General features: G+C 44.2%; 1 pseudogene; it reads right to left on the bottom strand.

Annotated features, from left to right (window-relative positions):
- Positions 1-44,127: 44,127 nt before the first annotated feature.
- LOC148138799 (putative G protein-coupled receptor 139) lies at positions 44,128-138,814 on the bottom strand (annotated as a pseudogene).
- Positions 138,815-144,179: the final 5,365 nt, after the last annotated feature.

Genomic DNA, 144,179 nt, shown 5'->3' with positions numbered 1-144,179 from the left:
CTGATATGATTCCTTCCCTCAGCATGGTCTTTAGACTGGCCATGCCTGATGTGCTATTCATCTCGACCTTCTACTGACTTTCTGACCCGCTGCTTTGGTTACCAAACTCCTGGTTTATTAATTAAAATCCATTCGACTTGCATTAGCAAACCTCCCCACAATGATGATGTTGCACCACCAGTTAAGATGGAACCTGTCTTTTTTGTACAGGTCCCACATGTTCTGGATGAAATCCCTATGATACAAAAATCTGAAACCATCAACCCTGAACTAGCTTTTAAACAACATGTTAAGCTATACTGCCGTCCTAATCCTTACCTCTTTTCCATATGGCACGGGGAGTAATTCAGAGATGACAGAGGATTGTTCTGTCTCTCTCTCACACACACACACAATCAGACAGACACTACATTACTTTGCAAAAGAATACCAATAACCTTATAAATAATCAGAATGGTAACTGGAATGAAGGATTTAGTTAAAGAAAGGATGAGAGAAATTGCGTTTCTTCTGGATGTCAGTTTGCTCGCTGAGTTGGAGAGTTCATTTTCAGATGGCTCATCACTATACAAGTAAACATTATTAGTGAGCCTCCGGTGAAATGCTAGTGTTATGTCCCACTTCCTATTTAAGTGTTTAGATTTCCTTGAGTCGGTGATGTAATTTCCAGTATTGGCGATTTCATGCCTGGTCCTTTTCCTCAGAGAGTGTTAGTTGGAATCAAAATCGATGTTTTTGTTGATGGATTTCCGGTTGGAATGCCATGCTTCCAGGAATTCTCGTGCGTGTCTCTGTTTGGCTTGTCCTAGATGGATATGCAGACCCGCTCAAAATGATATACTTCCTCATCCGTATGTAAGGATCTAGTGATAGTAGGTCATGACTTTTTTTCCGGCTAGTTGTTGTTCATGTATCTAGGTGGCTAGTTTTCTGCCTGTTTTTCCGATGTAGTGTTTGTTACAGTACTTGCAGGATTATTGTTCCTGGGGCAGAATAGACAAAGATGTGAACTTATTGTGGTGCTCAAAAGTATGAAGAAAGTTGCAGAGTAACACAGGAATACTCTGTTTCCGTTAGTTGGCATTACAGCTTCAAGGAGTTCTAATTTCAAGATGATCTGCAAAAGAGCTGGGACTGAGATATATTAATACTTCGTTATTGAGAGAGTTGTGAGGATTTAGAATAGACTGCCTGGGAGAGTTGTAGATGACGATGCAATCAAGAATTGGACAAAAATTTGGAAATTATGAATTTAATGGGCTACAGAGATAAGGCTGGCAAATGGAATGTGCTTGGGAAACATTACTGGAGCTGGTGCACGCACAGTGGCCAATGGCCTCCTCCTGTACTTTAAAGTGTTGTACTCTATCATGTGTCTGGTGCAAATAAAAGTCAGTATTCGATTATTTCCCGTTGTAAATGCTCACAAATATCTGATTATTTGGTGCAGGATAAGCATTTAAAATGCAAGTATTGCAAGGTCACCCTCATTAAGCCTCATCAGATTCCTGAAGAAGGGCTTATGCCCGAAACGTCGATTCTCCTGTTCCTTGGATGCTGGCTGACCTGCTGTGCTTTACCAACAACACATTCAGCTCTGATCTCCAGCATCTGCAGACGCCACTTTCTCCTCCAGCCTCATTATGTAGTCTATTTATTACTCTGAACATGAATATTTTAAATGCTATATTCTGATTACTAAAACAAATGCCATTGCTTTGGCACAAATCTCTTTGAAAAGGTCTGACTTTTCCCACACACCATAATACGTCCATCTTTTTTTTTTTCACTGTCCACATTTCATATTAAGTATCATTCTTTCTAAAAATTGGAAGTTTTAAAATTTGATAACATAAATCATTTACAGTACATGTTGAATTATTGCCATTTCTAAATTTCTGGCTATTAGCTGAAGCTCGTACATTTCAGTGAGAAATTAAACTGATTTATATATAATCAATGTATAAGAACGCTAATTCTAATTGATTGCTCAATCGTTTACTCACTTCGAACATGTAATCATTTAGAAGCCTACCATTTTCAAAATGTTGGAGTGGCAATTGTTTTGAATCCTGATATTGAATACATAATTCTGATCATAACAGTTAGGTACCATGTTCTTTATTTAATATGAACTAAAATGTGCATTCTTTGTTTTGTGTTACAAATCTTGACAGGATTTTATACTTTACTTCCATAAATGTAGAATCGACATAAATGGTTTCAGAGATTATAGTTCAGTTGAATAATCAGGCTTCACATCTCATGTTTGCCCAATTCACGAAAAATAGCAAACAGCTGATTATTGTTCGGGTCAGTAAACTCAACACCTTGCAATGAGCTACGCTAAAAATGGCTTCCAAAAGATTTGGAATCATTTACAGTGTTACTGGAATTCACAGTTGCCTGTGATGCTGATTGACACACTGACCTGCTCCTAAAAATGTGCAAACAGTTTCTAACCTGGGTCAGGGCAGTCAGTCAAACATTTCTTCACAACATATAATTCGGAAATCACCCTGGGAAAGGTGGGAGCTCGCTAACAGACTATCACTGGTCTCAGTGTAGCTACAAATGATGTCCAAATTATATATCAATGGCTGACCAGCAACCAGGTTTTAAAAAATCATCTTCAGTCGGAGCCTGGCCCAGTGGCAGATGTGTCGACATGCAGTGTCAGAATCACACCGCACAACTTACTGATGATGCTGACACCTAGCCTGCCTCCCAGACTCCATACATCTGCACCCGGGACCGGATGTTGGGAAAAGACGTTAAAAAGCTGACAGTCTGCTGCACTATCCTGAGTCTCACAAAGAAACTTCTGAAACCATATCCCATAAATGTCACCTTCATTATCACCAGTATCAAAATCAAATATTACATCTCTGTGGATGACCAGAGATTAATACATGGTTCACCCAACGGAATATAAATGCAGTAAACAGCAGCAAATGGCAGGCCAAAAAGCACGTTAATAAGTGAACTTGGCAGATTCTGCCTGGTGTATGTTACCACGCACAAATTGTACTGGCACTCAGGTGATTGTAACAATGCATACTATAAATGTAAGTTTGGACCTAACACCCCTTCAAAGCTTCCTGATCTCACACACATCACTCCCTCACACATTCAAGAATTGATGAGAATCTATAAGCTTGGTGAAACAGGAATCATAGTACAGGCCCTTCAGCCCTTGACGTCCTGCCGACCTTTTATCCTGTTCTAAGATCAGACTAACCTACATACCTTTCATTGTACGATCATTCATGTGCCTACCCACACACCCACACGCTCTGTGTAAAGAACCTACCTCTGACATCTCCCATAAATATTCCTCCAATTACCTAAAAATCATGTCACCTCATGATAGATATTTCCATCCTGGCTGAAAGTCTATGGCTATCCAGTCTATCTATGCCTCTAATCATTTTGTCCACCTCTATCAAGTCACGTTCCATTCTTCTTCGATCCAATGAGAAAAAAAACCTTGTTCCCTGAAATTTCCTTTGTAAGATCTGCCCTCCAGTCCAAGCAGCGTCCTGAAAAATTTTCCCAGTATGCTCACCAAAGCTTCCACGTCTTTCAATGAGGCGACCAGTACGGAACACAACATTCTAAGTGTGATCTCACCAGTGTTCCATAGAGCTGCAGTTTAACCCCACTACTTAAATTCAATCCCCCTGCCAATGAAAACATCATCTGGCTTCTTAAGAACCTTATCAACCTGGGTGGCAACTTTGTGCGAGCTATGACATGGATCTTCAGATCCCACTGTTCCTCCACAATATATGAATCCTACATTTAATCGTTTTTATGCATTCAAATTCGACCTTCCAAACTGAATCGCTTTACAATTTTCCAGGTTGAACTCCAGGTTCAGCCCAGTTCAGCTTCCTATCAATGTCCCGTGCAAACTACAATAGCCCTCCAACTACCCATAAATTCACCAAGCTTTTTTAAATTGAAAAAATTATAATCCACCTACCCTTTTCCTCATCGAAGTCATTTATAAATATCACAAACACCAGAGGTCCCAGAACCGATCCCAAAGGAACGCCAATGGTCACCGAGCTCCAGACTGAATACTTGCCATTTACCAGCCCCTCTGTTTTCTATGGGCTAGTTCATTCTGAATACAGATAGGCCGGTTTTCCTGTATCCGATGTGTCCCTACTTTCTAAATGAACCTACCATGGGGAAATTTATCAAACGCCTGGTTAAAAAAACATGTACTCCACATCCACTACTCTCGCTTCTTCAATGTGTTTGATCCCATCCTCAAAGAATTCAGTAAGGTTTGTGAGGCATGACCTGCCCCTCACAACGCCATGCTGCCTATTTCTAACCAAATTATCATTTGCAAGTAATCATATATTCTGTCTCTCAGACTCCTCTCCAAAACTTTGCCCAATGCTGATGTAAACTGACTAGTCTGTAATTCTCAGGATTATCCCTATTCCATTTCCTGAACAAGGGAGTAACATTTGCCACCCTCCAATCATCTAGCACTATTCCAATGGAGAGTGAGGACGCAAAGATCATCTCCAAGGGTGCAGTAATCTCTTCCCTCTCTTCCTGTAGTAAGCCATGCTGCTGACTCCCCTCCCTCAGCCTCACGGTGTCAGATCAAACACCTGACATGGAAACTTTCTGCTGACTCCCCTCCCTCAGCCTCACGGTGTCAGATCAAACACTGACACTGAAACCTCCTGCTGACTCCCCTCCCTCAGCCTCACAGGGTCAGATCAAACACTGACACGGAAACCTCCTGCTGACTCCTCTCCCTCAGCCTCATGGTGTCAGATCAATCACTGTCACAGAAACCTCCTGCTGACCCCCCTCCCTCAGCCCCACGGTGTCATACCATACACTGACACGGAAACCTCCTGCTGACTCCCCTGCCTGAGCTGGTGGATCAGTGTCCCTCTACATTGAACAACACTTGGAGGACTCACTGACAGAGTGACAGAGCTGGAGAATTTATACTGATTGGGCCATTTCAAAACCACCACGAAGAGGGGATCAGAAGTAGCGTTGCTGATCGAGATGGTCGGGTCCAAAAGGACATAACTGCTTCACTGCGTCTGCACAGGGTCGGGGGTTAAGGACTGACAGGGAGAAACATCCTTGACCTCATCCTCACCAACCTACCGGCTGTAGACACTCTGTTCAATGACTGTATTGGCAACGGTGACTACTGCACACAGTATTTCTGGAGACAAAGTTCCACTTTTACACCGTGAAGACCCCCTGTGTGTGTGTGACACCATCACTGTGCTAAACAGGGAAGATTGCCAATAGATTTTGGAATTTTGCACTGGCCTGTGCGAGGTGCTTCGGGTTATTACCAACAGCAGCAGAATTGTACTCCAGTATAATTTTCACTATCACTTCCTGGCGTATGCTCCACTTTATCCTGACCATCAAGCCAGGGATACAGCCTTATTAAATGGAGAATACAAGAGGGCCTGCCTATAGTAGCGCCAAATACACCTCAGAATGAGATGAAGTTAGTAAGCTGGGCCACTTACTCACCACATGGTATAAATAGCATGATACACAGATCTAACCAATGAATCAGTCCTAATCTCTGCAATCCTTTCACAGTCAATCACACAATTCACTGGAAGAGGAGGATCCACAAATACCACCTTCCTCAAAGATTGAAGAACACAGAACAATAATAGAAAAGCTAAGTCTGAAACTTTCACAACAACGTTCAGACAGAAGTATCGATGGGATGGTCAAATTTGGTCTCCTCCAGATGGCAGTCTTCAGCTAATCCGATTCACTGTGTGTGGTATTTACAAACAGCTGGAGGGATTGGAGAATGCAAAGGCTGTGGGCCCTGATAACATTCCATTCAGGCTGTTCCTGCTGGGATACAGCACTGGGACCTACTTGACAATGTGGGAACCTTTACAAGTGTGTCCTGAACACACACAGACAAAACATCAGACAATCAATGACTGCCCCATTCCTCTAATCCGTGTCATTAGTAAAGGTATGGAAGATATCACCTACAGTGGGATCAAGCAGCACTTCTCAGCACCAAAGTGCTCACTTAGCTCAGTTTGGGCTCTCGTCCCTTTGGCTCATTGAAGCCTTGGTTTAACGATGTACAACAAGAAAACACACAGCTGAATTCTAGAGGTGAGGTGACAGTGACTGCACTTTTAACATGATCATAACTGCATTTGACCAAGTGTCATATCCAGGATTAACGGCAAACCTGGAACAAATAGGCATGACCTGCACTGTCTGAAGTAACACCTGGTACAAAGGAAGGTGGCTGGGGTTGGTGGAAAACAGCCATCTCAGCTCGGCCACAGTTCCCCAGAGTAGGGGTTTCTGGATAAACCTGTAGATCAGAAATGGAAAGGTTAGGCACCATACCCCGACAGGATGAAAGGGCTTCTCTGTCATTAGACAGAGATGATTGGCGGTAGTTTTACTGGACAGTCATCATGCCTCAACTGAGGGAGAGCTTGAGTCGGACAGCTCTTTTCAGACAGCTCAGTCAGTACAGGAATTGAACCCACACTGTTAGCATTAATCTGCATTACAAACCAGCCGTCCAAATGATTGATCTAACCAAATCCTCATTCAGCTCCTTGGGTTAGATATTGTAATATTATCCCATTCAGATATGTTGTTAGATACCTTTGGAGCAGGTGGAACTAGAAGCCAGCTTCCTAGCTCAGAGAGAGGGACAGCATCAGTGAGCTGTAAAAGCGCTCTCTGCCCTAGGCCCAATAATTTTCAGCAGCTTCATAAATGACCATCCCTACTCAAGTGAAGTCACAACTGGGATTGTTTGCCAATGATTGGACAATATTCACCACTATTAGTGATTTACTCTGTTATTGAAGCAATCCTTATCCAAATGCAACAAGGACCTGGAAATATGAAGGTGTGTGCTTAACAGTGACAAGTACAATTGCAATTGCACACATGCCAGACAACGATTACCTCTAACAATTGAAAATGGAACCATATCCTCTAACGTTCAATGCCACCACCAGCACCGAACTCCCAACGAGCAATATCCCAGGGCTTACCGTTAACCAGAACTGGACTGACCATATAATTTCATTACCCATTCTTGTAAAAGGCTTATGCTAAAACGTCGACTCTCCTGTACCTCAAATGCTGCCTGATTTGTTGTGCTTTTCCAGCGCCACATTTTGACGCATATAAATTAATTGGCTAAAAGAGTATCTCAAGGGCTAGGAATCCTGCAGAAATAACATACCTCATGATTTCTAAAAACCTGTAAACCATCTATAAGACACACATTGGAGATTTTGGAGATGGCCATTGTTTTGGAGGTCTTGGTGAGGCCCAGTAACACAGCCTGAATTCAGGCTTTTCCTCAAAGTCATTTCCAACAGTTTTGCTGCCTGCACGATGGTGTGTTCACTGATCTGAACATGAATCGGCTGTTTACTATAGTCACTGAATTGTGTAATAGTTAAGTGTGCGCTCTGGTATTTCAATTATTGTTCACTTCAATTGTCTTCAACTGAAAAATAGTGATGTTTGGTTTATTTTAAAATACGTAAGAAACAAAGTGATATTAACACTTCATTATACAAAATGTAAAAGTGACCTGTTGTATATTTCCCATGGACTAATCAAAAAACAGTCAGATATTGCCTGTAGAGAAGAATTCTGTGAACAGGACTATGTCCCTGGCAACTTCGCCATCCTCTCTGGTAGGTTCAGTCCGACTGAGAAGACACAGCCAGGTTGAGGGTGCAGCTCCTTAGTATATAGTTAATACAGTGCTCAGCTTTGATGCTGAATCCTGTGGTTGCTAGAAGGCTTTGTGGCAGGTTATGGGGGAATCAGGAAAAAGGCAAATACATAATTGCCACATTATCACAAATCTGTCTATCGCATATAGACCTCTCCATTTCATATACCGGTAAGAATGGTCACTGCACAGTCCTTATTAGGAGCAAGGGCTATCTTCACATTTTGGAGGAGAAAGTGAGGAATGCAGATGCTGGAGATCAGAGCTGAAAATGTGTTGCTGGAAAAGTGCAGCAGGTCAGGCAGCATCCATGGAGCAGGAGAATCGACGTTTCGGGCATGAGCCCTTCTTCTGGAATGAGGAAAGTCGAGAGGTATGTCGGGCCGTGATGGTTACTGTACAGTGGGAGGTATGTCGGGCCTTGATGATTATTGTACAGTGGGAGGTATGTCGGGCCGTGGTGGTTACTGTACAGTGGGCCGTATGTCGGGCTCATGCCCGAAACGTCGACTCACCTGCTCCTTGGATGCTGCCTGACCTGCTGCGCTTTTCCTGCAACACATTTTCAACTCTATCTTCACGTTTTGCACACCCTCCTCACAATGATATGGGTTCTTAATGGGACAGATGTGAAACAGATTGAGCAACAAATGATTATACATCTATGAGGTGCAATGGGCCATCAGCAGCAGCAGAATCATACTCTGTACAACTCAGTCTGCAACCTCACAGCTCAGCATACCTGCCACTGTACAGTAACCATCACGGCCCGACATACCTCCCACTGTACAGTAACCATCACGGCCCGACATACCTCCCACTGTACAGTAACCATCACGGCCCGACATACCTCCCACTGTACAGTAACCATCACGGCCCGACATACCATCCACTGTAGGGGAGGTATTAAAAGCGGCATGGTGGCTCAGTGTTTAGCACTGCTACCTCACAGCCCCAAGGCCCTCGGTTCGATTCTGGTCTTGGGCGACTGTCTGTGTGGAGTTTGCACATTCTCCACTCCCCGCCCCCGTGTCTATGTGGGTTTCTTCCCATAGTGCAATGATGTGCAGAACAGGTGAATTGACCGTACTTAAGTGTTTAAGTCAGAGGGAAATGGGTGTGGGTGGGTTACTCTTCGGAGGGTTGGGTTGGACTGGTTGAGCCAAAGGGCCTGATTCCGCACTGTAAGGAATTTAATCTACTCTCCAAGGTTCAAGTCAAGAATATGATGGAATAATCACTTGTCTGAATGAGTGCAGCTCCAACAGTACTCTAGTATGGACTTACTAGCAACAGGCAACGCAGTTGCGTGGGGAGGATCATGTCTCATAAAATTGATTGATTATTTTGAGGAAGTGACAACATTGATTGATGAGGGCGTGGGGCTGGATGTTGGCCGTGTGGACCTTAGCAAGGCCTTTGATACGGTTCCTTATGGCAGGCTGATACAGAAGGTGAAGCGAAATGGGATCAGCGTCAGTTAGTAAGATGGATAAAGAACTGCTTGGCCATGGAAGACAGAGTAGTGGTGGAACAGTGTTTTTGTGACTGGAGATCTGCAAAGAGATTGGCGGAGTTGCAGATTGTTAGGATGATTGCCAGAGAATACAGCAGGATATAGGTCAGCTGTAGACACAGATGTAACTTTATCTGGACAATTGTGACGTAATGCGTTTTGGAAGGTCTAATGCAGGAGAAAAGTATAAAGTGGATGGAAACACTACTGATTGCATCAACATCATGATACGAAAGTCGGAGGAGTTGTTGACAGTGAGGAAGGATGTGGCAGGTTACAGCAGGATATAGAGAAGCTGCAGAGCTGGGCAGAAAGGTGGCAAATGGAATTCAATGTAGCTAAGTGTGAGGTGATTCACTTTGGGAAGAATAACAAAAAGATGGGGTACTGGGCTAATGGTCGGATACTTGGTAGTGTGGATGAGCAGAGGGATCTTGGTGTCCATGTACACAGATCTCTGAAAGTTGCCACCCAGGTAAATAGTGCGGTAAGGAAGGCATATGGCGTACTGGCTTTTATTGGTAGAGGAATTGAGTTCCGGAGTCCTGAGGTCATGATGCAGTTGTATAAGACTCTGGTGCGGCCGCATCTGGAATATTGTGTGCAGTTTTGGTCGCCATACTATAGGAAGGATGTGGAGGCACTGGAACGGGTGCAGAGGAGGTTTACCAGGATGTTGCCTGGTATGGAAGGAAGATCGTATGAGGAAAGACTGAGACACTTGGGGCTGTTTTCATTAGAGAAAAGAAGGTTTAGGGGGTGACTTGATTGAGGTGTACAAGATGATTAGGGGGTTAGATAGGGTTGACAGTGTGAACCTTTTCCCGCGTATGGAGTCGGGTATTACAAGGGGGCATAGCTTTAAATTAAGGGGGGGTAGATATAGGACTGAAGTTAGGGGTAGGTTCTTCACTCAGCGAGTCGTAAGTTCATGGAATGCCCTGCCAGTAGCAGTTGTGGACTCTCCCTCTTTATGGGCATTTAAGCGGGCATTGGATAGGTATATGGAGGATAGTGGATTAGTATTGGTTAGGTGGGCTTGGATCGGCGCAACATCGAGGGCCAAAGGGCCTGTACTGCGCTGTATTCTTCTATGTTCTATGTTCTATCCGAAGGGATCTTGGTGTACAGCTCCACAGTTCCCTGAAAGTGGCAACACGGTTGGAGAGGGTGATCAAGACGTCTGACGGCAAACTTGCAGACATGCATCGGAGCATGCAGTATGAAAATTGACAGGTCATAGTGCAGTTGTAGAGAAACTTAATTCGAGGTACATTTAGAATATTGTGTATAGTACTGGTTGCCACACGATGTTGAAGTGTTGGAGAGGGTTTGGAAAAGTTTTACCAGCATGTTGTCTGGTTTGGAGAGTATTAGCCAGAAGGAGAAATTGAAAATTCGTGGTTTGTTTGCACCTGGGCATCATTGGCTATGGGGCTACCTGATAGATACTTACAAAATTATCAGAGGCAGAGATAGAAGGACAGTTGGAGGCTTTTTCCCAGAGTAGAAGTATCAATTACTCAGGATCGTAGGTTTTAGGTAAAAGGGAGAAAGTTCAGGAGATGTGATAGATAAGAAATTTTTTGCTGTTCCAGACGGAATGTGAAAGTGCCTGGAATGCACTGAAAGAGGGGAAGAAGCCAATATAGCAAGGTTTAAGAGGGATCTTGGCACAAGTATGAGTAAGTAGGGAATAGAATGGCATAGAAGGTATCGGAGCAAAAACTTTTGTTTTAAGTTTGGAATGGCATCATGTGTCAGTGCGGGCTTGCTGGGCTGAAGGGCCTGTTCCTGTACTGGACTGTTCTTTAAGAAAACATTTGAGCGCGGGAGTGGTGCGATGCTGACTGAATGATGACTGATGATCAACAACCGCATTATTGTGGATTCCCCCCCTCCCCCGCCATCAACTTGCAGCTTCATATCTTCCCCCACTGAGGGGAAACTCAATATTGAAATTTGACATGAACGTCAGACCTGGTACCTGGTGACTCCATCTCGCCGCTCGCTCCTGCAGACTTCTATCCTGAACACCAACGTCTGGGGGAACACTGCATAGACAGAAGCGACATGTATTCCACATCCACCAATGCTGGGATCTGTCACATGCCAGCTTCACCATGCCATCCCAGCACATCTCCGACCTACAGACAGTATGCTTCTATACTTCAATGCTGCAGCTCAGGGTGCACTGACAACTCTCATTGCAATGCTGCTGCAAGGACACGGTGCTCAGGGACACACACCCAGCTCATAGACTGTCTCTTTGGGCTGCTCACTCTGTGTTTGCACACACTCAATGCTGCTGCAAGGATACTGTGCTCAGGGACACACACCCAGCTCATGGCCTGTCCCTCTGGGCTGCTCACTTCGTGTTTGGACACGCTCAATTTGGCTGCAAGGACACTGTGCTCAGGAACACCCACCCAGCTCATGGATTGGCCCTCTGGGCTGCTCATTCCGTTTTTGTACACTCACTTTGAGCGGTTTTGAATGCTCACAGAATTATTGCCTTGTCTCACCCTGCCCTCAACAATGTTTCCCCTCAGCTAGAGCTACCAGGCTCACCCGCCTGCTGTATTGCCTTGATGTTTAGCACAGACACAAACCGAGAAAGCTGAATATCTTTGTCCATAATCAGTCATAGTGCCCAGCACACTGAGTCAAGACGAGTCTCAGATCCCAGTCAGGGAGCTTGGACACGGTCAGTCAGCCTCTCGTGGTTGTTCGGGTCAGGATACTTCCCCTGTGAAGGGGTAAGGAGCTGAATGTTGGGCAGTCTCATACCGCTCTTGGCTCTATCTGCCCTATTGTGGGATAGTTCCTCCTGGAATGAGAGAATTAACAAGAGGTATTAGGGAGATAGAAGTTGTTGGTACAGCTGTCAGTGCTGGGTCAGCTGAGGGAAAGGTGAGGAGGTGTCGTGAGTGAGTGGGCAGCACAGACACCAGCAGAGCTGGCGAGCGGGACAAAGAAGAGTTTAGAGAGAAACCGAGAGAAGGTGCTGCATTCAGTGAGAGTAGGAGAACATGAGTCTTGGTGGGAGGTGGGTGCAGTAACAGGGAGAGAGAGGGCAAGGTCACAAAGTTCAGATGGTGGCAATTACCCTGGTCACTGACGTCCTTCCTACACTGATGGGCATTCACCCAGAAGGCTGGCACCTCACTGACCCACGGGTCAATCTCAGACACGCTAGCAGGTCTGGTGTCATGGATTCCACTGCCAGTCATAGAGTCATAGAGGTGTTCAGCATGGAAACAGACCCTTCAGTTTATTACCTTTTCGAAACCACACACACACACACACACACACACACACACACACCCATCATGTCCAGGACAGTTTCGGATTGGCAATCCAAGACTGTAATGACCTTTTAAAAATACCATCTGTAAAAGGGAATCCGGTGCATTCTGGGATATCCAGGCAGTGGGCAATTTATATACCTATAACAAAACGGAAAGTAATCATTGGGCTCATATCAGATGAAAGAAGGGACATAGAGGCAGGGCAGGTAGTTAATGAGGCAGATTCAGGATGTTGTTATTATGAGAACATTCACTTAGACCTGTGGAGACAAAACCTCCATGAAATTGACAGAAATTAGATTGGCCAAGTCACAAGATTCAGGCCCTTGTCTTGTGCAGATTTTGTCGTGCAAACTAATGTAAGTTATAAACTAAAGAGAGAGAGGACCTATAAATGAGATTCACATCCTTAAAAGAAGCTGGGGAGAAAAATCCCCTGCCATGTTTGCCCATTGTTCATTATTTTCGGTTCCTCACTGAATAGAAGCAAAGTGTCAGAGACCTGCTGATATTGTGGCTTAGTTTATTATGAAGCAAGGGGCTGACTGAATACTTACAGATCGGAATTCTGCGACACAGGGAGAATGGACGCTTAGAAAATCCCAAAGGAATCCAGGACTGTCAGCCTGAATTTCTGCAGGGAAAGCCGTATGTAATTAATCTGGCTGTTGGTTTTCATACAGAGACTCGTACGGTTGATGTGACTTACTTGATTTGATGAGCGAACACATAGCAGTCTGCTTAAAAATGGAAGCTAGGAGGTCCAGTTGAATATACAAAGCAACCTGGAGAAGTGCAAGTCAAATCATTTAGGGACAGCAATCAATAGAAAGAATACACAATCAATGAGCGTACTGTCAGTCTGGTCAGATCCTAGTATAAGCACCTCCCTATTTCTCCCTTTTGTTTGCTTTGACAAATGCTCAGTTCGAATCGAACTGTCAGCTCTTTTCTCTCTTCACAGATGCTGTCAGATCTGCTTAGATTTTCCATCATTTTCTCTTTTGGCTTCAGATTCCAGCATCCACGGTAATTTGCTTTTACCCTGAAGGTAGCCGGCATCATCAATAATCTAGATAAGGCAGCAAATGGCACCATTTCCTCTCTCAGTTCCAGTGCAGAATGTAAGAGCAGGAAGCTTATACAAGAACTGTATAAATAATTAGTTCAGTCACAGCCTGTGTGCTGCATGTAGTTCTGGTCACTATATCACATGGAAGGATGGAATTAGAATGGAGAGTGTACAGAAAGAATGTGAGGATTGCAGATGTTGGAAATTAGAGTCAAAGAGTGCGGTGTGGGGAAAGCACAGCAGGTCAGGTAGCATCAGAGTGCCAGGAGAAATGATGTTTTGAGCATTATTTAACTCTTGGAGGTGGTACAGAAGAGATTTGTTATCGGGGAAAGTGAAAATGCAATTATGAGGAAAGGTTGAAGTGGACGATGTTGAGAGGAGATTTGATTAGCCTGCACATGTTGTCAAGGGCCTGGATAGAGATGGAGAGACTATCTTGTTCTTATTGGAGAGCTCAGTTACCATCAGCAAATATTTAATGTAATTGGTTGAAATATTAGAGAAGTATTGAGGAAAGTTGTTATTTCACCCAGAGTAAGGAAGGGATCTGGGAGTGATGCATGGAATCGGAGTCGAGGCAGAAACTCTGGAATTTTTAAAAAATGTGCCTAGATCTGAACCTGAAGTCATACAGTCTCTGTGGAATCATAAAAGAATGATTGTTTTCTTTTGAAAGGATGAAGCTGTGTGGCACCTTCTTTTTAATCAGTGCATACAATTTCGAGAGCAATCTGTGTTGTAGAAATTTCTGATATTTAGACAATATCTAGAGAATCAATGCAAAGGGATCGGGGAGAGGACAGAGAGGAGTAGTGTGTAAAGTGATTAGCATCACAAAAATACTGATCCCAGCCTTTATATACAATTCTGCTTCATTGTGGTGGCCTTTTTAATCCTTCTTGTATAAATGCTGAAAGCCTTTGTTATTCGGTTCTTAGTCTTGGTCAATTGCAGCCATATCTGTCTTGGTTCTTTCTATTTGTTCGACTGTTTCATTGGCCTTGTTGAAAAAACAAGAAGGAATTTGGAGATGACAGCAAGTACCAGAAATCATGATGAATGTAAATTTGGGAAAAGTTTACAGAGATAGAAAGGTGTGCGAAGACAGCGGGATATTACAGATTTATGGATTGTTCTAGGGAATGAAGGACATTACAAGGACAAAGATAGTTTTAAGTTTTGGTTGAAGTGAAAAGTGAGCTGGATCAGCCAGATCAATATTTCGTCTACAGTAAACTTGCAAAGAGAAACTCGCCACAAAACCTGATGAAAATGATTTCCGTGTCTGTATCAGAAAAAGAATACAACGGATGTGGGAGATGGTGGGAGGGCTGAGTGGTGTTGGGAGAAGTGGTTAAGGCACACAAGGCCTACAGATAGAGTTCACACTGTGACAGGTGAACTGATCTGTCCTACTATAGAGATTCGGGTCAATGATGCAGACTGAATTCACACCAGATGAAACAAGATTTGTTCTCATAAAATAATTTTCAATTGTAACATTTCAGGAAGTGAGAATTTAATCTTATCTGAGGCTCTGTTGAATTGACCCTGGTCAAGAATTCCTACCTGGGATTTGCTGTCTTTCAGCAGTCACCTCTGTTGTAACAATGTCAATTCGGAATCACAAGGAGATATGGATACAGATAGGTAAGTACATTCAGAACTGAACAAGCCCAGCACATTAGGTCTTTATAGCTACTCGCATCCATTCTGAAAAGGAGTCCCACAATCAGATCAGGAAAATCCCATGCTTCCTGTTTTGCCTGAATATTGTCAGCTGCTCTCACCTATCCTGGAACTGATCTCCCAAATACGATTTGGAAGATTACAGACTCTGCCCAGCCTTTGCAGGGTCAGCTGCTCGCACCTAATCTAGTATGGAGTCCCACAGTTAGAACAGGCAGATCCCAAAGTCAATAATAGGCCCATACATTTGAATTTTAAGAACATGTTTTCCTCTTCAAACTATAGCCAAAAAGGCAAACCACAGGTTATTTTCTCTGTGCCTACAAATATCAGTCTCCGTGACATCCTTCATGTTCTGTTATCTTCCCATCTCTGTAGATCCTCTACTTTCTACAAACAGTCATACACTTATGACATCCTTCAAACACAATCTACCCCTACTCCCGAAAAGCCATTCCTCCTCCTGAAGAAAGTCACAGACATACAGGCCGATCAAGTTTGTGAATGAGATTAGAGATAATAAGGACGTTATAGGTGAAGGGGTTTGAGATAGAGAGCTTGCAGAAGAGAAAAGAAAGCCTTGTACTGGCACTGCAGTAGCTTAATAAGACGAGGTTCTCCTGTAAGGGACGGAGAAAGATCCACTGAATAAAGAACAGTGTAATGGCTGGAGGAGGTTATGGAGATCATGAGATTTGTCAGGGCGGAGGGGGTTAGTGACATTGATGATTGTGTGAGCTGGAGGAGATTGAAATGATTGGGAGCTTTCTATGTATCGGAGTAATTACAGACAAAGGGAGACCTGTCAGGCCTTGAGAATTATTACATAGAGAGGGAGTATTTAGAGGAGATTGCAGAGAAAGAAGGTTTATAAAATAGCCTGTATGAGTTACAGAGATAAGGAGGGGTGCTTTGACTGATGGAAGTTTCAGAGGTAAGAATGGATCGCACCGGATCAGTGAGGTTATGGAGACACAGTATTATTCGAGTTGGAGAACTCTTGAGACATTGCACCAAACCACACAGAAGTCTTAAAGCACAGAAGTGTATCATTTGACCCACGATATTTGCACCAGCTCTTCATCTGGGTTCATTACAGAGTTGTGATCTCCTACTTTCCCCCATAATGTAACACATTTCTTTTAGTCGCAATAATAATCCTCTTGAACATGTCCATTGAACATCCATTTACAACACATCCAAGTGTATCCTCACTACTCACCAAGTGAAAAGGTTCTTATTTCTATCATATTTCTCCTGTTATACCGAGCTTGAAATCTGTGCCCACTCATTTTTCCCTCCTTGTGTGAGTGGGTGCAGTTTTATCCAATCTAATCTATTCAGTCTGCCTATGAGTTTGAAAAACTGCATCCGTCTCCTCTTAGCCAACTTCACTTCGGTAAGAACAGTTGCAACATTTTCAGTCTGACTTCATAACTGATCTTACTCATTCCTGGAAATAGTCTTTTAGATCAGTTCTTCATCCTTTCCAATGTGTTCATATCAGTCCTATCATGTGACACCCAGGAATGTGTACAGTACTCCAGCTCAGGTCGAATGTGCTTGATGAAAATTCAACATCACCTCCTTACTCTTGCACTATCAATATTTATTAAGACAGGAACACTGTATGCTTTGCCTATGTCTAATGTCCTACAAACTTCATTGATCTTTGCACATCCTCTGCTCCTGCATTCCTGCCTATTTTATATTGTCTTTTAATATTCTTGTTGGAAATTTACATCGTCTCATATTTTAATGAGCCAAACTTCATCAATCACCTCTCTACTCTTTCTAAGAATTTGGCGATGTAGGTTTAGAGCTCTATAATGTTTTCCTCACAGTTTACAATTTCTTTAAGTGCTGCATCAACTGTAAATTTTGAATGGGTCCCTGCACCCCAGATGTACATAGTTCATGCATATCAAAATGAATGAGTTTCCCAAAACTGAATCCTGTGGAACTTTACTGAAAATCTTTCTCCAGCCTGAATTAAAAATCTAGTCACCATTCCTCTCGATTTCTTACCCATCAGTCAATTTTGATTCCAAATTGATACAATCCCTTTTATTCCATGAATGAATGAATGAATGATTTAATGTCACATATATCGAGGGAAACAACTGTGAAACACGTTTGTTGCCTGTGCCACAAAGATATTCCTCATCAATTTTGAACGTTTCTCGTGACAGTGTTTCCTCCTCTGTCACCGTGGCCTGGATGGGTTCGGCCACTTTGGTAAAGACAGAGATGAAGTATTCATCTCACACTCAGCCATTCCCCTACTTCTCTGTATAAATCCTCTTTCAAGTGTTGAATCAGCCTTACTCCACCTTTTCGCATGCTCCCTTAGAGGTGTGACAACGTTATGTTGGCTCTCCGTTTCCTCATAAATCCCTCCGCTCTACCATCTCTTCCCTGAACCTTCAGCATTTCTCTTGGTTCACACTTCTGTTCTCTATCTGACAGCTATTCAATTGTTCTTCTTCATCTTAACCTTTTGCTCCATTGTCACCGAGGGAGCATTGGGTTTGTTTACCCTGCCTTTCCAGGGTGAGGAAATATTCCTCGAATGGACCGAAGCCATTGAAGGGAGCCCATTGTTCAATTTTTCTTTTTCTGACCAACTTTAATGTTCCGGTCATACTTTCCCAGATTCATTCTTGCCCCACTGAAGGCAGCTCCCAGTCGATTGATTTTTCTCAACCTCAGTCAATGCACAACATTCTCCTACCATCAGCCTGAGCGTTACAATAAAATGATCATCGTGCCTGAAAATGTTCCCGCCTGATTCTGGATCCATCTACCCCACCTCTTTTCCAAGGTTCAACAGTACATGGTCTCGTGGGGTGGGCACATACTTCTACAGTAAGCTCCGCTCCATGCAATCCGTCACTGCCCAGACACGATCAGTATCCCAGTCTGCTTCTGGATAATGCACGTTCCTCAACACGACCACGTTGCCATCTCTGTACCCTTTTCACTACTTGGTGGCCCACAGACGGTCCCTCACCACGTAACTTTATACGTTTTGTTCTATAGCTCCAGCCAAATTTATTCTGAACTTGGGGGCAACCACTTTCTCTCAGACTCAATAACTAACACTACCCTGAACCAATACTTCTACACTTCATCCTTTTCTTTCCTTTATATCATTTCTGAATACGTTATACATTGGGCTCCATACATCAGGGGGGATGCATTGGGCCCTGGAGCCGGTCCAGTGGAAGTTCACCAGAAAAATCCCAGGAACGAAAGGCTTAACAGATGAGGAATGTTTGAGGGCTCTGGGACTATACATGATGGCGTTTAGAAGGACAAGGGGAGTACTGATTGAAACTTACAGAATACTGAATGGCTTGGACAGAGTGGACGTTGGGAAGATGTTTCCATTGACAGGAGAGACGAGTAACCAAAGGCACAGCCTTCGAGTAAAAGGGAACACCTTTTAGATCGGAGATAAGAGGAAACGTCTTCAGCCAGAGAGTGGGGAATCTGTGGAACTCATTGCCACAGAAGGCTGTGGATGCAAAGTCATTGAGTAGATTTAAAACAAAGATAGAAAAGTTCTTGATTGCCATGGGATCAAAGGGGGAAAGAAGGAAAACGGGCTTGAAAAACTGATCAGTCAAAATTGAATGGTGGAGCAGACTCGATGGACACAGTGAAATTCTGGACCCCACGACCCTGGAATTACATTGACAGTCACAGAAACACTGACACCTTCTTCAATTTCCTGACTCCCCTGTGACTATTGCTCCTCCTTCATTTTCCCTCCCCTCCTGTACAGTCAGGCTGCTTGTCGTACTACAAACATGGGTCTGACTGTACTCCCCTTCAGCCTGAGCAGCCAGCACCTTCATCAGCTTCCAAACTGGGAAACTGAATTGGGAGGGAGTCTTACCTCCCCTCACCCTCCGGGTAATCCTGTATTCCCTGACTGTATCTCTTGATCGATCACCCATTCCCTTCCTTCTCACAGGCCGTTATGACAGCAGTGTGATCCCCTCTCTGTATGTGTTATCCACCTAACTCTCATCATAAATGTCTCACAGATTCCCCAGGCAATAACTGTATGACCCGGTGTTCATCTTGAACATCAGCAGGGGCTATGACTCCACAATGTATCAGAAAACGTTTTCCATTTGACCAACCTGCTGAAGCTCATGTGAAACGCTGCTGTCCTGTGAGTGTTATGAGTTGAATTAGTTTCAATCAATCGTTTCCGCTTCCGATTGTTGGGGCTTGAGAACACAAGACCCGATACCCATCAAGTGCATTGAGTAAGACTAAACAAGGGGAACGTGTTTAGTCTTACTCAATGAATTACGTTGTATAAAGTTAACATCAGAGGCATACGTTTAACATGCATTCCCTTATCGGCCTGTCGCTGACTGAGATTCTTTATGATACTGATTCAGACTTTCAATTATTACTGATATTTCAGCCTTCAGCCCTAATTCAAGGAAAGAAAATGTCAATGTGCAGCAATTTACAGCAGGTAACGGTTTATTATCAGCAAATGAACTTATATTTTCTTTTGTGCAGACACTTGTGTTTCTTTCAAAATCAATGGAGAGGGTCACAGCAGCAGAAAGGTGTGTCTCTGTGAACGTAGGTACATGTTATCCTCCAGCTCCCGCTGCACTATCACCGTCTCTGTGAACCCAGGCATGTGTAATCCTCCAGCTCCCACTCCAATCTGCTCCCTCACAGGGTCACCGTCTCTGTAACTCCCAGGTACATGTGATCATCCAGCTCCCACTCCACTCTGCTCCCTCACAGGGTCACCGTCTCTGTGACTTCCAGGTACGTGTAATCCTCCAGCTCCCACTGCACTCTGCTCCCTCACAGGGTCACCGTCTCTGTGACTCCCAGGTACATGTAATCCTCCAGCTCCCACTCCAATCTGCTCCCTCACACGGTCACCGTATCTGTGGCTCCAAGGTACATGTAATCCTGCAGCTCCCACTCCACTCTGCTCCCTCACAGGGTCACCGTCTCTGTGACTCCCAGGTACGTGTAATCCTCCAGCTCCCACTCCACTCTGCTCCCTCACAGGGTCACCGTCTCTGTGACCCTGAGGTATGTGTAATCCTCCAGCTTCCACTCCACTCTGCTCTCTCACAGGGTCACCGTCTCTGTGATTTCCAGGTATGACAAAGGCCTCGATTCTCAGTGCTGATTTATATCCTCCCACTTTGGTGCCTCTGTTACTCTCAGATGTGAGTGAGCCTCATGTTCCTGCTCCAAGTTACTGCCTGACATGGTCACTCTCTCCGTGACTCGGTGATGATTTCGAGCCTCCTGCTCTGCTGCTTCTCCAACTCCAAGTCCCAGTCGGCCTCTATCCACGCTGCTGATTAATATTCTCCCGCTCTGTGCTGCTCTCTCTCAGGTTGTCTCCCTTTGTGACTCCCAGGTAACTGTATTCCTCAAGCCTAAGCTGAGATTTGTAATATCCCATCCGCACTGCTCCCTCACAGGATCGCCGTTGTGCCTGGTAGGTAGTGAAAAAGAGGAAGACTAGAGGGGACAGAGGGTGTTACAGTGAGTGAGCGAGCTGTAGGGGATGGAACAGGTTATCTGGGGAGATAGGCAGACCTGCAGTGTCTAAAGCAGGTTACTGGAAGATACAGGGAGAGTTGCAGGATCTAAATAAGGCAAAGGAAATAGAGAGTTTGTGGTTTGTTTTTGACGGCGTTTTGTTGAGTCTGAAGGGCTTTTTGTGAACTGCTTACAGAGATAGAAAGATTTCAACGAATGCAAATTGACAGCCAGGAAGTGTTGTAAGGTACTGGACACTGTTGGATGTCACAGAGTTAGAAGACTTGCAATAACTGCGGGGGGATGGGGGGCGGATATTGGTCATTGGAGCACAGGTGGTCTTCAAGGACCCTCAGGATATGAGGAAGTGCAGATAATGGGAGCATTCCGAAATGGTGGGATTGTAGGAGCTGGACGAGGTGAGATGGATAAGGAGGGTGAGAAGTGTGAATTAAACACATCCAGCCACTGAAATTCATAGAGATTTATGGAGGGGAACATGTGCTGTAATTTATTACAGTGATATGGAGGGATACAGATACTGAGAGGTTACAAATTTAAAAAGCAAGAGTTGAATGGTGATCAGAAGTTTAAACAGGAATAAAAACAATTTGCAAGATCAACAGCGCAGCCGGAAATGCAGGAGGGGAGATATTGTGAGGAACTCTAAGAGTTGTACGTAGAGGAGTATGTCACCTATAAAGGGAGAGCTGCATTATCTGTACGCAGTTGCAGTGGCACAAATGGGATATGTTACAGACATGAGGAGTGTTGTAGCGCCTGCTGGAGGCTACACAGATAACAACAGTTCCAACGGCTGGTGCAGTCACTCAAGAAGGCAGCTCACCACCATCTTCTCAGGGACAACTCCAAATCAATAAAAAAATGCTGACTCAGCCAACAATGCACATGTCCGTGAATAAATGAAGAAAGGAAGGAATTTGTAGAAAAATCAACAAGCAGCACTGAAGTCACTCAGGACGGCTCTTTCAGCAGCCCTTCAAAAACCCGGAACTACTATTCCCTGCAAGGACAGGAATTCCAGGTACACGGGAACACCAGAATTTCCAAGGTGCACTCCAAGCCACGCTCCGTCGTCCCAGCACTGTGCCTGTCCCTACATCCAAAGGACTTCACAAAGGGTCAGGAAGGCAGCTCACCATCACATTCTCCAGGGAATTATAGATGGGAAGGTCATGATGGCCGAGCGAATGACGACCACATCCCATCATTGAATTTTCAAAAAGAGAAATTCACAGACTGTTCATGTTCTCTTTGTTTCCTCCATACAACCCACATTCACAGCTAATTTTGTGTCACCAACAAATGTGGAACATTACATTTTGTACGACCATCAAATACATCAAATCCATTTGAAATTAGTTGGATGTCAAGCACTAATCCATTTTCTTCCACTTAGTTTTCTGTCTGTTAAAGAATTCTCAATCCATGCCAGTACATTCCCTCCAATCCCACATGTGCCAAATTTGCTTATCCACCTCTTCACTGGGACCTTGTTAAAAGGTTTCTGAAAATCCTAATAAACATTCATCACTTTTATCTACTCTGCCGTCTACAGCCAGACCGGAAAACAAAGCCAGCAGTGTTTATGAAATGACATCTTGCTTTCAGAACAACATACTGGCACTGTTAGAAGACAGAGAGCGGATATAAAAGAGTCAGCCAGTGACAAGTGGAGTTCCACAGGGCCAGCGTTGGGACCACACTGTACACGCTACACATTCACAGTTTGGACAAAGGATGTGAGGGTGTACGGAAACAGTTTTCTCTAAAACATCCCGGGGATGAAATGCTTCCCATATGAGGAGCAGTTGTAGATTCTGTGTCTGCACTAGATTATGTTGAGGCAGCGGTGGCAGACTCTGATTCAAACGGACAGAATACTAAGGGACCTGGATAGAGTGGACGTGGGAGAGATGGTTCCATGATTAGGAGAGACTCGGGCCCAAAGAGTGAGCTTCAGAGTGAAGGGACGCCCCTTGAGAATGGAGATGTGGAGCAATTTATTCAGCTAGAGGGCGATAATCTTGGGAACTCACTGCCTCAGGAGGCTGTGGATGCGAAGTAATTCAGTGTATTAACTCAGAGATAGATAGGTTCTTGTCAGGGGTGTCGTGCTGGAAAAGAACAGCATGTCAGGCAGCATCCGAGAAGCAGGAGAATCGACATTTCTGGCAAAAGCCCTTCATCAGGAAAGGACTAATGAAGGACTTTTGCCCGAAACGTTGATTCTCCTTCTCCTCGGATGCTGCCTGACCTGCTGTGCATTTCCAGCAACACACTCTCAACTCTAATCTCCAGCATCTGCAGCCCTCACTTTCGCCTGATAGATAGGTTCTTAATGAGTATGGGGATAAATGGTTACAGGGACGAGGTGAGAGAAACAATTCCACTATCATCGAATAGTGGAATAGACTCGATGGACCAAGTGGCCTCCTTCTATACCTGATCACAGAAACCCAACAGTGTGGACAACATTCCATGGCCACCTCACCTAACCTGCACATCTTTGGACTGTGGGAGTAAACAGGAGCACCTGGAGGAAACCCACACAGACACAGGGAGATCTCCACACTGCCAATCGCCTGAGGCTGGAATCGAAGCCTGATTCCTGTTGCTGTGAGGCAGCAGTGCTAACCACTGAGCCACCGCGCTGCCTCCGTGCCATCGGGATGGGCTTACAGGACGTGCTTATTCATCTGCTTTTGAATCGTGCAGTTATCATTTCTGCCATATCGTTTACCATACATTCCAACACTTTCCTGATTAATACCATCACCTCTTGGTTTCAGATAGACTGCAGAAAGCTACATCACAAAGTAACTTGGGAGTTCTTGTGAATAAATCTCAGGAAGGTGCTATGCAGGATCAGCAGGTCATAGAAAGGGCAAATGGAATGCTGGGATTGACTCCAAAGGGAATGGAGAATAACAATAGGGAAGGCTTGTAATAACTATAGAGAGTTCCAGTCAGCTCACAATGATAATACTGTAAACAGGTTTGGTCCTCTATCGAGAGGGAAATGTTCTTGGAGTGGAGGCAGTCCAGAGAAAGTTCAACAGAATGTCCCTCAAAATGGAGGGATATTGATGAGAAAAGGTGGAGAAGGTTGAAATTGAACTCATGAGAATTTAGAAAATGAGGCAAATTTACTGATACATCGAAGATTCTTTGGTCTTCTTACACGATCTGTACTGAGACATTGTTTCCCTGAGAAAGGATCTGTAACCGGAGATAAAGGGGATTATAGGCACTCGGGAAGCTTACAGAGAAAAGCAGGGTTGTCGAGACTGAAAGATGTTACAGATTTGGGGTGGTTTGAGGTCACTGTTGGTGGTTAGAGATCAGACAGATTGTCGGGATGAAAAATGTCACAGAGAGGTACAGGGTTATCAATCCTGAAGGAGTTACAAAGATAGGGAGGGTGGTATTTGGAGCTGTAGGGAGGGTTGTAGGGCCTCGGCAATACACTGATAAGGATGGTCGTTGGCTGTGCAGGCGTTTACTGAGTTAGGAAGGTTCGAAGGGACTGGATCAGTTCAGAACCAGGGAAAATTGTAAGGATTGGAGGAGCCACAGATACTAAGGGTAGTAAAGCTGCAGGAGTTCAGAGAGTTATTGAGGGCTGTGAAAACAGGTTTGCAGCATTTCCATCCATTACACAGAGATGTGGAATGCTGTTATGGAGGAGGTTACAGAAATCGAGAGGGTTGTAGATGTTGGAAGGTAGTACAAAGACAGTTACAAAGCTGTAGTATTTGAGGAGGTTACAGGGGCAGGATGCATTGAGGAATTGGAAGCGGCTTCAGGTATTAAACATGCTGCAAGGGATCAATAACCTTCCATCGATCAGGGGGATTGGAAGGTCTGGAGAAAAAGAACGAGAATTGCAGGGATTGAAGAATATCACAGAAATGGGGAGTAACATATGAGCGAGAAGATTTATAATATGAGATGAGCTGTAGATAATGGAGTCAGGGAAGACACAGGGAGATCTGAAGGGACTAAAGGTGATCAAAAGGACAGTGAGGCTTCTCAGTGTATGATGGGGTAGTTTACGCAGACAGGGAGTATTTTATGGAATGTTGCTATTTACAGAGACTAAGAGATTTGTACAGAATTGAGGCACTAACAGAGATACGGAAGGCTGCAGTGAATGATATCAGATGCTGAGGTTCTGGAGGTTACATCAATCGGAATGCTGGAGATATGGCAGAGCTTACAGACACAGGAACAGCAATAAGGCCTAGTGACACTTACACAAATAGAGAGCATTGCACAAACTGGAGGAGGTTCCTGCGGTAGGGAGGGTTGTAGGGGAGGGTGTAGTTTATACAGACGGGGGAGTAAGAACAGGAGAAGGTGATGGAGATGAGTCGATGGATGGAGATACTGAAGGACAGGGTGGGTTTTTATATATATATATATATATATATATCACAAAGAGTTACAGATACAGGGAGATTTTTGGGTCAGAAATACGGAAAGAAACGGGAGATTTGCCAAGTCAGACAAAGAGAGAGTGTTTGAGATGCTGGAGGGAGAGGAGGAGCAAACAGAGATGTGGATTGTTGCTGTGGCTGGAGAAGTACTCTGAGTACAGAGAGACTTTTAGGGACTGGAGCAGGTTATTGAGATAATGGTCTCCACAGTCTGTGAGGAATGGAGCACTCCTATTATAGCTGCCGGAGCGGTTACACAGCAGCTCTCACAGATGAGGAGTGATATAGCTGCTGGAGTAGTTACAGAGAGGGTTGCTGGATGGGGAGTAATATCACTGGTGCAAGTACAAAGTTGGGAAGTCGGGGAGTTATATCGCTATTGAAGCAGTTACAGAGTAGCCTTGGCCCATAGGGAGCGATAGAGCTGCTGGAGCAGTTACAGAGTGAGCCTGACAGATGCCTGGTGATATAGCGGCCGGAGAAGTTACATAGTAGACCTGACAGGTGGTGAGTGACATAGGTGCTGTAGAAGATACAGAGTAGGCTTGACAGATGGGGAGTGATATCGCAGCTGGAGCAGATACAGAGTAAGCTTGACAGATGGGGAGTAATATAGCTGCTGGAGCAGATACAGAGTCGGGTTGAGAGATGGGGAGTGATAAAGCTGCAGGAGCAGTTACAGATAGCCCTGAGAGAAGGGGAGTGATATAACTGCTGGAGCAGTTACACAGTAGGCCTGACAGATGGGGAGTCATATAGCTGCTGGAGCAGTTATAGAGTTGGACTGATATAGCTGCTGGAGCACTTACAAAGTAGGCCTGACAGATGGGGAGTGATATAGCTGCTGGGGCAGGTGACAGATGTAAGGAGGGCTCTGGAGGCTGGTGTAGATTGCAGAAACATGGTGGACTGTTGAATGTCAGAAGTTCATACCGACAGGGAGGTCTGCAGGGGAATGAGAAGGTAACAGAGACAGTGAAGGTTTCAGTGTTGGAAGTGGATTCAGTGTGTGTGATAATGTCACAGAGGCAGGCGCCGCCATGGTGCTTGGAGGAACGCACAAACGGAGGGATGCTATTGGATATGATGTTCCAGAGATAGGGAGTGTTCCAGCAGCTGACGGAAGTTACACAGATAGGCGGGGTTATCGGGCTGCAGGAGGAATCAGATTGGCAGAGTTGGAGAGGCTGAAGAGATTGGACATTTGGGGAGTATTCCATGGTCTGAGAAAATTCCAGAGATTGGTGATTGTGCAGTTTACACAGATAGTGGGGATCGTGGCGACTGACAGTGATACAGAGCCAGGGAGTGCTACACAGAACCATAGGAAAGAGGGACAGTTGTCGGCCATTCTGCCCCAACAGGAGAAGGTCAGCTCTGCAGATGCTGGAGATCAGAATCAAGAGTGTGTTGCTGCCTGATCCACTGTGCTTTTCCAGCATCCGAGGATCAGGAACATAGACGTTTCGGGCCGGAACCCTTCATCCGGAATGAGTAGTAGGGAAAGGATTGTGTACCGAGATGGGAGGAAGTGGAAGAGTTTACTGTGATAGTGAGGTTTGTGGTGATGGTTTTTGCGATTGGATGAAGTTATTAATACAGAGGGGTCGAGACACTGGATGGTTCTTCAGACTGAAGGACGTTACAGAAAGTGAAAACTGTAGGGACTGGGCTTGGATACAGTCACAAAGAGGATGTTTCATGTACATAGATGGCCTTAGTGACCACATGTGGTTACAGAGATAGGAAGGCTGGTAGTGATGGCAGGAGGTAGAGTTATGGAGCAGTGTCATGATGGGAGAAGGTCACAGCGATAGAGGAGATTGCAGACATTGGGAGGGTTATTGTGGCTTCAGGACACTGTACACAGGGAGGGCTGCCGGGATAGGAGCAGGTTACACACGCAGGAAAGGCTGGAGGGACTGGAGGAGTTTATACAGATAGGGAGATCTGTAAGGATGGTGGATAATTAGAGGTCCTGTGGTGGTGTAGGATGGGAGGCAGGATTGTTATAGGGATTGAAGGTTACAGTGATATCATGTGCTCTAGGAGCTGGAGGAGAGTACACAAATGGTCGAGGCTGGAGGATGTTACAGAGACAGGGTAGGCTGGAGGTATTGTGCAAGATGACAGAAAGAGAGATTATTGTAATGACGGGAGGAGGAGATTCCTGAGACTTGGCATGTCATCCAGTCTGGAAACTTTTACAGTCACCGGGAGATAGTCAGCATTGAAGTAGGTTTTAAGTTTGCAGAGGGATTGAAGGGAGGGGGTGAGGTTACAGAGATAGGAACTCTGTTCTCAGAGTTAGAAACATTCAAGGCATTAGCTCAGATGAGTTGGGCTGAAGGGTCTGTTTCATTGCTGTATGAATCTATGATGCAACAATAGAAAATGTTGGAGTGTAGAGAACAAAAAGATCCCAGGCTTCAATCGGAAATTATCGTGTTCGGCCTGCTTTCCCCTCCATTGTCCTGATGCTCACTAAGACAGCATTGGCCTGGATTGATAACTGTGACACACCTGATGCTGTCTCAGGCAAACTCAGTACAGCAGAGCTGAAAGTAATCCTCTCACAAAGGGTGGGGATTGAGCCTGGGAGCTTTATGCTCTGTGTTCACCCTTCAGCACTGTATCTACGTCTTGTCTTGAGGGCCGACGTTTCGAGCTATTTAAATGCTCTCTGCTCTGTTTCCTGTGAATGATCTTACATCACTGCAGGATTTATTGAGAATTACAGATCTCTCTGCCCTTTGTCTCTCTGGCTGACCAACCATCTTCAATGTGGTGATTGATGAGACACCCAGCAGCTGGGAAGTCTATTGAGTCAGGAACTTCCTGAGTACCTACAGGAAACAGAGAAATAGACAGAATGGGAAACTAAACTGATGCAGTGAGGGTTACACAGGGAGAATGGTACTGAGTGCCACAGAGATCTGGAAAATCCCAGTTTCCACCCCTGGCCTGTGCTGCTGCGTCTCTCTGGAGTGGAGAATTCTGTTGGCTCAGGATCTGGCGTAGCTGCAAGAGTGAGAGACATTGACAGAGGCAGAAATTAGACCCACACAGTGAGGGATACCAAATGGAGAGATACTGAGTGATATCACCAGAGTGCAAGAATGATTTCAGGATCAAGCAATGGGCATGATGAAAGGTTTTTGATTCATGATGCAGTAGGATCAGTACGATGCGACGATTGAGCTACGAGTGGGAGAGGTGATGGCCTTGTGTTATTCTCACCAGACTGTTCATTCAGAATTTAATGCCGGTGTCAGCTATAACGATCTAACTTCTTAATATCATTGAAGGAAGGAAATCGACAGCAGGTCTGGCCGACATGTGACTCCAGACACAGAGCTAGGAGGTTGACTCTCAACTGTCCCCTGAAATGATCCAGCAAGCCACTCAGCTCAAGGGAAGCTGGGGGTGGGAAATACACGCTGGCCAGCCATAGAGAGCAACATCGCACGAGTGAATTAAAAACAACGCTGCTGGGAGCAGTTCCCTGGCCAATCATGTTGATAGGTTTATGGACAGGGCTTTAAACTGACATGAAGGATGCAGGGACAGGGTTCAGGTGGAAGGAGCTTTCCAAATCCAAATAGAAAAGGTGTGACAGGAAATTCTGGGAAAAAGTCAATACCAATGTTCTTTCTTTGGAATGGACAAAGTATCTTCAATAAGGTAGATGGACTTGTGATACAGAGATAAATAAGATTTGGTCACCAAAATATTTGGAGAAACAAAAGGTGGAATATAAATATTCAATTCCGCACATCCTTGAGAGGTCTCAGGCAGAATGACAGTGCAGGATGGGTAACCCTGACAGTAATGGGTAACAAAGGCATTACAGAGAAAGCATTTGGTCTCAGATTATGCAGCTGAATCAGGCTGAATGCAAATTCTGGGCAACACGTGTCAAAAACACAAGGAGGAGAATGTTTTTTAGGATGCCTGAGAGAATTGCATTGCTCAACACTGTTACACATTCCAATGAATTCCAATGTCATGCAAAGACACTGTGATACTTGTGGGAGACTTCAATCATTGGAATGTTTTTGTCAGTGTTTCTTTGTGCAAATGGCCAGGGACATGACTATCTCAGATCGACCGTTGTGTGAGGATGCTGAGTAAAGGAGTATCATCACAATGCGATATCCTCTGGAAAATTGTAGTGTAGTGGAATTCAGCGAGATAATAGATTTTTAAATTGACCATAAAGCACACCCGACAATCACAACCAAATCCATTTACATGTGTTTGAGAGGAGAATTGAACAAGGTTAACAGGGGAAACAGTGAAGTGTGTGGCTGTAAATGGACAGTGGAAAACATTTACAGTCATAGAGATGTACAGCACAGAAACAGAGCCTTCGGTCCAACTCATCCACGCCACCCACATATCCTATCATAATCTCGTTTAATTTGCCAGCACTTGGCCCAATTCCCTCTCAATCCTTCCTGTTAGTATACCCATCCAGATGCTTTTTAAATGCAGTAATTGTACCAGCGTCCACCACTTCCTCTAGCAGTTCATTCCGTACACAGATAACCCTCTGCCTGTAAACGTTGTCCCTTCGGTTCCTTTCATATCTTTCCCTTCTCATCCTGAACCGAGGCTGTCCGGTTCTGGACTCCACTATCTCAGGGAAAAGACCGTGTCTGTTAAACCGATACATACCTCTCTTATGAACCTCTATATGGTCTCCCCTCAGCTTCAAATAGCCCCAGCCCATTCAACCTCTACCTGTAGCTCAAATCCTCCAATCTTGGCAACATCCCTGTAAATCTTTTCTGAAACCTTTCAATTTACACAACATCCTTCCAATCAGAAGGAGACAGGAAGTGCATGCAATATTCCTCAAGTGGCTTATCCAATGTCCTGTTCAGCCAGAACATGACCTCCCAACTCCTCTACTCAATGTTCTGATCAGTAAACGCAAGCATACTAAACACTTCCTTCACTCTCCTATCTACCTACAACTCCACTTTCAAGGAGCTATGAACCTGCATTCCAAATTTTCTTTGTTGAGCAATAATCCCCAGGAATATACCATTAAGCACGTAAGTCCTGCTGAGAGTTACTTTCCCAAAATGCAGCACCTCACATTTATCTAAATTAAACTCCATTTGCCACACCACAGCCCAAGTCTGAAAAACAACCCACCACCACCACCCTTTGTCTTCGACATTTGAGCCAGTTCTGTATCCAAATGACTGGTTTTCCCTGTATTTCATGAGATTTAACCTTGCTCACCAATCTCCCATGTGGAAACTTTTCAAACACCGTATTGTAGTTCATATCGCTCACATTGACAGCTCTGCCCTCATCAATCCTTTTTGGTACTTCTTCAAAAACTGCAATCAATTTCTTGAGACAGGATTTCCCACGCACAAAGCAATGCTGATTATCCCGAATTAGAAACCCCCTTTCCAAATACATGCAAATCCTGTCCCTCATGATTCCCTCCTTCAACGTGCCCACCACTGACATCAGGCGAACCGGTCTGTCGGTCCCTGGCTTTTCCTTACCATCTTGCTTAAATAGTGGCACCACGTTAGCCAACCTCCAGTCTTCTGTACCTCACCTGTGACTATCGCTGACACAAATATTTCAGCACGGGGCACAGCAATCACGTCCCTAGCTTCTGACAGAGTTCTAGGGTACACCTGATCACGTCCTGGTAAGGCCCGAGGTAGTGTTGCTGAACAAAGAGACTTTGGAGTGCAGGTTCATAGCTCCTTGAAAGTGGAGCCACAGGTAAATAGGATAGTGAAGAATGCGTTTGGTATGCTTTCTTTTATTGGTCAGAGTACTGAGTACAGGATTTGGGAGGTCATGTTGTCGCTGTACTAGACATTGGATAGGCTTTTGGAATATTGCATTCAATTCTGGTTTCCTTCCTATCAGAAATATGTTGTGAAACTTGAAAGAGTTCAGAAAAGAGTTACAAGGATGTTGCCAGGGTTGGAGGATTTGAGCTAAAGGGAGAGATTGAAAAGGCTGGGGCTGGTTTCCCTGAAGTGTCGGAGGCTGAGGGGTGACCTTATATAGATTTACAAAATTATGAGGGGCAAGGACAGAATAAACAGACAAAGTCTTTTCTCTAGGGTTTAGGGTGAGAGGGAAAAGATTTAAAAGAGACCTGAGGGGCAACATTTTCACACATAGGGTGGTACGTGTATGGAATGAACTGCCAGAGGAAGTGGTGGAGATTGGTACAATTGCAACATTTAAGAGGCATTTGGATGGATATATGAGTGAGCTGGGAATTTGTGTTACAGACGTTTCGTCCCCTGTCCAGGTGACATCCTCAGTGCTTGGGAGCCTCCTGTGAAGCGGTTCTGTGATATTTCCTCTGGCATTTGCAGTGGTTTAAATCTGCCGCTTCCGGTTGTCAGTTCCAGCTGTCAGTTGCAGTGGCCAGTACATTGGGTCCAGATCGATGTGCTTATTGATTGAATCTGTGGATGAGTGCTATGCCTCTATGAATAACCTGGCTGTTCTCTGTTTGGCTTGTCCTATAATAGTAGTGTTGTCCCAGTTGAATTCATGTATACTGGGAGGATTATCTGCAGTTGGGTCTATATTTGGAAAGTGGGAGTATGTTAAAGTGATACAGTGACAGTTCAAGGCCAGTGAGTTCCTGACGTGGGAATAGTAAATACAGCAAGTCCAGCAAATACTGATCAAGTAATATCGTGAGTTTGATAAAGAAAATACAGTACAATAAACTCAGGTGAAGCAATTCACAAAGATAGAGAGTGCAAGCGGATTCCTATTAAGGAAAAGTCACAAGGTACTTTATCAGTATAGTTAGAATAAGAGGGCAACTGAGGGAAGATGAGGCCTGTTAGAAACCAAAGGGATAATCTGTGCATGGAGCCAGAGGAAGTAGGTGAGGTTTTCAATGAATACTGCTCATCTGTATTCACACAGGAGAAAGGCATTGTAGCCGGGCATTTCAGTTGGGAGGATAATGTTTGAGAACATGGTAAGATCAATACGGAGGTGAAATTAAATGTTTTCACAGGCATAAAAGGTGGAGAACCGCTCAGTGCCAATTAAATGCAACCCAGGCTGCTATGGTAGGTAAGGGAGGAGATTTCTGGGGCCCTGCTGGGTATATTTAATACTTTGCTGGCCACAGGTGAAGTGCCGAAATCCTGGAGGATCGCTAATATGGTTCCTTTGTTCAAGAAGGGCAGCAGGGATAGGACAGGTAATTACAGAGCAGATAGTCTGACAGCAGGGGGTGGGAAATTGGGAACAATTCTGAGGGAAATGATGGATCAATAACTGGAAAGGCAGGAATCGATTAGTGATAGTCAGCATGGATTTGGTAGAGGAAGATAATGTCTGATGAACTCAGCTGAGTTTTCTTTGAAATTACGATTGAAGATATTGATGAGGCCAATGCAGATGATGTGTGTTCCATGGAGTTCAGTAAGGGCTTTGACAAGGTCCCACATGAAAGGCTAGCCCAAAAGGGAAGAGCCCATGGCATCAAAGGCAAGTTGGTAAATTGGATCCAAAATTGTTGGAGGGTTGGTTTTGGGATTGAAAGCGTTTGCCCAGCGGGTGTCCCACACGTATCTGTGCAGGAGCCATTTCTGTTCCTTATGGGCATTGATCACTTGGATGTGAAAGCAGAAGGTATCATTAGTAGGTTTGCAAATGACATGAAAGAGGAGGGGGTTGTCCACAGTGAGAGGGATGATCTCAAGCTACAGTCTGAAAGTTGAGGCTGTGACAGAATTTCAAGAGAGTAATTTCAATCGACAAGGCAGACACTAGCACAGCAGGCAATGAGGGAAAACTGATCAATTAAACTACTTATTTCAACATAACAGGCCTAAAAGGTAAGGCAGATGGACAAGAACATGGGACTGAGACACCATAGGTATGACAGAAACACAGCTGAGGGAGGGACAGGACTGACTGCTCAATGTTCCAAGGTACAGATTCTACAGGATGGAGAACACAGGAGGTGAGACAGGAGGGGGAGTGGAATTTTTGATCAGTGATACATCACTGCAGCACTTAGAGAGAATATTCCTGGGGATCACCCAGTGATACTGTAATGGTGGAAATAATAATTGAGAATGGGTCATCACTTTGATATGGTTGCACTACAGGCCCTCAACAGTCAACGGGAAATTGTGCAGCAAATATGTTGGGATATCACAGATATCTGAAAGAAGGATAGGGTTGTAATGGTCAGGGATGTTAACTTTCTAAACCTACACTGGGACTGCCAGACTATGCAGAACTTGAGTGGGAGGGAGTTGTTAGGCAAGTTCAAGAAAACTGTCAAAGTCAGATGTAAATGTTCGGACATCCACTGATAAAGAACACACTCTCAGCTCTCAGTCCCTGAGAAAGAACACACTCTCAGATCTCTTTCACTGACAAAGAACACACACCCAGCTTTCTATCACTGATAAACAACACACTCCCAGCTCTCTGTCACTGATAAGGAACAAACTCTCAGTTCTCTGTCACTAATAAAGATCACACACTCAGCTTTGTGTCACTGAGACAGTACACGCTCCCCGCTATCTGTCACGGACAAAGAACACACTCTCAGGTCTAGATCACTAATAAAGAACACACTCCCAGATATCTTTCACTGACAAAGAACACGCTCCCTTGAACACTGCTCCACCATCATCCTCAGTTCTTTGCACACTACCCCATACTACACACTCCGAGACCTTCACACTCTCTCCATCGCACACTCTGCCAACATCATGCTCACTCACCCACACACTCCATAATACACCAAACACTCCTCCACAAACTCACCCAATGTCGCGCTCCCTTCCCCGCACACTCTACGATGGTCACGCTCTTTCCCCCGAACACGCACTTAACTTCACACTCACTCCGCTGCACACTCCCTCCCCATCACAGTCTCCTACCATCGTGGACTCTCCCTCACACACTCCCACACTGTCACATTCACAATATTGCGACCTCCCCCAAGCTCATGCCCTCTCCTCCCACACTTCCACCTCATCATGCTCAATCTCCCGTGCATACAGAACACTATCACTCAGTACCCCGCACACTCCTCCATCCTCAGTCTAACTCCACCTCACTGTTGCCCACTGACCCACTTACATCCCACATACAACCTCAAGATTACATTCTCTCCCTGCGCACTCTGTCACCTTCAGTCTCACTAGCCTGCCCACTCCCCCACTATCAACGTTTTATCGATTCACAATCCGTCACCATCATACTGTCTCCACCTTGAACTCCGCCAGCCTCACGGACACTCCCCCACACACTCTCCCACCATCACACTCACTTCCCTGCACACTCCCCCACTATCAGTTTGACTCACCTGCACACACCTCAGCATCATGAACACACCCCTGCACACGTCCCACAGTATCATGTTCATTCACCCACTCACTCCCCTACCGTCACGCTCACTCTCCCCACACTCCGCCATCTTCATACTCTCTCCCATCATCATGCTCACTTCCCCACATGTATTCGTCCATTAATACACACTCTCCCCATACACTCACACTTCATAACGCTCACGCCCATGCACACTCCCTCACGTTCCTGCTCACTTATCCGCATACATTACTTTCATCACACTCACACGATGAGATTATTCCCTTGTCAACCACTGTCGAGCTTACACCCCATGCACTCCCCCACAGTTACACCCACACCTCACGCTACCCATTTCATGTTCACACTCCCAAGCATTGCCGCGCTGTTATGCTCAGTCCATTGCATACTCCACCACCATCACACGAACTCCCCAATGCACTACTGCACCATCATCCACACTCCGAATACTCCTCCACCATCTTCCTCACTCCCCAATACACAACTCTACCATGACACTGTCTCCCCCATGGTCCCACTTTCTCCTCTGTCCACACCCCGTCATCATGCTCATGTCATGAAAATTCACCCTTATGCTTCCCCACCACCACACTCACTCCCCTGTACAGACACCCATCATGACGCTCCCTCTCCCACACATGATCACAACATGTGATCGGCACAACATTGTGAGCCGAAGGGCCTGTTCTGTGCATTATTGTTCTATGTTATATGTTCTATCATCATGCTCACTCTTCCGTCGGCATGGTCACTCCCTGACATATTCTCCCACCCACACAGTCAATCCCCAAATACTCCTCCTCTGTCACATTCATTCCCTGCACAATCACCCGCCGTCACATTCATTCCCCCACACAGATAGCACAATCACGACCACTCCTTATAAATCTCCCTCACCTCACGCTCACTCCACTATTCACTCTCCCATCATCAAGCTCACATCCCCAGAAATTCTGTAAGTGTAATGTTCAATCTCTACTCTCTCCGCCATCTCACGCTATCCACCATCAGGGTCACTACTCCACACGTTCACCTACCATCATGCTCGCTCTCCTACTCATTCTCCACACACGCACTCACAGTGACGCCCATGCTTTCACATGACCCCATCTTCACGCTCACTCCCCACTCACTCATCATCATTCTTACTTACTTGCACACTCTCCCACACTGTCATGCGGATTCTTCCATCGTCATGGTCACTTCACTCAAACTCTGGTACCTCACACTCACACTTTTGCACATTCAACCATCATGCTCATCTCCCGCATTCTCTGCTACCTCACCTGCTCTGCCTCTACTTCACCATAACGGTTAAACCCCCGCCCACTCCCTCACCAACACACTCACTCCTCCACCTCACTCTCACTCCCCAACACTATGCCACCAAGATGCTCAGACCTCGCACACTCCCCAATGTGACATTCAGTCCATCAAACTTCCGTCACGGCTACACTGAACTCACGTTAGACTCCCCACCATCTCATTCAGTTACATGTCCTATACCACAACATTAGGCTCACTCCCCCACATAACCTCAACATCGGTGTCACCCCCCCCCCCCCCCCCACACACACACATTTTCCTAATGTCACACTCACTAGCCGGCACTCTCCCCTTCGTCATGCTGACTCGAGTGCACACGTCATCACCGACGCACCCTCTCCGCTGCACACACCCACATCATTATACTCACTCACCCGTTCCCTCATGCATTGTAACTCTCACTCCCCTGCTCTCTCTCCCTCATCATCTTGCATACTGCATCACTCACACTCCACCATCATAATCCCTGCTACGGAGACTACATCACCTTCACGCCCACACTTACCCAGTATCACACTAGCTCCCGCACAGTCTACCCCTCCCTCAAGGATACTCCCAAATACACGTCCTCAGAGTGACACTCACTCCTCCCTACACTTGCGTACCGTCAAGCTCAGACAACAGCAAATTCACCCACCATTCCTCTAAGTCGCCCACACACTCTCGCAACGTCACAGAAACTGACCACATGCTCCTCCACCATCACACTCACTGTCCGGCACAATCACCAATCATCATGCTTATTCCAATGCATACTTCACCACTGTCACTCTCATAAAAAACAAACACTCCCATATCATCACGCTCACACTCCCGCAGAGTCCATCCCCGTCACACTCACTCCTTCACTCACTTCCCCATAACCAAATTCATTCACCGCACACTCCCCTTAAGTCATACACAGTCCCCCCCCCCCCCCCCACACGACCGCACCATCACTATCACTGCTTCACATGCAGCTCACTGTTACCCTTATTCCCCTGGTTTTGTCACAACATCACGCTCATGCCCGCACACTTCTCCACCATCACACTCACAGTCCAGCACACTCGCAATCACACTTATTCTAATGCACATTTTGCCACTGTCACTCACACACCACCGCATATTCACATATTATAACGCTCCTACCTCCGCACACTCTGTCACCATCATGTTGATATTCTCAGTGACTCCCCCACTGCTGAACTTTCTGCCTGCCCACTCCTCGAACGATTGCTCACTACCCCACACACCCCACGATCATGCTCACACCACCTGAACATCCCACTGTTGCGCTCACTCCCCCACACACTTCCCACAATCAAGCTTACGTAACTGCATTCTTCCTATCATCACATTCACAGATCCACACACCGCCATCATCTTCCATTTTACTCGCTCACACACACACTCCTCCACCGCCTCGCTAATTCCACTGAGTCTACCCATATCATCGTGCTAATTTTGCCATGCTCTCTCTGTCATTATCATGCTTACGACCTCACTGCTCCCCCCACTGCCAGGATCATTTCCCGCATACTCCCCCAAACATCCCACTGCCCATACATTCCCATGCCATCATGCTCACTCCTTCTGCATGTTCCAACGTCACGCTTATGTACACGCACACTCACCCTCCTTTACGTTCACTGACCTGCGTAGTCAACCATCATCTTCCACACTCAGCCATACACTCCCCCACTGCCACGCTCTCTCCAACGCAACTCCCCATCATCACGTTCATTGACGGGTTAAATTCGCCCACTTGCACACTCACATTCCCTCACACACACCCAGCATCACGCACACTCCCCCACACTGTTCTGCGCTCTCATGCTCACTGCCCTGCAATGACCCCACAGTCACGATCACTTCTCTGCAAAATCTTGCACGAGCATGCTCAGTCACACGCATTCCTCAACCTCACGCACGTTCCCCTGCATACACCCGCACTGTCATTCTTACTCCTTCACACACTCACCCACAGTCACCCTCATTGTCTACATAGTCTATGACCTGACACTAAATGCTTCACATACTCCCACACCGTCAACATCATCCTCTGCATACACGCCGTCATTTTTCACTGCTGCACACACTCTTGCAGCAACATGATGTGTCCCCTCAAACTCAGTCACCATTATTCTTACTCCCCAACACATTCATGCACGATCACGCTCACTCCATCGTACAATGCTCCCGATCAAGCTCACTCCACTGCACATAGCTCACTGTCATGCACACTCCTATGTCCACTCCTCCACTGTCGTGCTGACTCTGGCAAAGACTTCTACATTGTCATGCTCACTGCCACGCACACTTTACCACCTTCACGCTGACTCCCCCACACACTTCCTCACCATCATTCTTACTCCCAACACTCCCTCCTTCCATGCGGCTCTCTTCCCCACACACTCATAGACCATCAGGCTCACTTCCCCATATAGTCCTGCAATGTTTGGTCACGCCACTGCCCATACAGAACTGTCATTTTTATTCCGAGACGCACTACACTACCGTCACACTCTCACTTTCCTACAAACTCCCCCATTGCATCGCTCCCTGCTCCACACACCCCACCTCTGTCACAGTCGCTCCCCCACCTACTCCCCATTCTCTCTTAATCCCCCACTCACTGTCCCACTGTCACTTTCACTCCCCCTTTCACTAATGCACCGATGCGCTTACTCATCTGCAGACTCTCTCAATGTCAAGCTCACTTCCACACATACACCCACACTGTCAACCACACTCACCCATGCACTCCACCACCATCACACTAACTTCCCAAACACTCCCGCACCATCACGATCACCCTCCCATCAAACTTTCCCACTCACTCCTCCACCCTCGTGCTCACTCTCTCATACAGTTGTCCACCTCAGGCTCATTTCACTGCACATACGCCACTGCCATGCTCACTCTGACATTATCCCAACCTCACACTCAAAGTTCCACATACTCCCCCATTGTATCACTCATTCCATAAACACTCCCCACTGCTATACTCAATTCCGAGTGCACCTACCACTGTAATACTCACTCCTCCACACACAAAAACATTAGGTTCACTCCTACAGACGCACACTGTCATGCACACTCCCTCGCACACTCCACTACCATCACGCTCACTCCCCCACACAATACCCCACCATGATGCTTTCTCCCACACCATCCCTCTAAATCACATGCACACATCCTACTGTCATGCTCAATCACATGCACACTCCCCCACCGTCAGACTAATACTCCCACAAGCGCCCCTACTGTCACACTCAGTTCCCTGCACAGACTGCTACCATGATGCTCACTCCCCCACAAGCGACCACACCATCATGGTCACTCGTCCGCTGTGAAGGTCACTACCACAGTCACTCACCAAGCTCAGTGTGACTCCCTCATACACTCCTCCAGCATCGCATTCACTGCCTCAGACTGCACAAACATGCTCACACCCGAGTAAACTTCCCAACTCCACAGTAACTTCGCTGCAGACTCGCGCACTGTTATGGTCAATCCCATGCAAAATCCCTTACTGCCCCCTCACTTTCCCATTCACTCCCCACCTCAAACGAACTCAAAGTCACAAAGCCCCGCCCTCACGGTTAATACCCCACACACTCACCTACTGTCACACTCGCCCTCCCATTCACTTTCCCACTGTCACAAGAACTTCCCCACACACTCCCCACTGCTTTGGTCACTCCCTCACACAGTCCTCCTTCAGTAACTCTCTCGCAAATTCAAAGTTTGCGTGAAGATTTGTAGCTCGGGTGCTCGTTGTTGTGGTTCTGTTCGCCGAGCTGGAAGTTTTTGCTGCAAACGTTTCGTCTCCTGGCTAGGGGCGGCAGGGACAGACCACTATAAACACCGGAGGAAACATCAAAGAAGCGTTTCGCAGGAGGCTCCCAAGCACTGATGATGTCGCCTAGCCAGGGGACGAAACGTTTGCAACAAAAACTTCCAGCTCTCTCGCAAATGTCCACCCTGTGAAGCTCACACCCCACACACTCTCCATAATCATGCTCACGCCCTGGTTCAAACTGCCCACCATCATGCCCTCTGCACTACATATCCACCACTGTCATGCACACTCCCCCGCACTTTTCCCAACCATTACAGTCACTCACCCACACACTCCCCTGCCTTCACTCTCAATTCGCAACACTACTGCACCATGAATCTCACTCTCTCACATACTAATCCTTCGTCATTATAACTCTCCCAAGATTTGTGTGCGGCACGGTAGCACAGAGGTTAGCACTGCTGCCTCACAGCGCCTGAGACCCAGTTCAATTCCCGCCTCAGACGACTGACTGTGTGGAGTTTGCACGTTCTCCCCGTGTCTGCGTGGGCACCCTTCGGGTGCTCTGGTTTCCTCCCACAGTCCAAAGATGTGCAGATCAGGTGAATTGGCCATGCTAAATTGCCTGTAGTGTTAGTTAAGGGGTAATTGTAGGGGTATGGGTGGGTTGCGCTTTGGCGGGTCGGTGTGGACTTGTTGGGCCGAAAGGCCTGTTTCCACACTGTAATGTAATCTAAAAAAAAATCTAAAATCTAATCAAGCTCACCATAGTGCACACATCCCACTATCATGGCCAACACCACGTAGACTCGAGCACGTCACGCTCACTCCTCCAACAAGTCGCTCAATATCACTTTCTCTCACACGCACACTCCCTTATGACCACAGCAACACGCCCATAAACTCTTCCACCATCTCACTCATTCGCTAAACACCTCCAAAGTGACAGTAAATCCGCCTAGACTTATTCCACTTTAATGCTTGCTACCCACCGTCACGCTCACTCCTGGGTACATACCCCATGGACACATTAACCCACCATCACACTCACTATCAGGCATACTCCAGCACAGTCACCCACTTCCTTGCTGACACCTGCACAACCATGCACAGTCCCTCAAAGTCACCCTGACTCTCTGACAACTCCCCCTACATTACACTCACATTCCTGCACACTTCCCACTGACATGTTCATCCCCACTCTAATACTCACTCCCGTGTATAATCCGCAAACATCATGCGTACTCCCCCTTGGTCATTGCTACCGTCATGAGCACTCCTTCTCTCACTGTCTCACCATCACGCTGAATACTCCACACAGCCGTGACCATCACGCTCACAACCCCACTTAATTTGCCATAATCACAATCACTTTCAAGCACACTAACCCACTTTCATACTCAGTGACATACCCATGCGCCCATTCATACGCTGGCTGCTCAGCATACTTACCAAATGTCCCACTAAAATTCCTACGCACTCTCCTACCCTCCCGGAGACTCCACATTACCATTCCCCACAGTGAAACTCACTCTGCCAAATAATTCCAAAACGTCAAGCTGCCTCCCCAGCACATTCCCCCACCATTACGCTCAGTTCGCCACCCACTCCCACAATGTCATGCTGACTGCCCCTCACTTTCCCCCATTGTTAGACTCATTGCCCAACACAATCACCCATTATTATGCTCATTTCCACGCACACTCTAATCCTGTCATGCTGACTTCCTCACACCCTCCCATATCATCATGTTCACTCCTCCTCATACTCCGTTACTGTCACCCTAACTCCCTCACTTACTTTCCCACTGCCAGAATCACTCCCCACACACTCCCCAAAGCCAGCTCACTGTCGCACAACTCGCCAAAACGTCACACTCACTCCCTCGTGCACTCACATCCCATCACACTCCTGTACCAGCACATGCATCCAACATCGTGCTCGCTCAAACACATGCACCCCCCCTTCACACACCCCCGTCACATTCACATCACCGCACACTGTACCATCATCACGTTCATTGACACCGTACGTTCACTCCCACCATCCGGTTCACTGTCCCTCATATCACCCACCGTCATGCTTACACTTCCATTCATTTCTCCACTGTCACCCTCACTCCCTAGCAAATCTTTCGACCATTGCAGACACTATCCGATATTGTTCTGCATCATCATGCTGACTCCACTGCACTGTCCACCACAGTCATGCTCACTCACTAGCAAAATCTTCCACCAGTACGCTCCCCTCATCCCACTTTCCCTCACCATCATGTACACACACCACACACTTGTGCAGCATCACAAGCAATTCTCCACACACTCGCCCAATAGCACATTTACTACTCGTGTAATCCCCACCTTCAGGATCATAATGCTGCACTTCCCTCACCGTCAACCAACTGCCAACACACGTTCCTAAACCGTCACAATCACTACTCTGCAAAATCTTCCACCAATGTACGCAACCCCACACCTGCACAATTTCCGACCATCGCCTTCACTCTCCAACACAGTCCCGTATGGTTACCATTATTCTACAGCACTCTACTGCATGGTTAGTGCGCACTGCCTTTCACACTCCCTAACCGTCACGTTCAATAACTCCTACTCTCCCACCTTCTCCTTTACTCGACTGCACTCTCTACCACCATCACACATGGTCTACGAAACAAGGCCCCATCGTAACACTCTCCACCACACACTCTCCTCAACCATCGTGCTCACTGCTCCACAAAATCCCCATCGTGCCACTTAATGCCATTGTCACTCCTACGCTGTCAGTTTCCTAGCCTGCACACTACCCCAATATCATGCCCACATATGCACACTCCCCCTCACCTTCGCCCACCATTAAGTTCACTCTCCCATCATCACACTCTCTCTCCGCACATTCGCTCAATTTTCATTCACTTACCCCTGCACCAGCACAACGAAATGCTCAGTCATTGCACTCTCCCTCACTGTTATCCTCATTTACCCTTACCGTTATCCTCACTCTACCGCACTCACCTCTAGCATCATGCACACTCCCAAGCACACTCCCACGCCGTCATTTTCACTCCATCACACGCTCCCCCACCGTCATGCTCAAACACCTGAACACTTCCCCACAGTCATGGTAAAACTCCTACAATATTCCTCACCAACATGCTCATGTTTCTGGACACTCAACAACCATCATATTCACTCCCACGTGCACACACTCCCCCATTATGTTACTCCGACCACAGAACTACGACCATGATGCTAACCGTCACACTCACTCCCATCACATTCACTCTCCGCACACAGACATATTGACAAGTTAACTACCCCACACATTCTTTATCCATGAACTGGCCTGCAAGTCCGTCCTCCGTGAATCCACTCGAACTCGCCTTTGATCCTAACCCCACTGTGCACCCTGAGTGAGTGACACTGTGTGCCACACTAACATTTGTGTGTGTAAATCGCCTGCTGTCACACCATCAATCTTTTTCCTCATCCACAACATACGTTGCCATCCCTACAATTGACATCTAGTAATGGACAGTATTCTCAAAATCACTGCATCCCCGAGCAAATGGTATTTGGCCCCAGCCCCATAATTTTACCCTAGCAACTGCGTAAAGCTCCACACTCCCGCTGTTCCCCAACCAACAGCCTGAATCTCCATGATCCACTATGTTCCTTTATCACGGGAGGTGAGAGAGAGAATTCGTTGAAGAGAGGATTGACCAGAAGGAGGAGATGGGTGGTTACACAGTGGAGACAGGAAGAGAGTGAAGGAGAATTGGGAAGGGAAGGACAGTGAAATGGGCTGTATAAAAGGGAGGAAGAGAGAGAGAGAGAGACATCAGGACAGTGTGAGAATGCGAGGGATATATGGAGGGAGAAGGGACAAGTGCGAGATACAAGTTTTGCTGAAGCCATGTCAAAGCGCTTGACCAAGATTTGAAAGCAAGTACAGATTGAATTGCACCCAACACCGAGGCTCAGCGCTGCACCACCCTCCCGACTCTGAAGACCAAGTCTCAATCTGTCTGTCTCCAACTCAGCTCCTTCAACACAAAGATAAACAATGCAGTTCACTTTTTTGTTTTTTTCATGAATTATTTTTATTTCTTACAACGTGAAGTGGCAGATACATTTCAGAGAAATATTTAAATGTGTTCCCCTAACCCCGTTGGAATAATGTTTGACAAAACTGAACAAGTCCCAGTCTGTTCAGATAACTACAGACTGCTTCATTATTGAAACACTGAACTGAAATTTAAAAATCCCGGATGGATTGACTAATGAGGGAATTTGATTGATGGATGGATTTGGGTGAAGGGATATTTCAGCACATTCTTCAGCTGTTGCCTGAACTTAGTCTGGGTCACGGCATAAATCGCGGTGTTTGTGCAGCAACTGAGGAGCTGCAGCATGAAGCCCAATTCCTGCACAAAGCGATGTAGGAACATAGGAGTATCCACAATAAAATACATCCGGTACCATATAAAATATACCATTAACGTTGACCATAACAGGATGAAATTAGCCGAGATCACAAACAGTAAAATTATGGACTTTTTTCTGTTTCTCATTTCTGTGTCAGACTGAGTCTCCCAATTAGTCTGCACCCGGAGTCTCCTGCGGACTCTGCTGGTCACTAAAATGTGTCTCACGGTGAAAACATTGAGCAGTAGAATAAGGAGAAATGGGAGCGCTGGTGTGAGAATGTAGTGGAGGAACTCGATTGTGACCCAGACATGAGAGAGTACAACACTGTCATTTTCCTCACAAAACCAGGGAGTGTTCATCCCCCAATACCAATCTGTGAGCATAAAATACCAGAAAATGTTCTTTAAACAGCTCAGCACAGTCACTGTTCCCAGAACCACAGCCGCCGTTTTCTCACTGCAATATTTACTTTTCAGCTTCTGGCAACAAATGGCTACAAACCTATCAAAGGTGAAAGCGACGGTGAACCAGACAGAACAGTCACTGGCTGCATAAAGCAGGACGGCGTGGATATTACATACAGGGATGGATTCCAGGAAATAAAACTGTTCCCAATAAACAATGGGAATGTGTCGCAATATCAGGTCGAGTATAATGACAAGTAAATCCCCCACTGCCATGGCACCTAGGTAACGTCTGACACATGGAGACAATCCACAATCTTTCTCAAACAGAACATAGATCGTAACTAGATTACCTATGAGGAAAGAAAACAAACAAATTATACATCAGCCTGTAGGCAAAGTGACCAGTTGGATTGATGACCCAGTGAGATTTTGCAATGTGTCCCAGTATTCAGAGATTTATTAATATAACTAGAGCCGAAATAATAACTGCATAGTTCTGAATTACTAACAATAGCGTCTCATAAAACAAAATAAACCCTCCCACCCAAACACACAGACACAAATCTCGAACGTTCCCACACATTTGATCACTCGAAAGCAGGTACAGGTGACGTCTTTACAGTTCTGAATATGGAAGGTGAAAACATTTCCTTCCTGAATGCTCCTCTCCCAGTTCCTTTAAGACTAACGGAAGTTGGAATTATCTACCATTTATACTCACTGGTGGTCGATGCTCTGTTGTGAATAGATGTAAGTGCAGGGGGAAAACGACATTTACCGCACAAACTTGCAGAGGGGTCTTCTGAACAGTGTCTCCTTCTCTCTGGAATGGGAGCTTTGCCTTCTGGATATTATCTTTGCTATAATTCATTGACATTCTGCCATTCACAAATGGTTTTTGACTGTTACGGAGAAAGTTGTGTGTAGAATGTTCTGGGCAATGTCTGGAAAAGAATGTTGCAGGGAATTTTGGGCAAGGAGGTTTCCAGAGTATATCGGATACAGAGGATTCTGGGGAATAGTGTGCATACAGTGTTCTGGATAATGTTAGATAGAAAATACACCAGATAATGCCTGCGACAGAAAGTTACGAGGAATGTTTGGCGAAACAATTTTCTTCAGAATGTCAGCTTATCAATGTTTCCAGGAATGTCAGGCACAAAATTTCACGCAGAATCTCGGGTATAGAATATTTCAGGAAACGTACAATACAGAAGATTCCGGGTTTGTCAGGTACAGAATGTTTCAGGCACCAACGTGTACGTACTGTTCTGCGTAATATCGGAGATAGAATGTTCCATGGAATGCCTGTTCGAGAATGTTCCAATGAAATTGGATACATAATATTCAGGTGAAATTCGAGAAAGAATGATCCAAGGAATGTCGAGCACAGAATTCCGGGTAATATCGGGGACAGAGTGTTCCAGTCAATGTTGGCCGCAGTATGTTCAGAGAATATCAACTTTAGAATGATATGGGGAATGTCGGGTAAAAGATTGTTCCAGAGAATGTCGCCTGCAGAATGTTTCAGGAAATGTCACATATGGAATGCTGCGATGAATGTCAGGTATAGAATATTGTGACGAATGCCCGTTGCAGAATATGCCCTGGAATTTCGCGAACAGTATGTTCCAAAGAATGTCAGGACTAAGATTTTCAATCGAATGTCCAGTGTACAGAGTTCCACGGAACGTCGGGCACAGAATGTTGTGGGGAATGTCGGATGTACTATGTTCTGGTGAATGTCAGTTGCAGAATGTTTTAGTCAATGTAGTGTACATTACGTTCCGGGAAATGTCGGGTAATGAATGTTCTGAAGCAGAATGGGCACAAAATGCTTCAGGAAATCTTGAGTATAGATCAATCTGGATTTGTTCGTGTATAGAGTATTGCAATAGTCTATATAACTTTTCTGGCAATGCTTGTGAAAGAATATTCCAGGGAAAATGAGGTATTGATTATCACGCAGAACCTCCGATATAGAAAGCTCTGTGAAATCTTGGATATGGAATGCTTCGGGGAGTGTCAAGTACAGAATTTTCCAGGGCATGCATTATACAGAATGTCCTTGGGAATATCGAATAATAATTGTTCCATGGAGGGTACGTTGCAGAATGTCCAAGGAATGTCGCAAATAGAATGTTCTGGTGAATGGTGGGTGTAGAATGTTCCAACGAAAGTTAGGTCCAGAAATTTCAGGTAATGTCTGGTAAAGAATGTGTGATCAATGTTGGGTCCAGAATGTTCCGGAGAATGTCAGCTCTAGAATAATCTTGGGAATGTCGGGTACCGAATGTTCCAGTAAATATCAGCTATAGAATGTTTCAGAGATCGTCGTATATGGAATATTGCGAGAAATAACAACGATGGATTGTCCTGGGTAATGTCCAGTAGAGAATGTTTCAGAGAATGCCGGGTGTGGAATGTCCTGGGGAAGCTGCGGGTAGAGACTTTTCCAGCAAATATCCGATACTGATGTTCCAGAAAATTTCAGGTCAAAATGGTTCCATGGAATTTCGGGTATGGAATGTTCCAGGCAATACTTCGTACTGAATGATCTGGGGAAAATCAGTTACATAATGTGCCAGAGAATTTCCGATATTGAACGTTCCATGGAATGTCTGATATGGAATGTTCCACAAAAGGTCAGGTATGGGCTATTCCAGTGAATTTCGAGTACAGAATATTTCTGGGAATATCAGTGAGTGAATGCTCTGGGAATTTGTTGGGGATGTTCCAGGGAATGTAATTTATAGAATGTTCCACAGAAAGTCATGAATGAAATACTCCAGAGAATGTCAGGCACAGAATTTTCCGAGCAATGCTGGGGATAAAATGCACAGGGATATGTCGGGCACAGATTGTTTCAGAGTATGTCGGTTACAGAATGTTCTGAGTGGGATGTCAGTTATATAATGGTCCACGGAATGTTTTGGGCAGAAAATGCAACGGGGAATATCAGGTACAGCATGGTCCGGACATTGTTGTGTTCAGAATATTCCAGGGAATGTTCAGGATAAAATGTTCCTGAACATTCCAGTGATTGTACAGTACAATCAGTCCCAGGGAACGTCTGCTGTGGAATGTTCCATTGAATATCAGGTTCTGAAACTTACGTTGTTTACCAGGTGCAGATCGATCCGGTGAATTCCATGTGTATAATTTGTAGGAATGTTGGGTACAGAATGTTTCACGGAAAGTTGAATCCGGAATGTTCCAGGCAATGCCTAGTAATTCAAGTAGAATATTCCAGTAATTCCGAGTGCAAAATGTTCCCGGGCATATCAGGAATGGAATGTTGGAGTAAATGTTTCTTATTGACTTTTCTTGGGAATGACGGTTGCAGAAGATTTCAGCCAATGTCTGGTATAGAATATTCTGTAGAATGTTGGATGTAGAATATTCCAGATAACGTGGGTATAGAAGGTATCGGGAAATGGTGGGTATGGAATGTTCCATAGAGTGTCGTGTTTAGAATGTTTTGGGGAATATCGGGCATGGAGTGCTTGAATGAATGTCGGGTGTAGAATGCTCCGGGGAATGTCAGTGACAAACTGTTGCGCAGAAATTTGGATGCAGAATTTTCCAGGGAAGTTTCGGGTAAAACAATGAGCCCTCGAATTTCGGGTATGGAATGTTCAGTAGACTGTTAGTTAGAGTATGTTCTGTGTAAAGGCAGGTATAAATTCATACGGGGAATGTCAGGCACAGAAAGTTCTGAGGATTAGAATATTCAACGTAATTTCGGGTAGCTAATGACCTAGGGATTGTAGGGAAACAAATGTTCCGGGGAATGCCAGCTGCAAAAATGTTTCACGGAATGACTGATATAGAATGTTCTCGGGATATCGGTTGCAGACTGTTGTAGGGATGGATGGGTATGGAATACTGTGGGAACGTGGTGCGCAGAATTTTAATTCCAACGTTGGATAAAGAATGTTCTGGGGAATGTCGGGTCTGCAATGCTCAGTACAATGTCGTGTGCAGAATGTTCCATAAATGTCAGGTATACAATATTCTGGGGACTCTCGGGAGTAGATGTTCTGGGGCATGTCGGGCACAAACGTTTCAGGCAATGTCAGGTATAGAGGGTTCTGGGAAATGTCAGATATGCAATGGTCCATTGAACATCGGATGCAGAATGCTTCAGGGAATGCTGGGTATGGATTGTTCTGAAGAATTTCGCCATTGAAGTTTTCAAGGAATGTCGGATATAGAATGTTCCTGTCAATATTGTGTATTGAACGTTCTGGAGGAGTCCAGTTCCAGAATGTTCCAGGGAATGCCAGCTATAGGATTGTTCTTGCAATGTCGATGAAAGAACGTTTCGGGCAATGTTGAGTACAGAATGTTTCGGGGAATGTCGCTGACAGAAGTTTCTGGCTAATATTGGGTATAGAATGCTCCAGTGATTGTCGAAAATGGAGCATTCCAAGTAAGGTTGGAAAAGTAATTTTCCAGATACTGTTAGGCATAGAATGCCCTGGTGAATGTCACGTACGGAATGATACGTGCGATGTCAGGTATAGAATTTTCTGAGTATATTCAGGGCAAAATGATTCGGGGAATGTCGTTTATAGAACTTTCCAGGGCATGTTGCCGAAAGAATGTTCTCGGCTGGGTCAGGTGTAGAATGATCGATGGAATGTCAGGCCCAAAACGTTCTGGAGAATGTCAGGTAAAGAATGTTTCAGGGAATATCGATTATAGAAATTGCTGGATCGAGATTTCGTTGCTGGAAAAGCATAGCAGGACAGGCAAAATCCGACAGCCTGACCAACTGTGCTTTTCCAGCACCTGTTTAGAATCTGATATCCAGCTTCAGCAGTCCTCACTTTCTTCCCCTACAATTTTCTTTGGAATAAACGGTACAGAATGTACCGGGGAGAGAATGTTGAAATATAATCCAGAGATATCAGGACCATAACGCTTTGGAAAATGTTGGGTAAGAATGCTCAGAGGAATGTCTGTTACGCCATGTTCTGGGAAATGTTGGGTAGAGAGTGTTCCAATGAATGTCGGATACACTGTGTTCCATGGAATGTCAGCTTCAGAATGGCCCAATGAATGTCAGGTATGGATTGCTCCGAGGAATGTCAGGTATAATATGCCTGCTGAGCAATTCTGGAAAAAGTCTTGTACAAGATTTTTCAGGGAACTCCGAATATAGAATGTTTTGGGGAATGTATGGTGTAGAACGTACTGGAAAATGCGTGTTACAGATTGATCTGGAGATTATAAATTCCAGAAAGTTCCAACAAATGTCAGCTACAGATGTTTCCAGGGAATTTTGAATATAGAATGAACTGGAAAATGTCTGGTATAGAATGTTCCGCTGAATGTTCGAGGATAGAAATATTCTGCAGAAATTCGTGTATAGAATTTCGCTTAAAGAATGTTCGGGGCTATTAATGGGTATGGAATATTCCAGGGAATGTAAGTTTCAGAATGTTCGACAAAAAGTCGTATATGGAATATTGCAGAAAATGTCAGGCACAGAATGTTCTGCAAAACGCCCGGGATAGAATTTACAGGGGCGTGTCGGGCATAGACTGTTCCTGAGACTGTCGGGTACAGAATGGTTCCAGGGAGTGGGATTCGGGTTTCAGAATTATCCAGGAAACGTTAGGAAGAGAATGTTCCGGGGAATATCAGGTACAGAATGTTCCGGGGATTGTCGTATGCAGAGTATTCCAGGGAATGTCGATGATAGAATGGTCCTGGAATTGTAGGGTCAATCACACGCAGGGAATGTCCGGTATGGAATGCTCTGTTCAATATCGGGTCGAGAATTATCCGTGGAATATCAAGCACAGATATTTGTGGTAAACGTCGGGGATGGAATACTCTGTACAAAGTCGGCTGCAGTGTTCAGTTTTTATTCTCAATATTCCTAAGAATGTAAGGAATGAAATGTTCTGGAGAATGGCCAGGATGGATTGTTCCAGGGAATGACAAAATGGAATTTTTGGCGAATGTCGTTCTGGAGAATGCCACGTAGGGAATGTTTTGGAGAATGTCAAGCATCAAATGTTCCATGGAATGTCGTGAATAGACCTTTCTTGGTAATGTCGGAAACAGAATGATGTGGGGAGAAAGAGTACCAAATGCTCCGGGGCATGTCATCTAAAGAATGATTCGGGACATGACAGGTATCGAATGCTCTGTGGAACATGGCTTGCAGAATTTTCCAGCGAATATCGGGCAGAGAATGGTTGGGGAACGTTCGGTCGGGAATGTTCTGTGGAATGTCACGTACAGAATATTCAACTGAATGTCAGGTATGCAATATTCTGGGGAATCTCGGTTGCAAACGTTTCAGACAATTTCGGGAATAGATCGATCAGAGAAATGTTGGCTACAGAGTGTAGCGGGAAATATTGGGTACAGAATGCCTCAGGGCATGTTGAGACTGGATTGTTGTTGAAAATTGAAAATTCGGTACAGATTTTTTTTGCAAAATATCGTGCATAGAATGTTTCAGTCAATATTGAATATTGAATGTTTTGGGGAAATTCAGTTACAGAATATTCCAGAGAATGCCAATTATAAACGTTTTCGGGGAATGTTGGGTATAGAATGTTCCGAGCAATGTTGGGTAATCAATATTCCGGGAAAGCCAGTAATGTAGTGGTCTGTGGAACACTGATTACACATTGTTCGAGGCAATATCGGTTGTAGAATATTCCGAATGAGGTCTGAAATAGAATTTCCCAGAGAATGTCAGACGCAGAATGTTCTGTGGATTGTCAGTGATTGTATTTCCCAGGAACACAATATTGCAGAGACCTCGGGTACCGAATGATCCGGGGAATGTTAGATGCACAAAGTTCTGGAGAATGTCGAGTATAGAGTGTTCTGGCGAATGTTGGATGTACAATGTTCCAGTGAGTGTCCACTACAAATGTTTTGGGGAATGTTAACTACAGTGTGTTCCAAGCAATTCCGGTATAAAATGTTCTATAGAATAATGGTTACAGAATGGTCCATAGAATGGTCCATAGCAATTCTAATAGATTGCTCCTTAGAATTCCAGGGACCAGGTTTTCCAGGGAATGCCAGTTACAGAATGTTGCTCAGAATATCAAACAGAGAATATTCGAGAGAATGTCGAAGATACAATGTTCTGTCGAATATCGGATACAGAATATTTCAGAGAATGTCGAGTAAAGAATGTTCTGACGAATGGAGGGTTTCGAAGATACTGGAGAATGTTTGGTAGAGAATGTTATGGGGAATGTCAGGTATGGAATGTTCCGTGGAGTGTCAGGAATTGACTGTTTAACGCATTTTCGTGTGCAGTATGTTCCGGGGAATGTCGATTATCGAATATTCTGAGGAATATCGGGCATAGAATGTTCTAGGCAATATCGGGTATGGAATTTTCCTGGTAAAATCGTTTACAAAATGCTTCATAGAATGTCGACATAGCATGTTTCAGGGAAGTTCGAATAGACAATGTTCTGGGGAATTTCGGTATGGCATGTTATGCGAAATTCCGGGTGAAGAAAAATCTGGGGAATGTGGGAGACCAAATGCTCCGGGAAATGTCAGCTGCAGAATATTTCCAGAATATTCTGGTGAATGTCCTTTGCAAAATGTCCCAGGGAATGTAGGGTATCAAATATTCTGAGGAATTTGGGTGTGCAATTTTCAAGGCAGAAGTGGGTACTGCTGATGCTGGAGATTTGAGTAAAGATGAGAATGTTGCTGGAAAGCAGAACAGTTCAGGCAACATCGGACGATCCAGACAATCGACGTTTTGGGCAAAAATCCTTCATCAGGAATGACGCTCGGATCCTCGCAGGGAGAAAGATAAATGAGATGCGGTTGGGCTGGGGAGAAGTTAGCTCAACGTGCAATAGATGGATGGAGTTGGCGGTGAAAGTGATAAATCAGATAAGAGGGTGGAGTGGATAGGTGGGACAGGTCATGTGGACAGTGTTGAGCTGGAAGTTCTGGGACTGGGCTAAAGTGGGGAAATGGAATTGTGGAAACTGATAAAGTCCTCATAGATGCAATAGGATTTAATGGCCCTGAACCAGAAGATGAGGCGTTCTTCATCCCGGTTTCAGGTGGAACTGGAGTGGCGTGGATGAGGTGCAGGACCTGCATATCCTCGGCAGAGTGGAAGGGTGATTTGAAATTTTCGGCCACAAGGTGATTGGTTTGATTGGTGCAGCTGTCCCAGATATGTTCTCTGAAGCTTTCTGCAAGAAGTCCTTTGGCCTTCCCAATGTAGAATAGACAACATCGTGAGCAACAGATCAATAAATGATGTGTGGAAGTGCACGCGGAACTTTGATGGATGTGAAAAGCTCCTTTGATGCCTTGGACAAAGGTGAAGGGGGAGGTGTGGGCGCAGGTTATGCAATTCCTGCGGTGACGGGAGAAGATGTCAGGAGAGGAGAGTGAGTTGTTAGGGGCCGTCGAACTGACCAGACAGTCGCAGAGGGGAAAGTCTTTACGAAAAGCGGATAGGGGTTTATAGGAAAATATATCCTGCTGCTGAGTCTGTTTGTATGTGACGAATTTTCAGGCGAATGTAGGGTGCAGAATATTCAAGGGAATGTCCGGTATTGTTTGCTCCATGCAATGCCATGAATAGTATGTTCCAGGGAATGTCTGGTATGCAATGTTATGGGAAATCTCGGTTGGAGATATTTTGGGTATTGTGGGTTGCAAACCTTTCATACAATGCCGGGTATTGGGGGTTCTGGCAAATGTCACATACACAATGTTATGGGAGGTATCATTTCCTGAATGCTTCAGGAAATGTTGGCCATGCATTGTTGTGGAGAATTTCGACACAGAATGTTTCGGAGAATGTCAAGTATAGAATGCTCCAGTCACTCTTCGGTATTGGATATTCTGGGGACGTTCCATTACAGAATGATCCAGGGAAGCTTGTTTTTGAACGTTTCGGGGTACGTCGTGTACAGAATGTTCTAGCGAGTGTCAGGCATAGAATATTGGACAGCCTGTCGGGTGCAGAATGTTCTGGAGAATGTCGGGTAATAATATTTCAGGGAAAGTGCGGTTTGAAAATTCTGGTGAGAGAGTGTGTTGCTGTGCTATTCCAGCCGCACTCGAAAATCTGATCTCCAGCTTCTGCAGTCCTCACTTATTCCCCATAGAAATATTTGGAAAATGTCTGATACAGAATATACCTCGGAAAGATTGTTGGGGAATATTCCAGGGATATCGGGTATAGAAAGTTTGAGGACATGTTTTGCAAAGAATGCTCCAGAGAATGTCGATTGCAAAATGTTCAGAGGAATGTTAATTGCAGAATGTTTCAAGGAATATCGGATATAAAATTTTCCATGCAATATCGGGTACAGATTGTCCATGGAATGTCCGTTATAGACTGCTTCATCGTATGTCAGGAAGAATATGTCCCGGGGAATGTCGGGTACAAAATGTTGCTGAGAAATTCGCGTCCAGAATTTTCTGGAGAATGTCGGGTCCACAATATTCTGGAGAAGAACATGGACAGAGCATTTCAGAAAATATTGAGTAGAGAATATTCGAGAGAATGAGTGGTAGAGAACATACCGGAACATGTCTAGTATAGAATAATCCTGAGAATGTTATTTGCAGAATTTTCCAGAGAATGTCGGTTAAGGAGGTTTTCAGAGCAGGTCGAGTATAGAATGATCTGGGAAAATTCGGATATGGAAAATTCTGGAGAATGTTAGTTAAAGAATTTTCTGTAGAAAGTCTGGTGGAGAGTGTTCATGAGAATGTCGTGTGCAGAGTGTTCCGGACAATACTATTTGCAGAATGTTGTAGAGAGTGTAGGGCAGAGAATGTTCTGGAGAATGTCGAGTATAGAATATTCCACGAAATGCTGGCGCGGACTGTTTGGACCAATGTCAGGTGCGGAAAGATCGGGTGAGTGGGGGGTATAGAATGTTCTGAAGAATGCAGAGTGTGGAATGTTCCAGCCAATGTCAGGTCCGGAATGTATTGGCGAATGTCAGGTATCAAATGTTCTGTACAATTTCAGTCTTGGAATGTTACTGGAAATGTCAGGTACGGAATGAACTGGGCAATGTCGCGTAGCAGATGCTCCAGGAAATGTCATCTAATAGAATGTTTCGGCAGAAGGAGATGTACAGGATATTCTGGGAAATGTGGGATGCAGAACCTTCTGGACAATGTCGGGTAGGGAATGTTCCAGGGAATGTCAGGATACAATCTTCTGGACTATCTCGGGTGTAGATGTTCGGGGAAAAGTCCATTGCAAACGTTTCAGACAATTTTGACAAAGAAGTATCCAGAGAAATGTTGGGAATGCAATGTTCAGCGTTATATACGTCCAGAATGCTTCAGGGATCTTAGGTATGGATTGTTGTTGCGATTGTCCATGTAAATTTTTTCGGGGAAAGGAATAGTCATGTCAATGTTGGATGATGAATGTTCTGGTGAAATTCAATTCAACAACTTTCCGGGGAATGCCAGTTATGAAATTTTTCATGGAATGCCAGATATAAAATATTCCATGGAATGGTTCGTACACTGCCAGGCATAGGCTTCTCCATGGAACGCCTGGTACAAAGTGCTCCGGGAACGTCGGACTCACACTGTCATTGAGGATATTGGGTATAGAATGTTCTGCAGAATGTCGTGTATACAATGTTCCATAGAATATTGGGTACACAATATTTCAGAGAATGTCGAGTATTGAATACTCTGGGTAGTGGAAGGTACAGAACATTGTAGAGATTGTCAGATCGAGAATGTTCCGGGTAATGGCATTTATGGAATATTCCGTGGAGTGCCAGGTATAAAATGTTTAAGGCATTTTCATATCCGTAATGTTCCAGGGAATTTCGATTACAAACTCTTCTGTGGGATATCGGGCATAAAATGCTCCGGGCAACGTTAGGTATTGAATTTTCTGGGGAATATCACTTGCAGGATGTTTCAGATAACGTCGGTACAGAATGTTCCAGAGAATGTCGAGTGTACAATGTCCAAGGAAATTCTGGTAAGGAATATTCCAGAATAAGGGATCAGCATGTTCCAAGGAATGGAGTGTATAGAATGTTTCAGAGAGTGTCGTGTACAGAGTGATCTGGGGAATGTTCTTTGTAGAGTGTTCTGGGCACGTCGGGTACTGGAAGTTCTTGGGAGTGTCAGCTATATGATGTTCGATGGACTGTTGGCAACAGAATGTACAGGGGAATGCTTTGTGCAAAATGTACTCGAAAATGTCGGTGAAAAGAATGTTTTAGGTTATGTCAGATACAGAAATCTCTCGGTGAGAGTGCTCTGTTGGAAAAGCACAGAAGGTCAGGCAGCATCCGAAGACATTTTCCAGCAGCACAACGTCCATTCTGATCTCCAGCTTCTCAGGTCCTCACCTTCGACACATATACTTTCTGGGGAACGTCCAGTATAGAATGCAGCAGGGAAACACTATTTCAATATATCCCAAAGATTTCGGATGTAGAAAGTTTTGAAAAATGATTCTCCATGGAATATCGGGCACAGAATGTTCCATAGAATGTCAGGTTTAGAGAAATGCTGGTTGCTAAATGTTCTGGTAAAAATTGAGTATAGAATGTTCGAGGGAATATCAGTTACGTATTGCTCCTTGACAGTTCAGAAATAGAATTTTCCAGAGAATCTCAGATGCTGAATGTTCGGGGAAATGCCAGTGATGGAAATGCCCCCGGGAATGTCGGGTGTAGGATGTTCCGGAGAGTCTGGGTACAGAATGATGCACAGAATGTCGGTTATAGAATGTTCCAGGGCACGTCTGGCACAGAACGTTCCACGGACTGTCAGGTGCAGAATGTACAGGTAAAGGTAAGATACAAAATGTTCCTGAACAGGTCATGTAAATAGTTTTTCAAGGATTGTCGGATACGGAATGTTCTGGAGAGTATTAGGTATAGAATAGTACAGAGAATTTCGGGGATAGAACGTTTTGGTGAATGTCAGGTGTAGAATATTTCGGGAAATGTTTGATACAGACTATTCTAAACGATGTCAGATATAAAATGTCCCATAATAGGTCGCATACAGAATGATCTGAAGAATTTCAGGTGTAGATTGCTCTGCAGAATGCCCGGTACAAAGTGTCCGGGAGAATGGTGGATAAAAACTCTTGCTGAGATTATCAGATTTAGAATATTTCGGATAATTTCGGGGATACAATGTTCTGTAGAATATCAGGTACAGAATAGTTCAAGGAATGTCAAGTAGAGAATGTTCTGAAGAATGGAGAGTATAGAACATATGGTAGAATGTGAGGTAGACACTGTTCTGGTAATTTGGATTATGGAATTTTCTTTGTAGTGTCAGGAATAGAATATTTAAGGAATTGTCGTGCACAGAATTTTCGTGGAATGCACAGGTATATCGGGCATTGAATGTCCTGAGCAAGTTTGTGTGTGGAAATTTCTCAGGGTTATCATTCCCAAATTGTTCCAGAGAATGCAGGATGTAGAATGTTACCGGGACTGTCACGGCATTCCATAAACTGTGAAGTTAGAATATTCCAGAGAGTATGACACTTTCTGGTAATATCGGGACAGAATTTTCTTCATCTCTCTGGTAGCCCGTTCCCTGAAGTTCCCAGTGGCTGCATTGCTTCACTACGGGATATGTTGATGTGGTTGGCTGGCTATGGGAGCGACGAGAGCGTGGGTGTATTGCACCATGCACAAAAGGGGACGGTTCTTACCCGAGAGACCATCCATCTTTGTACGTGGTGAAGTAAAAACGATGAGAATGAGTCCCTGCTTCTGAATGAAGACGCTCTGGTTACCACCAGGACAAAGGATATTCACCAAAAGATGTAGCCTGTAAGTTCACACAGCAGCATGAATTGGATACGATATGGAGGGCTTAGTCATGAAATGAGAACGTAAAAACCATTACCAGATCAGTTGACATGGTCAGTTATATCACTTTCTCATGACACTTCACAGAACCAGGAGGCTGGGGGAGATATCTGCTCAGGATAAAGCACTGCTCAGGAAAGTTCTGCTCGGAACAACTCGGCAATCTGCAGAGTGTGCGAAACTGTGTAGAACATAGCAGTGCATCTGCACTCCACGTGGAGCTATGCAAACGACAGCAGTGCATTGATTTTCAAACACAGACTAGATATCTTTCCAGCACTGGGAGTTGTGCAGAACACAGCAGCGTATTAATCTCTTAACCGGACTAAATATCTATCCTAACTGGGAGTAATGGAGACGAAAGTAGTGCATTGATCTGCAAACCCAGAGTACATATCTTTCCAGAGTATGGTGCTGGAAAAGCACAGCAGGTCATGCAGCATCTGATGAGGAGGAGAATCTACATTGCGTACATAAGCCCGAACCTTCAATTCTCCTGCTTCTCGAATGCTGCCTGACCTGCCTTCCTTTCCGAACAGCACATTTTCGATTATGATCTACAGAATCTGCAGTCCACACGTTCTTCTGTACTTCATTCCTGAAGAAGGGCCTGTGCCCGAAACGTCGAATCTCCTGTTCCCTGGATGCTGCCTGACCTGCTGTGCTGTTCCAGCAATAAAGTTTCAACTTTGATCTCCAGCATCTGCAGACCTCACTTTCTCCCCTTCTGTACTTCTGTCGAGCACGATGAGCAATGCAGGTCACAGCAGCGCAATGATCTGTAAACCCAACCAATATATCTGTCCAGCACAGGGATTTGTGCAGACCACTACATTACTATTTTATCCAGGCTATTTTGAAAGAGGAGTAGAAGTATTTTACTGTGTCGTCTGTTTTTTTAATGATATTCTTCCAACTTATAATGAGATTGGATTGTAAATTTCTGAAGATAATCCGATTTCAGAATACAGGCCAACATGGCAAGTTCATCTTCTTCTGTTAATATTTCAGGAACAGCATTGTAAGAAATCGGACATAACGACTCTGAATCTGTAAAGATAATGCTAGAAGAGGAAAACAGCAGAATTGCCCTAATGATGGCAGCAGAATTGCAATGTTCCAGCTTGGACCTTCTCTGCTCCATCTGCTCTAACAGATTGTCTTTTTGCAATCTCTTTTCTCAACTGATATTGCCCAAAACGTTTAACTTTTTTATGTTATTCGGACAGGAATGGAAGAATGAGTCGTTTCAGTGAGAAGAGTCCAGTGGGGAGTCAACGACTGGAGGCTGGCATGAGGAGGCGATGCCTCGAAATTTAAAACACAATGCGGTCTGGAGTCGGCTGGGTTCCGAATGGAGATTCTGTGAGGTCTGCAGACTACGCCTGGGGTGGTCTGGAGACTTGGTGCGAACTCTAGACTGGGTCCAGTGTAGTGTTGGGATCGGGCTAAATGTGGTCTGGAGACGAAGAACAGTGCAATCAATAGTCTGAACTTGAGCTCAGTGTGGTCTTGGGACTACGCCCTGGCTGGTCCTGAGCCTTGGTCCAGTGTTATCTGGAAATATGACCCAATGTGGATTGGAGACTCGGCCAGGCGCAATCAGGCGACACAGCTCATTGTGGCCTGGATACTGGGCCCAGTGCAGTCTGAAGACTCGAAATGGTGTAGTCGCGAAGCAAGTCCCAGAAACTTGGAATCAGCTCAGAGTCTGCATCTGGTGTGGTTTGGAAAATCGACATTGTGTGCTCAGGAAACTCGTCACATTGTGATCTGTAGACTCAGCCCGTTGTAGCCCGGAGACTGCGCTGGTGCAGTCTGGACTCTTTATGTGCTGCAGTCTAAGGACTGAGCCCAGAGTGGTCAGGAGACTGGGCTGCATTTGGACTTGAGACTGGGGACAGTGTTGTCTGGAGACTGCACCTGGTGCGTTATGGAGACTAGACCTAGTGCAGTCTGTGTACCCGGTCTGTTGCAGTCCAGAGACTCATTCTAATGCATTCTGGGGATTCTGCCTGGTGCAATCTGGAGACAAGGTCCAGTGCAGTCTGAAAGCTGAGCCAGTCGCTGTCTGCAGACTCAGCCTGCTGTAATCTGGAGAATCAACATGGCCCAGCCTGGAGACTGGGCCCAGTACCGTGTGCATACTCAGTCATTGTAGACTCAGTCTGGTGTGTTGTCAACGCTGGGCCCAGTGTGGTCTTGACATATGGCCCGTTGCAATCTGGAGTCTCGGCCTTGGGCAGTCTGCAGAGTCGTCCACGTTTGGTCTGGAGATTCGGTGTGTTGTGGAGCCTGACACCAGTGCAGTCTGAAGACTGTGCCCAGTGCAATCTGCAGACAGGTTCCGGTGTGTTCTGGCGCCTGGGCCTAATGTAGTCTGGACACTCTGCGCAGTGCGGCCTGCAGACTCAGCTTGGTGCGTTTTGTAGCTTGAACTGGTGCGATCTGCAGCCTGAGTCCAGTGGAGATGTAGTAGTGTGCAATTTGGAGTGTTGGCCAGCTGTCATCTGCCGATACAGCCCCATGCAATCCAGAAACGCGGCCGAAGGAAGTCCAGAGATTTGGCCTGGTGCCATTTGGAGACTCAGTCCGCTGCAGTCTGGACATTGAGGCTGGTGCAGCCTGGAGTCTGGGTCCTGTCCATTCTGCAGAATGTATCGCTATGTGCTCGTGCGGTCTGCAGACTGAGTCCAGTGCAGTCTGGAGACTGGGCATAGTGCGAGCTGCCGGCAGGGCCTCTGCAGAATTGGAGACAGGGCCTAGTGCAGTCTGGAAACTGTGCCTGTTTTGATCTGCTGACACGGTCTGGTGCAGATTGGAGACTGGATCCAGTGCAGTTTGAAGACTGGTCAAGTGCGGCCTGGAGACTCAACGCAGTGTGGTCTGGAGACTCGGCCTAGAACGGTCTGGTGCCTCAGCCTTGTGTGGTCAGGAGATTGGTTCTGGTGCGGTTTGGAGTTTTGGCATGCAGTCGTCTGGAGACTTGGACTGGTGCAGTCTGTGGACTGGACCACATTTGGACTGGACACTGGGCCCAATGTCATGTCGAGACTGCGCTCGGTTTAGCCTGAAGACAGGGCCTGTTCAGGTCTGGAGGTTCGATCCTTTGCTATCTGGAGACAATGTCCAGTGCAGTCTGAAGATTGGGCCGGTTGCAGTCTGCGGATGAGGCTAGGTGCGATTGGGAAACTCAGTACAGTCTGCAGACTGAGCCCAGAGCAGTATGACGACTCTGCCCTGCGGGTTGTGGATTTTCAGTACTGTGTGGTGTGGAGACTGGTTCCAGTGTGATCTGGTGACTCTGCCCAGTGTATTCTGTAGATGTGGTGCGGTCTTGGGACCCGCGTTAGTCAATCTGCAGACAAGGTCGATTGTATTCAGCAGACTCATCGTGGTGCGTTCTACAGATTCAGTGAGGTCCCATGATGTGGAACTGTGCAGCCTCAAGATTGGACCCAGTCTGGTCTGGTGACTCAGCCCATTGCATTTGATCGACCTGGTGCGGTTTGGAGTCTTGCTCAGTACTGTCTGTGGACTGGATCCGTTGTGTTCTGGGAACAGGTCACGGTGCCATCTGGAGAATCAGTCTGGTATGTCCGGAAGATTTACTTGCTATGGTCTGGTGACTGGGCCTGGTGCGGTCTGGAGTTTATGCCTGGTGTGGTTTGGAGATGGAATCCAGTGTGTTCTGGAGACTGGGGAGTTTTGGTGTGGAGATTCGGCCTGCTATCGTCTTGAGATTGGACTAGTGCAGTTTGGAGACTTAGCCCGCTATGGTCTGGACACTGCATCCTCTACAGTCTGGAGCTTTGTCCCTCTGTGAAGACTGTGCGTGGTTTGGTCTGGAGTCAGCCTGGTTTGTTTTGGAGACTTTGCCTGGCGCTGTCCAGACAGTCAGCTATTTGCAGTCTCGAGGCTCAGCCCAGGGTTGTGTGGAAACATGGCTATTTGTGGCCTGGAGACTGGTCCAGTGCAGACTGAAGACGTGGACTGGCGCTATTTCGAGATTTTGTTAATTGCGCTCTGAAGACTGGGCCCAGTGCTGTCTAGAGACTTGGGTCAGTTCCATTCTTTGTAGACTCGGCGAGGTGGTGTCTGCAGCGTCAGCATAGTCCTGTCTTTGAGCTCTAGGCCCTGTATGGAGGGAGAATCGGTCTGGTGCAGTCTGGAGATGCGGCCCTGTGAGGTCTGGAGAATCAGGCCGTTGCAGTTTCAAGACTTGGACCAGTATGTCTGGAGACGGGGCTCGGTGAGTCTGGTGATTCGGTCCAGTGCTCTCTGGAAATATTGTCCAGTACCGTCTGGCCATTTGGCCTGGTGCAACTTCCAGACATGGCACTGTGCAGCCTGGAGACACAGGCTGGTGTGATCTGGAAACTGGACCCGGTGTGGTCTGGGTTTAGGACTGCTGCAGTCTGGAGGCTTTGCCTTTTTGCAATCTGCAGAGTGAGACCATTGTAATCTGGAAACTGGACTCGGTGCAGTTTCGAGACTCAGCTGGCACTATCTGAAGAGTCAGCCTGGCCCGTTCTGTGAATCAGCCTGTTCCAGTAGAATTTAATTGGCAATGCTATCAGGATTATGCAGCAAAAAAATGATAGGAGATACTGCGTCTGAGTTCAAGAAAAAGAGGAGGTATCTGTAAGGTATCAGCAGCGAGGTTCATGTGAACATCGTGCCGAGCATGCAGGATGTAGTGTCGTAAATTACAAAACTGTATGGGAGTTCAACAGTTAGCTGTGTGAAAACTCTCTCTTTCTCTCGTTCTGCCCTTCTAACCTTCAACTGTCAGCATTTGTTCCAATATACTGGTTTCTAAAGGGGGTGGGCTTATTGGGTCTGTTGTGTATATTCAAAAACAGCATAATTCAGTCTAATTTGGATAGACGGAATTCTGGAGGGGATCTTTATTCTGTGGTCTGTGTATCATTGTGTAATGTTATGAATGCGTTTTGCCTGTTTTAAAATCTGACAGTCAATCTTGCAAACTTACTCTGGGTAAATTGCACTGTACAGTTACCGAAACACATTGCAATTTACTTGTCTGGACTGCCTGATGTTTTGAGTGGTCTGACCTCGTCCATAACAGATTGGAGGCTCTTTGCAGAATTCTAAACAGCGAGTGGAAAGTCCTAGTGCCTGTATTTCGGGTGTTGGTTTGATCCGGGTAGGTACAGCTTTGGAAAATTATAGTACTTTCAGTCGCTAAGGTTTCCTTGAAGTGCATTCGGTGACTTTGAAATTATTTCAAAACGTGAGTAAGAACAAGCTGGCAGGAATTGGCAGACCAACTGGGATTGGATCTGCCTGCTTCTGTGAGGAAATGAGAGATAATTACAACAGTAGCTCAGCATTTAAAGTTGTTGAAAAAAACCACCAGAATCTACACAGATGGTAAGAATTCAATTGCAAATGAAGCAGGTTAAGTTAGAGGCGAGCGATACAAAAAGAGCACCAGGAATGCGATACTTTGAGTTACTATTAAAAGCAGAACAGAGGGAAAAACGAGAGAACAGCAGAACAGAAAAAAAGAGAGAGCAGCAGCAAAAGAGAGAGCAGAGAAAGAAAACAAGACATAGATATGGAACCTGAAAAGAACTAACACTGAAAAAGTAAAGTCAGCTGAAGTGGCATTAGGTAAAGACTGAAGGTAGCCTTAGCGAAAAATTAATGTGAACTCGTGAAAGAAAAGAGAGGTAAACTGGCAAGATTCGCAGCTGGAGCGGCTGATGATTATGTGCTGGTCCATGAAACTCGGTTTGTCTCCCAGAATCAAGTTCAGTCTATGACGGGGCAAAGAGAAATGCTCATGTTCAAACGGACAAGTAGATGTCAATGTAGATCATAAGATTAACATACCACAGGATAAAAATAAAACCCGTGAAAGGGCCAAAGAAGTTACAATGTTCCATTTTTTCCATCTTAAAAAAGGGGGCGACTGGTAATCACCGTGTTAATGGGCTAGGAGAAAGCTAAATGTAGAACAAACAGACAAGCCTTGAACCTTTGTTGGACTAGGAACAAAAAGTTCAAGGGAAGATAGACAATTGCTTCAGAGTGTGCAAGATGAGGAAGGTTGATGAAGGTGAAAGTGTAAGAAAAACTCATGTTAGGGTAAACTTAAATCACGTAGGGCAGGAGTAGCAGATAGGGATTTACAACATTAAGGGACGCAGTATCCTCCAAGACTTTAATGCTGAAGGATGAGGAGGTATGTACTCCTGAGGACCAGAGAAGGTATTGGTAACAGGTGTTCATGGAGAGTGAAAAAAGTACTCAATTGTCAAAAGTGAGACAGAGAGTCCAGAGAAGAATAGAGAATTTGTGGTAGGTGTACTGGACCACCTCTCAGCTCCAGGAATGCAATTTGTGCTTACAAATTATATGGCTGCTTACTCAGGTTGAAAAACCAGTGGAGACGCGAATGAAGTCCTGAAGTATGTTTACCCACGAATGTCCCGTGATTGTGTGGTTACAAGATCACAGACTCACAAGCAGAAGTAGGAGACATCAAAAGTCGCAGAAAAGGAAGCTGAGGGATTTTTCTGAGAACTTTCTTGATCAGATAAGTGACTCAGAGCGGGAGAAAATAGTTAAGCATGCAAGTATCTTTAGCTCTGCTAAGATTTATGATTACAACAGAAACATGAGAACCTAAACCAATTCTATCAAAATCATTCAGAGAGGAGAGTGAATGCATCCCTCTGTGTTATCACTTAACAAACAATGTCTTAATTAGGAAATTGAGATCCTTTCACATTCAAACAGATGTGAAATGTGCAGAGATTCAGCAAATTGTTTTGCCAGTAGTGTAGAGAAACGAAGTGCTATGAGTGGCACATGAGTTACCAATTGGAGGTCATTGAGGAGTGAGAAAATTAAAGGCAAAAATACGTAGACATTTTTACTGGCCTGGTCTACACAAATATTTCGCTGAATTTTGCCAGACATGACATACCTGTCAGCTAAACGGTCGCACACAGGCAGTAACAAAACCTGCACCTTTCATACTTATTCCAGCATTCACAAGAGTCGTGATTGATTGTGTAGATGCCCTACCTCAAACAAAAGTGGGAATAAGCATTTACTAACGACAATCGATGTGTCAACAAGGTTTCCAGAGTCAATCCCATTATGCAACATGACAGCTAAACATTTTGTTGACGAATTACTTATTTTTTTTACGGAATACCTGGAGATCCAGTCAGGTCAAAGGATCAAACTTCATATCCAAAATAGTTAAGGATGTGATGGATAACTTGGGAATAAAACAATTCAAATTTAATGCGTAACATCCAGATTCCCTTGGAGCGCGAGATTGATGGCATCAAACACTAAAGATGATGTTGAAGGCTAATGGTCAGCATTATCCAGATGATTAGGATAAAGGAGTTCCATCTTTACTTTCTTTGCAATCAGAGGTGTACCATATTCCGTTCATTGGAATTAATTTTGGGGCATGAAAAAGATGACCTTTAAAATTTATTATGGAGAAATTAATAGGTCAGAATCCGAAGATCACCCATTTGCATTAGTTGTCAAATTTTACAGAATAATTATATACATCTGGAGAGTTGGCCAGTCTGCATTTAAATGTATCACAGCATGCAATGAAACAGAAGGCGGATAAGAAATCATAAATTTGCGATTTTGCAATTGGGGATGATGTATTGGTGTTAGCTGCAGTAATAGACGAGCCATTAAATGCGAGGTTTAGTGTACTGTACAAACTGAGAGGAAATTGAGTGAAGTGAACTGTTTGGTCAGGACTCCAGACAGGAAGAAATCTTACAGAGAACGTCATGTGAATATTTACACTTTACCTTAGACTCGCTACAATGTGGAAACAGGCCCTTCAGCCCAATAAGTCCACACCGACTCACCGAAGAGCAACCTATCCAGACCCATTCACTTACATTTAAACCATAATTAATGTACCTAACACTACGGGTCATTTTGCATGGCCAATTAACCCAACATGCACATCTTTGGACTGTTGGAGGAAACCGGAGCACCCAGAAGAAACCACACACACATGGGGAGAATGTGCAAATTCCACTCAGACAATTGCTCGAGGTTTGATTGAACCCGGGTCCCTGGCGCTATGAGGCAGCAGTGTATTTTGAAAAATATTTTGATAGAGAAAGAAAGCAAGAAAGAAGGTGTAAATGATTATAAGACTGAAGCAAGAACCAAGTACAGAGGATTCTGAATTGAACATTTATCAAATCAAATTGCTCAATGAGGAACTTATCAAAAATTGATATAAATTATTGAGTTCGCCTCCAAGAGAACGTCGGAATTGCCTAAAAGATTTATTTTTGTCACCTCGAGAGATATGCAGGATTAAACTAGGAAGTATTGAACTAATTGTGCAAGGTGTACAGATAGGAGATGCTGTTCCGATTAAGCAACATCCTTATAGGCATAACCCTCTAAAGTTGGCAAATGTTCAGAAAGGTACAGAGAGTATGCTCCAAGATGGCATAATCGAAGTGAGCTTCAGTGACTGGAGCTCACCCGGAGTTATGTTGTCAACGCCAGATGATACCCAACAGTTATGTGTGGACAATCGCAAAGTCAACGCCGTTGGAAAGACTTGTGCATTTGGAGGACAAGCAACTTACTTTTCTAAGTTGTACTTGCTCAGAGGCTACTGGTAAGTACCTTTCTTAGAGAAAGCAAAGGGAATGTCGACTCTTGTAACACAAAATGATCTATAACACTTAAAATCAATGCCATTTGGTATGAAAAACGCTGCAGCCATATTCCAGAGACTGACAATTAAGGTCATTGCGGGAAAATCAACTGTGATGATAATGGATGAAATCGTGATTTCAGTCACTCATTGAAGGAACATTTACAACACTTATCGGACTTGTTCAATCGATAACAAAAGGCAGGCGCTTTGGTAGACAAGGCTCAAAGTGAATTTGACAAAAGCCAAAGTCACTTTCCTGGACCATGTTATTGGACATGGACAAATTGCCCAATGGGACGTCAAAATGAAAGTAATGGAGCAATGTCCCACACCGTCGTCGAAAAAAGCAATACTACAGATCCTGGTATTGAATGGCGTTTAAGAAAGGTTTGTGCCGAACTTTAGCAATGCCGCTGCTCCATTCTCCGAATTGTTAAACAAGGGCAAGAAGTTTCAGTGAACAGCAGACTGTCAGAACGCATTTGACAGCCTAAAAGCTCTATTGTACAACACCCCCAACATTAGCCACACCTGATTACACGAAGACGTTCAAGGTGATTATTGAAGCCAGTGATGTGGGTGTCAGTGCTGTGCTCCAGCAGGAGGATGACGAGGGAACAGTTTGAAACATCGGATATTTTTCCAGGAAGTTGAACGTTCAACAACAGAAACATTCAACGGTCGAGACGTTAAAGTTGTTGTTGGCTTTGCAACATATCAGTGTTTACATTACCAGCAACGCTTCTGAAACAATTGGTAACACTTATCACAATCCAATGATATTTGTGGAAAAAACTTAGGACAAAATGCCAGACTGGTTAGATAGAGCTTGCTGTTGCAGTCATTCAATTTGACAACTGTGCATGTGGCATGTCACGAAAACCTGATTGCTGAAGCGTTTTCGAGGCTTGAATGTAAAACAGCGGCGTTCTGTGGCGGGTTTGCCACTATCTGAATTTGCATGTAGTTGTTCATGTTTGCATGGTTATAATTAGTTTCGTGTTTATGTGTGTTTAAACTACTAACTTAGTTTTGGAAGAGTTTTAAGAAAGAAGCAATCTTTTGGTATTGATGGTTCATTTCTGTTTAAGAGCCACAAAGCTAGTTCCATTTTTTCGAAAACGTGTTCTTTGGCGCAAGGATAATCTGCCCTTGATTATTTTCGGAGGGATCATAAATGCGCCCAGCTCCGATCTGACTGGTTTTGTACAGAGCTGAAAAGGATTTTGAGATGCCATTTATTTCTATGTAAACAGGTGAGAGTTCAGACAAGATGGTCAGGTTTACGAGTGACCTGTGTAATGAAAGGGAAGTGGTAAGCTCTCCAGCTATGTAGTTCAGTCTAGAACTGGCTGGGAGTTCAAAAGTTAGTTGGGTGGAAACTCTCTCCATCTGTCCTTCTAACTTCAACTTGTAAGCACATGTACCGTTTGTAAAGGGGATCTGCTTATTGACACTGTTTTGTATATCTCGAAATAGCATAATTATGTCCACTTTGTTTAGACTGCGTTCTGTAGGCGTTCTTTATTCTGTTCAATGTGTTTTATTGTGCAATTTTGTGAACATTTTTTTTGTCTGTTTGGAAAACCTCACTAACTTAATCCAGGTAATTTTCACTGTGCACATCCAAAACAAATTGCAAAGTGATGGTCAGGGCTGCCTGCTTAAGAGTGTTTTGCGTGGCCTGACGAGGCCAATCAGGAGGAGTACAGTTACCAACGAAATCAGAAGTGCAGAAAGGGGGCATGAGACAACTTTGCCAAAAGAGGTTGAGAAGAATCGATATAGATTTAACAAATACATATGATGGCGAAATTGGCAACTAGGGAGAGAATAATGCCAGTTAAAAATTCAAATTACCTTGGACCCTGAGAAGATGAATTAGGTTGATTCGGTTCATTGTGACATGAACTCACATAAGTACAGTCAGGAATTTGAAATTCGCCACATGAGATGCAATGGTAAATGCTGAGTTACCTTCGGCTCCTCTATCCGAGGAGCTGAACATTGTTAAGAAAAGCAGAAAAATAAAGAAAACGAAGTTAAATCGTAAACCACTGCAGTCCTTCCTACAATAGTGGAAAAACACAGAAAAACTGCTAAAAATTCAACAACACAATCCATAAGTGCCTAGGAAGCTAAGTATAAACGTTAAGAACACTTAGCTCAGGCGTCAGGGTCTAGATTTGCCAAGAGGAGCGAGTGAGGAGCCAAGAACGTCTGGGAAGGGAGGTCTAACCGTTTAAAACAATTACCTCAGGTGTCGGGGAGGAGCAAAGGAATTCTGGGAAGTTTTTAAGTGGATGTACAGGGAGGTGGTCACTCCCCAGACAAAGGATAATGGCAGCTGGGTTACAGGCAGGGGGAGGAATGGGAACCAATGTTCAGAGCAGGTATTCCCTGTGGTCGTTCCTCTCAGCAATAAGTATATCATTTTGGATACTGCTTGTTTGGGCAGCCTACCAGGGGAAAGCCTGGCACTGTGGCTCGGAAGGGAACAGGGGAGAATAGAAAAGCTCTGGTGGTTAAAAAAAAATGTTCGAAGGATTGATAGGAAATTTTGTGGTCAGGAACGGGACTTTAGGAAGGTTTGTTGCCTCCACCTTGCCAGCGTCCGGAAAGTCACCAATCGGGTTAATGGGATTCTCAACAGGGAGCATGAGCAGCCAGAAATCGTAATACACATCGGCACCAATGATGTACACAGCAAAGGGATGGAAGATCTGAAAAGTGACTCCAGAGAGTTAAGTTGGAAGCTGAAGAGCAGGAGAAGTAGAGTAGTGAATTCAGATTTGCTACCGGTGCCACGAGATAGTGAGATAAGGAACGGTCAGCTAATGCAGCTTTCCACGTGGATGTGAGGCTGGTGCAGGACGAAGGGCTTCAGATAACGAGACCATTGGGATACCTGTTTGGGAAGGTGACACCTGTACATGAAGGACGAGTTGCACCTGAAATGGAGGGACACAAATGTCCTGTGTGGGAGATTTTCTCATGTAATTCGGGAGGAATAAAACTAGTTTAGCAGGGGTGTGTGAATCAGAGCCACATATCTGAGAGGGGAACAGTAGCAGATGGGGCAGTGACAGGATCTAGTGAATCTATCTGGAACGTTTCTCACTCGATGAAACAAAAGGGATCGGTTAAAATGTGTCTTCTTTAATGGAAGGAGTGTCAGAAACAAGAGTGACGAACTTATAGCGTGGTTCACTACTTGAGGCAACGATGGCCATAACGAATATGTGGGTTTCACAGGGGCAGAAACGGTTGCTTGATATTCCAGGGTTTAGAACATTTAAAACGAACAGGGAATGTGTAAAAAGAGGAGGGTGTGTAGCATTGCGAATCAGAGAGTGCATCACAGTTACAGAAATGAAGGTTGTTGAGGAAGGTTCGTCTACTGAATCAGTGTGGTTTGAATTTAGGAACAGCAAGGGAACAGCACCGCAATTGGGGTTTTTATACAGACCACCTAATAGCAGTAGAGAGATTGAAGAACTCATAGGCTGGCAGATTCTAGAAAAATGCAGAAGTAGTAGGGTTGTTGTTACGGGTTAGTAAATTTTCAGGTGACACAAAGGTTAGAGGTGCCATTGATAGTATCCAGGGCAACGGCAGGCTGCAGCCCGACATCCACAGGATGTAGAGCAGGTCTGAGAAATGGCAGGTGGAGTTCAAGTTGGAAAAATGCGAAGTGATGCATTTTGGAAGGTCGAACTCGAATGCTGAGTATAGGATTAAAGACAGGATTCTTGGCAGTCTGTAGGAAGAGAGGCATGTGGGTATGCAAGTACATAGATTCCTCAAAGTTTCCACCCAAGTGAATAGCGCTGCTAAGACACCATATGATTCTCTAATTTACCAAGAAAGTTTAGAAGGAATCAAATGGCCACACATTTAGAATGTGCAAATATGTTAGATTTGATTTTAAGCAAGGACAAACGCGAAGTTTAAATTCTAATGGAGTTATTCAAACACCGAGATGTTTCAGAGAAAAAGGAAACTGAAGTAGACATATAAAAATGTTATAATTGAGCAAAATGAAGTTAAAAAATGAACGTAGAGAGAGCGAGGAAACATAGAAGGAGAGATAGAGTGAAAGAGAGAGAGAGAAGAAAGTGACCGAGAGAAAGAAGAAAGAGGGAGTGAGGGAACAGACAGAGGAAGAGGGTTCTTGGCTTAACAAAGAAAGAGAGAAGAAATGGTTAAAGAGCGAGAGCAGAAAGAGAATATATATCTCCACACACACACACACACAGAGAGAGAGAGAGAGAGAGAGAGAGAGAGAGAGAGAGAGAGAGAGAGAGAGAGAGAGAGAGAGAGAAGAAATAGACACAAAAATGAATTAGAGAGGAAAAACAAATTAGCTGACGAAAAGGAGAAATATTTGATCTTGAGAATTTACGACCTGATCAGCAAAGTCAAATTAACAGGTTGGAGGTTAAAAGTGAAGGTAGTGACATGTATAAACATAGCAAAACTCTGTCACATTTTAAAGAGGAAGATGTTGAAGCCTTCTTTATTTCATTTGAAAAGTTGGTGAGTTAGATGGAGTGGTCTGAGCTTTTATGGGTAATGCTAGTTCCGACTAAACAGATAGGCAGAGATAATGAGGTATTTGGTGCAATGTCAGATAAGGTGTCAAGACATTATGGAGAGTTTACACAGGCTATTTTAAGCACTTATGAATTAGTCCCAGAACCATATAGACAACAATTTAAAAGAAAACAAAAAAAGAACCAGGTCAGATATGTATTGAGTTTGAAATAATTGATCAGAGAAATTTGGATCGATGTGCACTTGATTTGAAATTAGATAAAACATTTGAAGAGAGATTATGCTGCTGAATTTAAAAACTCACTGCCAGAGATAGTAAGAATTCACGTGGACGAACACAAAGTTCAAAAGTTAAGAAGGGCAGCAGCATTAGCAGATAAGTACATGTTGGTGCATAAGACAAGCTTCCTTCCATAATTTCGTCCTGTGAGGGATAGAAATTGGCAGAAGGGGAGATCCTACACTACTAAACTAAGGGTAAGCAGCAATGGTAAGATTTCACAACAGATAACTGAAAGCCCAAGAGGCTGGAAAGGATATTTTCACTGTAAAAGTGTTTGACACAGAAAATTACAGAAGGGCATTGGATAAATGTGTTTTCACTGCAAGAAGTTGGGACACGTAAAGACAAAATGCTAGTCCTTAAGGAACGTCAGCGTGGGAAAATATTTGGTAAAATAAGCTATGCCAGTTGCGTTAGTGAAGCTAGTAAAAGAGAACGCAAAAACAACTGAGGAGCTGCAGGTGAGTGCACAGGGGCTGGTTATCAAGTTAATATCTCATATCTGAAAAGAAAAGGCATTTGGATGGGTATATAAATAGGAAGGTTTTGGAGGGATATGGACCGGGTGCTGGCAGGTGGGACGAGATTGGGTTGGAATATCTGGTCGGCATGGACGGGTTCGACCGAAGGGCCTGTTTCCATGCTGTACATCTCCATGACTCTAATTCGCCTCTGCAAGTAAATTTTACTCGGAAAGAACAGGAAGAAAAGAACAAGCCGTTGTTTTGTGAGATACATGATCTAAACAAACTTAGATAGTAAAGGATGAGCAAGTATGCACTATTTCTGATTTGTTAACTGCGAGTGACGTAATTTGTAGCATAGATGGACAGACATTTAGCGCTCCCATCTGTAAGATCATGATAGAGTGTCAACGCGAGACTGAGGAAATTACAGTAAAAGTGATTAACAAAGTCTCAATTCCAGGAACTCGGTTTGTTCTTTGGAATGATTTGGCATGGCCCCGGGTTGGAGTGACACCCTTTGCTGTGGAGAAGGCCACAAAAGGCCAGAAAAAAATAAGTTAAAACAAACGTGTCCTGCTCGCTTCCCAGACTGCATGATAACCAAATCCAACTACAATCAGTCACAGCACGAAGAGAAAAGTAAAAAGAAAAATAAAGGATTTGAGGTTTAATTCGTGGATACACTGCTAAATTAATGGTGAGCGAAAAACCTGAACAGGCAGAGGATCAGACAGAAATGTTTACTCCTGAAAGATTAATACAGTTGCAACCGGAAGACAAGACGATAAAACAATGTGTTTGGATGCATACTCCGAAAAGGAGGCAGAAAATACTCTGAAAGGTTATTTACTGAAAAATAGAATCCTAAGGCAGAAATGGAGATCACGGCAGATTGTGCAGAGGGAAAATGGACTGGGGTGCACCAGATGGTGTTGATGGTAGCATGCAGACAGGAGGTGTTACCGCTCACACGTGAACTACTTGTAGGAGTTCACCTATAGGTATGAAAGACTCAGGCCAAGGTACAAAAATATTGTTATTAGCCTGGAATTCACGAGGATGTGGTAAACGTTTGCTGTATACGTCATGCATGCCTAATGTCGTTAGAAAACTGGTGGTAATCAAACCAGCACCTTTTTGCAAATTATTACGTTTGATGAACTTCTCACGCTGCTTATAATTGATTGGGTAGGTCTCCTGCCAAGAATTAAAAATGAGAATCAGTACTTGTTACTCATAATGGATGTATCTACCAGATTTCTGGAGGCAATTCCATTACGCAGTATTGATGAAAAAGTGGTAGCAGAGGAGTTAGAAGTTTTCTTCACAAGGTATGGGGAACTCAGAGAGATACATTCGGACCAGGGTAACGTTTTACTGCTCGGATGTTTAAGGAGGTTATGGGTAGTAGCTTCGCTATATAGCAATTTAAACCCAGTGCATATCACCCTGAATCCTAGGAACGTATCGAAAGGTGACAGTAGACTTTGAAGTCGATGTTGAGAGCATACTATCAGGATTGGCCAAATGATTAGGATAAAGGTGTCCCATTCGTGTTCTTTGCCATGAACAATTCCCCAAATGAATCTATTCAGTTCACTCTCTTTGTGATAATATTCTTTCAAGAAGTGAGAGGCCCTTTGAACTTAATTGAATAAAAATTGACAGGACCAACGTCGGAGATCACACACTCAGATTACGCATTAGAGGTGAGGAAGCGATTAAATACAGTAGGGGGTTAGCTAAACAGCACCTGACATGGGCGAAGTGTACAATGAAATAGTTGGCAGATAAAACCTCGGAGATTCGGGCGTTTTCCTGAGAGGATGAGGTGTTCGTACTGTAAACAGTGATAACAGATCCCGTCAAATCTGTTTTAGTTGTCCCTATGAAATTGAAAAGAAAAATTTGAGTCTGGTGAACTATTTAGTAAGGATGCTAGATCGAAAAAATATGATGAGTGTGTCGCAAACATGATGAAACCGTATTATACTGGAGAGAAAGAATTGGTGAAACAGGTGCTAGTTATTGACCCGCAGATCAACGAGTCAAATCCAAAATGTATGGATTTTGAGGTGGCTCAAAATTGATAGGGACAGGTTGGCAATCTGTCTGCCTCGAGAGCATAGAACGCATTCAAAAGATTTGTCACTACAGTACAAATACATATGTAAAATTAAGATTGGGAGGACTTACACTATTGTAGATGAAGCAGACAAAGGAAATACTGCTCCAGTAAAACAAACCCCTATCAATTTGATCCTTTCAAATCCCGCCATTTCCAGAGGGAGGTGGAGGCAATGCTCAACAAGGACATCATCGAACCAAGGTAGAATGAGTGGAGTTCTGCAATCGTCTTAGTTACCAAACCCGACGAGACTGAATGATTCAGCGTGGATTATCAGAAGGCCAACGCCATTACAAAATTAGACTCATATCCAAATCCTCGACTGGAGGACTATACAGAAAAACTCGGACAAACCAGTTACGTCACCAAGTTGGACTTAGTGTGTGATTACTTGCAATTACCTTCATTAGCGATGGTGAAACAAATTCTGCATTTGTAATTTCCAACAGCCTATATCAGTTTAAAGTGTTGCCCTTCAGATTGAAGAATGCAACCGCCACATTCCAAAGAATCATGAACAGAATCGTGGCTGGGGTAACAAACTGTGCAGTCTGTCTGGATGATGTAGTGATATTTCAGAATCCGGGAAGCATCACATGGAACAGTTGCCAGAGTTATGTGAACTACTACAAGAAGCAAAACTGGTGATAAACTTAAATGAAATGGAATTTGCGAACACTGAGATGACGTTCTTAGGATAAAACATTGCTCGTGTACGTTTCACTCATGAAACATAAAGGTGAAGGCTATCAAGAAGTTTCGATGAAAAATCCAGTCAAAAGAGTTGCGTTGATTCCTATGAATCAGCGGATTTTGTCAGAAGCTTGTTCCAAACTTCAACAGCACAGTGGCATTAATAAACGCTTTGTTGAAGTGGAACACAAAGTTTCATTGAACACACTGATGCCAGGAGGCATTCGACCATTTGAAATCAATAGTAACCACCAAAGCAGTTTTAGCTAAACCAAACTTTTCACAACGTTTTAAAGTCGCCATCAATGCGAGTTACATTGGAGTTGGAGCTGTACTCCAACAATGAAGAAGAAGATGGAATTAAACTGTCATTTCGTTACTTATTGAAGAAGATGAACATCCGCCAAATGAAATACTCCACGATCGAAAAGGAACAGTTGAGTTCGGTACTGTCCTTGCAATATGTCAGGATTAATGTGTCGGAGGTGGTTGTGTACACTGACCACAACCCGCTTGCATTACTAGAACACTTGAAAGCTCTTGAACTCTTTAAAGACAAGGATATGAGTCCAATTCTTAGACTTTCGTTGGAGTCTAATGTTACAGACATTTAATTTAAAAATCATACGTGTGGGTTGGAGTAATGTAATCATAAACACATTGTCATGGATTTAACTGGTAGAGTTTACATGAGATTTATATTTATTCAACGTTATATAAATAAAGCTTAATCAGAAGGAGTTAAGGTGAACTTATATTAAAGTTATCTGCATGGTAAAATAATCTGTTTGAAAGGTAGAGAAAAAATGAAGTAATCTTTTAATTATGATGGTTCTTTCTTTTTTAATGTACGAGATTTTATGAAGGAGTGTGTGTACTTTACCTTTAACAGAGTTGGAATGAATAATTGACAGCACGAAGTGTTCTCAATGAGACACAATATTACATGTAATCCAGCTATTGCGGTAGCTGGTTGCCTGGAAACGAGAAAACAGTTTCGAATTAGACTAAACATTTTAAATTATACCCCGAAAATGCAAAATGGAACTCAACTTTTAATTCAGTAAATTGAAAATTTTAAAATACGTTGGCACAATCCGATGGTTTGGGGTAGAAGCCCAGTTAAAATTGAGCAATTGAAAAAGAAACGCCATGACCAAGCATGTAAAAAGACTGCCCGTAAAAAATTCCCTTAAAAGGTACCTTTATCGATCATCAATCAGCGAATTAGATGTCCTTAACAGCAAGAAAAGATTACCGGAATTCAGAAAAAACGAAGGCTGCCTGGTTTTGTGATAAGAATTTTTGTATTGTAAGTTGAAACTTTATTGCTGGAACAGCACAGCAGGTCAGGCAGCATCCAGGGAACAGGAGATTCGACGTTTCGGGCACAGGCCCTTCTTCAGGAATGAGCAGAGAGTGTTCAGCAGGAGAAGATAAAAGGTAGGGAGGAGGGACTTGGAGGAGGGACGTTGGAAATTTGATAGGTGGAAAGAGGTCAAGGTGAGGGTGATAGGTCGGAGTAGGATGGAGGCGGAGAGGTCAAGAAGAAGACTGCAGGTCAGGAAGGCGGTGCCGGGCTGGAGGGATCCGGCTGAGACAAGGTGAGGGGAGGGGGGATGAAGAAACTGGTGAAGTCCAAGTTCATCCCCTGCGGTTGGAGGGTTCCCAGTCGGAAGATAAGACGCTCCTCCTCCGACCGTCGGGTTGTTGTGGTTTGGCGGTGGATGAGTCCAATGACCTGCATATCCTCGGTGGAGTGGGAGGGGGAGTTGAAATGCTGTGCTACAGGTTGGTTGGGTTGGTTCGTCCGGGTGGCCCAGAGGTGCTCTCTGAATCGCTCCGCAAGTAGGCGGCCTGTCTCCCCAATATAGAGGAGGCCACACCGGCTGCAGTGGATGCAGTAGATGATGTATTGTATTGTATTGTATTTGTATTGTAAACCTTATTAGGTAGTTTTATTGAACTAGTATTACAGAAAGGAAGGTAAAATATAGTTTAGAGTAAGAAATTGTAAATAGTTGACAGTTATTTATTCCCTGTCATACTTTAAGAAATGTGGTTGTTAGATTTTAATTTAAATATTCCGTGGCCACTGGAGGATTTACGAATTACTGCACTGAATTAATCTTTTCTGTGCTGCAGGTTTTAAGCAGGAGGTTTTATCCTATGTCTTAACAGTGACCGAGAAGACAGATCAAGGTAAAGTAGCATATGTTGTCAATGTGGAACCTCAGTAAGTGCGAGGACTGCAGATTCTGGAAATCAGAGTCTAGATTAGTGTTATGCTGGAAAAGAACAGCAGGTCAGTCAGCATCCGAGGAGCAGGAAAATCGACGTTTTAGGCAAAAGCTGTTCATCAGGAATGAACCTGAAGGAAAACCCTTCATTCCTGGTTCCGGGCCTTTGCGTGAAACGTCGATTTTCCTGCTCCTCAGATGCTACGTGGAACTTAGTCAGATTCGACAGGTTTCTGCAAGCGAGACTGGGTATAATTTTACATCACAGGGTATCAGAGAGAGCTCATCAATTAGATACAAAATTAGCTTGACAGTAGGAGACAGAGGGTGCTGTTCCGACGTGACATCTGTGACCAGTGTTTGCCACAAGGATTGATGCTTCATCCACTGATGTCCCTTAGATTTATAAATGATTTGGTCAGAACATAGGAAGCATGGATGGTAAATTTGTAGAACAGACTAACATTGGGGATATGGTGGACAGTGCAGAAAGTGATTGAAGAGAAAAGTTAAATTTTGATCAGCTGGGCCAGTGAGCCAAGGAATAATAGATTGAGTTTCATGCAGATAAATGTGAGGTTTTGCATTTTAAGGCAACCAGAATAGCCTTGTTAACGGTACGGCCCTGTGGAGTTTGTCAAACAGAGGGAACTAGGGGTGCACGTGCATAATTCCTTGGAAGTGGGGTCGCACGTATACAAAGTTGTGAAGAAGGCGTCAGGCACACTTGCCTTCTTGGAACGGTATTGAATTTCAGAGTTGGGACATCTCGGTGTGTTGTCGATATGCAAGGTAATGGTAAAGCCACGTTTGGAATATTGAGTACAGTTTTAGTCGCCCTGCTATTGGAAGGATGTCATAAACTGGAAAGTGTAGGAAAGCACCGGATATGTCAAGTGTAAGCGGATCTCATGTCAAAGTCGACCCCGATATGGGATTTTCCATATATAACATGTATATTCGACTCTAGTCCATTAGAGATAACAGTTCAACATTTTATGAATCAGTGTGCTTGCCCATTGCAGTCCTCTCTGGCTTTCCAGTCTGCTAGCTCTACCGCTCCGTTTTGGGTGTATATGTTGGAGTTCTGCTAACCATAGAGTATGAATATTGACGCACTTGATTTTCAGCTCCACAAGTTTAGTAATCCTGTAATAGTCGACACGACTAATTTGAACTTAAAAAGTAGTCAAAAAAAATCAACGAGTACTCAAGTATATACGGAAAGTGTAGACCTACATGCACGTTACAGCGCTGGTAACTGGAATGCGATACGATAATACTGTTCCACATTGGCAGGCAGAATAGCAACAGCTATTTTGTAGGTAAATATTCAATAACGCCAATACTTCTTTTTTTTTCTTTTGTAGTTTACATTTTTATGTCGCGATCTGGCTCTTGTTTGTCCATTTGTTTTGTTTCAAAACAAGCATGAATTCATTCCATCGTAAACAATTCTCATATAATTTCAACCCGCTAATCTCAGCATTAAAAAAAGTCTTAAAAATCGACTAATTGGTGACATGACTGAGAGGGGAGAAATTGAGATATGAGGAAAGTCTGTATAGTGCAGGAATTTTAACTTTTGCATAGGAGGCTAAGAAGAGCCTTCGAAGATGTTTATACATTAATGAGGGACATGGATAGGTAAATTGCCAAGTTATTTTCCCCAGAGCAGAATTGCCTAAAACTAAATGACATCGATTTAAAGTGAGGGGGAGGGATGTAAACGGGGAATAAGAGGCAGCTGTTTCTCACAGAGGGAGGCAGAGCAAGTGAAACAGACAAGTACCGTTACGACACTTAAAATACAATTTAATGGAGATATGAAGAGGAATGTTTCAGAAGTATTGTGCTCAATGCATGAAATAGGACTAGTTCAATTGACGAAAGCTCGTTGTCATGGACGATTTGGTCCAAAAAGTGTATTTGCATATTATATGAATCTGAGACTCTATGACTCTGTAACTCTTCTTTAATGGTCGATTCCTTGTAGCCCTCAATTAATTTTCAGTCCAAAACCCTCTGTAAATATTTTCACTGATCGACCTCTGTTGCTTTGATTCGAGAATTCGTGGCAATTCCGTGGTGCTGTGCAAAACAGCAGCAGCAGCAGCAGCAGAACTGTATGCAACCACAATCTGTAACGTTTTGCCTGAGATAATATCTGAGTCTACCATTACCATCCAGCTGATCTTGCGTTCAGTGCCGACTCTGGGAAAACATAGTTGTTCAATTTTACACAATCCTGAAGAAGGGCTTATGCCCGAAACGTCGATTCTCCTGTTCCCTGGATGCTGTCTGACCTGCTGCGCTTTTCCAGCAACACATTTCCAGCTCTGGGAAAACATACCAGGGTTAGAACTATGTGTACCTAAAACATATGACAAAACTTTAAAGCTGTTTACATTTCAACCAGCAGAACTAAAATCTTCTGGAGATGGTGCAATGATCACAAGACCCACAGATCTGTTCTAAGGTCTGATGCTTTCCAATAACCAGTCATCAGTAACGATAGATGAACAAACGACGTTTGGAGGCATGGGGCCCACAAGTATCTCTATCACAAATAATGTAAGAGCCCTGCACATCAGTGGGGAAAAAAAGGATATCTTGGATGCATATTCCGCAGCCAGGAGTGTACAGTGGATGATCCAACTCCCCCTCGTCATGATGCCCACAAAATCACTGATGCTTCTCTTCAAACAATTCGATTCGCTCCACGTGATATCAGTAAACAACTGATCAGTGGATACAAAAAAACGCAATGAGCCTTGACACCATTCCTGCAATAGGAGTGAAATGTTGTGCTGCACAACAAGCCGTGCCCCAAGGTAAGCGGTTTCATTCGAGCTCCACCTCTTACATCTCTGTGGCAAAGTGTAAAATTGAACAACTATGTGGACTCCCCTTAAAGGAGAAAAATCGTAATCAGAGGAATCACTCCGCCCTCAGTCATTTCGTGATAGTCAAACTGGTGGAAGATCTTTTTGGCAGAGCTGTCAAAAGATGGAATTACGACTCATTTGGATAGCAGTAACAGAATAGGTCATATTCAGCATGGATTTATGAAGGGGAAATAGTGTTTGACTGAAATTCTGGATATTTCGAGTATGTAACTATGAAGTTAGACAAGGAAGAACCAGTGGAATGAGTGCACATGGACGTTCAGAAAGCCTTTGATAAAGTCCCACAGTGGAGATGTGTGAGGGAAATTAGGGTACATGTTATTGGGGGCAAAATACTGACTTGGATTGAAAATTGGTTGGCTGATAAGAAGCAAAGGTTAGTGATAAACAGGTCTCTTTCGGAATGGCAGGCGGTGACCAGTAGGGAACCACAAAGTTCGGTGCTGGGACCGCAGCTCTCAAAATATATATTAATGGTATAGATAAAGGTATTAAAAATAATATTAGCAAATTTGCTGATGACACAAAGCTGGGTGGCAGGGTGAAATGTAAGGAGGATGTTATGAGAATACAGGGTGGTTTGGATAGGCTAGTTGAGAGAGTGGATGCATGCCAGATGCAGTTTAATGTGGTTAAATGGTTGATCATCCACTTTGGTGGCAAGAACAGCAAGACAGATTACTATCTCAATGGAGTCAAGTTAGGTAAAGGGGAAGTACAACAAGATCTATGTGTTCTTTTACATCAGTCAATAAAAGCATGCATGCAAGTGCAACAGGCAGTGAAGAAAGCTCATGGCACGCTGGTCTTCATAAAAAGTGGAATTGAGTATTACAGCAAGAACGTCCTTCTGCAGCTGTACAGGCCAATGGTGACGCTGCAACTGGAAAATTGTGTGCAGTTTTGATTTCCAAATTAGAGGAAGTACATTCCGCCTATTGAGGGAGTGCAGCGTAGGTTCACGAGGTAAATTTTCAGAATGGTGGATATATCATATGTTGAAACATTGGAGCGACTGAGCGAGTGTACACTTGAGTTTAGAAGGATTAGAGGGGATCTGACTGCGATGTTTAAGATTGTTAAACGATTGCACACTCTGGAGGCAGGAAGTATGGTTCTGCTGTTGGGTGAGTCCAGAGACAGAGCACGAATATTAAAAATACAGTGTGTGCCATTTAGAACAGAGTTGAGGAGCAAACCCTTCACACCGTGAGTGGTGGATATATGCAATGCTCTGGCCCAGAAGGCAGTGGAGGCCAGGTCTCTGCATACTTTCAAGAAAGAGATGGATAGCGCTCTGAAATATTGTGGAAGAAAGGGTTACGGGTATCAGGAAGGAACAAGATACTGATTGTGGATAATCAGCCATGATTATAATGAATGTCGGTGCTGGCTCGAAGGGCCGAATGGCTTAATCGTGCGCCTACTGTCTATTGTCTATTGTGTGTCAAAGCGGAACAGAAATAAACTGTTTAGTATGGTTTCTGATAGATCCTCATGTTGAGATTATGCTGTTGTGGAAATATCACGCCGTTTACTAATCCAAACTAGGCTAATCGTCTGGCACCTCGGGGAGGAGCTGGGTGGGTGGAATTTAAAATCATCTAATAAAATATCGACATCTACAATCTAGTATCAGTCATAGTGAATTAAAGCCCATGCCGATTGTTAACACCATTGTGCTTCACCAATGTACTGTCAGGAATGAGAACTGGCTTCTCTCCTGGTCTGGTATAAAAGTGACTCCCGACACAAAGAAATGTGATAAACTGCCAATGGTCTCTGAAACGGTTATGAACGACACTCAATTGTATCAAACTGCTCCAAAGTCTTAAAGAATGAAACCGGGCAGATCACCGAGCAGCACTCTTGTATTGTAAAAAGGAATGGGAAACGCAATCCTGTCGGCCCTGAGGAGACCTCCTTTCTAAGACCTGTTAACCTGTGTTCACGTTTACTGAGGTTACCCACTGACGGCACAGAAGCATTGGCAAAGGTCTATCCATTAAACACATTGAACACCCTCCTTTCTAGTTCTTGGCCGAACATCTCCTCAATACTTTTCTCTCCTTACAGTATCCCTCTTCCCTCACAAACCTGTCATCCCAGAGATCAGTCTGTTCATCCTTCACTGTTGTCTCACAACGTCAGGTCTGTGCTTTATTTGGTAAAGGAGACCAAGGCATGAAGGCATCCTGCACCTGTATTCAACTCGCCTTGAAATGAATGGGAACTCACCCTTTATATTTCCGAACTGTTTTTTGTTCCTGCAGTGTTGCTTTCAGAGAGATGGTCTACTGGTGTACAGAGAGATCCAGATCCTTCTCAATGTTACAGCTGCCCATTATAATAGGCCAATGCACAATGGGTCAAAATCTATGCCAATAACAGTAACGACTTTTGGTTTCAGAACTCACCACACTCCAAGGGCCTCAGCGATCTGCACAGAAGGAAACTGGAAAAAGGACAATAAATACCTTCAGACAGTAACTCTTTTCATGAAATTCTTTCTCATGTGGGAGTCTGCTGTTCTATGTTTTCCAACAAAGTGCAAAATGTCGGATCTACCCACATTGCTCTCCATCTCCCACGTATTTACCAATTCACTTCACTTGTCTCAATCGCCTTGGATACTTTTTACAGCCTTCGCACCCACTCTCTTATCAATATCGTTTAGTGCCTTAAGCAGATTTGGCAATATTCCATGTGAGCCCCTTAAACAAATGTATTGAAAATACTTGGCGCACAAGTTCCGACTCCTGTAATACTTGGAAAGCCTTTGTTTCCAATAAAATGATCATTTTATTCTAGTGCTTACATTCCAAGGGCTCCTGTGCTAGAGCTTGTCCGCTCTAAACTCATATTTTCTCCCCCTCTTTTACATAAGTTGCTAACAGCTTCGGCAGCAGCGTGAGCACAACTTGCAGATTTAAGTGGATTTAGGGTGTTGCCCTGGAGGGTTCTCAAGCCGGAGCCAGAAAGCGGACTTCGAGCTGGGTCCATTGTAGAGGAGAATGAGAAGAAGAATAGGACCAAGAATAGGAATCGGCTTCTGTTATATCAGCAAGGCGACATGGGCGAGATGATGCCTGAGTTTCATAGACTTCATTGTTGGCTGGGTTCTGAGATGGCAGTGATAGTATGGATAGTGGAAGGGCATTATGGTTTCTGAGCAATGATTACCACCCAGGATTTTGATACTGGTGGATTCAGTGATGGTAACATCATTGAATGCCAAAGGGCAGAGTTTAGATTGTAGTTTAGTGGTGATGGTCACGGTCTGGCATTTGTGTGGCGTCAATATTACTTGCCACGTGTCAGCCTGGATACTGTCCAGAAATTGTCGCATTTGGACATGGACCGCTTCAGTATCTGAGGAGCCACAAGTGTTGCAGAACATTGTACAATCATTGGCGAATATCCCCACTTCTGACATTATAATAGAGAAATGTCAGTGGTGAAGCAGCTCTAAAGATGTTTGTGCCTAGGCCACTGCCAGGGAGACTCCTACAGACTTGTCCTGGAGCAGAATTGACTGACCTTGATCAAGCATGACCATCTGTCTACCTGTCAGGTATGATTCTAACCAGCTGGGAGTTTGCCACTGATACCCATTGATTCCAGTTTTTCTTACGCCCCTTGATGACACACTTGGTCAAAGGCAGCCTTATTTTAAAGGGCTGTCACTCTCACCCCACCTCTGGAATTCAACTCTTTTGTCCATGTTTGAAACAAGGTAATGAGGTCAGGAGCTGAGTGGCCCTGGTGGAACCCAAATTGGGTGTCATTGACCAGGTTATTGCTGAGCAGGTGCTGCTTGAAAGCACTGACCCTTCCGTCACTTTACTGATATTCGAGAGTAGACTGATGGGTTGGTAATTGGCTGGATTGGATTTGTTCTGCTTTTTATATATAGGAGATACTTGGGTAATGTGCCACATAATCGGGGAAATGTCGTCGTTGTAACGGTATTAGAACAGCTTGGCTCGGGCAGTGACAAGTTCTGGAGCACAAGTTTTCAGTACAATTGCCAGAATGTTGCCAGCAAGTGTACTCTTTGAAGTATCCAGTGTCTCCAACCGTTTCTGGATATCGCATGAAGTGAATCAAATTAGTTAATGACAGGTAACTGAATTATTGAGGACCACTGGAGGATGCCGAGATGGATCATCCACTCAGCACTTCTGACGGAAGATTGTTGCGAATACATCAGCCTTATCGTTTACACTGAAGTGCTGGGCTTTTCCATCATTAAGGATGGGGATATTTGTGGAATCTCTTCCTCCAGTGAATTGTTTAGTTGCCCCCTGCGTTATTTGACTAGATGTGGAAGGTCTGCAGAGCTTAGATCTGATACGTTGCCAATAGGGTCACTTAGCTCTGTCTATGACTTACTGCATATGCTGCTTGGCGCACACATCATCCTGGTTGGTGGCTTCACCAGGCTGACACCTCATCTTCAGGTATGCCTGGTGCTGCTCCTGCCATCCCACACACTCCATTGAACCAAAGTTGATCCTCTGGCTTCATGGTAATTCTTGCAAGGGGGTTATGCCAGACCATGAGGTTGCACTGGATTACAGTTCTGCACTATTGATGACCCACAACACCTTATGGACACCCAGACTCTAGCTGCTAAATCTGTTTGAAGTCTGTCTTATTTAGCACGGTGATACTGTCACCCAAAATGTTCAAGGTTAATCTCAATCTGAAGGTGTGACCTTGTCTCCACAATGACTATGCGGCGGTCATTTTTACCGATACTGTCATGGACAGATACTTCTGCAACTGGCAGATTAATAAGGATGAGTCAAGTATGTTTTTTTCCTCTTGTTGGTTCCTTCACCGCCTGCAACAGACCCAGTCTAGCAGTTATATCCTTTCGAAACTGACTAGCTGGATCAGTAATGCAGCTGCTGAGCCAGTCTGGGTGGTGGAAATTGAAATCTCCCACCCAGAGTACATCGTGCGCCCTTGCCACCCTCAGTGCTTCCTCCAAGTGTTGATCAGCATGGAGGAGTACTGACTCATCAGTTGAGAGAGGCTGGTACATGGTAATCAACAGGAGGTTTCCTTTCCCATGTGTAAAATAACGCCATGACACTTCATGGGATATAGAGTCACTGTTGAGGACTCCTAGAGCAATTCCCTTCCAACTTTATCCCACTGTGCCGCCATGTCTGCTGTGTCTGTCCTGCGAGTGAGACAGGAGATATCCAGGGACGGCGATAGTGTGTCTGGGACATAGGCATACTCACAGAATCATACCTTACAGACAATGGCAGGCTGTTGCTTGCCGTGTCTGTTTATTTCTGTTCACTGTTTTCTGCCAGCTGTCCCATTCTAGAAACGTGTCCATATATTCACGCCAATCCACGAAGATTTGATTTTGCAAACTGGGCTTAGAGCTTTACAAAACTCCTTTCTGAAAATCCACATGTTTCACATCCATTGCTTCTGTTTCATTTGTCTCCCAGTCTGTTTCTCACATATAATACCCATTTCATAAATCTATGTTAGTGCTGTCTATGACCATTACTTTCAGTCCCACTAATTTCTCCTAAACCATTTACTTACTATGCTCTTTGTTCCATGTACTATATGATTTTTTCCGCATTAGACTTGGTTTTCCTAGTATTGTTAGAAAGTTCTGTGAAGATAAAAACTGAAGTAGCGGCTTCATAATTCTGCCATTCCTCTGTTCCCCATTCTCCATTCTCTGGGTTCAAACCGTAAGGAAGCTGGACTTGTTTTCTCTTATTTCTCACATTGAAATAATTTGACAAGCTATTACGGTTCACTCTTCTAACTCTTGTGAATATACTCTTCAGAAATCCATCAATTCCTGCTTTAAACTGCTCAATAATTGACCTTCCACACCATACACTCATAGGCACATAGACTCTGTGCCAACAGAAATACAGAACGATCTATATTAGTCCCACATTCCTACAGCAGGCCCATTGCCTGGAATGTTATGACACTTCCAAGTGCTCGTCCAAGTACTTCTTTAAGGCTGTGAGGATACCAGTGATAACTTATCTCTCAGAAAGTACATTCCAGAACACAACACCCTCTTGGTGAAAAAAAAAATAAATCCTCTCTGAACATCAAAACCATCACTTTTCAAGTGTGCTCCCTTGTTTTTGACTCTCTGACTAAAAGGAACAGCTGCTGTCTATCCACCATGTCCATATCCCTCGTAATCGTTTCCTTCTGAACCACGCCCCCCTCAGCCTTGTCTGCTCCAAAGTAAACAACCCGAACTTATCCAGCCTCTCTCCATAGCTGATATGCTCCATCCCAGAGAACATCCTGGTGAATCTCCTCTGCACACCCTCCAGTACAATCACATCCTTCCTGTAATGTGGCGCCCAGAACTACATATGGTACTCCATCTTGGCCGAACCAAAGCCTTGCTTAGCTCTTATAAACTACGCCCTGATGAATAAATGCTACACCCAAGGTCCAATTCTTAACTAGTACATTACCCTGCCCAGTCACATTCAAGAATGTGTGAAGAAGCACCCGCTGAGCTTCCTAGTGTGCTGCCATTCATTGAGTCCTCCCATGTCTGGTTCCTTTTTCCAAAGTGCATCACCTTATATTTATCAAGGTTACATTCCAAACCCCATTTACCTGACCATCTGACCATTCCATCTGTATCTTCCTGTAACATACGACCTTCCTCCTCACTGCCAACCACCCGGCCAATCTTTGTGTCCAAAACAAACTTGCTTACCACAACTGCCACCCCGTCCATCCACTCCCCTGCAGATTCACATCTACACCATTTAAGAATACCACAAGCAATAAGGGACAGAGCACTAAGCCTTGTGGTACACCAGGGTACACTGGTCTCCAGTCACACAGCCTTCTCCCACCACCGTCCTACTCATGCCACTAAGACAACTTTCGTTGGAACTTGTCACGTTATCCTTGATACTGTGAGTGTTTACTTTATTTTTCAGCTTCCCGATGGAACTTTGGTAAAGTCCTTGCTGAAAAACTAAACAAGCGACCACCTCATATTAATTCAATCAAATTCATTAGATGTGACTTCCTTCTGATAAAGTCATGATGGTTATCCCTGATCAAATCTTGCCACACTGATTGGAGTTCAATTTTCTCCTTCCCTATTTTCTTCAGTATTTTCCGTAACAGTGATCTAACATTCGCTCGTCTATACTTCCTTGGTCCATCCCTACCACCCTTACTGTGAAGTGGAATCATATTAGCTGTTCTCCAGTCCTCTGACACCTTCACTATGGTCAGATTTCAATTAAAATTTTCAGTCAGGGTCTTTACTCCTTTGTCTCGAATTGCTGATTGTTTTACAACTCATTTGGACCTGGGGATTGGTTAAATTTTATACCAGACAAAGCCTCAAATCCCTGCTCGTATTTTACATCAACCTGTTCAAGAGCTTCCCGTCCATCTTCTTGAATTCTGTACCTACATTCTCCTTCTCTCAAGTAAAACAGATGTGAATCCTCATGTCACAATCTACCAATGTTCACCAGCTTCACACATAGATTTCCCCTTTGGTTTCTAGTGGACGCTAACTGTTTGCTGATTATTCTGTTCTACTTGTACATGCAGAATATCGTGACAGTCTCCCTAATCTCGCCTGTTTGCATTTTCCACGTCCTGTGTTATTCAGTCCCCTCGGTGTTTCTAAGTTTCACTACAATCACTTCTCATCTTCTGAAACTCGAGATCACACGCTGAGTTTCCCCATCAGCCAATTTTGTCGTCTTAGAGATTAATCTGGAGAATGCCTTTTGCAGATCCTCTGTACTCAGTATATTCTATTTTAGATTGGGACTCCAAACGATCCACAATATTCCAAGTTTAATCACACCAACACTCTATGCAACTGGTGGATGACATCTTCTATATTCCAATAGCATTCACATGCATGTAAACCTAATTTTTACTTTTCCATTTGCATATGTTCTGCCCAATACCTTTTGCATAACATTTCTTATGAGCTTACTGTGTGCGTTCTTTAAAAAATTCTCCTGAATATCCAACTATACCTTAATGCATTGGTTCCTCATTGCCTAGGTCTACAAGAACCATCTTCAAACCAATCCAAAAATAAAACGATTTCACTTATGGTTTTCCTTTCATCGATGCATTATCACACTCCCCAGTTTTACCCATACCTTCAATGTATGTAGTATTTGTATGCATTATTTATATTCGAGTCCAACTGTCCAATGGATGGCAAGTTAACTGGTCCGTAGTTCAGCACTCTTAATCTTCATCCTTTCTTAAACTGGCGGATAATACTTATAACCGTCCCTTATCCCGATTCGCTCCCTGCCTTTCGGGAATGTGTCGGAAAATAACATGAAAATCCGTAATGCAATCAATATGACAATTGCTGCTTCCACTGAAACGTTTGGATGAAATAAATCTGGTCTGTCAGATTTATCAACACTCAATCCAGCTGTCTTTTCAAATACTACATCATCACTGATATGAATGATCTTAGAAATTACTTACACAAGTTCCATGGTCACTTGGTGTTTCTGGGAGAATTTATGGATATTCTTCCATGAAGACAGGCACGAAGAAACTATTTATTTTCTCTGTAATGCGTCTGTTCTCTACACTAAATTATCCTGTCTGCATACTCACTGTTTCACATTTGACCTTGTTTTTATTTCTCTTTCATACATTGATAGAAGCTTTTTAGCAGTCTTTTTTTGTTTGCATGCTTTTTCTCTTTTTGAATTTCTTCTCAGTTTCTTGGTCCTCCTTTCCTGGGTCATACATTTCCCTGAATCCACTGGCTTGCTACAATACTCGGTATTGTTTTAAGCCACTTCCTTTGATCTAATAGATAGATGAAGGTGGGGCTGAAAGTTATAGTTTGGTGCACCAGATTGATGGGAATGAAGATGAACACATAAGAACATAGAACATAGAAAAGTACAGCACAGAACAGGCCCTTCGGGCTAAGATGTTGTACCGAGGATCAAGCCTAATGTAAAAATATAATAAACCTATCTACGCATCCCTCAATTCACTGCTTTCCATTTGAATGTTCAGCAGGTGTTTAAGTGTCCCTAATAACTCTGCTTCCAACATCACCGCTGGCAATGGATTCCATGCATTCACAACTATCTGCGTAAAGAACCTTCCTCTGAAGTCTCCTCTATACCTTCCTCCCAATATCTTAAAACTATGACCCCTCGCCCCAGTCATCCCTGCCCTGGGGAAACGTCTCTGGCTATTGACTCTATCCATGCTTCTGATTACCATGTACTCCTTGATCGGTCTCCTCTCTTCCTCCTTCGCTCCAGAGAGAAACGTCCAAGCTTAGTCAACCTCTGTTTATAAGACAAGCCCCACAGTTCAGTCAGCATTATGGTAAACCTTGTTTGCACCCACTCCAAAGCCTCTCCATCTTTCCAATAGTAGGACGACCAGAGCTGGACACAATATTCCAAGTGTGGTCCCATTAGGGATTTGTAGATCTATAGCAAAACCACGCAGCTCTTAAATTTGATCACCCTGTTAATGAAAGCCAAGCCACCATATGCACTTGGGTGTTAACTTTAAGGGATCTACGTATTTTGGATCAGATTGGTTCTGGAAAGGTACAGCGGGTTTGACAGCATCCGATGAGCAGGAAAATCGACGTTTCAGGCCAAACCCTTTCATCAGGAATGAACACTAAGTGCCCTCTGTTCTTCCACACTGCTTAGAACCTTGTCTTTAATCCTATATTCAGCATTTAGGTTCGACCTCCCAAAGTGCATCACTATCCAGGTTGAACTCCATCTGCCATTTCTCAGCCCAACTCTGCATCCTGTCTATGTCGTGCTACAACCTGCAATAGCCCTCGATACTATCAACGGCACCTCCAACCTTTGCGTCGTCTGCAAATTTTGGTCACCCACCCCTCAATCTCCTCATCGAAGTTATTTTTAAAACTACAAAGAGCAGAGGCCGAAGATCAGAGGGTCCTGACTCAACCTTGACCTCCAAGCAGAATACTTCCCATCTACCACCACAATGTGCTTTCTGTCATCCAACCAATTCTGATTACAGATAGCCAAATCTCCTTGTATCCCATACCTTCTTACTGTATGAATGAGCCTACTACGGGGAACCGTACCAAAGTCCATGTACATCACATCTCCTACTTTACCTTCGTCGACCTGTCTTCTCATCTCCTCAAAGAACCCAATAAGATTAGTTAGGCATGACCTCCTCCTGACAAAGCTATCCTGACTGCCTTTAGTCACGCTATTCTTTCCGAAATAGTCAGAAATCCTCTCCCTCAGAATTCTTTCCAAAACTTTGCTAGCCACAGATATAAGACTGACTGTTGTGCAATTCCCAGGGATTTTCCTATTATCTTTCTTGAAAAGAGGAACAACATTCGCCTCCATCCAATCCTCATGTATGACTCCGATGGAGAGTGAGGAATCAAAGTTTTTCACGAGCAGCTTAGGAACCTCCTTCCTCGCTTCCCAGAGCAACCAGTGTGACCAGTGTGACAATATCAGAGTTGTTCTCCGAAACGACCCACATGTTGACGTCCTGTCTCGCCAACGTAGAGAAGACTGCATCAGGTTTAATGGATACAGTAGATGAGGCGTTCTGTCTCCCTTCATCTCCTATCACTTTCAATCACATCTTCATCGACATATCGCATTGCCAGCTGCCTGCAATATCCCCCCCCCCCCCCCCCCGCTTTACCCCGCCCACTTATCTCTCAGCACCCTTGGCCCATAAGCCTCATTCCTGATGAAAGGCTTATGCCTGAAACGTCGATTCTCCTGCTCCTCGGACGGTGCCTGACCTGCTGTGCCTTTCCAGCAACTTGCAGTCCCCACTTTCTCCTCACACCTTCACGGCTTGCATGACCCAGATTTATAACGGTTGCTTCAAATAATACAAAAAATGTCATGTACTCAAACAGCATAAAATAAAACCAATACATTGTGGTCACTATTTTCAAAAGGTCGTTTATGGCAAAGTTTTCAATTAGCTCTTCTCATCATCCAACATGTATTCCTAAATAACCTGATTTCAAGATCGGTGCTCGATATAATGCTAATGCAAGCCATCTCACAAATGCTCACGAAATCCATTTTTCCCAGAAATAGCATTCAGTAGGCTTAACATAGTTCAGAAGCAGTACATTATTACTGCAGTACCCACAAATAGATATCTCATTTCCTGTTTTATAACATGCCCAACATTTATATTGCAGCTTTCAATTTGATATATAACTCCCATTAATGTTTCATTCTCCTTGCTGTTTCTGAGCTCCACCTTACTTGATTCTGTTGAATCTGACCGACGTGGGCTCTGGGGAGATTAATGGCAGAGATCATCTCGCCACATCATTTATGCTTTTCTCAAGCATTGTGATACTTTCTCCAGATCTCCAATTATTTTGGTGGAGTAGAAAAGGACAATGACCTTTCAATAATGCTGCGTTTTCCCCCAGACAGCTGAGACTGCTCTAAACTGGGTAAGAACCAAATAGCAGGCTGGAAAAGTGTTGCTGCTACTGTACAGGATCGTAGTGAGATCACATCTGGAATGGTGTGTACAGATTTAGTCTCCTCACTGAAGAAAATATATTGCTATATTGGAAGCAGCTCAGAGATGGTTCCTTCAACTGATTCCTGCAACGAAGGTGTTAGCTTACAAGGAAAGGATGATCAGGTTGGTCTAATATCCATTGGAGCTTACAGGAATGAAAGATGATCTTATTTGTACATCGAACATCGGAAGGAGTCAGAAACAGAAGGCGATTAAACAGCAAATAGAGAAATCTGTTCCACTTCTCCAACCTGTTACACAGGGACAGCAGAACGATATTCAGGCTTTAAATTGTATTACACCAGAACAGGACGACGCTCTTCAGACCCTGGAACCTGATATACACTGACAGGAGAGGCCAAACATCCCCTCGAATCGATAACACTGGGCCCAGATTAGGCCATTATGCAGCAGTATCCTATTATACAAGAACAGGATCAGGCCATTCAGCCCCGTTAAGTCTGTAACACAGGAACTGGAAGGGGCCACAGAGTGACTGGAGATTGTAACACTGGGATAACAGGAGGCCATTCAGCCCCACTGAGCCTGGTGCAAGTGAATTGGATAAGAATACAAACTATCTGAGACTCATTTTATGAGAAAGCAGGAGGCAGTTCAAACATGTGTCCGTTATATGGCAACAGGAATTGATCAATCATTCTCTTGATCCCATCTCAGTGATACATGAGGAGACTGTTCAGTATCTCCACCTATTATGGAGGTGAATGAGGATACTCATTAGCCCCTCAAACTGTTACACAGGAACAGGAGGAGGCCATTCTGGCCATAGAGATGATAACATGGGAACACTAGAAAGCCGTCAGCCCATCGAATTTGTACACCAGCAGGGTGATGAGTCCATTCAGCCACATATGCCCCTTACACAGCAATTGGAGAAGGCTTTCCAAAGGGAAGAACTTATAATAACCGTAAAATGTAATGATAAAACTTTTGTAATTTACAGCAAATTGTTAGAATCCATTGTTCGGGCATTTGCAAAGTTAAACCACAATCCATCGGAGTCAACATGGCTTTACAAAGGATAAATCATGTTTGAATTGTTTGCTTGAGTTACTTAAAAATGTGACAAATAAAGTGGAGAGTGGGAATCCTGGAGAAAGAATATATTTGGTCTTCCTGAAGGCATCGGATTTGTCGCTTCTCCAAAGAATAAGTGGTAAGATCAGACAACATATGTTTAGGAGTAATTTATTAGCATGGACGGAGGATAGGTTAACCAACAAAATGTAGTCACATGGAATAGATGTGTCGCTTTCTTTTGGCAAATGCAACTTGTGGGGTGCCATAGATTTCAGTTCTCAGGCCTCAACTATTTGTAATCGATTTTATTACTCTGTTGAGGGGACAGAAAACACTACAATCAAATGTTCAGATGGCACGAACATCGGTGGGGATATGCTTCAGAAGGAAGATGTGAGAGATTAAAAATGAATATGGATAGCCTGTGTGAACGGGCCAATGTTTGGCAATGAAAATTAAATTGGATAAATATTGGGTTATTCAAGTTGTCCAGAGTAAAAGAAAGGCAAATTAATATCTAAATGGAGAGAAACTTCAGAGTTCTTAGCGGCAGAGTGCTCTGGGTGTCCGTGTGCATATCACAGAAATCCTGCGTGCAGGTACAGCAGTAATGAGAAAGTCAAGCGTAGTTTCAATGTTTCTTTGTAAAAGGATCGAGTAGAAAGGTATGGAGTATTGCTGTAGCAATGCAAGGTATTAGTGAGGCTGCAACTGGAATAGAGCTTGGGTCCCCTGACTTGCGGAAGGATGTATTTGAATTGGAGGCAATTCCAACGAGGTTCATTAGTTTGATTCCAGAGATGAGGCGTTTGTTTCATAAAGAGAGTTGAGCAGTTCGGGCCTATACTCTCGAGGTTATAAGAATGAAAAGAGATCTCATTGACGTCTGTTCAAGGGTAAAATTAATTGGTATTGTCGATGTGGAGTGGAGTTTTTTTCATATAGCGCAATCTACAACAAGAGATCAGAGCTTCAGGATGGAGAGCAGGCAGGATAGTTGAGCTGAGGTCAAGATGATATCAGCCATGATTGTATCCAATGGTGGAGCAGGCTCGATATGCTTAATTACCGACTGATGTTCCTCGTTCTTTTTCAGCCATTCAACTGTGTTGCACAGGAATAGGGGAGGACTGCTTATCAAACAGGAAGCAGGCACTCCGGATCAATCAGTCTGAATCAGCTTGACAGAATATAACCAGTGGTAGAACATAGCAAGCACCGCTGGGTCCCCAAATGTTTATAATCTATATCAATGATCAGGAGGATGGAACAAATGCACTGTAACTACGTTTGGTAATGTCTCAGTGATAACCAAGAGAGTAAATTAGCAAGAGGGGGTGAAGAGTCTACAGGTAAAGTCAACGGATAATAGTTTGGCAGGTGGAAAGTAACATGATATAACCTTTCATTCTTTTACAGGAAGAATGGAAATCAGGATTTTACTCAAATGGAGAGAGCTCACAGGACTTAGTGATACTGTGTACTGGCGTGGTGGGGGGTGGGGGTTCACTCAGACCCGTTGATATGGGAGATTTTGCTCCATCTCCCTAATGGTTTGTACTCTGACACTCCAAGTGGCCCCATTGCTATCAGTACACCTGGGATATTTAGGTGTGGTTGGTTGTCTGTGGTGACGATGATTTGAAACGTGTATCAAGGGGATGGCTTTTATCCAATATGCATTCATTTCTTTCTACGTGGAGATCCGAGGACGATGGGGATAGCTGCCTGCTTCAGAATAAAGAGGCTGTGGCTGCTGTCAGGACAGGGGTATTCACCAACATGATGTGCTGTGCATGGGCACGCTGCAACATTAATAGGGAGAGAGCTCCTTCAGTTCCTCTACCTCTCCCCATTGACATAGGGACCCGCCGAGCCATGCACATCAATGGGAATCCAAGGATACTGGGAAAACAAGGATACACCCGGCAGCACCCTGCTGAGGGAGAAAATGTTGCATTCACTTCATCCAGCACATATATCCTCTGTCTCCAAATGGTGACGTTGATGTCGAGATACTGGGAGATGATGGAGCTGTCACCCCCTCCTGCCTGGAAAGTTATGGAACATAGAAGCTGAATGAAAAAGTGACCCTAACAGCCACTGGCAGCACCATCCTCCCCCTGGTGTGAAGCTGCAGGTCGTGTTAAAGGAGGTGACACCGCTCTGTGACCAGCTCCTTGTTCAGTCAGGGACCCCCACAGTCTTCTCCTGGGTTAAGTGTCGTTTGGGAAGCTGTTCCTGGAATACCGGGGTGGATATAGCAGATCCCTTTCCCCACACACACTCTCTCCGTGGTTTCAGAAATTTCCCTCTCTGTAGCCTCTGCTCCATTTGTTGTTCATGTTACAGACCCAGATGTTGTAACTAGAGTTCCCATGCACCATCCAGTTTTGGGTCCCCATATCCTCAGCTTTCCCTGAATGTCTGAGGCAGCTCACTGCACAACCTCCAGCAAACCATCCCCAGCATCTCCACGAACTTTTCAATAACAGCAGTCAGTCAGGAGCACTTCAGCTACAAGTGTTGTGCACCAGAGCAGATCCCATGCAAAACATTTTGAGGCCGCTTAGACTCAAATGTTTCCTTATTTTGACCCTAAATGTGAAGTGTGTGTTTCAGATACGTTGCGACTGTTCAAACCACTTGACATGAAGCAAAATATAATCTATTCAAATGCTTTAGTTAACATATAATAAAGAAAAGAACAATTTGGCATAGCTTGTATGTTGCAACACTTGCACAAACAATAAATATCGTACCTTCTTGGTACACATTACTTGGTACAAAGGTAAATTCAAATTCAGATTCTTACATGCAGTTTTCCAGTCCAGGAAGAAACAACATCAACAGAGATCTCTGAGAGAATAGCAGCTAGGGATCATTTATTGAAGCTCCCAACCCTTCTGGGATCCCAATCAGGTTCTGAATGCTGCAGCTAAAATCAAAACAAGTAGATCTGCTCTGTGAGAGCTGGCCGCTGCCCTTCCATTGTTACCACCGTTTAGTAAAACTTGAAGGCTTCCTCAGTTATTAACTTAAACCATTTCTAAGCGTTAGTTCGGCATCTCTGCCTTTAAGACCTAACTTCAAAGAAGAAAGAACAAGAGAAAATAATATTTTCAAAATGACAGAATTGTTACACCTAGCATTTAAACATAATGAGCCATCAATATAGCTCAAGGTGGCTTCATTTTAAACGTCTTATTCTTAGTCTATTTTTAGAGGAAAACGTACATATATATTGCATTGACACTAAGCATGCAAACGTTCACCACTACGTTCTATTTCTGTTCGTGGCCACAGAACGCCTCCATCTTTCTTCATCCAAATCTTGCCAACCCGTCACAAATTACCTTTTCTCCGTGAAATTGGAACTGTCTCCTTCTGTTTTTCTTCTTTCTTTTTGTCTCTTTCTTCTTCCTCTCTTCTTTTAACCAAAATTCAAACTGTTTCAATTCCTTTTCAAGCTCTTCATCTACAATTGAATTCCAGCCATTTCCAAGATTCTGATGACGTTTCCACCAAATATTAATGCTGAGCTATTGCTGTTAATATCGCTCTTTTTCTCACAGACAAACACAATCTCAACTCTAGCATGTCTGCCAATTCCAACAGATTTGCCTTGCTCACCTTTTGTAAAATCCACTAAGTCACTTCTTCCAAACCTAGAAAACTCTTAGTGACTGAAAGAGCCACTATTAAACAAAGCCAACCGAATTCAACAACTGAAGAAAACCTGCTAAAAACTGCATATTCCGCCTGGAAACCCAACAATCTCCCTGTGCACATTCTCCCCGTTTCTGCATGGATTTACTCCAGGCGCTTTTGTTTCTGCCCACATCCCGATTATGTGCAGATTAGGTGAATTATCCATGCTATATTGCCGATGCTGTTCATTGATGTGTAGGTTTTGGCATTAGTCAGACTTAACGTAAAGTAAAGGGTATGGGATTGAGTCTGGATTGGTTATTCTTCGAAGGGTTGTTGTGGATTTGCTGCGCTAAATAGCCTGAACGTAGAACATGGAACATGCCAACGCTTTGGTCCTTGATGTCACACTGAACTGTGGAACCAAACTGAAGCCCATCGAACCTACACTATTCAATTTCCATTCATGTTCACCCAGTGACCATTTACGTGCCCTTAAATTTGGCAAGTTTATTAATGTTGTAGGCAGTGCATTATATGCCCCTACTACTCTCTGAATAAAAAACTACCTCTGACATCTGTCCTATCTCATCCACCCCTCCATTTAAAGCTATTGCCCCTCGTGCTAGCCATCACTGACTAAAAGAAAATGTTCTCACGATCTAATCCTCTTTCTATCTTATCTGTCTCAGTGAAGTCGCCTGTCAACCTTCTACTCTCGACAGAAAACAGTCTCAAGTCCCTGAGCCTTTCCTCGTAAGACCTTTCCTTTGTACGAGGCAACACCCGAGTAAATCTCCTGTGAACCCTCTCCAAACCTTTCACATCCTTCCCATAATGCGGTGTCCTGAACTGTACGCAATACTCCAACTGCAGCCACACCAGAGTTTGTACAGCTGCAGCATGACCTCGTGGCACGGAAATTCAATACCTTCAACAATAAAAACCAACTCAGTATATGCCTTTTTTTTTGTAAACATTTTTATTTGAAAATAAATTTCACATTTTTGACAAAGTTACAAAATCACTACAAATCTGTATAACAATCTTATGCTATAACGATAATAAAAGTAAACAAACCTCTGCTCTTCTCCAGAAACCACAGAGAAGACCAAAAAAAAAATGAAGGCCACAATTCAATGAATAACTAAAAAGAAAAAGTAAATTAAACTCCGTTGAACCAAGATAAATTCAATTACATTCAATTGTTACCGCACTCAGCAAAATCCCACCAAAGCTCCCCATGACAGGGAGCATCAGTTGGTATACCCGGATCTATTTGGACGTTTTCCTCCCAGAGGTCCCTGAACCGCCAGACACAGCCCTCATAACCATTTAATAGCCCTCACCAACATAATCGACAAGCCTGTGCCTATTTAGTTTAGAATGGGCGCCACGTTCTATAAATCAGTTCCATTTTCTGGTGCACAATATTTGTAAAGAAGTCGGGGGGATGTGCTCCATAACTAATCTATGCCACCCCGACAGTCTTGGGTGATTTTCCGACCACCAGCTCATTCAAATGTTCTTTCTCGCACAGAAAGAAAGAATACTAAACAGTTTCTTCCATTCACATTCAAATAATGTAGATTTGGTGAACCCATGAGGAGGGGCATTGGATCGACCTTGACCTCATTTCACAAGACTCCTTCTAAAAGGGTTGCTACGGCACCCCAATACCTTGGAAGCATGTAGCATGACCACAAAGAGGAGTAAAGACTGCCAACATCTGTTTTACATTTGGGGCACATTGTGCATGCCCTCGCCTTAACTTTCACAAGCCGCTCTACTGTTAAATGAGCCCTATGTATTAACTTCAATTGCAAAGCCTGTGTCCTATGAGAAATCAAAATCTTCCTTACATTCTCCAAAATATCATCCCATGCCTCTGACAAGATCTCCACCCCCAATTCTGGAGTCCAGAATCTGCACAGAGGCTCAATGTTCTTCGAGATATTGCCTCCTAACCAGGGATAGAACGTGCTGACTGAGAGAGCGCTGGGGGAACCGAAGCACTCTCCTCTACATATCCGACTTATAGAGTTTAACCATCAATGCAATCATTTTTTCTGTATAAAGTCCTTAATCAAACAATAACGAAAGAGGTTCCTCCTACATAGCGCATATATCTAGATGAGATGTTTGAAAAACATCATAAGCTTCTCCTTAAATAAATATCACAAATAGGAGACTCCTCTAGACTTCCAGAGCTTAAAGCAAGACCATCGACCCCGACTAGAATCCTGACATTCTTACTATGGGAGTGAAAGTGTAAGTAAATTGCACACACCTCGTCGTATCAGTCTCCACGCTTTAACCTATGTTAAGGACAGTCAGATTTCTGCAATTGCCCTTAACAGTCCTCATCTTGTCCATGAACAACACTGATGAATGGGCATTTTGACTGAGGGGCCTTGATGTCGAGCCAATTTGACCGTGTGTCCTGGCAAGCCCAATCAGCTGCATAGGATAGTAGGGAACTCAATAGATATTTCTTAAAATCTGGAAAATCAACCTCCCAACTCCTGTGGAAGCTGCAATTTGTCCAGCTGAGGAGGTCACCTATGATGCTAGATGAAAGATCCAAGCCAACTGTAAAACCTCTGTCGTGCTTACCTAGCCTGCATCAAACGGAGCATTTGTATGGGATGTAATAAGGGAGAAAGAACATTCATTTTGACCAGAGCTATTCTTCCCAACCAGTATATTGGAAGATCCTCCCGGCGCTGAAGGTCCTGTCTTATTTTCTCTAACAATTGCACAAAGTTAGCTATATATGATTGTTGGAAGGCCAGGATGATAAGAATGCCTAAATAGAAGAAACCGTCCTGTGACCACCTGAATGCGATATCAGTTCCATCCTCAATATCGGATATTTTCCTAAATCCCCCGACAGGCATGGCCTCAGACTTCATAAATTAATTTTATAACCCGAAAGCAAATCAAGCACATTAATCACTTGTATTAAATGGGGCACAGGTACCATCAGATCAGTTAAAAAGACAAGAAGGGCATCCCATAAAGGGAGCTCTTATGCCTTCCTGACCCTACCTCGAAGGTAATTGAGTTGTGGTCCCTCCGGATGGCCTCTGCCAACGGCTCAATCACCAATGTAAATAGTAATAGTGAAATGGGCACACTTGGCGACTGCCTCTAATGACACTAAAATTGTCAGACCGTATACCGTCAGTGAGAACGGCTGCTTTCTGTCACTGACCGGGCAAGGAGCCCTCCAAGTCCAACCCGCTAGAGGCCATAAAAGAGGTACGGACATTCCACCCAATCAAACACTTTGACTGCATCCAGGAGACTAACAAACACGGAATCTATCCTTGTTGACATACCTGAATCATGTTAAATACTCTTCTAATATTATTAGTAAACCTATGACTCTTAATGCCACTGGCCTTATCCCCCATGTACACTGCTGCATGTTCAGAAATCGCTATGTTCCCAATTCTGCAGAACAGCACCGAGTTCCAAAAGTTCGACGGGGCAAAAAACATGTCAATCCCAGTATAGCATTAGAACATAGAACATAGAACAGTACAGCACAGAACAGGCCCTTCAGCCCACGATGTTGTGCCGACCACTGATCCTCATGTATGCACCCTTAAATTTCTGTGACCATATGCATGTCCAGCAGTCTCTTAAATGTCCCCAATGACCATGCCTCCACAACGTCTGCTGGCAACGCATTCCACGCTCTCACAACTCTTTGTGCAAAAACCTGCCTCTGACATCCCCTCTATACTTTCCTCCAACCAGCTTAAAACTATGACTCCTCGTGTTAGTCATTTTTGCCCTGGGAAAGAGTCTCTGGCTATCGACTCTATCTATGCCTCTCATTATCTTGTAAACCTCAGTTAGGTCTCCACTTCTCCTTTTCTCAAATGAAAAAAGTCCGAGCTCAGTCAACCTCTCCTCATAAGATAAGCCCTCCAGTCCAGACAGCATCCTGGTCAACCTCCTCTGAACCCTCTCCGAAGCATCCACATCTTTCTTACAATTGGGCGACCAGAACTGGACGCAGTATTCCAAATGCGGTCTAAACAAAGTTTTATAGAGCTGCAACAAGATCTCACGACTCTTAAACTAAATACCCCTGTTAATGAAAGCCAAAACAATATATATTCTCTTAACAACCCTGTCCACTTAGGTGATCATTTAAAGGGATCTATGTACCTGCACCCCAAGATCCCTCTGGTCCTCTACATTGCCAAGAATTCTATTCTTAATCCTGTACTCAGCTTTCAAATTTGACCTTCCAAAATGCATCACCTCGCATTTATCCAGGTTGACCTCCATCTGCCAAACTCTCAGCCCATCTCTGCATCCTGTCAATGTCCCGCTGCAGCCTACAACAGCCCTCTGAACTGTCAACGACACCTCCAACCTTTGTGTCATCTGCAAACTTGCTGACCCATTCTACAATCCCCTCATTCAAGTCATTAATAAGAATTACAAACAATAGAGGCCCAAGGACAGAGCCCTGTGGAACACCACTCACCAGACTTCCAGGCAGAAAATTTTCCTTCTACTACCACTCGCTGTCTTCTGTTGGCCAGCCAATTCTGTATCCAGACAATTATGTTCCCCTGAATCCCATTCCTCCTGACCTTCTGAATGAGCCTACCATGGGCAACCTTATCAAATGCCTTGCTGAAGTCCTTATACACCACATCCACTGCTCGACCCTAACCAACTTTTCTAGTCACATCCTCAAAGAACATGACCTGCCCCTCACAAAGCCGTGTTGACTGCATTTAATCAAGCCATGCTCTTCCAGATAGTCATAAATGCTATCCCTCAGAATCCTTTCTAACGCCTTGCAGACGACCGACGTGAGACTTACTGGTCTGTAATTGCCGGGGATTTCCCTATTTCCTTTCTTGAAGAGAGGAATTACATTTGCCTCTCTCCAGTCCTCAGGTACGACTCCAGTGGACAGCGAGGATGACAAGATCTTCGCAAGTGGCAATGCAGTTACATTTCTCGTTTCCCAAAGCAGCCGAGGACAAATCTGGTCCGGGACTGGCGACTTGTCAATCTTAATGTTTGACAAAATTTTCAGCACATCAGCTTCCTCTATCTCTATCCATTTCAGCATGCACACCTGCTCTTCAAAGGTTTCATTCACTACAAAGTTAGTTTCTTTCGTAAAGACAGAAGCAAAAAACTCATTTAGGGCTTCCCCTACTTCCTCAGACTCCACACACAAATTCGCTATGCTATCCCTGATCGGCCCTACTGTTTCTATGACCATTCTCTTATTCCTCACATAAGTCTAAAATGCCTTTGTGTTCTCCCTAATCCGTTTTGCCAAGCCTTTCTCGTGCCCCCTCCTGGCTCTCCTCAGACCATTTTAAGCTCCTTTCTCGCCTGCCTGTAATCCTCTAGAGCTGAGCTTGACCCTAGCTTCCTCCACCTTATGTAAGCTACCTTTTTCCTTTTGACGAGAAGCTCCACCGCTCTCGTCATCCAAGGTTCCTTTATCTTACCACTTCTTGCCTGTCTCAGAGGAGCATATTTATTCATCACTTGCAACAACTGTTCCTTAAGCAGTCTCCACATGTCGATAGTTCCTTTACCATGGAACAGTTGCTCCCAATCCATGCTTCCTAACTCATGTCTAATCGTATCATAGTTTCCTCTTCCCCAATGAAATATCCTCCCATTTTGCCTAATGTTCTCCTTCTCCATAGCTATGTACAATGTGAAGCAGTTGTGGTCACTATCACCAAAATGCTCTCCCACCACAAGATCTGATACCTTCCCAGGCTCGTTTCCGAGCGCTAAGTCTAGAATTGCCTCTCCCCTCGTCGGCCTGTCAACGTACTGAGTTAGGAAACCCTCCTGAACACACCTTACAAAAACAGCTCCATTCAAATCTTCTGCTCGAAGGCGGTTCCAATCAATATTGGGAAAGTTAAAGTCATGCTTTCTTCCATCTCCCTGCTGCTATTGGGGGCCTGTAGTAAACCCCTAAAGATTCGACTGCTCCCTTGCTGTTCCTAATTTCTATCCATACTGACTCGGTAGGCAGATCTCGGTAGGCCTCAGGCGACTGACTGTGTGGAGCTTGCACGTTCTTCCCGTATCTGCGTGGGATTCCTTCGGGTGCTCCGGCTTCCTCCCATAGTCCAAGTATGTGCAGGCTAGGTGAATTGGCCATGCGAAATTGACCGTAGTGTTAGGTAAGGAGTAAATGTAGGGGTATGGGTGGGTTGCGCTTCGGCGGGTCAGTGTGGACTTGTTGGGCAGAAGGGCCTGTTTCCACACTGTAATGTAATGTAATCTAATCTAATCTAATCTTCCTCGACAATGCAGTTACATTGCATTAGTCGTACTACACACCCTCCTCTTTTTCCCCCTCCCTATTCTTGTTAAATGCTCTAAACCCTGGAACATCCAGCAACCATTCCTGCTCCTGAGAAACCCATGTCTCTGCTATGGAGACATTGATGTGGATGAGAGCAAAAGGTTAGGTTCCTCCCCTCGGAGTGACCCGGCCCAACTCCCAGCTTCAATAACTGCGGGAGCCATTGCTCCAAGAAGCTGACCAGCTGGCCTCTCTCTTTTGTTCTGGCAGCCCGACCAGGCTGATGTTCTTCTGACAGCCTTGATTTTCGAGCTCATCGACCTGCTCTTCCAAAGCCTGTATCTGCTATTCTTGGGCCTGGACCTGACACGCCAAGGAATCCACCACCGTTTAAGAGGACGCAGTCCGTTGCTCCAACTCCATGATGCGGTTCCCGGGACGCTAGATCTCCTGGCCATGCTTCTGCAGCATGACTGAGATCAGTTCAAGCCTGGCCCAGGTCTCCTCCGTCGCTGAATCCATCTTCTCTCAGAGTTTCACAAACTCCAAGTCCAGGCTGTGCCCTACAGCTGAGTCCCCGCGACTACTCGGTGAGGTCGATGATGCAGCCGCAGATGTGTCTCTTGCTGCAAGGAGTGCCATGCTTGTTGCAATCCTCGCAGTCCCTTCCCTTTAGTCATCTTTCTAACAATGTTAAACTCACACACAGCAATCCTGGGAGTCAAAATCTAATGACGTCGACCACAATGGGTAATAAAGGGAGAGTTAGTGTCCCACTTTGTCTGGATTCTGGTGCAGAGCTCAGCAGGAGAGACCTACTGAATTCCCGCCATCTTGAATCGTCCCACCGTATTCTTTCTTAACAACCCTATCAAGCTGGGTGACAGCTTTCAGGGATCTACGCAAATGGACACCGCGATCTCTCTGGTCATCCTCATGACCATGAATCTTCCCATTAGTCAGTACTCTTTATTCCTGTTGCTCCTTCTGAAGTCCATCACATCACACTGTTACACATTAAACTCCACTTGCAACCTCTCAGCCCAGCTGTCCATGTATCTATGTCACTGTGTAACCTGTAACATCTTTCGGCACAATCCACAACTCCAACAACTTTAGTGTCATCTGCCAATTTACTAAGCCATCCTCCTATGCCCTCATCTAGGAAATTTATAAAAATGATAAATAACAGTGGCCCCAAATCAGATCCTTGCGGTTCACCACTAGTAACTGAACTCCAGTATGCTCATTTCCCATCAGCTTCCATCCTATGTCGTCTTTTAACTCGTCAATCTCTGATCAAAACCGCTAAATCGCCCTCAATTCCATGCCTCTGCATTTGGTGCAATAGCCTACCGTGGGAAACCTTATCAAACGCCATACTGAAATCCATAGACACCAAGCCATCCACTTTACCCTCATCTGCCTTTTTGGTCACCTTCTCAAGTAACTAAAATTTGTGATGCACAACCAACAGTTCACAAACCCGTGTTGACAATCCCTAATCAACTTATTACTCTCGAGATTTTTATAAGTACTATCTCTTGTAACCTTGCCCAATAATCTACCCACAACCGAAGTAAGGCTCGCTTGTCTATCATTTCCAGGGTTGTATCTTACCCTCCTTCTTGAACAAGAGGACAACATTAGCTCTCATCCAGTCTTCTAGCACAACACCGTTCCTTCACATTTGTTGGGTCAAAATCCTGAAATTCTCTCCTTACTAGCATAATGGGTCAACCCAGAACAAGTGGACTGCAGTGATTGAAGAAGGCAGCTCACCACCACCTTCGTAAAGGCAAATTGGGATGTGTTATCAACGCTGGGCAGCAAGCGATGTCTAAATCCCAGAAATGTAGTTTGAAAAGCTTTTGGACAGCGATGCTATGGAATCAGATGAAGGAAACTGAGTTTGTCACCGTAACAGAAGGCAGTGATGCCCATGCTCCCAATATTCAAATAACAAGAGCAGTGAGGTAATGGTTCACCGCTGAGTAGGTTAACATGGAGACCCATGAGTAACACTGCCAGAAGCAAAGAGGGAGATAGTAATTGAACTAGTTCACTGATGTAGTTAGTCGTAGTCTGCAGAGTGAATATCTGGATTCAGAGTCTCAACAGGAACAATAATTGTCGCAAGAAGTGAAAACTATATGAAAGAACAGTAACGCAGTCATAACTGGTCTATAGATGGTGAGACTTACCAGGGACACCAACGATAGACAGCGTAGGATAATAAATATATTGAATAATGCAAAGAGCAAAATAGATCTGCCATGAAAATGACAATCCATCATAATATTTAGAAAGAAACCAAAAATCATAGGATAAACTCCTGTCCATTGTTGGAACATTTCAGTCTAATTTTCTCAGATTCTGATCTCTCCTCCCCTTCTATCTAAAGCTGCTGAACCCTGATAGTGCTGTCAGTGATGCTCCCACTCATACTATAGGAATACACATTGAAGGGAGCACATTTAACATTAAAGGATGGGAAATATCCACTGGGATAATTAGAATCCATGGAGATTGGCAGTAATCACAGTCACTGAAAAAACAGACTCAGTTATCCCCTTCCTTACAGAACTTTTCCTATCATAATAAACGTGAGCATTTGCTTAGTCTACAGGGAATGGATGAGAGTTTCTGACAGATGGACCATAAATCTTTCAACCTTTTTAATCGTTTTTCCTTGTGTGTGAGATTATTGCTGGAACAATGCTGGATTGTATATGTCCCACGCTGTTTATAAAAGGAGACAGGGATAAAATGACCAAGCAGCTGCAAAAACTGACTGCTAGGGCAATTTCTAGAGACTTTAACCCAAGGTACGATATAATTGCACAATGACGTTGTGTTAGGCTACTCTTGGGTAAAAGTGCTCAGTTACCACATCCTTTCATAACTTTGAGACAACGCATTGGAACTGCTTCTCCGGAACGGGAAAGCAATTCTCTCCCAATGTGCCTATTACTAAGGATAGGAGGAGGCCATTCAGCCCACACGAGCCTATTCCCACTTGAAGAGGTGGAAAAATGCAAAAGCAACTATTCAAAACAGAGAGAAGCGCTACTGCAGCTGTATGAGGTGTTACTGAGAGGGCACCTGGAGCATATTTTGTTGTTTGTGTCCCTGTAACTGAGAAGGGAGGGACGTTCATTTGATACCGTTTACCAGCCCCTCATAATCCATGGGTTGCTGTATCATTTAATGTCTCGGGTCTATTACACAGGGACTGGGTGAGGTCATTCAGCCTCTCGAGCCTGTTGCAGAGGGACATGTGAGGTCTGACACCTGAATACAAGCTGAGGTGACCAGTCATAGTCAGGGGCAACCATTTATCAGCTGCTCTTCATAACCTACGTTGCAACAAGAAGGCTTCGCGGTGCAAATAACATGACAAAATGGCTTCTCGGCTGCAAACTGATAATTCTGCTAAAGCTGCATAAAATGACTTTTATGTTACTAACTGCTAATTCTGTATAAGTGACTAACCACGGTCAGCTTCAGTAGTGATTAGCAGACAATGTGCCCTTTGAAGCATAGAAATAACTCAGCTAGATAAGACAGTTTTAGCCCGCCTTTGGGTGCAGGTGCAATGGCTCTGTTAGTGAGATAAGGGTAGACTGATTGTTGCAAAATAAAGTTGGTTCCCAGGAAATATCATTGGACCAAGGAATTATCATTTAAAGCAATATTGCGTATTGATTGGTAATTTTCTGAATGTACTATTTGATCATGGCCTGTGCCCTTCTTTAAAAAAAACATATAAAAAATCTTTGTTTTATGCTTTGTGCACAGTTACACCAAGGAACACGGAAGTATATAACCTGTGTATTTCTGCACGCTCTGTACTCTGCTGTATAAAAAATAAAGAGTGAAGTCTTAACAGCCAGACCAACTGCGAGTGTTTCTTGAACTATCGCGGAAACGAGAGACAGTGCTGGGGGTCCAGATCCTCATCTGGTGGCATGACTCGCATTCGGTTTGGACGGCTTGTGGGCGACGGTATCAGAGCCTTCAGTCCTGCATTATTGAGTGTAGAGAAATTGGCCAGCCAGACATGAGTATTTTCTGCATTTGGTTTTCCTCACATTCAAACGTGGTTGACTCGACCCCTCGTCTCTATCGTCCAAGTGCAGCCAGATAAGGTCCTGATAAGAATACATTGCGAAATGAAACAAAAAGGAGTTGGGGACTCCAGGGAGTTGTCCAAACATTTGACACGCCAACAGCATCGAGTGGTTCAAGATTTAAGAGCTATCAATGGTATTGCACAGCCTGATCATGCCCTGGTCCCAAATTCAGCTCAAATTCTGGCCTTGGTACTATCACACGCTAAATGTCTCGATGAAGTCAATCTGCAACATGCTTTTTATCTCTCTGCCTCTTCATGAAGGCAGAATGTATTTGCCTTTACGTTTAATGGCCAGCAGTTGATGTCGACTCGACTACCTCAGGGCTTCATACATTCACCGACCCTTTTCCCTCAGGCCTTATGAAAACACTTGCAGTCTCTCACCATCACAGGTGGGTCTGCACTGATCCAATACGTTGACGACCTCCTTGTTGGCAATCTCGATGAAGAATCTGATCACTCCAATGTTGTCTTCCTCCTCAACTATCTGAAACGCCTGATCATGTTGTCTCTCTCAAAAAAAGTCTCAATTGCACAACGCCAGGTCTAGGTTCTCGGTTTCATACTGTCAGCTGTCTCACGCTCCGTTGAGCAGAGCCGTATTAGTCCTATCGTCAACTTTCCGGTCCCAATAACTGCAAAACAGGTTCGTCCGTGGCTGAGCATGGTCAAATTCTGACGACAATGGATCCCTAACACTGCCCTCCACGTTCAGATGTTGACACCCTTTATTTCCTTTGAAGGTACCTTCAAGCTCTCCTCAGAGGCAAAGCAAGCCTTCAAAGAACTTGAACATGCCTTGTTACAAGCTACAGCTTTGGGAAGGCCCCTCTATTGCAGACCTTTCCAACTTTACTGCACTATTCTAGATGACTTTACTTCCTCAGTTCTCATTCAACCACATGGAGATCACCACCGCCGGGTTGCATATTTCGCTACTAAACGTGACTCTGTTGCCTTAGGATATCCCTGTCGTACTCAGATCCTTACCGCTATATATCTTAGATTATAGTCCACAGAAAATCTTACACTTCAGCAGGATATTGTGGTCTACAGTTCCAATGTGGTAATCGCCCAGCTGAGATAATTACAAACTCAGCATTTGACTGGGGCTCGCCAAATCGTTATGAGATTTACCTCATCAACAACCCCCGGCTGACCTTTAGGTATTATACCACCATTAATCCTGCCGATTTCCTTGCATATCCCCTATCACCCTTATCCACTCCAGATCATAACTGAGTTCTCTTCATCAATGAGGACATCCAAATTCGTCCAGATCTTTCCCATGTCTCTATCGCAGACACTGGCATCAATATGCTCATTGATGGTAGTTCTTCTACTGACCATACAGGTACTCCCTTCTCATGTGACACAATAATTGATGACCGTGGCTTCGTCCTGGAATCAGCTTCTTTTGAGATTTCCTTTTCTGCCCAAGACGCTGAACTTTTTGACCTGATCAGTGCCTGCTTCTTCGGGACAGGCGTCCATGTTATTATTTACTCTGACTCCCGATAGACTTTCAGAGTTGTGAATGTTTTTCGTCAATTCTGGAAAATACAGTGTTTTTTTGACCTCTTCACGTACTCGCATACCACTGGCCAATCCCCTGTCGCTATTGGCAACCGTGCTGTTGATGAGGCCGCAACAGCAGCCTCTCCGTCCATCTAATGATTGTGCCTAATATTATGAGCCAGACTGAAAGATCTGACAAGGGTGAGTCGACCTCTGACAAACTAATTATGAGAAAGTGAGGACTGCAGATGCTGGAAATCAGAGCTGAAAAATGTGTTGTTGGAAAAGCGCAGCAGGTGAGGCAGCATCCAAGGAGCAGGAGAATCGTCGTTTCGGGCATAAGCCCTTCCTCAGGTGTGCCAACTATTAAAGATATTTAAAGACGTCATTGAGTTGCAAAGATGTAAGGGCTATAAGTATGTTTTGGACATTGTTGATTTTGTTTCCTTTTTTTTTAACCTTGCCCCACTTCCAACGCTACTGCTAAAACTGTTGTAAATATTTTACTCAAGAGGATAATGAGCCAATTTGGTATCCGCGTTTGTCTACCTTTTGACAATGCCCTCATTTTATTGGAGATATTAAAGAGAAATTATACTCTCATTTTGGGATTCACCACCAACTTCATTGTGCTTATTGTCCACAGGCTGCAGGAGTCGTAGAGCCTGGTGACCAGGCTGAAAACTAAACTTGCCAAATGGACTTCTGAGACAGGTCTTTCCTGGGTTAGGTTGGCGTCTCTGGTATTGTTCCACCTACGATGCACTCCTCTGGGGAAAACTCGTTTGTCCCCTGCCGAAAGCATCCAAAGTCGAGCTGTCCTCTGCCTTGGAATGATGCTTCCTCCCCTATTGCTATGTTTTCATGTCTGATGATTTGTCCTCCTGTGTTTTTTCTTTGACCAATGTTCATGAGGTCTTTACTCCAAGGTCTGTGCTGCTCATGAGAAACTCTCTTCCCTCAACAAAGTTCCGACTGTTGAATCAGGCTATTACATTCTTATCAAGAATTGAACAAGCCACAGCCTCGAACGTCAATGGAAAGGGCCGTTCTCCTCAATGTCCCGACTGCTGTTAAGGTCGCGGGGAATTCCGTCTGGGTTCACCTTCATCATTCCAAGGGCATTCGATGAGCTCTTTCCGTGGAGTGTGGGGGGTGGTGGGGGTGGGGGGTGTTGTGATGATGGAAATGGAGACGATGGGGAACTGGGAGAGGAACCAGAATCAGTTGCCAACAAACCAGTCGACTAAGATATACCTGCGTGTTTCGAATCACAATTCTTCTTCTGTTTTACATATCCTAATCCTTGATCCAGAACGAGCATTATGATGAAGATCCAACTTACCCTGTTGCGTGGACTCATTGTAGCCGGGATTAGTGCTGACGAAGGGGCTGCTTACCCGTGTGATCCTGAACAACCAGAAACTATGTACCATTTATGCTAAAAATATGTCCCTATGTGCCCCTAGAGACTGATTCCTTCGATGAATGGAATGTTATCAAGAATGACTGCCGTAATGGTCAACTGCACCAAGTAGATCGGTCAGTTCATTTACAGAACACGTCTCAAAGTTCTTAACCCTGTCAAGGTTTTGTGACAGTTTAGTTTCAGTTGTGCTTTCGGTGGTCCTGGTAACTGTTGCCTCTACTCAAAGAGGTCTAAATAGGCACGTCACAAAAGGCAAATGGGGAGATGTCGTCCTTCACTAACAATTTGGTTTTGCAAAGTCATCATAAAATATTCAGCCAGCGTGAAGTGGTCTGTTACGCCGTCACATCAGCAAAGAGCTCTTTGACCCCATCCCCCTCCTGAATCTCAACAACGGAGTATGGAATACCTGTAAGGTGTTTACCGGATATAATGTTTCCTTTGATTATTACTTATCCCCACCTGCGAGCTGCTTGTGGAATTCTTCTTAATTACTCCGAGGAAGCCTATCCAATTTGTTACAACTGCATGGGATGGCTGTCCACTTACCTGAAAATGACTAAGTTTATTCCAAGTGCCTCAGTCCATTGAACCAAACGCTACTGCTTCCCTGTGGTGCCTCGCATCTCATGCATATGCCTACTGGAGGAGTGTTTCTCTGTTATTGTGGGCATTCAGGCTCTTTGTGATGTTGGTAATGGCACAGACCTTACTATGAGACCCCAAATGGCACCTTCAGCTTCTCAATTATGGGATGGAAGGAACTAGTCATAGCCAATAATCACATCTGTTACCGAAAGACCCACCACTTCTTATTGAACAGCTTTCACCGTAAAAGCCCAGGGCGACTACATTTTGGAGCGATGGACTACTCATATTTTCAGGGTAGTCACAAAGACAGGCCTGTTTTTTATTGGAATGGCCCCTCCATTATCTATACTAAATACGGATATTACTTTTTTTTTCAACCAAGTCAAAGCGACTAAACTCATTGTTCTTAATGAAATAGGTAATCCCTGCGCTGTAGTTGTAGAGGCAGGTTTCATAACTACTGTTCCCTGCCCAACTCACTGGGTTGGGGCTGGGGTTTCCTCACCGAACATTCAGTTTCACCTGTATTCTGCGCGAATTGGAAGGGTGGTAACGCTTTGAGTAACAGAAAAGCCCAGTTTCTGGCTTACACATTTCTCAGTACCCTTTACCCCGGGAGGATCTGCATGAAATGTTAGCCATCAAAATTGAAAGTATCTTATTTGTGGTCTAACCCACTTGGACAAGGAGACCGTTTGGACTTAGCAGGACGTAAGGGCATGCTGCCAGAATTATGTCAATCTTCCCAGCAAAACTAGTGTGCCCTCGACTACATACACGGCAACCGGGGTCGGGGTGGTCCATAGTAAATGTGTATGATAGGGGTTACTGACCTCATAGAGAACATTACCAAGCAGGTAGATAACATCTTCACCTTCGACAATCAAATTATAGAAGGCACTGCATGGTGAGATGATGTGGGATGCTATATCCACGAATGTCCCCTTGAGAGCAATATGGTGTGGGATGGTATAGCCCAGAGTGTTCCCTTGACAGTGACGTGGTGTGGGCTGGAGTAGCCCGGAGTGTCCCCCGAAAGTGAAATGGTGTGGGATGGTATAGCCCAGAATGTTACCTTGACAGTGACATGGTGTGGGCTGGTGTAGCCCAGAGTGTCCCCCTAACAGAGACATTGTGTGGGCTGGTGTAGCCTGGAGCATCCCTTTGATTGTGACATGGTGTGGGCTGGTGTAGAACAGAGTATCGCCCTGACAGTGACATGGTGTGGGCTTGTATAGAACAGAGTGTCCCCCTGACAGTGACATGGTGTGGGCTTGTGTAGAACAGAGTGTCCCCCTGACAGTGACATGGTGTGGGCTGGTGTAGCCCGGAGTATCACCCTGACAGTGACATGGTGTGGGCTGGTGTAGCCCGGAATATCACCCTGACAGTGACATGGTGTGGGCTGGTGTAGCCCGGAGAGAGATTGTAACAGTGGAGAATGAAAAGGTGAAAGCGTTTTCTTTTTTTGTATATTCTAAGTAAAGATGAATGGCGCCTGTGTTTGGTAACCGTACATATTTTTCACTGTACTTCATATTGACAATAAATAATAACATTTATAAAAATCACAAACAATGCGACCAGTCGACCCCACACACAAACAGAGATAGATACATTTTTAATTCATAAGCGACCAATAGTCAGTTGGGGAAAGCTGAAGAATAGTTCTGAGAAATATTTCAGCTGTTTTCAACCAACACAGCAGACATTATCCCAATTGCCTCGGTTTGTTCCATTTTCCTATGCTCATTTGCTGGCTTACACATTTCCTGTGCTGTGTTGTCTGGTATTGCCTTCCCGCTTGTTCAGTGGAGGCTGAATTTGGTAGGTATTTGTTTGAAGAGAGTTAATAGAAAGGTGGTCAGGTTTGAGCGGTTGCATGTTCGATATCTTTTCCTAATTGTTGTAGCGTTACGTTCCAAACGACTAGTGATTGGTTTGAGGTGAACAGACTTTGAGAATAAGGCATTGCCACTTCAGAGTACAGAGCACAGGATGAGGTCATACAACCGTTCAAGGTTGCTTCACAGAAACAGGGAAACCTGAAAATCGGTAGAGTGCCTCTGGGGTTAGTGTGAGGTAATCAAGTATTTGCAAACTATGTCAATGATTTTGGATGAAGAGACTGATTGCATTGGAGCTCAGTGCGTACATAACCAAGATAATCATTGACAAAGATGCCAAGTGGTGGTAGAAAGCTGGATTGGGATACAGACAGGGGACGTCAGTGTGCAAGCTTTCATCAGAAACAGGTTTTCATGCGTCATGGGAAGTTTGGGGCAGAAGGATATATAACAGTAAACTATTCAATGGAGTGTCATTGAGTCATAGAGTGATCGAGCATGGAAACTGGCCCTTCGGCCCAAACTGGTCCGTGCTGACCATGCTGCCCACTCATCTAATTCCAATTACCCACATTTGAACCATATTGCGCTAAACTCTTCGAATCTATGCATCGAATCATTTTTTACATGTTGCTATTGTACCTGCCTCGACCACTTTTTTTCTGGCAGCCCATTGCATTTCAAAATCACTATGCATGAAGGAGTTGCCCCTCAGGTACTTCTTAAATCTTTCCCCTCTCACCTTAAACCTATACCCTGTAGTTTTCAATCCCTCATCGCTGGGAAAATGACTCTATGCATTCATCCCATCTATGGCCCCATGATATTAAACATCTCCATAAGGCCGCCCTCTCATTCTTCTACATTCCAAGGGATGATATCCGAAATCGGCCAACCCCTTCCCTATAACTCTAGGCTATTAGACCTGACATCATCTTATCAAACTTCTATGCCCTCTTTTCAGGTTAACAGGGTGACCAAAACTGTACACAATACTCCAAGTGTGGCCTCACCAACGAGTTACAGAATGGTAGCATCGTGTTAAACCTCCTGCATTCAATGTTTTGAACGATGAAGGCCAGCATGCTAAATACCTTCTTTACTGCTCTGTCTGCCCGCGATGTCGCTTTCAAAGAAATATGGACTTGTGGTCCGAGATCCCTCTGTTCCACAACACTCCTCAGAACCTGACTATTTACTGTAGTATCTTTGTTTTACTTTCTGAAGTGTAACACCTCCCACTTATCCTGTATTTAATTGCAGTTGCCAATCGTCAGCTCACTTCCCCATCAGATTAAAATCCCTCTATAATTTCTGATAACGTTCATTGCTATCAAAAATACCTCCTAATTTTGTATCATCCGGAAATGTAGTAACCTTCTTGGGAGTACTTGGAGTATGTTGTGCAGTTTTGGTTCCCATATCTCAGAACAGATGTACTGGCCTTGGACCGTGTTCAGAGGAGTTTCACGAGAATGGTCCCAGGAATGAAAAGCTTAACATACGAGGAACCTTTGAGGACTTTGGATCTACACTCAATGGATCTTAGAAGGATGAGGGGAGACCTAATTGAAACATACCCAATACTGAATAGTCTGGACAGAATAGATCTTGTGAAGAAGTTTCCATTGGTAGGATAGACTAGGAGCCGAAGGAACAGCCTTAGAGTAAAAGGAACAGCTTTTAGAATGGAGATAAGAGCAATTTATTCAGCCAGACAGTGGTGAATCCATGGAATTCAATGCCAAAGAAGGCTGTGGAGGCCAGGTTACTGAGTATATATAAGACTGAGATGGACAGGTCCTTGATTGTCAAGGGGATCAAGGGTTATGGCGAGAAAGCAGAAGAATCGGCTTGAGAAACATACCAGCCATGATTGAATAGTGGAGCAGACTCGATGGGCTGAATATTTCAATTTCTGCTCCTATGTCTTATGGTCCACATCACATCTTGTGCATTCACATCCAGGTCATTTATGTAAATAGCAAATAAAATAGGTCTCAGCACCGACACCTGTGGCACACCATTAGTTATAGGCCTTCAGTCTGAGAAAAAAATCTTCTTCCGTCACTCTCTGCTTACTACCATCGAGCCAGTTTCGAATCCAATTAGTTAGCTCTCTCTGGATCCCATGTCACCTAAACTCACTGACTAACCTGTCCGTACGGGACCTTGTCAATAGTCTTACGAAAGTCCGGATACAGATCATCCGTTGTCCTATCCTTATGTATTCTCGCGGTTACCTCTTTGAAACAATTTAAAAGCTTTGTTCAGACATGATTTCCCGCACACTAATCCATGCTGACTACTTCTAATCAGACCTTGAATTTCCAAATGTTTTTTCATCCTCTTTCATTATACTCTCTGACAACTTACCTAACACTGTTGTTACGCTCACTGACTAAGAACTCCCTGGCTTGTCTTTGCTATCTTTCTTAAACAATGGAACCACTCCAGTGGCAAACGATGAAGCAAAAATCTGTGCAAGGGCCTCTGAAATTTCTTCCCTAGCCTCACATAACATCCGTGGATGGACATGTTCTTGCCTAGAGGATTTATTCAAAGTATTTGCTTTAAGTTAGCAAATGCCTCCACTCTGGTAATATGTATGCAGAACAAAACATTCCCCCTTCTTTTCCTTATTTCCTTAGTATGCATCATTTTGCTCCTGAGTAAACATGGAGGAGAAATATTCATTAAATAATTCCCCCCACCCCACCTCCTGGTGATTCCACAAGGACAGCCATGCTCATCAGTATGGGGACCTATTCTCTCCTGAGTCACGCTTCTACTCTTAATATGGCGACAAAACCTCTTGGGATTATCTTTCACCTTTTCTGAGAGATCCATGTCATGCCCTTTTTTTGGGCCTCTTATTCCCCTCGTAAGGGTGCTTCTACACTTTGTGTAGTCATCTAAGGATTTACTTATGGCCGATATCTTAAACCCAATATATGTCTTCTTTATTGTCCTTACCAGCGCCTCAATATCCCTCGCCATCCAAGGATCAGGTTCCCCCTCAACCACCGACAATTTAATGAATATAAGCCTAATTTGTTCAATCTCTCTTCATGGCTGGCATCCTCCATACCAGGCAACATCCTGGTGAACCTCGTCTGCACTCTCTCCAAAGCATCCACATCGTTTTGCTAGCGTGGAGACCGGACTGCATACAGTATTCCAAATGTGGCTGAGCTAAAGTCTTATACAACTGTTACACGACCTGCAAACTCTTATATTCAATACCCGGTCCAATGAAGGAAACCATGCCGCACACCTTCTTGACAACTCGAATGATCTGCTTTGCCACATTCAGGAAACAATGGACCTGGACACCTAGATGTGTTTGGACATCGATTTTCCACAAGATCTTTCTATTTTCTGTATAGTTCGCTCTTGAATTCGATTGACCAAAATGTATCGCCTCACATTTGTCCAGATTGAACTCCACTTGTCATTTCTCTGCCCATCTCCCCAATCTATCTATATTCTGCTGTATTCTCGGACAATCCCCTTCACTGTCTGCTACTCCACCAATCTTAGTGTCACCTGCAAACTTGCAAATGAAACAAGCTACACCTTCCTCCGAATCATTTATGTGTATCACAAAAATAATTGTCCCAGCAAGGGCCCCTACCGGACACCACTGGTCACAGATCTCCAATTTGAGAAGGTCCCTTCCATTATTACACTCTGTCTCCTGTTGTCTAACCAGTTCCCTATCCAGCTAGCTAGAACACCCATGCAACTTCACCTTCTTCATCAGACTACTATTGGAACATTTATCAAACAACTTACAAAAGTCCATCTGTAAAACATTTTTATCGCTTCCCTCATCAATCAACTTTGTCACCTCTTCAAACAATTCTATTAAGTTTGTAAGCCATTACATTACCTGCACAAAACCATGTTACCTAGCACTGAGAAGTCATTTTATTCATAATGGGTATATATCATATCTGTCTGTATCTTCTCCAGCAGTTTCCCTACCACTGACGTCAGGCTCATAGGTCTGTAATTACCTGGATTATTCCTGAAACAAGGAACCACCATTAGCAATTCTCCATTCCCCAGGGACCTCTCCCGTGATCAAGGAAGCTGCAACAATATCTGTTAAAGCCTCAGCTATTTCCTCTCTCGCATCCCTCTGTAACCTGGGGTAGTTCCCATCCAGACCTGAGGACTTGTCCTTCTTAATGTCTTTTGGAAATCACAACACTTCCTCCCTCCTTACTCAGACTTGACCAAGAGTAATCAAAAATTTATCCCTAACCTCAACATCCACCATGCCCCTCTCCTTCGTGAATAACAATGCAAAGTACTCATTAAGAATCTCACCCGTTTTCTGTGCCTCCAAGCATATCTTTCCTGCTTTGTCCTTGGGTGGGTCCACCCTTTCTCGAGCTACCCCCTTGCTCGTTATATATGACCAAAAAGCTTTGAGGTTTTCCTTAATCCTGCTCGCTAAGGCTACCTCATAGCCCTTTTTAGCCCTCTTAATTCCTCATTTCAGTTTGGTTCTACATTCACAATATTCTTCCAAGGCTTCCTCTATCTTCATTCGCCTTGACATTATGTTCACTTTTTTGTAGTCTTAGTTAGTCTCACTTTATCAGTTGTCATCCATGGTTTCCTTACCTTGCCATTTCTATCCATCATTTTCACAGATACATACATCTCCTGGACTCTAATTAACCTCTTCAAAAGCCTCCCACATATCAAACGTGGATTTCACTTGAAAATGCTGTTCCCAACCTACGTTTCCCTGATCCTGCCGAATTTTGCTACTGTTAGCCTTCCCCCAGTTTTACACTTTTCCTTTAGGACCACGCTCATCTCTGTCCATGACTATTGTAAAACTAATGGAATTGTGATCATTATTCCCAAAGTAATCCCGTACTGAAACTTCAACCGCCTGGGCAGGCTCATTTTCCAACGCCAGGTCATCATGGCCGCTTCCCGAGTTGAACTATTTCTATGCTGCTCTAGAAAACACTCCTGGATGGTCCTTACAAATACTGCTCCATCTAGACCTCTAGCACTAAGTGAATCCCAGTCAATGTTGGGAAAATTAAAATCTCCTAACACACCATCCTGTTGCTCCTATATCTTTCTGTGATCTCGGTGTTGGGAGGCCTGAAGTACAATCCCAGCATTGTTACCGCATCCTTTCTCTTTCTGAGCTCTGCCCATATTGCCTCACTGCTTGAATCTTCCATGGTGCCCTCCCTCAGCACAGCTGTGATATCTTCTTTGATGTGTAATTCTTCTCCTCCACCCCATTTACCTTCCTCTCTACCCCGCTTGAATCATTAATGCCCTGGGATATTTAATTACCAATCACGACCTTCCCTCAACCAAGTCTCAGTAATAGTAATAACATTATATTGACAGGTACTTTTCCAAGCCCTACGTTCATCTGCCTTACCCGTTACACTTCGAGCATTAAAACTAACAGTCCCTCTGTGGTCATTCTCCGCTTCCTGCCTCCTCTTTCCCTCAGCCATGTTGATTTCATTATCTGGTTCCTTAGGCTTTAGTTCCTACCTCCTTTCTGTTCACCAACCTCCTCATTTGATTCCCTATCCCCTCCCACATTAGTTTCAACCTTCCACAACAGCGTTAGCAAAAGCACCCCCTAGGACATTGGCTGCAGTCCTACCCAGATGTAGACCACTTAATTTGTAATAGTGCCACCTCCCCCAGAACCGATCCCAATGTCCCAAACATCTGAATCCCTCCCTCCTGCACCATCTCTCAAGCCAAGCACTCTTTCTGATTATTCAATCATTCCTACTCTGACTAGTACTTGACACTGGTAGCAATCCTGAGATTATTACCTCTGAGGTCCTGCTTTCCTTCACTTGGCTCCTAACGCCCTAAATTCTTCTTGTAGGATTTTATCCCGACGGCACATTAATGTGGGGAGAGATCATTGAGGCATATAATATATTAGGAATACTATATTAGACTGATGAGTGGGCTATTTAACTCCAATGAATGTTGATCTTGTTCATGTTGATCGTGGTTTTGAATGTCCTGTTCATTGCAACCGGTACGCCTTACTCTACCTAGGTTTATATTGCACCCTATGATCTGAGTGTCTTTGCTTACTGTCATCTGCCTGTACTGCTCGCAAATAAAGCTTTCACCGAACTTAGGCACACGTGACAATAAATCTAATAAGTTAATTATTTCTCACCCTAACAGTGTCTCTTTTACAAACATGTGATCGTCGCTAACCCTCACGTTTCACCATAATCATCCCTCCTTGTCTCATAGCACTACAGATTAAATACTCAGTTCCATCACTGTCTCCTCGTGGTGTCATCATCTCATGGATTAGGCTGTTGTTACTTGTTTGAGCTAATGAGATCATGCCTTACAAAGGAGATCATACCTGTTCACAGTGCCCCAAATACTCTCTCATAAAGGCGCTACAAATACAGGAAGACGGCTTTACTTATGCACTTGAATCATATTACAATGAAGGGCAACATACCATACAAGATGCTCAATACTTAACGCCCTTGGAGGTGCTATTTTTGGTGACTCATGATTAAGGACATTCAGGTCCTTTTGAAAAATAAGACTTCTCAAGCTTGTACCATTTAATCAATACAAAATGATATGCATGTAGTTTATTTCTCACATCCGAATCATTTCTATGCCTTGCAAATTGTTGTGGTTCAAACATTGAAACATGTGATATCCCATGAGTAACTGCCTTCAGTCCATAAAAGTGCAAGAAGCACTGTATTGCTTCCACTGACCAATTCTCATCCATGTGGCATAGCCAGCTGCCCCCGTCCGCACCTTATCAATGTTCTCTAACTTTCTTTGTTCAGTTGTTAGCAACGATGTAAAAAACAATCTGCAAATTCAAATACACCACTCCCACTGCTTCTCTTTTTTGGATGCATTAACTAACAAACTCCAAAGGTTTCTAAACGATGATTTCATGTTTCTAAATCTAAGCTGACTCTGCCAAGTCACACTGTGATTTCCCAAGTATCGAGTTATAAACTTTCTCACACTAAGTTCTAATATTTTCCTCAGACGTGACATCAACGTACCCGTTTTTATTTTGTTTCCCTTCCCACTCCAGTTTTAAATATTTAGGATTACAATAGCTACTTTCCAGTCTGCAGGAACCAGAATTTCCAGAGTCTAATTTGAAGGGTAATCAATACTTCTTTCTTGTCATTACAACATTTAAAAGACATTTGGATAATTACATGAATAGGAAAGGTTTGGAGGGATATAGGCGAAGAGCGGGCAGGTGGGACTAAGTTAGTTTGGAATTGGAATAGTCAGCCTGGCTTGGTTGGACCGAAGGGTCTTTTTCGGCCCTGTATGACTCTATAACTCTTTCACTAGCTCTAATGCCACTTCTCTGAAAACTCTGGAATGGATCTCATTTGGTGCAGTAACTTGCCAACTTTCAATTTAATTCGCTTTTTGAGTAAGTTCTCTTTATTAAATCTAATCAAGCACAGTTTCTTATTTTCACCAGTCAGTCTGTCCCATAGTATTTCTGAAAGATTTTCGGTACCTTCCATTGTGGAGACAGCATGAAGGTATTACCCTCAGCAGGAGGCAGCGATGGATTCCGTCACTTTGTGAATACATCGGAATAATGCAATTGGGAGATGATTGACGTGACACCCACTCCTGCTCAGAAAGTTCTCGAATCAAAACAGTTCAATGAAACTGTCACTTCCTGGTCGCTGACAGCATAGTCCTCTCCCTCATGCGAGGTTACAGGTTATGCTGAAACAGTTGACACAAAGCTGTGACAATCTCATTTTGGAATCCAACTGACCTCATACTTTGCACCTGGCGTGGGTCCAGGTCGAGTTAAGAAACATTTTGCGATCAAACCATGTGTAATGAGAAGAGTTGCCAGAAGAGAATTGTAACTGGAAAGGTGTGGATGATGGTTTATTCAGAAACAGCTTTAAGGCAGAAAACTGGGGATATTGTCAAGGTGGGAGTGGACAGGTTTTGTGGTAGACGGAATATTGAGATAGAAATCAACTCAGGACAAAATGGGGTAATCGTGGTTATGGACACTTTTGTATCTCCTCAGATGTTTGTAAGTGAAGGATATGAAATTCATGGAATAGAAATTGAGTATGTGATTGAAAGCGAAGACAATAGTTTGGATCTTTGCCAAATAAACATGGCAGAGAAAACGATGACGTTGACAACGGGTTAGAGAATTAGTAAATGGGCAGAGATAAATTCACCAGGTACACTAACAATAGCGAGGATAGGATAGTAACTTGCCTGAATAATCATCAGTACACAGAGACAATCGAGATGTTTTTACCACACTGAAGTCTCCTTCACCACAACAGCTTCCAATATAAAAACTGGCTCTGGGCACAACTGACCTGAACATACACAAGAAGTATGGATTTCTCTGGATGTTACTCTCATACCTCTTATCAGTTAATTATCGTTTGCACAATGTAATTCAATAATTTATTTGTAAAGGTGCAAACATCTTTTTGCACAATTTGTATGCCTTTTCTTTTTTAGATTTGCTGCAGCATTAGCCCAAAAGTGAACGTTCTGTTTACTGAACAGCCTTGGGAAACTGTCTGTGTGTAGTTTGCACATTCTCCTCGTATCTGCGTGGGTTTCCTCCGGGTGCTCCAGTTTCCTCCCACAGTCCAAAGATGTGCAGGTTAGGCGAATTGGCCATGCTAAATTGCCCATAATGTCAGGGGTGAATGTAGGATAGGGGAATGTGCCTGGGTGGGTTAATCTTCGAGGGTTGGTGTGGACTTGTTGGGCCAAAGGGCCTGTTTCCATACTATAGGGCATCTAAAATAAATGACCTGTTCATTGGGATTCAAGGCTCAGATACAGTATGTATTTTTCATGGGCTAAGAAACAGAAAGGAATAGAAGACAGTGACTGTGGAGACTGATGACGAGTAAAGTGACATCCCCCAGTCCCCAAGGTCTTCTTGACAGACTGAATAAAATAAAATTCAGAGAAAGAAACGGAATATATTCGGAAGAAGGAATGGCCAGTGACAATGTAAATAAAACAGGATAATTTGAAATGGAATGGTCGAAAAATGATTGATCTGTGTGTGTGTGTCTGTGTGCGTGTGTGTGTGCGTGTGTGCGTGTGTGCGTGTGTGTGTGTCTGTGTGAGTGTGTGTGTGTCTGTGTGTGTGTGTGTATGTGTGTGGGTGTCTGTGTGCGTGTCCAGATTGATAAGATTGCTTATATGTGTGCACCATATTCAGAATGAACAAGAGAGACATAGTTAACAAAAATGATGCATGCGGTGTACAAACTTTATAAAATATTAATATGTTATTTAATCTTCAACTGATAAGTTATGTTCCCCTTCTCTCAACGTGCCCGCTGCCTCCTGCCTCTTTCTTGCATTCCCAGACCTCATCTCTAATTCTTATCAGGATGTATGTTATAAATTCCTGCTTCTGGTGTTCCAATTGATTTCAGTTAATCCATTTTCTACCGGGAAACATATACATTGGCCTGCTGGGTTCTGTCAACAGCTGTTGCCTGTCATATTGATGGAGATAAAAGTTCTGGCATCAGACCCACATTTCAACATATTAATCTGTTGCACATACACTGTACAAAGGACCACAGCACACATCAATTGACAAAGCAAATACAGAAGTACATCTACTTCTATCAATCATGTAGACTTCTCTATTTTTACATCTCCACGTCAATATTCTCTCTCTCTCTCTCTCTCTCTCTCTGTCTTTTGATCTAGTTAATAAATCCTCCAATCGTTCTTCGCGTCCCATGTCTCAAACGTCCCTCCTTCAGTTTACAGCTATTGCTCACTTTTGGATGAGATTCCATTTATTTGATTAATGTAACTAAAATACATGAGGGAGGAGCTAGCCAGAGTTAGTTGGAGGGGAGCTGAGCACGAGAGGATGGTGAAGCAGCAAGACAAGGGTTTCTGGAGATAATTCAGCAGCACATCAGAAATTCATCCCAAGTAAAAATAAAGACATTCAGCGGACGACAAGGCAGCCATGAGTGATAACGAGCTCAGGGACAGCATAAAAGTAAAAGAAAATGCTCACAATGTGGTGAAGATTATTGGGAATCTAGACGATTACGAAGCCTATAAATTCCAGCATGGATAACTAATAACAGCAAATGGGAGGAGAAGGTGAAATAAGATATTGCGATTGGTAATCATGTAAAAGGATATTGCAAGAGATCCTTGGGTAAAAAACAAGGGGAAGACGAAGTGAAGAACAAATAAAGGACTGTTGGAAAATGAGGTTTGAATAGTTATGGATAGCAAAGTGGAATTGAATATGTACTTTGCATCAGTATTCACGGTGGAAGACAACAGCAAAATGCCAGAACTTCAAGAGAGTCAAGGGAGAGAGGTGAGTATCGTGACCACCAGTAAGGAGAAGTTGCTGGGGAAGGTGAAGTTGGATCAATCACCGAGACCACTTGGACTACACCTCGTAGTTCGAAAGAGATATCGAAGGTAATTGTGGAGGCATTGTTGGTGATCTTTCAAGAAACTTTGGAGTGAGGGAGGACTGGTCACTGTAACCACCAGTTTTAAGGAGAGACACACGGAAGACGAAGTTATAAATGGTCAGGCAAGTTGAAACTTTTGTATAGAAGGACTTAATGGATCCTTGGGTTTATGAATAGACGTGTGGAGTATAAGAACAAGGACGTTGTGATGTATATTGGACATGGTGTGATTAAGCTACAACATAACAAGAGTTAAATTTTCAATGTCATTGTGAACAGCAGACTTCAAAGTACGGTTGAAACAAAGGAAACCAGTTCGAAGCAGACAGGAACATTAGGGACAAAGATACTGTTACCTTGACACTATAGTGAGAATGTTGAGTTCAGCTTGTCAGTAAACAGAATTTAAAAATGTATAAAAAGCACAATAAAATCTGTTGCTGCGGAGCTCTCAACGTATGCCAATACATATGAAGCTGAAAATGCGCAGCAGGTCATACAGCGTCGTGGGAACAGGAACGTCAACATTTCAGGCTGAAAGACTTCATCAGGATTGAGGTGGGGAGGGGGGGGCGGAGCTGGGAAGTAAATAGAGGGAGGGGCATGGGGCTGGGAGAAGGGTCGGTGAGATGGCGAGAGGGAATGAAAGTAGGGGGATATTGTGATTGGGCAGTGGGAAGGGTTCAGCGGATATGCAAATGGTAAGATGGACAGCTTAGGTCAGGGAAGGTGGACATGGGATGAGGCTGTGGGTGAAGAGAGTTTGAAGCCGGTGAAATCAATATTGATATCATTGAGCTGTAATCTCTCCCGCTGAAATATCAGGTTGTGTTCTCCAGTTTCTGTTTGGCCTCACTCTGACAGTGGAGGAGGCCAAGGATGAATCTGTCGCGGGATGAGCATGGATCGGGGGTGTGGGGGTGTGGGGGAGTAATTGAAATGGATGGCAACTGGAATGTTGGGTTGGTTAAAGCGTGCAGACAGCAGATGTTCCATGAATATTTCCCTGCGTCTCCCTTTTCCTCTACCTGATACAGAGTTGGAGTTGGAGACGAGCTTGGGGGTTGGGGGGCGCAGGATCAGGCTTTGCTGAGGCAGCATCAGTGGTCTGCACACAATAAACCCGAATTTCCTGTTACCATCCATTTTAATTCCTCCCCCAAATCCCTCTCCAACTCATACGGCGACATGCCCGAACTTAGCCTGTCCACTGCCAGTGGAACACAACCTGAGAGATTACCATTGGAGCTGATATCCCAATGGCCTCAATATTGACTGCAGCAGCTAAAAGTCATTCCATCTGCAGCCTTATCCCATGTCCTTCTCCCTGACCAGATCCACCTGCCCATCTTCTGACTCACATATCTGCTCCAATCTTCCCACTGTCCAATCACAGTAACCACATACCTGCTTGTACCTACCACCATTATACCTACCCTTCGACCTTCCCTATCCCATCGCTCCATTTCTGGGCTCCCCTCCACTTCACCAGTCCTGGCGAAATGTCCAAGATCAAAATATTGCCTTTTTGCTACTCTGATTCTGTCTGGTCTGCTGTGTTTCTCCAGCTCCAAGTTTATTAACTCTGTCCTCCCGCACCTGTAGTACTTACTCTCTCCAAGTTGTGGAACTATGTCGTCTACATGTAAGAAGAAATAGATTTCGACATTTGAAAAGATCGCTGACTCATTCGTCATTTCTTAACAACCCAACACACACATTCCAGATGTAGCAGCATTTCACTTGTACTCTTTCAATCCAATCTCCTTTCATTGCTGCTCACAATGCAGTCTCCTTTGCATTGGGGATACCAAACAGAGACTGCATTGAGGAACACTCCCACTCTGTCTGTAGGAATAACCCTGACCCTCTCATTGTTTCCCATTTCAGTAACCTACGTTGGTCTCATGCTCACATTTCGGTCCTGGGTTGCTGCAATGTTCGAATGAAGTACAACCCGAGCTCGAGTAACACCTCACTTTACATTTTAGTACATTACAGCCTGAAGGAGTTAATATTCAATTCCATACTTCAACAGCCTGATCCCATTATGAATATTCTCCAATCTTCATGCATTCCTGCTCCTGGTCTCCCAAAGGACTTGCCCTGCTTGTGAATCGTTTATCTTGAACTCAATTCAGGAACCCATTTCTTCCATTCATAATCTAATTTTTATTCGTTTTTTACATTTGATTCTCTTTTACTGCAACCAAAAGTCCATTTGTCAGTGGCATTGCGACTTCACACCGTCTGTTTCCTGTCACCCCTCCTCTACCTCTGTCAAGATATTAAAAAGCTCATTTTCCACTCCTTTTCTGTTCTGAAGAAATGTCACAATGGACTTGAAACGTTAACTCTGTTTCTCTGTCACTGCAGATGCTGCCAGATCTGCTGTGTTTCTCCAGAAATGAACAAAATATATTTTCAAGTAAACAAATAACTGTGGATACAGGAAATCTGAAACCAGAACATCAAAAAGAAATTTAGCCTTGAAGAATGATAACTGGACCCAAATGATTAACTCTACTTTCACTCCACTAATACTGCCAGACGTGCTTAACTTCTCCAGCAATTTCTGGTTTTTCAACACGTTTCAAAGACATATGTCAACGTTGATAAAATCTCCTGTCCAACCTGGAGCGCTATATACCGGGAAGTGAAAGATAACACAAGATGTACAAATTCATTAGTTCTGAAATGATGTAAGGCTAGCATCACTGACATTACAGAGCTCTTACTCTTAGTCAGGGAGAGAACAGAGGGAGGGATGCATTCACTCTAAACACTGAATGTAGCACATACTGGAAGGGAAAGGATTCAGATGAATATGTTACAGGGTGTTGGGTAATGAGACAAATTGTAAGTGTGACACCATGAAGAGACCCTCAGCCGAACGAGAATATAAAAACGGAAGTGTTACCACATAAGAAACCGAAGTAGGTTACTGAGTACAGGGCTGATGGGTGAATGCGTCTCGGTGTGAACTGGGGCACAGGTAGCAGAACTGTATTGGAGATATTACACCTAAAACTGTGTATTCCATGTGGTGCTGTAGACCACAGCAACAGCAAAAGCAGAATTATATTTAAACATAATCTGTAACTTTTTGCCCGTGATTATCCCTCAGTCTACCATTACCATCAAACTGACCTATGGTTCAGTGACGAGTGTGGGTAAAAATGCCAGTGTCAGAACCATGTCTATCCCTAAAACTGATGGCAAACCAGAAAGCTACCGCACTTGACTGGTTACATTCCAAACAGTGGAACTAACATCTGATGGCGAGGTGGAATGATCACAAGACTAACTGATCAGATGGAAGCTCTGCAGTCCTGACACATCCAGTCATAAACGGTTTAAGCAACTCACTTCAGGAGAGGGTCATACATATGCCCCCATCCTAATTAATGGAACAGCCCTGCACATTAGTGCAAATTACAAGGATGTAGTGTCTACACCGTACGCAGCCAGAAGTGTTGTATCTACGATCCTCCTCACCTCGTCAGGATGCTCACAGAACCACACATGGCAGTTTCTAAACAATCTGATTCACTCTATGTGACATGAAGAAACATATGAACACAGTAGATATGACACAGGCAATGTACAACAAGCTGTGTCCCTGGGGAAGCTGTTTCATTCCAGTTCCAATTCTGGCATCTGTCTAGAAATATGGAAAATTACTATGACAAGTCCCTTAAGAGGAGATTAATTACGGTATGACCAATATCACCTCCTCAATTCCATCCCGGCAGTCAAATTGGTGGGAGTTCTATCCTGCTCAGAGCGGTTTCCGATAGGCCCTTATGTGGAGATAGTGTTGTTCTGGAAATGTCACTGGATTACTTATCCAGACCAGGGTAATGCTCTGCCAGCTGGTGGAAGTTAAAAACAATTTTTAAAATATCGGGATCTAACATCTGGTGCCAGTAATAGTGATCTTGCGTCCAATGTTGATTGTAAACTTCGTTCTCCGTCCCCAACGTACTTTCAGGAAGTGAATCGCCCCTGTTTTCCTTGTCTGGCCGAAAATTGACTCCAGACACACAGACATGTGATGATCTTTTCAATGATCTCGGAAACGGCCAAGCAAGACACTCAATTATATCAAACTGCTCCGTGGTCTTAAATGATAAAACCAGACAGAACACCCGTCACTAGCCTCGTTTTCAGAAAAGGGAATGGGAAACACAGTCCTGTCAACCCTGCACAGACCTCCTTCTTAACATCTGAGAGTTTGTGACAACATTTACAGAACTTTCCCACAGACTGCACAGAAACATCAGAAAAAAGTGGGTCATTAAACACATTGAGCCTTCCACGTTCTCATCCTGACCGGGAATCTCCTCAATGCATTTCCACCATAGCAGACTGAGATATATTGCAATTGATTCCATCAACCAAATGTTTGAGATGTTTGGGAATAGCTGGGACCCAAGGACATATTCCTGAAATACTCCATGAGCCTTCGTCGCCAATAAAAGGATCATTTTCTTCCTGTGTTCTGTTCCAAGGGCTGCTTTTCTGGAGCTTGTACAATCTGAACTGATTCCATTTTCTTATTTTCTCCCACTTTTCTCTCTGTACCCCACTGACCTCAAGCTGGACCCAAGGTTTGGACCTCAATCTGAGCTCAGTGCGGAGGAAAGTGAGTCCTTACTTTTCCGGAACAAATAAAGGACATGGAATTGGCAGCTGCTACATCAGCAGAGCCAACATGGGTGAGATAGGGCCCAGCAGCAAACGGAGATTGCTGAGGATTGGAGCCTTGTTGCTGATTGGGTCCAGCACTGGTGGTGATGAAACGGATAGTGGAAGGGTATCATGGTAACATCAATGAGGTGGGCCCCACTAGTAATAGAAATGTTTCTGACATTGGAACGGGATGGTACATGGGGCAATGAGCCGGTGATTGAGGAGCATCTGCCCAGTGGAAAACATCGTGCCTGAGGATCAGCAACTTCGCTGTTGGTGGGGTATGGTGTAGATGGGGATGAAACTGTCATGGAGGGGTTGGGTTGCAGGGGCAGTCGGTGGTGAGGAGCTGGCTCACAACCCATCAACTCTCTTCAAGCTGTATCCTCTGTTTATTACATTTTCTTCAATTATTCAAAATGGCATCACTATGTGGCAACAAGTGAAAGCTTTTCACTGTATTTTATTGTTTTTATCCTGGAAAATACACCTGGTCATAAAATCAAAATCAGAAATTTTCCTGCCAGCTGCCCCATTCTGTAATCATGTCCAAATATTTGGCACAATGGCACACGATTTGATTTTGCACACTAGGCTTGGGACTACAGCAAAAATATTTCTGAAAATCTCCCTCGTAATTGCATTCTGCTGAATCATCTCTCCATCAGCCTTTCTGCTCCAAAGTAAACAACCAGAGCTTATCACGCCTCTCTCCATCGCTGATATGCTCCATCGTAGGGAACGTCCTGGTGATTCTTCTCTGCACAGCCTCCACTACAATCGCATCCTTCCTGTAATATGGGTCTCAGAACTACACACAATATTCCATCTTAGCCTAACCATATACTTCTTTAGCTCTGACAATCTATATGTCGGTGAAAGAAGGCTATGCCTACGGTTCCCTCTGCCTTCTTAACTAACCTATTAACCTTAGTCAAAAAGTGTATTCCTGGAAAAGCACAGCAGATCAGCCAGCATCCGAGAAGCACAAAAGTCGACGTTTCGAGAATAAGCTCTTCATCAGGAATGCGGCCACCAATCTTGATGAAAAGCTTATGCTCGAAACATCGACTCTCACGCTCCTTGGATGCTGCCTGACCGATTGTGCTTTACTAGAACTACACTTCTTGATTCTGATCTCAAACATCTGCAGCCCTCACTTTTTACTTAACCTATTATCCTGTGCAGTCACATTCAGGGATCTTTGGAGGAAGACCCTATCAGCTTCCTAGTGTGCTGTCATTCATTGTATACCCAATTTTTGGTTCCGCCTTCCAAGTACATCACCACTTGTTTATCAGGGTTACATTCCATCTGACCATCTGGCCATTCCATCTGTATCTTCCTGTAACATAACGCCTTCCTCCTCACTGCCAACCACATGGCCAATCTTTGTGTCAAATACAAACTTAATTAGCAAACTCCCTCACCCCCCCCCCCCAACACATTCACATCTAGATCATTTATGAATACCACAAATAATAAGATACACTGCACTGATCCCTGTGGTACAAGAGGAGACACTGGTCTCCAGTCACACGAAGAGTCTTCCTTCACAACCCTCTGTCACATGCGAATAAGACAATGTTTGATGTAACTCACTAAGTTATCCTTGATATCATGACTTTTTTATCAGTTTCCAATATAGGGCATTGTCAAAGGCCTTAGTGAAAAATCATTAGAACAATGTGCTCGAAAACATACAATAGCATTCACTTCGTATGACTTCCCTCTGATGATGTCATGTTGACTACCTCTGATCAAACCTTGCCTCTGTAAATAGAGATACATTTTCTACTTGCCTATTTTCTCCAGTACTTGCCCTAACACTGATCTAATACTAACTGGATTACAGTGTTCCGTTCTGTTTCCACCATCCTTCCTGTAAAGTGGGACCACATTAGTTGTTCGCCAGTCATCTGGCAACTCCAACTTCCCTGTGGCCAGATTCGACTTAAAAATTTGTGTCAGGGCCTTTTGTGCTTTTTGTCTAACAGCAGCCTGTGATGCAACTTATCCAGACCGGGCCATCAGTCCAATTTTGTACCAGCCAAAGCCTCAGATCCCTGCTCGCATCTTATATCAGTCTGGTCAATAGCTCTCCAATCCATCTTCTTGAATTCTGTCCCTGCATCCTCCTTCTCCCAAGTAAAACAGATATGGAGATCTCATGTAACAACCGGTCAATGTTCTCCAGGTTCACACACAGAGTGCTCCCTGGGTCACTAATGGGCCCCAGTTGTTTCGTGTTTATTCTGTTCCGATTGATATACGTGGAGAACATCTTGGGATTCTCCCTAACCTTGCCTGGCAGCACTTCTCCGTGCCCCTGTGTCAGTCCGTCTCCCTATGTGAACTTTCTAAACTTCACTGCGATCTCCTTTCATTTTGTCAATCACTGGTGAACACAAACTGAGTTTCACCATCAGTTAATCTTGCCTCTAATAAGATTGGCATGAAAGTAACTGTTTATTTTCTCTGTAATTTCCAAGTTCTATGCAAGAAATTATCTTGTGTGAGTTTTCCCCATTCCACACATGCCCTTGCCTTCACTTTCCCATCAAGTATCGAGAGAAACGTTTGGTCATCCTAAAGTTTCTTTTTAGTTTGCATTTTTTTATTTTATTATCAGTTTGTTGTTCCTCAAATGTCTCTGAACCCATGGCTTACAACAATATCTGGCATTTTTCTGAGCTGCTTCCTTTGATCTAATTAAATCTTTAACTTATTTTCTGAACTATTGTTAAGTCACCTTACCCCTTTGCTGTTTGAACTGTGGTGGACATGTGTGTATTGTACATTTTAAAGTGTTTATTGAACAACAACCATTGTCTGTCTTCCAATAAATCATTTTCATGTACTTCTCTAATTTACTGAAGCTAATTTTCGCCTCATACTTTCGTGAATTGCATGACTCAGGTTTATAACCACAATTTCAAAAATAACTGTTTTGTATTCAGACATCATATAAAATTCAATATATTGGTATTACTATTCCTGATACCTCCTTTTCAGCAGGGTTTTCAATTGGCTCTTCTGATCACGTAACATCAATTTCAAAACAGCCTCACCTCTACATCAGTGCTCAACATATTATTAAAGGAAACCATTTCACATACTCTAATGAAATCCATTTTCCCAGCATTGTTATTCACATGGGTTACCATGGTTTAGATGTAGCTTGAAACTGTTAATTATTACTGCGGTACCCACAAACCTGGATATCTAATTTCCTGTTTTATAACATACCCAACATTTGTATTGCAACTTTCACTTTGACATATAACTTCCATCAATCTTTGCTTCTCCTTGCTGTTTCTAAGCTTCACCTTACTAGATTCTGTGGAATCTGAGCGATGTGGACTCTTGAGAGATTAATGGTAGATTTAGTTGAGATATTTGGTGAAGCCTATTTGGACGTTGAGATAATCTCGTCACGTCATTCATTCTTCTCAAGTGTTATTATGACATTTTCACCAGATCTCCCGCTATGCTGCTGGAGTAGAGAAGGACAATGATCTTTCAACAATGCTATGCATTCCCCCAGACAGCTGAGTGTGCTCTAACCTGGCTGGGAACCTTACAGCAGACTGGTTAAAGTGTTGCTGATGCTGCAGAGGATCTTAATCAGATCACATCTGGAGTAGTGTGCACAGATTTAGTCTCCTCACTGAAGAAAGGATATTGCTATATCGAAAACAGATCAGAGATGCTTCCTCCATCTGATTCCTGCAATGAAGCGGTTAACTTACATGGAAAGGATTATCAGGTTGATCCAATACGCATGAGAGTTTACAAGAAAGAAAAGTGGCCTTATTTTTAAGTAGAACACCAGAAAGAGTCAGCAACAGAAGCCAATTACACAGCCAATTCCATTTCTCCAGCCTGTAACACAGGAACAGCAGAAGGGTATTCAGGACTTCGACCCTGTTACACCAGAACAGGGCGAGGTTATTCAGCCCCTGAATCTTGATATACAGTTAAAGGACGGGGCCAATCAGCCCCTCGACTCTGTAACACTGCACGCAGAGTAGGCCATGAGGCACAGTATCCTGTTATGCAGCAACACGATCAGTCGATTCAGCCTTCTCAAGTCTCTAACACAGGAACTGAAAGAGATTGGTCCACTAGAATAACAGGAGGCAATTCAGCACGAGAATTAAAGAAAGAGATCAAATTATTTGAGACTTGTTACGGAAAGGTGGAAGTAATTCACTCATGAGTTTGTTGAATGGGAACAGAAGAAGACAAATCACTCCTTCGATCCCATTTCAGGTGATTGTTCAGTATCTCGAGCCTCTTGTGAAGGAATATGAAGAGACCTTTCAGCTCCACAAAATGTTGCACAGCAACAGGAATATTCCACAATCCCTCCGGCTGCTGATGTATTATCAAGAGGAGGAGAAGCAGATTTTGAATCTGTAAATCAGGACATTCCGGCCATCAATACTTTCATGTAGAAACACCATGGGGACATTCAGTCCATTGAGCGTATAAGCCAGGAACTGAGTAAATCCATTCAGACACTCATGCCTATTACACAGCGATTGGAGCAGATCATTTAAAGCTTTGTACCTTTACAGAGGAACACGGAAAGGAAACGTAGAGTGTACAGAAAAGTTAGGAATTAAGATAATCATCTTCACTTGTCAATACAAGTTTGTGAGCAAACTGTTGGGAATTAAGGGAAATTGTGAAACTCCATAATTAATTAATTACCAACAACGGATTTGCAAAGTAAAACCAGAAGACATCAGAATCAGCATTTTTAAGCATTTGTTTGCTCGAATTCTTTAAAGATGTGACTAGCAATGTAGCCAATAGGGATCCTGGAGAAGTAACGTACCTGGACTTTGGAAAGGCATTGATTAAACGCTGCACAAAATATTAAGCTGTAAAATAAGAGGACATGTGTTTGGTAATCTAGAGGGCTGGTGAGCCAACAAAATGCAGACAGATGGAATAGTAGTTTCGTTTGTGGTTGGCAATTTTTGTAGTTGCATAGAGTTCAGACCACATGACCCAAAAATTACCATCCATTTTATTACTTGGATGTAGAAAACACTACAGCCACATTTTCAGCTGACACTAAAACAAGTGGAGAAGTAGGTTGATGTAATGAAGATGTAGAAAATTTACAAATGGACATGAACAGTTTAGATGGATGGGCCAACACCTGGCAGCTAAAGTTTAACGTGGATAATATGGGATTAACCATTTTGATCAGAGGAATCCAACATGTTATGGAAATGGAGAGCAACTTCAGAGTGCTTACGTGCAGAGGTATCTGGGTGTCCTTGTGCAGACCACAGAAAACTCACATGCAGGTACAGCAGTGAATGAGAAAAGCAAGTGCAATTTCAGCATTTACTTGTAAAAGAATAGAGTATGTAGGAAGGGAAGAATTACTGTAACTCTGCAAGGTATTAGTGAGACGGTAATTGACGTACTGTGTTCAGGTTGTTGTCCTGACTGCAGGAGGGATGTTGTTACAACGAAGGCAGTTCAGAACAAGTTCATTAGATTGATTCCAGAGATAAGTTTGTCTTTTGAAGCGAGTTTGAGCAGTTCAGGCCGATGCTCTCCAGGTTTAGAAGAATGAGCGCAGACCTCATTGAGGCCTGGAGGATGTTAAAGGTGATTGACAATGTCGGTGTGGAGTGGATATTTCCTCATCTGGCACAAACTAGAAAAAGAGATCATAGTTTTAGGATTAGGCAGAGCAGATTTAAAACGGGGTGAGGAGAACTTACTTCTCTCAAAGGCTTGTGAGTCTGTATAACTCACTGCCCCAGTGTGCAGGGGATGCTGGGACATTGAGTAAATGAAGGGATATGGAGAGCAGTCAGGGAAATGGAACTGAGCCGGCGATGACATTAGCCACGATTGTATTCAATGGCTGAACAGGCTTGAGGGGATGGATTGTTCCTCTTTCTCATTCAGCCCTTCGACCGTGCTCCACAGGAACGGGGGAGGACTGGTTATCTATCAGGAAGCAGGCAGAGACTAGTGCTGGGTGCTCAACTGTTTACAATCGATATCAGTGATCAGGACGTTAGAACAGATGTACTGCTACTAGGTTTGGTGATGGAACTAAGGTAAACAAGACATTAAATTATCAAGAGAATGTGCAGAGTCTGCGAATTGATATGGACAGGTAATGTCAATGATTAATACTTTCCAAGTGGAGTGTAACGGAATGTATAACCTGCCAGCTTTTTCAGGAAGAATGGAAGGCAGTATGTTACTGAAATGGAGAGGGATTACTCACCATAGAGATACAGTGTGTTCTGGACGGTTTACTCTAATCCATTCAGACATGGGAAGTGTTGCTCCATCTCCCTGATGGCCTGCTCCCTGACATTCCCAGTGGTCCTATTGCTCTCAGTACACAGGGGATAATTTGATGTGGTTGGTTGGCGGTGGGGACGTTGTTTTGACCAGTGTATCAAGGGCCAAGAGCCTATGCTTTCCTTCCAAATGGAGACCCAAATACAATGGCTGACTGCTTCTGAATGAAGATGCAGTGGTTGCTGCCAGGACAACGAGTATTCACCAACATGATGTATTGTGCATGGGCACACTGTAACATTAATGGATTGAGAGCTCCTTCAGTTCCTCCAGCTCTCCTCATTAACATGGGTATCCCACAGAGCCATGTACATCATCGGAAGTCCTGCTATACTGAGAAAACATGGATACACCTGGCAGCTCTTTGCTGAGAGAGAAAACATTCACCTTCATCCACAACATATATCCCCTGTCTCTAAATGGTGACATTGATGTTGAGATTAGATTACTTACAGTGTGGAAACAGGTCCTTTGACCCAACAAGTCCACGCCGACCCGCCGAAGCGTAAACCACCCAGACCCTTTCCCCTACATTTACCCCTTCACGTAACTCTACGGGCAATTTAGCATGGCCAATTCAACTGACCTGCACATTTTTGGACTGTGGGAGGAAACCGGAGCACCCGGAGGAAACCCACGCAGACACGGGGAGAATGTGCAAACTCCACTCAGTCGCCTGAGGCGGGAGTTGAACGCTGGTCTCTAGCGCTGTGAGGCAGCAGTGCTAACCACTGTGCCACCATGCCGCCGGGAGATGAGGCATATCTCACCCACTCCGGTCTGGAACGTTCTGGATTATAGAAGCAGAATGAAACAGTGACCCTAACAGCCACTGGCAGCACGTCCTCCCACTGGTGTGAAGCTGCAGGTCGTGTTGAAGGAGATGACACCGCTCTGTGACCAGCACCTTGTTCAGTCAGGGTCCCCTCACAGTCTGCTCCAGGGTTAAGTGGAGCTTGGCAAGCTGTTCCTGGAAAACTCGTGGTGGATCCAGCAGGTCCCTTTCCCCAGACACAGTTACTCCGTAATTTCAGAGCTTCCCCTCTCTGCAGCCTCTGCTCGATTTGGTGTTCATGTGACAGACCCAGATGCTGTAACTACAGTCCACATGCTCCATCCAGAGGTGGGTCACCAAATCCTCAGGTCTCCATGAATGTCTGAGGCAGCTCACAGCACAACCTCCAGAAATATTCCCCAGCACCTCCACTAACCTTTCAATAGCAGGAGACAATCAGAATCCCCTCAGCTACAAGTGTTATGGACCTGACCAGACCCCATCAAAATATTTTAAGCCAGCAGCGTAGACCCCAACTTTTCCTTATATTCAATGTAGATATTAACTGTGCGTTCCAGATGTGTTGCAACTGGTCACCCCACTCAACGTTAAGCAAAATGCAATCCATTCAAAAGCTCCAGTTACGACAAAATCAAAGGGAAGAACAATTTGGGATAGCTTCTCTACTGGAACACCTATGCTACCATTAGATACAGTGCCTTCTACTAATTAACTGCAATAAGACCGGGACATCCCATAAACACATCCCTTGGCAAAAAGGTAAATTCAAAGACAGAATCTTATGTTCGGTTCTTCAATTCAGGAGGAAGCAACTTCAAGAGAGTTTTCAGAGGCATCATGGGAAAGAGATTACAGTGATGTGTAGGTTATTTTCACCAGTCAGCGGTAAGTATGGAGTAATAGGGGAGGGGAATTTATCTGGGTAGTTTACTCTTCGGAGGGTTGGTGTGAACTTGTTGGGCCAAATGGCCTGCTTCCACTCTGTAGGGATTCTAATCCTGAACCCGATTTGGAATTATCGATTTCGAACCGGGCAAGTGTCCCCAGTTTGCTATGGACCAGAGCAGAATGCCTGGACGCCAACCTTGTCTTAGGTTAGATTCTCAACAGTATGGAAACAGGCCCTATGGCGCAACAAAACCACACCAAAGACCAAATCACCCACTCCCACTCCCCTGGTTAACCCTGACGAATGCACCTAACATTATGGTCATTTGGCATGGCCAATTCAACTGACTTGCACATCCTTGGTTTGTGGGAGGAAACCAGAGCACCCAAAGGAAACCCATGCAGACACAGGGAGAATGTTTAAACTCCACACAGTTGTAAGCAGGAATTGAACCTGACTTCCTGAGTCAGCAGTGCTAACCATTAAGCCACCGTGCCGCCCCACGACTTTATAGTAAAGGCAGATGTGAAATGGGTGTTCCAGATGTGATGCGGTTGGTTAAACCACTCAACATTAAGCAAAACACAATTTATTTAAACACTCTAATGAAAATATGTACAAAAGAAGAGGAGTTTAGAATAACTTAACTATTGGAAACCTTAACAGAATAATAGATACAGTACCATCTACTAATTAACTGTTTAAATGTACTAACATCCCATAAACTCATCATGCCAATCAGTCTTGCACGCAGTTTTCCAATAAAGGAGGAAACATAAACAAGACAGATTTCAGAGAGAATAGCAGTGAGGGATCATTTACTGAAGTATCCAACCTACCTCCGACTGCAAGCTCAGAAAAACTGGAATGCCTGGTCAGTGAGAGCTGGCCATTGTTATCAATATGTATTTTTAAAAACCCTAAAAGCCTCCTAAGTTATTTACTTCAGCCGCTGGCAGTACGCGGTTCGGCTTTTAAAATATCTCTTCAAAGGAAATGAGACAATAGCCTTTTTTATAAGTGACAGCGTTGTCAGAGATGTTAGATAGCTGGTCCTTTACAATAATACTCAAGGGGCTTCCTCGTGTTGCTGACCACACAATGAACTCAGAGGGACAAACACAGACGTCAGACGTTCAGTGGACAGGCACAGACCATCTTTCAAAGACTTGAGTGAAAGCTGATGAATCCCCTCTGCAACATGGAGCACAACATAGGACACACCGGCAAGTGAACAACAGCCCGATACACCCCCCCACCCCCGACATGGAGAACCACATGGAACACACTGGGAAGTGAACAACGCCCAAAACACACCATTGCATTGTTTCTGAGCTCCACAATGCTCACACTCGATACACTAGGGAGGCAAAATCCAAGGCCAGGGAAAGATACAGAGGGACAGAAAGATTCACATTAGAGACAGAAACAGACAATTCATTAACTGAGAAGGTGTTGTGGAAATAATGAGAAAAAGACTGGGAATTGGGATTAACTGGAGGATTGACTCATTAGAGAGCAAGGTTACAATAATGAGAACATTGAATAAAGGTATTTTCAGATGAGCTGAAATGGTTTGTTTCATCAAATTCTAAATTTGCTTCACAGAACACTTCAAACAACATAAACTGGAAGAAGATGACAGACTAACACGGAGTGCTGTGCAGGCCATGTTGGGGTACTACTCAGTAAACTGGATTATCTGCACAGCATGAGGAGTATTGCTAACCTTTATAATCATATAGGAACGATTCACACACCAAATACACAGAGCAGGGGAAGATTTCAATCTCCATTGGACCAGTATATGGTGTGTGTGGAGGTGGTGGGGGGAGGGGGGTAGCGGGGAGGGGTGTGCGCGGAGTTGGGGTGGTTGCATGTGAAAATTATTGCATGAGAGAAGATACACTTAAAGGAAACCAGGTTAATTATGAATCCCTGGCAAGGATTGGGATAATCGACACAGAGTGACCGAGGGACTGGGGGCATTCTAGCGAAGTTTGCCGATGATATGAAGTTAGGTGGACAGGCAGGTAGTACTGAGGAAGTGGGGAGCCTGTAGAAGGATCTGGACAGTTTGGAGGAGAGGTCCAGGAAATGGCTGATGAAATTCAATGTGAGCAAATATGAGGTCTTACAGTTTGGAAAAAAGAATTGAAGCATGGACTACTTTCTAAACGGTGAGAAAATTCATGAAACCAAAGTACAGAGGGTTCTGGAAGTGCTAGCTGAGGATTCTCTAAAGGTAAACATGCAGGTTGAGTCCGTGATTAAGAAAGCGAATGCAATGTTGTCAATTATCTTAAGAGGGTTGGAATATAAAAGCACCGTTGTGCTACTGAGACTTTATAAAGCTCTGGTTAGGCCCCATTTGGAGTACTGTGTCTAGTTTTTGTCCCCACACCTCAGGAAGGACATACAGGCACTGGAGCGTGTCCAGCGGAGATTCACACAGATGATCTCTGGAATGGTAGGTCTAACATATGAGGAACGGCTGAGGATCCTGGGATTGTATTCATTGGAGTTTAGAAGATTAAGGGGAGCTCTAATAGAAACTTACAAAATAATACATGGCTTGGAGAGGGTGGACGCTAGGAAATTGTTTCCGTTAGGCGAGGAGACTAGGACCCGTGGACACAGCCTTAGAATTAGAGGGGGTAATTTCAGAACAGAAATGTGGAGACATTTATTCAGCCAGAGAGTGGTGGGCCTGTGGAATTCATTGCCACAGAGTGCAGTGGAGGCTGGGCCGCTAAATATCTTCAAGGCAGAAATTGAAAAATTCTTGATGTCACAAGGAATTAAGGGCTACGGGGAGAATGAGAATAAGTGGAGTTGAAATGCCCATCAGCCATGATTGAATGGCGGAGTGGACTCGATGGGCCGAATGGCCTTACTTCCGCTCCTATGTCTTATGGTCTTATGGTCTTATGGAAGTTTCATGGACAGATGAGTTAAACTGCTTCAGAATGTAAAATAAATACATTGCCAGGCACCATAGTGATATAGCTCAGCGTGCAGAGGAATATCAGATGGACGGAATTTTGGTGTGAGATCGAATCAGATTTATTTCTGCAGGTTTCAACCCGAGAGTATCAGCAGGAGATTGTTGTCATCATTAAATCTGTATTTCACACCTCAAGGTTCAAACAGCAGATGGGGAAAGCCAGTGAAGGATATTCTGGAGCAGCGAGTAGTTAAAATTTATAATGGTCAGGGCATGGTGTCAGGAATCAGCTCATGGCCAAAGTGATCACCAAACTTGTGATTCGTCTGTTTCAATCACCACCTGCAAGTTCCCCTCCAAGCCACTCAACACCATGGTTTGGAAATATACCGCTGTTCTTTCACAGTCGTTGGGTCAGAATCCTGTAATTCCCTCCCTAACGGCATTATGGGTCAACCCACAGCAAGTGGACTACAGCGGTTCAAGAGGCCAGCTCACCAATACTTATATAACAAGGACAGTGAGACAATAGTTCACATATGAAACTGAGTAGATCAACACAGAGACCCATGAGTAACACTGCCTCAATCAAGAGGGGAGAAAGTAATTGAACAAGTTCACTGGTGCCGTTAGTCGTGAACTACAGAGTGAATATGTGGATTCAGGGTCTCAACATGAATGATAATAGTGGCAAGGAGTGATGACTACATGAAATAACAGTAATGCAGTCATAACTAGTTTACAAAAAATATCTGGATGGTAATACTTACCAGGGACACCGACGGTAGACAGGAGAGGATAATAAAAATATTGAATAATGAGAAGAGCATAATAGATCAGCAAATTCAATGACAACCAATGTAGAAAGAAACCAAACATAATCGGATAAACCCCTGTCCATTGTTCTAACATTCCAGTCCAACCTTCTCAGATTCTGATCCATTGTTGGAACATTCCAGTCTAACATTCTCAGATTCTGATCCATTGTTGGAACATTCCAGTTTAATGTTCTCAGATTCTTATCCATTGTTGTAACATTCAAGTCTAACGTTCTCAGATTATGATCTCTCCTCCCCTTCTCCATCTGGAGCTGCTGGTCCCTGTTAGTGCTGTCGGTGATTTTTCCACTCATACTCATTCCACTCATTCCACTCATACTCATTCTACTCATTCCACTCATTCCACTCATACTCATTCCACTCATACTCATTCTACTCATTCCACTCATTCCACTCATACTCATTCCACTCATTCCACTCATACTCATTCTACTCATTCCACTCATTCCACTCATACGATGTGATAACACATTGAATGAAGCCCATATATCATTAAGAGATGGGAACTTCCCACTGGAATGATTAAAACATATGGTAACTGACATTCATCACAGTCACCGAACAAGCAGTGTCAGCTAACCCCTTCCTGACGTAACATTCATAATTAAATTTGATTATTTACTCCATCTCGATGGAACGGATGAGGGTTACTGATGGACGGACTATAAATCTTTCTCTTATTTTACTTCTTCCTTGAATGTGGGAGTTTTGCCAGAGCACTGCAGAGCTGCATATGTCCTACTCTGTTTGTAAAGGAACAGGGATAAAATAATAGACCAGCTGCAAGAAATGTCCGGTGGGGAAATTTCTGAATACATTGACTCAAGATCAGAGTAGAGAATGTGGTGATGGAAAAGCATAGCAGGTCAGGCAGCATCAGAGGAGCATTGACATTTCTTGCGTAAGCCCTTCATCGGGAATGAGGCTTGTGGCCCAAGGGTGCTGAGAGATAAATGGAAAGTGGATGGGGTTGGGGTAAGATAGCTGAGGATGTGATACGTATATGAAGTTGTGGTTGGAGGTGATATGTCAGAGAGAAGGGTGGAGAGGATAGATGGAAAGGAAGATGGACAGGCCGGGCAGGTCATACGGCGGTACCGAGTTGGAAGGTTGGAACTGGGATAAGTTAGAGGGAAGGTAAATGACAAAACTGGTGAAATCCACATTGATCCCATATGGTTCCAAGGTCCCAAGCAGAAGATGAGTCTTTCTTCCTCCAAGAGTCGGGTGGTTAAGGTTTGGCGGTGGAGGAGGCCCAGGACCTGTATGTCCATGGTGGAGTGGGAGGGGGAGTTAAAGTTTTCAGCCACGGGGTGGTGGGGTTGGTTGGTGCGGGTGTCCCGGAGATATTCTCTGAAATGTTCCGCACATTGGCTTCCTGTCTCCCCAATGCAAATGATACATCAGGAGCAGCGGATACGGTAGGTGATGTGTGTGGAAGTGCAGATAAAACTCCGAAGGATGTGGAAGGATCCTTCGGGATCTCAGGCAGAGGTCAGGGGGAGTGAGGGTGAGGGAGAGGTGAGGGCGAGGTGAGGGCGAGGTGAGGGACAAGGTGACGGTGAGGTGCGAGGGAGGTGAGGGTGCAGGTTTTCCAATCCTTGCGGTTGCAGGGGAAGGGGCCAGGAGTGGAGGGGGGATTGGTGGGTGGTATGGACCTGACAAGGGAGTCACGCCGGCAATGTTCTTTATGGAACGCAGATCGGGGTGGGGTGGGAAATATATCCCTGGTGGTGGGATCTGTTTGAGGTGGATCAAATGGGAGAGGATAATGCATTGTATCTGGAGGTTTGGTGGGATGGAAGGTGAGGAATAGAGTGTTATTTCTGTATTGAGTTTGGAGTGCCAAAATTTGAAGGCAGAGGTACGGGAAGAGGATGAGATGCTCTGAATGGCATATTCGACCACGTGGGAGGGGGAATTACTGTCTTTGAAGAAGGAGGCATGTGGGATATACACTGTATTCAGAATGTGGTGCTCGAAAAGCACAGCGGGTCAGGCAGCATCGAGGAGCAGGAAATTTCGACCTTTTGGGCAAAAGTCGTTAATCAAGAATCGGGTTTTTGCCCGAAACATCGGTTTTCCTGCTCGTCGGTTGCTGCCTGACCTGCTGTGCTTTTCTAGCACCACACTCCCGACTCTAATCTCCCGCATCTGCAATACTCACTTTCGCCTACACACTAGGTTCAGCCACTTCTGCAAACTCTTTGAATTCTCTTCTCACTGCTGTAGGCAAGATGTTGTTAAACTTGAAACCGTGCAGAAAAGATTTCCAAGTATATTGACAGTGTAAGGTAGGGTGGTGGCGGTGAGTGATGTTGAGCTACACGGAGAGTATGAATGGGCAGGGGCTATGTTCACTGTGGCGTTGTTTCTGAGGAGTGAACTTACTGAGGTTTATCACAGTGAATCCCGATGCTCCAGAGTGAGCAAGGCCAAATGCCAGAGAAATAGAGAGAACAGTTGTTCACATTAAAACTAGACAATTACTCATCGACAACATGTTGGCGAACGATGGAGGTAGACTGAAGAATGGGACTGGCCTGAGGAGTCAGAATTTGGATGGTCCAATCACATGATTGCGAACAAAAATAAAGGTATATTCTCAATCCACCTCACCGAACCAGACCAGACACCATAAACCCAGAAGAGATATCTGTTTGGCAAGGAGCACTGCTCAGACAAGGCTAGTGTACTGCTGAACACCACCTTGCAATCAGTCCAGAGTGGAACATTGTGAACACTATAGTAGTGCATTGATCTATAAACCCAGATGAGATATGTGTTCAGCAGGGGGCACTGTGCAAACCGGACTGGTGTACTGTGCAATACAATGACAATCTACCCAGAGTGGAAAGGTATGCAGACCACAATAGTGCATTGATCCATAAACCCAGATGAGATATGCGACCAGGGTGTGGAACTGTGTCCATCATCCCAGTGCATTGTTCAGTAACATTGTGTTACAGCATGGGGAAACTTGCAGCCCATGCTGGAAGTGACTGGATGTGCAGCTCCTTTCCATTTACAGCTCCATATCTCCACTGTGCCATGACACAGACGTTCTGTCGGTGTGAAAATCACTGCCAGGGAGAGATGGCGGGGGAATCAATTTAAGTATCAACAAATTGGAGGGGCTTGGGGAATAGACAGAGAGAGCGAGTTTGAGACAAAATGTCATGGAAGGATGTGTTCACAGAATTCAGAATGCTGAAATGAAGACTTTTCAACAGTATCCTGCAACATGAGCTATTGTTTCCAGAAATGATGGGTGAATGGGATATTGGTGTGAGTTCAGATGATGAAGAGTATTGGATGAGAATTTGTTCTGCAGCTTTGTAACTGTGAATAGGGTCAGCAGAGTCTTCGACACATTGGGCTGAATCTAACAACAATTTGTCACAGTGACAGTTTCACTGAGTATGACAGAAGGATTGCCTGTGTGAGACTGAACTACTTTCCTGGTGCTATCTCATCGAACTCAGCTCATTAACTATCTACCCCACCCCATGGCGTCCCTCTCATTCAATGCCAGCTCAATTTCCTTCATGGTTGGAGGTACTCACCAATGCTCGCATGACCCTAAATATTCCGTGATCCCTGACACTTCTGCCATCTTCAAAACACCAATGGGCACACGGTTAAGCTTTCTCTGTTTACCCAAAACATGGCAGTTTACCCCAAGCATGGCAGATAACGGGCAAATACACCACGGTTTGTCAACAGGGACACAGAAGTCTTGGTGATTGGGCTGGTACAGAGGAGGACAATTCTCTTCCCAGAGTGGGCCACACTACCAGAACCACCGAGCATGGTTTGAGCTCACCACTCAGCTCAGTGCAGTATCTGCGGTCTGACGAAATGTCCAGCAATACAGTACAAGCATCAAAAACCTTCCTCGTTCTGTCGGGATAAGGGTCACTGTGTTCTCTCTGCTCCCTCACACTCACTGTATATCTGTTATAGCAACGACCCCCGAACAAGGCTCATGCTCCACCACTCTCACTACTGCATGCAGTCTCCCTTTCTCTCACTCTCTCCCTCCACTTCACTCCCCACACCAATAACACGGCAAAGATACAACATTGTGCACTGACTCCCTCCGGATACCTCACTTTGTGCCCCTTCTACACCAGCACTAATAAAAGGTCCACCCACCCCCACCCTCCCCCCTCCCCCCCCCCCCCTTTCTCCCACTCCAGGAGAAACAGCCTGCAATAGGACAGAAAGGGCAAAGCCGGGTGGTGAAGTGTCTGATATCCGTTCCGTCACCCCCACACGCCATGTGGGGAGGACTCTGGTAGGAGCCGGAGAGGACCAGGATGCCTCGTGTGGAGATTCTGAAACATCTACCTCCCACCAACCGAGTAAGGAGCAATGTTCAGTGAAGGGCAATTCTCACTTTAAACCCACTGGCAGCTCCGTTTCCCCCCGGCACAACTTAGAAGTCGTGGTCCTGATGCCATCTCCCTTTTGTGTCGAGCTGGTACAAATGGAATCGCCACGGTCTAAATGGTCAGGACAGTGGGCTCACAACACATCGTCTCCACCACCTCCCAGGAAGGGAGCACGGAGGATCCCTCCTACACCTCCTCCTGTAAACGGCTCAGATACTGAAACTAATCAGTGATATTTTCTGCTCTCCCCACTTGTCCTGACTTCTTCAATAATCTGTGCTCATATACACCCAGTGCCCTCTGCTCCTACACCCGCTTTATAATGGTAAATAATGCTTTAAATGGACTTTCAAAGTTATTCCTACCAAGGTGTATCACCGCACACTGCTCTGAATTGATCCTGATCTGCCATAAACCTGTAAACTACACCAATGTGTCACTGTCCTGCTGGAGTTCCACACTGTCCTCCACACATTTTATAATTCGTCCAGGTTTGGTATCTGCAGACATTGAAATTGCCCTACACTCACACTCCACACAGAAATACTGACTCACTCACTATTGTGAGTAAATGCAACACTAACATACTCCCTGAGGACAGACTTAAATACTGACGCACACCAGACAGAGTAAGTGAAATATTGACAAGGTCACTGTGGAAGAGAGAGAAATACTGACAGACACTCCATGACTTTACTTGTTTCTGTGTATTAGTGAGTGCCTCCATGTCTCTGAATTAGTGTGTTTATATCTGTGTGTATCAGTATTAGGTGAGTCTGCAATGTCTATGGTGCCTAAAGGGATGTAATATCCCCCTGACAGGAGATCTGAGGAAGGGTCCGTTCATTTCTGTCCATATATGCTGCCAGACCTGCTGAGCTTTCTGTTGCTGTCAGTCTCGGCTGGCCTCCCCACACCACTGTACAGGTGGAAGTGGAGAGTGAAAATCATCAGGGATTCCGTTTGGGAGGGACAGAGGGAGGGTAGCATCTCACAGCACCATCCAAACACAGACAGACACACAGGCACACAGACACACACAAAGACACATACACTTCCATAGACACAGACACACACACACACACACACACTCACAGACACACACTGACACACA

Source organism: Chiloscyllium plagiosum, unplaced genomic scaffold (assembly GCF_037043375.1).
Source record: "Chiloscyllium plagiosum isolate Xiang-an unplaced genomic scaffold, Cpla_swu_hap1 HiC_scaffold_39, whole genome shotgun sequence".
Classification (NCBI taxonomy): Eukaryota; Metazoa; Chordata; class Chondrichthyes; order Orectolobiformes; family Hemiscylliidae; genus Chiloscyllium; species Chiloscyllium plagiosum.
Note: the sequence above shows the minus strand (reverse complement) of the source record. Positions and strands in the feature narration are given on the sequence as shown.